The 117,943-nt window shown below is 42.6% G+C and overlaps 1 protein-coding gene across 1 annotated transcript; it reads right to left on the bottom strand.

The window, feature by feature from the left end:
• Positions 1–212: 212 nt before the first annotated feature.
• On the bottom strand, positions 213–65,800 carry Znf366 (zinc finger protein 366). The gene is made up of 5 exons (XM_074077322.1): positions 65,492–65,800; positions 19,597–20,939; positions 15,998–16,189; positions 6,553–6,727; positions 213–4,173 (listed from the first exon to the last, which is right to left on the bottom strand). The coding sequence occupies exons 2-5, from the start codon at positions 20,923–20,925 to the stop codon at positions 3,629–3,631; spliced, it is 2,241 nt and encodes a 746-aa protein (XP_073933423.1). The 5' UTR covers positions 20,926–20,939; positions 65,492–65,800; the 3' UTR covers positions 213–3,628.
• Between the last annotated feature and the right edge of the window lie 52,143 nt (positions 65,801–117,943).

Genomic DNA, 117,943 nt, shown 5'->3' with positions numbered 1-117,943 from the left:
TGACGTCCTTCCAGAATAATTTCTTTTTCTGAATAGGAAAGAGGAAAAGAATGGGTAAAATGTCACCTGCCCCGAGGCTGACTAATCCTTTGTGAAGCCTGGGGCTGAGGAACCACCCACTAGAAACCATCCTGGCAGTGGGTATAATGGCAGTAGTGAGATGTTGACAATGGCAGCTGCCTTGACAATTTTCAGGTATTTGCAAATAATTAACACAGTTTTTTTTCAACATGGCTTTATTTGCTTAAATTAACAAAATATAGGTTACATGCTACTTCCAGGTAAACTGCCTTTTCACTGAAACAGAAAGCAATATTCACAACTAGGTTTTCTATCCACTTGGAGTTTGAGTTTTTAAATAGCAAGCCAGAAATCTGTACAAGATTAACATTTGGTGTATGTAATGTTGTCCAAATATGTGAAGGATTTTAAATGTTAACTCTGTTACATTTTGTTCCAGCAAAGCAGACAAAGATTATAATTCAAAGTACAATGTTAATATTTTATTAAATGCCTTCAGGACTTAATAAATACGGTATGCACATTGAACTTTCTTGTGCAACTACTCATATACAGATATACCAGCTGCTCTTGTTGGCTTGTGAAAGGTCAGCTTCATTCTTATGGCCGATGGGGAGTCAAATTTTTAAAAAGAGAGAATGAAAGAGGAATTGAAAGGCAACAAGAGGGGTAATCATAGGCCTACAAAGGATAAAGGAAAACATGCCACTTGTCCACTGGTTGGTTCAAAGTGACAGCAGTCATAAGCCAGAAAAGCATTCGGTTGTGACCTATTTTCAGAGTGTCACAAAGTGATGAAGGTCACGGCCTTGGGCAGCTGGTATCCTTGGATGACTCCATTCCTTCATTCTCGGAGGATTGGCCCACAGGTCCTCCTGCAGGCTTACATTCTAGATAATGAGCTCATCAAGAAAGATAGGCCAGCCCTTCCCCTAGCTCTGTACTCACACACAGGGAGTCCACATAACTTATCACCCAAGCTGCAATGCATTTGAGAATCAAGGGGACACCATTAGTAATTACTCTGGGACAACAGGTATAAACCAGGGTTGTCCTGGGAAACCAGGATGTTGGTTATTTGATATGTGAAAGCAAGCTTTTAGCCCTGGATCTCAGCCCAGTGTTGTACTGTCCATCTGATTAGTGATCACTAAGCTTCTCATACCTAGAGTCAAAATGAAAACAGGCCTTGGAATACATCCCATAACAAATTTTTGTTACCTTCCCTAGACCTTTTCTTTCCAAGTGAAATTTTACCTACAATGCTACCAGAGATGAAACCTGAGCTGCTGAATGAGGATGGGTGCTGAGATCGCTCAGCAGTTCCACTGAGGCCTATGAGGGGCCCCTGGCATCTCCATACAGAACTTGAAAACCACCACTCTAGACTATACTCTCTCCAACTCAACATAACTGGTTCCTCAAACATTCCCATGAGATCTGCTCTGGCTGGGAAGGACTAGAGTCTGCTACTCTCAATTTTCCTGACTCCTCTTCCAGCCAGGCATACCAGAAGTAACCAAAATCTGTAGTACATGTAGGCAGGCACAGCCTCCATACATGGCTGCTGAGTACCCATTAAATAGGACTGTAGGAGCTGACAGTCTAACCAACCACTCTGCCAGATTCTTGGGAACTTTCATCAAAGGCACTGAGGAGCTATCTGTTCATAGTGAGTAGAAGGCAACTTGCCCCTCTGAGGACTTGGAACAGTTCTCAGCCCAGAGGTGTGCTGGTAGCCATAGAAACCCACAATCTCCTTTGCAGGGTCTCTGACCTTGAGTCATGGGTGACAGTAGAAAAGCCAAGTGCCTGTAGCATTTCAGGGTGGTAGCAATGCGTTTAGGAAAGTAGCATTTGAAATGGGTGAGAGAATGCCAAAGCACATAGGTGAATAATGACAACTAAGTGAGGCTAATGGGAAAGTACCTTGGCCAACAGGAAAAGCTGGTAGCCAGCCACTAGAGATGGACCAGGCCTTCCAAAGAAATGAGCTGGGAAGTTTGGGAGAAGAGGAAGCAAAGTAATCAGCAGTACCCAGCTCTACCAGCAAGTGCTGAAACTCCCAACCAAGAGGCTGTACCTCCCAAGGGTCACAGCCTCACATTTGCAGCAACTTCTCAGTATCTCTTTGTTCTGTGCCAGTGCCTAAGAAGGCCTACCCAATGGGCCCAGCCCACCCATCATAGTCCTCAAGGCTCTAACAAGTGGGCAGGAAAAGCTAGTCACCATAAGCCACCATTGTCACTATGCACTTTTCAACCTACTAAGTAGCCACTGAACATCACAGGCATTGTCTTGTATAACATGTGTGTATCTAGATGGAGTGTGTATATGTGTGCTCACCCCACCCCCAGGCTCTTACAGAACAGGTACAAAGACCTTAGTCAGCATTATGAATGCAGGCTTCCATCCTCTAACTCAGTGACTCTGAAGCCAGAATCAGAATATCTGTGGTGTCCCTGAGAGGGGATCATGGGAGGGGAGGTGTCACAGGTGACATAGAAATGAGTGAGGGTTATTGGAACCCAGTGGATCTTTCTTAGCTGAGGCTGTACACAGAGGCACCTGGGGCAATTTGGAAGTTACCAATGCTGGTTTCACAGTCACTATGGCAAATGAAACCAGAATCAGGGTATTTCCTTAAAGGCTCCCCCCGAGTGAGTCTCTGCACCAGCACTGAGAGCACAGGCCAGGTCTTTTTGTAGTCATTGGCTGATGAATTTTCGAATCCCTCAAATAAACATAGCTTGTTTCAAGAAGAATTCCTCCACTCATCCCTGAGCTCCAGCACCCAGGAGAGACCCATGCTCACTGGGACAACTCTCTCTGCCGCCACTTGCAGGGGCTGAGGCCTCAAAGCAAGGCTCTGTGGGAGGGAGCTCCGCTCAGGACCTGAGGGGTCACTCTGAAGAGCTGGGACCCCTGAGCATTGTCCAGTCATCTGCAAATATGCTCCCAATACCCCACCGGACCAAGGAAGCTGAAGCAGAACAAGAGACCCAAGGAGGATCTAAGTTTTTCTGGTTTTCCCTTTGTCAAAACCATGCACCTTCCGAAATTGCATCTTACATCTACGGCAACTCCTAGAGAATATCCTTTTCCATAGCTCAGCCTCCTGTGGCATTTCTGGTATTTGTATTATTTAATAAAGGCTATTTTTATATATACAACTACTAATATTTTCATCTAGCAAAATATTGTAACTTTCACAAGTTCAACTAAATAATTATTAATCAGCTAGTATGTCAAGCACCATAGTTTTTCAGCTAAAAGGAAGTTTACCATGTGAGGCAGGACGTTAGTCACAGGAAAACAGAATTTCTAGAAGCACCTGAGCTTACAATTAGATATCTAGAGGAATACGCACAGTTTATTACATAGGTGATGTATAAAATAACACAGGAGAAGACACTGCCTGTGTGTTAAAAGTATGAAGGGCCCAAGGAATGACCTGAGAAGGATTTATATTTCCTGCTCATTTAGTCTGAGCTATCTGTAAAGATTGGTGGCACTTGCCAGTCCTCAGCAAATGACAGTTCATGCAGAAAGCTGTATTTGAACTGCCTAGTTCTCATTTTCCAAATGCAATTTAAAAACTATCCACTTAGATACCCAAGAGCACTGCTTGTTTTTCCATTTTCCTCTCCAGTAATTTTAAACTCTCATCTCTGTGCTTAAAGTATAAGTAATCAGAAAAAGAGGGGCCCCGCCGGGTGCTCTGGAAAAACCCCAGACCCATGCACGCGTCTCTGCGGGCACAGTCTCTCTCCTGGCCACCCTCTGCCCGTGCCTCATGGTCGTCCTTGCTCCGCTCCTCCTGTTCTTCTGGGGGCTCAGCCTCCTTCCCATCCTTGCGAGCTTCTCCTAGCTCCTGGCTGGGGATCTCAGGCTTGGTGGACAGATCCTGGGGTGTGCAGAGCTGCTGACTCTGGGGGGCCAGGCTGGGGCTTTGGGGCTCCACCTCGCAGCAGTTGTCCTCATCATCCTCCTCCTCCTCATGGCAGGGGCTGCCCCGGGCACTCTCCCCGTCCGACTGGAACAGCGGCCCCTTCACCCCACGCTTCTGGGACAGGTCAAAGGGCTCCTCCTGCTCCATACTCCTCAGGACACCCGCAGTCTGTGCCAGGGCAATTCTCCCCCTTCCTAAACCTGCAGAGCAGAGAGACTTCAGGCACTGGAAAAGTGTGAAAAGGCTCACACCTATAATCCTAGCAACTCAGGAGGCAAAGATCAGAAGGATCACAGTTCAAAGCTAGCCCCAGGCAAACAGTTTGAGAGACCCTATCTTGAGAAAAACCATCATAAGAAACAGGCTGATATGAATAAATGAAAAAAAAAAGAAAGAAAGAAACAGGCTGGCAGAGTGGCTCAAGTGGTAAGAGCACCTGCCTAGGAAACATGAGGCCCTGAGTTCAAACCCCAGTGCCACCAAATACATATATAGATATAAATAAATATAAATAATATATTTATATATAAATTATATAGGAACCCAAAGGATCCATATATTCTGATTGTCTATTAATAGGTCATTCCCAGTAAGGGTATCCATGGCAGGTTTGTCACAGACAGTGACTAAATTGGTATAACTCCTTTAAGGGGAATTTGGCCTCATGTACCTTAAAAACAAGCTTCAACTGAGCAATGGCACCATGAAGAATTTAAAGAGCCGCAAAGCCTCAGGAGGCAGGAGCACAGAATATAAGGATGTTGATTGGCATGCTTTTGAAATTACAGGGAGACTGTGAAACAATTTTGGCACTGAAGTTTTTGTTAAACACATAATGGTACAGCCACACAGTATATTTTTATAGTGCAGGCCCCTCCCCCTGAGGTGTCTCTTACTTTTTCTCTTCACTTCTCAAGCATTTCTCACTTTATTTTAAAATTATTTTCCCAGATGACAGAGTCACTAGGCACCTGTTGGGATGTGAGCACCAGTATGGGGTAGGTCTTAGTGACCAGTCCTGGCTTTCAGATAGAGGACAGGCTCCTCCTGCCCCAATGAGGGACCAAACTTTGCCTCTTTTGGAAAAAATCCAGACCTAGCTTGGGAAGCTGCTTGGACAACAAGAGATTCAGTGCAAAATTCAAGAGAAAAGCATGGAGGAGGGGAAGGGAGAGGAAGAAAAAGAAAGAATTATTTCAAGTCTTTTGCACAAACTCCAGCCTTTATCTGTGATCACTACAGTTGTCTACCAGCCAGGAGTCGTCATAAACTCAGGGTGCTGTGAAAAACTTGAAAGCTACAATCATTTTGTTACGTGCAGTGAGTGTCTTATATAGGAATTTGTGCATCCAACTTGCTACCTGTACAAGTAGAAACCACAAACAAATCACCCTGTGTTTTTGACTGGGGTGCTGAACAGGGATCGATTCAGAAATTCTTGAGTTGGGATCCCAGCTCTGCCTTCAGACTTGCTTTTGACCTCTGGCATTTCTCTAACACCTCTAGGCTGGTGGTCTCCTCTTACATAAAATGGAAGTAAGTACCGGTCTTTCTCAGGGAAAGACTGTTTCCATTTTAGGAGCAACAGTGCCCCTAAAATGTCTGGCCTGCACTTGAATCATTCTAGTAGTCAAAAAGCAGTAAATATGATTTTGTAAATTACATATAGAGCTGTCTTTTCTCCTGCACACCAACCCATGGAGCAAAGATAGCCTCATTCCCCAGGCTCTGCCACTGTGCACTTCAGCTCACGGAGTTGTTGGTATGGGCTGCGTTTATTGCCTGTTTATTGAAGGAGTGGCTGATTAGGTGACTAAGGAGCGAGCCTGCTGCCTTCAGTGGATTTGGAACACAAACTCTTCACTGCTGAGGGCTCTGGGACTGAGAAGATAAAGCAGGCCGAGCTTTTCATTAGTTATGACCCAGTGTAGGGAACATAAACCCCTGCTGTGTAGGTTCATCAGCAGGAACACCATCCTTGGGTGCACCAGGAGGGGGTAACCTCGCCTGAGAGAAATACTGCTCAGTGTGGCGGTGCATGCCTGTAATCTCAGCACTTGAGAGGCAGAGGCAGGAGGAATGGGAGTTTGAGCCCTGTCTGGGCTACTCGGCAAGACCCCATCTCAAAACTCCACAAATAGGAAAGAAAAATCACATGCCCTGTAACAGCAATGTGAGGAAGTAGACACAATAAAGAAACAGTCAGAAAGGTCTGGGTTCAAATCCTGAGACTGAGCAACTTTGGAAGCCTGTTTCCCATCTTTAAAATAGAAATAAAAGTTCCTCCAGCCAGGAGTGGCTGTGAAGGCTTAAGGAGATAAGGCATCTGGTGCAGTTCTGGAACAAAGGGACTGGCCCCATTATTATGCTCCAAATGTACTCTCTCTGATTCTCTTTTCACTTCTATCCTTCAGGTATCAGCATTACACTTTTTCTAGTAACATTCTAAATCTGCTCCTGCTATACCGCTGTGGGCTTGAAAATTATTTTCCCTTTTTGACAAGCAGAACACCCCCAAAGGAATGCCCAGCACAAGCAAATTCCACTCCTGGCTCAGGGGCTTCCTAGCAGGGGGATACCTTGAGAGTGAAGGCCCCGCTCCATAACTCCGTGCTTGACCTTCATGTGACGCGTGAGGTTCCCCTTCAGGGTGAACTTGCTGGGGCAGTAGAGGCACTTGAAGGGTTTGCTGTCCGAGTGCAGGTGCATGTGACCCATCAGGTTGTGCATTCGGTTGAATTCCTTCCCACACAGCTGTTGGCGCACAGGGGAGAAGAACACAGTGATTTTGCCACGGAGCACCAGTGTGTGGACCCATGGGGTTCAGAGGTACGGCAGCCACACCTGCTTCTACTCCGCTTGAATCTTAGTATTTTAAACTGCTTCCAAGGAAAATGGACCCCTGGAAGTTAGGGAGGGACTGAATTCTGCCAGTCTCAGAGGTGGAGTAGGGAATGATAGATTCATGAGACAGGTGTGTCCAAGGATCTTTAAACTCAAGGCAAAAAGCGCAACGCTTCTTTTGAATGCAGTCTTTGGAAAAGGAGAAGGGCAATGCAGTCACTGAAGGATATGATTGTGTGTTTAATACTTACAGAGCACTTAAATTATGGAAGGTGCTGTTCTAAGCCTCCACATAAATTCTATTCGATGCCGCTGTTATCACCCCCATTTTATGGTGGGCAAAATGAGGGCTTGGGTCACTTGGCCACAGCCCACAGCTAGTGGGTGCTGCAGTTGGGATAAGAACTCAGACCATGGACACCAGAGGCCACAGGGTCAACGACCATTGCATACCCCAACCTAACTCTTCTGTTACGCTGCATCAGGCAATGTGTTTCTGACCTTTCATGTGCTAGTCATTGGGGTGAATTTCAAAGTTAAAAGGAACAGAGACATCTAAGAAAGGAGTCTTTCTTTAGGATGAGATGGAAGGAGGGAGAATAATATCTCAGGTGTACAAAAAGTAAACATGCTTTATTCATTTCTTTTTCATCATTTCTCTCTATTTCTATCAGAGTGTCAACAGTGGTTTTCACACTTCTTCCATGGAAGTGGAAAGTATGTAACACTGCTCTGGGTGCTATTTTTTTTGTTCCCATGCCTCAGTAGAGCAGGGTTTGGAAACTCCAGGCATTCCTTGGCTGTGCTGTGAGGAAGCCTAGGATTTTGTGTTTGCAGTTAAACCAGAGTGTTAATGGTAGAGCATTCTCTCCTCCCCAATGTCAGGGCCCAGGGTAGTGGTGGCAGTGATCTGTGGAGAGAGATGTCACACAAGACAAGAGGTATGGCTTATGTCAGTTTTCTTTTCTCCCTAAGAGATACTTTCTGAGCCAACGTTGAGGATTCTAGATCGAACTTTTATTAATGAAGGCAACATTTTCTTCAGGGAGGAAGGAGAGAGTTGAGCCAGCCTTGGAAGGACAGGTAGACCTAACAAAGGTGACCTTGGAGGTTAGCTAAAAGAATGGTGGAGACAACCAGCCTGGGGTTGCACATGTGTCATAGACAACCCAGGCACGGATTATGAATGGTTTGTCCTGTATTTTTGAGTGATCATATTTTGGAATTGTTAGTAATTTTCCCCTTTTGCTTCCTTACTAGCAAGAATGATTCTGGCATCCTGGGTAAAGTTCCAAGCTCAGAAATGCATTTCAAAATAGTGACCCAAGGCCTGGAGATGTGGTACAGTGGTACAGTGCTTGCCTAGCATGTTCCAGGCCCTGGGTTCAATCCCCAGTAACCCCCCCCCCCACAAAAAAAGACCACCCAAAGGACAAAATAATGGGACAGCTGTTCTCATTCCAACTTCCACAGAGAATCAACATGTGGGATGGATACTTGTTTTCTTTTATTCTCAGGACAGAGAACTTACTAAGATACCAATCTGTGGTTCGTATTGCACATGTGTAAATTTTTTGTAACATTTATTTATTAGCTTAGTCTGTCCACATCTCTGTTATGGCTAAGGAATAAAAGTTTTGAACCTTGCGATTCTGCATTAGCTATGTCCAGTCATGGGTCAATTTCAGAAAAAGCATACCTCATTTGTTTATGATTCTTGTTTATTTGGAGGAGTGTTGCTGCTGCAATTGCTGATGTGACCAGTATTTCAGTCAGTACTGAAGATGTGTTCTCACTTGGACTACAGCATCCCTGATGGTTCAGTCTACCTTTCTATTGTATCCCTTACCTCACATATGCTTGACTCCTGACAGGCCCTCAGTAAGACTCTGTTGAGTGAGGGGGTGGGGCACAGTGCAACAGAACAATTAATGGAAGAAAAAACCCCAATGGTGAAACACAAAGTGTGGAGGGAGAGAGGAGCTGAAGGCTGGGAGAGCAATTAGGCGATCGCACAAGTCCTGTCATACATGGGTCCCCTGGTCTTCTAGGCTAGATGGACATCCTAGAAGAGAAGGAATGGGTGCCTCCTGAGGTTGGCTGCATAATGGGAGTGATTCCTCTTTAGTTATCATCTGTGGTTGCTGAAGTGTTAGAAGGTGCACTGATCTGAAAGGGTTTTGTAGCTTCACCCTGAAGAATGTGTAGCATGCCCTTTGTTTTTATTTTGACACAGAATAAAGTGTCTTCCTTAGACACTTTCAGACACTTTAGTTAACCTTATACCACAGCCATAGCTGCTGTGATAGTGACCAACAGCTTGCTGTTGTCATACCTGCTGGGACTTGGGTCAGGCAGACCCTGCAATTCACTTGCCCCAAGGTCTCACCTATCACCTTTCCTCACCTTAACTCCACACACAGAGCTGTGCTCCTAAGAATGGCTACTTGTGGGAGTTGTCCAGGTTCTTTCTCAGCCTCACACAAGCTACCTTTTATGACCCTTGATCATAAAAATATGACCTTTGATCATAGCCAAATAGTTCTTCTCTAATGTTTTTATCTGGCTCAATTCATTAGTTCTTGGAACTTCTTGGAACCATGTCAACATTAGGACATGAAAGTGATGTTGCTCCCCATAGACAAGCTCTGTGGCCTCAGGAAGTCCATGTGGATATGACTGGTCGGCTACATTGTGAGTTATTTGGAATGGATTCTTGTGTTGCTGGTAAATTTTAATAGCTATATACTAGAGTGATTCTGTATGGTATACTGGGTGTGCTGATGGAGAGCTTCACCAGGAGGTGTGTCAACTCTGACAGGTGTTTAGGGTCTTAGGTTATCACCCATGCAAGAACTACCTCCAGTTTCTTTAAAACCAACCTCACTATTAAACACCAGGGCACAAACTACTATACTAAGTGAACTTAGTGCTTAGTATACTAAGCATTTGGTTAAGAGAATAAATAAACTTGTTAGGAAAATATAATTACCCAATACAAAATTCAAAAAAGCTGCCATTACCAGTTCCCTTCCTTTCCTCATTAACCCTATGCATATTCGTAGGCAACAGGGCCTGAGGCCTGTGTTCGGCTCCACCCACACCTCAGTGGGAAGTACCTAGCTTCTTCCTCTCAGACCCAGACCCTTCCCCAAAGCCCTTGGGTCCTTGTCCAGAACACTTGGACCCTTCATCTTTCTCAGATTAACCTCCCATGACAATGCAGAAGTATAGAAGAATTTTTATGTCTCTGATATTCAAGACCTCTCAGATTGTTAGTGGAAGGCAAGGCCAGGTAATCATGGCATCCTGGGGTGGAGTCTGAGATGTTAGCGCCAAACAGTATTGCTGCAGTTGGAGAGGAGAGCTACACTAGAAAGAAGAATGGCTGGGCAGGAGCATCAAAATGCTAGTTTCTTCTCTGGGCTAAGCAGTCATTTAAGTGTGGGCTTCCTTTAATCATGAGATGTAAAGCTAAGAGCTGGGACTTGCTGAATTATCTCCTATCAAGACCTGCAAAGTCCATCAGGAAGCTGATGGAGTTTTTTATCTTCCAGGTGGTGGCTTCAGCCAGCTGCCTCTGCTTATCCTCTCTGCTGAGCACCTCTGACGGTAAACCCCAGCTTCTCTGTCCACCCACTTTTAAGAGGAAGATGGACCTCCTAATCTAATAGAAATGGAAACAAATACTTTTAACTGACCTTTAAAAATGGGTTGCATATCAGTGGCAAAGTGCTCGTCTAGTATGTTCAAGGCCTGGGTTCAATTCCCAGCATTATATATATATATATATAAATGGGTTGCATGGACTATTAGGTTTTGTGAAAATGGAGCAGAGAGATGATAGTGAGAACTGTGTCGATAATAACCAGAGTTTCTTATGAAGGTTGTGGAAAGGATCAAGTGAGATAATTCAGGAAAAGTGCCTGGCAAATAGTAACAGCTCAATAAATATTAGCTCCCATTCTATCATTACTGAGTGCATAGTAGTCTCTTCAACATTCCAGGAGTAGAAAGATCTTTGAAGATGAGGCTGCTCTCTGCCCTTTTAAAGCACATTATTTGGAGGGAACATCAGAGGAAGTGCCAAATGAGGAATTCTCTGAGTGAACACTTGCCAGGTGGCTGAAGGGGTCTCAGAGAAATGCCGACCCAGTCCTGGAAGTGTTGATGGAGGGCAGAGATTCATCCTACACTGCAGGCTTTGGGTGAGCCTGCCATCTGACTCCCCAGTCCTCGGACTGCCCTTGAAACAGCTGGCAGATGCCCAGCTTGCTTCGGACCTCCTTGTTCTGATCTCCTGGTGCCCTTTACCTTCGAGGTCCTGGGCCTAGGGACCCCTCAGGCACTCTCTTCCCCTGAGCCTTTGCGACAATGCTGAGAGCCAGCAGCTGTCACAGAGGGGTCAGCGTGGGTAGAGACAGGATGATGGCAGTGGCAGCCACTTGGCTGAGGTCAGAGGCCTGGAAGGCCAAGAATCACAGCCACCTGAGGTGAGCTTCAGAGCTGAGATGCCCCAGGAAGCCCGTGCCTTCCGATTTGGAGAGGAAAGGTCAAAGAGCTGCAGCCTGCAGCCCAGGAGAATGGCCTCCCTGAACTGGCCTTCCCTTGCATTCTTCTCCCTCTCTCTCCTTTAATAAGAAGGGTGTTCCCTTCCTCAAAGGGAGAGGGAGGGAGGGAGGGAGGGAGAGAGAGACTGTAAACTGTCCAAAAGGACCGTGAGAAAACAGGAAGCTTTGAAAAGTACAAGAGAAAGCAAGATGAAATCTATTTGCAGGCAGGCCCCTGGGGACATGGGAGGCATTGTTAAGCAGGCAGTTCATACAGCTATATCCTTCCTTCTGCCCAGGAGGACTTTGCTGCCAAAAGGCTCCTATCTGGTCACTGCCTTAACCCTCTCCATGCCAGCCTGAAAACTATGACCCCAAGCATCCGGGGCCTCACCCAGGCACCCCATCTGGAGTCGCCACATTTGGAACATCAAAGTACTTGAGAGAGCAACAGACCCAGCTGGCAGAAGTGGAGGCCCTTTTCAGGGAGACCTCACCCCCCTTCTGCCCTCAGCCTTTAGCCCTCTGCTGCAGAAAAGGCTGCAGATGACCTGGTGATTCATAACATAGGCAGCTCCTGGCTTCACCCATCTCAAAAGAGAATTTGTCCCGGAAATTCTGGATGGCTGCTTTTCCTGGACAGGTTTTCCAAAGACGGCAGCTGGTTCTTTGGTATTATGGACTGCGGCCACTACAAGAAGAGAATCCAAATCAACCTCTGCGTGCTTACGCAGAATCTGGGAAGCATATTTCTGAAACATGGCTTAAGTCTACAGGCACAGGTCTCTGGACAAACTCCAGCTGGCTCCAAGGAGCAAGGAGTCCAGAAGTTGAGCCAATAGCAAAGGAGCCCAGAAGAGCAGTAGTTTTTTTTATATATAAGAAAAAAAATAAAGAAAGAAACGTAGAATGGACTTTCCTCTCCTCTAATTTTCCATCCTATTGTTAGTGCCTAATCCCACAGTTCACGGACACTCTGCTCTCTGGGAGACATGTGTTTCCACTGAGTGCAGGGCCTTGCTGCAAGACGAGAAAGGATTTATGTGAGGAGAAAATGTTAATAGTGAACATCCAAGAAATTAGAATCTGTTACTAAAACAATCTTTCTTCTTTGAAAGATTTTGGATAAAGATGGTAGTGCTAACTCTTGGGAGTACGGCTGCAGCAAGGCCTGCCTCTCTTTTCCAACCATATCAGTCATGGGAAGGAGATAACTCTTCTTTGTTACACCATCAAACTCCAGTGCAGCTGTCGGGGCCTGTTTTCCATCATCACTGTGGCCAGTCAGCCATTTGTCTTGGTTGACTGTAGATTGCATAACAATGAGCAAATGATCTCCCCCAACTTCTACAGTTTTCACCTGGGCCGTATTTCCAAGAATCATGCACAACGCAGATGGGAAGTTAGGCCCACATTCACCATCTCAAGGTGGTTCATTCAACAATTGTTACAAACATGAAGAACCTCGTATAAGTTGTAAGTTCAGACATGCTTTGAAAGTCTTTTAAGATGAAGAAAGGTGATGATCCAGAAAGGCCATCAATTACGTTGACACATTGCAAGGAGAAGGGGACAGGGAGAAGAAGTATACTTCTGGTACTTTCCAGGAGGGCACTGGGTCAGAGGTGACTGACACCCACTGTTGTTTCAGAAATGTGTAAGAATGGAGAAGGACCACCTAAATCGAACAAAGTGCCTTTCAACAATCAATTCTTTCCATTTAATAATAGATGACAATCTCTAGGCAACCTCATCACCTACAGTGTGAAGGTCCTGAGAGGACCTACCCACCAGGATGAATTCCCATTTCAGTGCCAGGCCCCTCTCCCATTGGGATCATTTCAAAGTTGACAGTGCACTTTGCAAACACTCTTACGGGGTCTGATGGTGTGGGCCACACATTCAGAGCCTGGTCAACCCTCAGGGAGTAGGTAAAATGGAGTTTCTTAAACATAACGCTGCTCTTTGAACCCTGTATGGTATACTGTCATTGTGGTGAAGGAGGACGCAGTTATTTGTGAATGGAAGCCTCAGACATCCAGCTAGGATGGCTCACTGCACCATCATGCCCAGGGTATTGTTCTGTGCAATTTTCTGTCTACTGGTATCCGGAAGAATTTTCTAGATCATCAGGTACTACCAGGCCCAAGAAATCTTCCAGGCTCTTGAAGGCAGAGAAGCAAAAGTATCCCGATGCCTCCCAAGTGTCACACAGCCTGTATGGCTCTGCCAATACATACCCCGTCATTTCAGGGTCATTTTCTACCTGGTCATACCACTATTATGAGATCAGAATGGATGAGGAACACGTGGGAGATGGCTGGACCGGACAGGTGTGGATTTTTTTAAGGGGGAAAACAAGGCCATTGCTCTTTTATATAGTAACAACTGTACTCCACCAATAGGTGAGAAGGTAAAAATATAGTCCATGCTTGAGGCCCAAGAGTAAATGCAACACAGGGAATGAAGAATGGCAAAGAGGCCCTGCCTGCACCTCCACTGTAGGAGACAGTAACCCTCTGCAGGAGGGAACAGATGTTAAATGTGACACTCTAGGGCTCAATGGAGTGGGAAGCAAATTGAGAAGTGCCTAGAGAGAAGAGGAGCTCTGGGTTGCACAGGTGTGACACAGAGCCCTTTGTCCCCACCCCAGAGGGTCCTGAGTTTGATTTAATGCTTTCATTGTCTGGAATTCTTAATAATGTCTGAGTAAGGGGCTTTGTATTTCCATTTTACATTGAAAATTATTCAGTCCATCCTGCATGCTGCTTCCTCCCCTTTTAGCCTGGCTGACTCAAGATGAACATAAATTGACTCTCAAACCACCAGGACCTTGGAGAAAAGGAGGGGAAACAGAAGTGGGTGGCAGGAAAAGGGCTGGGGGGAGAAGTCTCCCTCTCCTGCCTCTGGACAATGCCCACATGGTCTAGGGAAGCTCTGGTTCCTGACCCCTCACCCTGTCCAGGAGTTGCCAACACAGGAAAGAAGTCAACTTCACAGGGGGTTCCTTCAAGTGGGGGCCATGCTGCAGAGGGATGGAAGCAGCAACAGCCCGTCAGAGCAGGGAACCCCACTTCAGGCATACACATCCAAGGAGAGTGTCATCCACACCCCACCAGACACACTGGCAGGAGAGGGAATCTTCCATTTCAAGCAGAAGCCCTCCACTGATGTCTGAGTGCGGTAATTCCCTCTTCTTCTCCCTCCCTCCCACCCCAGGCCTCTGTTCGTGACCGGGATGACACTTGCTGGGACAGTCCTTAAACTACCCAATGCTGAGCAAGACTCCAACTCATTTTAGAAGTGGAGAAGGAAATCGCACTGGGGTGGGGCCGCCTGGCAGGCTGAGTGCTTCAGTCAGCCTTGGGTCTTACAAATCTCCAGCTCCAAGAAACACGGTTTCTTGGATGATGAAGCCCAAGCAAGTATTTCTGAGGTCTTTTGAAGGGCCAGTTTTGGAATCCCTTTTTTTTCTATTTTAAATAATAGTTTAAAGTGATACATAATACTTACACATAGTGTAAGTACATAGAGTGTGATACTTGGATTTTTGTATACAATGTGTGATGCTCAGGTCAGGTTAATTACATAGCCATCATCTCAAACATATTTCATTTCTTAGGGTCGGAAACATTCAAAATCTTTCCTCTGCCTATTTTGAAACATAGAATAAATTTTTGTTAACTAGTCACCTTGCTGTGCTATAGAATGCTAGAACTTATTTGTCCTATCTGTCAAATTGTCTCCCTTTCCTGCTCCCCTTCCCAGCCTCTGATGACCACTTTTCTTCTATGAGGTGAACTTATGTAGCTTCCACACTGAAGAAGAACATGTGGCATTGGTCTCTCTGTGCCTGGTTTATTTTATTTAACATGATGTTCTCCAGGTTTATCCATGGTGCCACAAATGCCAGGATTTCTCTTTTTGGGGCTGAATAATATTCCATGTTTCCTCCATCCATTCATCCTTTAATGGACATTTAGGGTGATTCCATACTTGGCTATACATACTGGAATAGTGTGGCATACAAAGTGGTTGATTGCCATACATATTGGAATAGCGTGGCATATCATAAGATCCAGCAATCTCACCACTGAACACACCTGCAAAGGGAAGGAAATCAGCATGCCAGAACCCCTTTCGTCCTCCCTGGGATGTCTACCTTCAAATGAAAAGGTTCAGCCCAAGTGTCAGGCAGAGGAAGAGACAGGGGGCTGTGTTAGACATTTCTCTGACTCCTTTCTGTGTTCCATTTATTGACTTGTAAACACAAGAGGACCATATCTGGTTTCTGTGCTCTAGAACAGGAGTGCAGACATCACCTTCATCCTCCCCACAACCTCTTCTCCAAATGGGCTCCGCCCTCAGACCTTCCCTGACTGCCTACCTCCACCCTCCAGGCACTGATATGATACCACCATAACACAAACAAGGCAGGGTCCTCAGAGACCAGCCAAAGGCTGCTGTGAGCACAATATGGTGGAAAGAGGGTGGCAGATGTGACTTGAAGTTGGCCATGTACCTATGCTGAGCCTGGGTAGCCCCACCCAAGAGACAGAGTAGAAAGTTCCCTGGGGACTCTTGCCTATGAGCATTTGCACAACCCTCTGGGTCCTCCCTTTGTGCCCACCTTGCATTTGAAAGGCTTCACATCGGAGTGGACGATCATGTGTGCCTTGAGGGTCTGCTTCTGCACAAAGCTTTTGTAGCACAGGTGACACTGGTAGGCACGGATGTTGGTGTGGATCAGCACATGTCTCTTCATGTTGGCCAGCAGGGTGAATTCTCGCCCACAAATCCCACATTTGTGCTCCTTCACGCCCTGGGGGTAGGCAAGGTTCAAAGAAATTAGTGATCTACAGGTAACAGGCTTTCATGAGGGTTAACTTGGCATAGAAGTTAAGTTCCAAATGGCATAGCTTTAGCCTTGTTAAATCATTAGTTCCTTGAAAAATGTTACATAATTTGTGTTTTTTTTTCTTCTGAACTAGCTAGACCACAGGAGGAAAATAAAGCTGTTGCTTTTGTTGTTCTTGCTGCTGCTGGAGTTAATTTTATAATAACCGTTTGAAAGGATTAACAGGGTTTTGCTAAGAGCACTGTGGATGATATGTGAAATGAGTCTATAATCCAGCTTTCAAGATAATGAAAACCTAAAATCTTTTAAACTGATATTATCATTTCCCACAGGAAAGCCAGTGTCCTCTCGAGTTGTCACTAATGGACCCAAAAATCCCAGAAGAACCACTCATCTTCAATCAATTACAACCTCATAATCACCCTCTCCAGTTGGTCTCCTGGATTCCCACAGGCCATGCCAACCTGAGTGACATAGTTCTGGAGCCTCCTCTAATCCAGATACTTCTGATAGAGAAATTTGGCAGGGGACTGATGGCTTCCTGAATCAAAAAACAACACAGAAGGCTCTCTGGTTTCCTTGCTCTCTGTGGGAAGGCGTTTGAATATAGAGGGTTAGTGCTGTCAGTTCAGAGCATTTGCAGTGGTTCACAGCTTGAGTAGAGTTTTAGTTAATCCTGACTATCCATCACTTCCCTGAAAAGGTCTGTGCAAGAGATCAGATCCAGAACAGACTCAGAAATGGAAGTCTCACTATTTTCTCAGGCTGATTTTGATTTTGTGGGCTCAAATGATTTTCCAGCTTCAGCCTCCCAAGTATCTGGGACTACAGACATGTGCCAGAATGGCTTTTGAAAAAGAAAACTCAAAGAGTGAGAGCATTAAGGGGAGGTTCTTACAGGATTAGAACAAGCTGCTAAATTAACAGACTATAAAACCCGTATCGCCAGGTGTCCACAGTGACCTGAGTGGGGAAGGATTCCAAGCTCAGCTCTGACGCTGCCTACACTTGCATTTATTTCATTTGGGCCACGGTAAGAGAGCGCCACTCCTTAGTTTTGGTAAGCCCAAGGCACAAAAAGGTGGGTTCAGAGCTCTGTCCATCGACTGCCTGAGACTGTGAAACCACAGGTGAGACCTGTGGCCTTTCCTGGTGAAGGCTCGTGTTCTTCAGATGAAAGTGGATCATGAGAACCCTGGGTTCAGTCTAGATCAAACACTTTCTGCTATAACGACTGCAGATGAGAATGGATTTATGCTAACAAAAGGACGTAGGGATCAACCTCCTTTGAAAATTAGCTTTTAATGCCCTTTCAGAAGATGAATTTAAAAATGTATTAAATAGTCATTGAGTTTAAAATGATGAAATCAATAAAAAATAATTTCATGATGGGCTTTCAAGATTTACTACAGCATCTGGTGTCTAGATGATTGAGTTTGGGGTACAGTGTCTGCCTAGTATGCATAAGGCCCTGGGTTATATCCCAGCACCCAAAAAAACCCACAAATCACCTTCTAGCCTTGACTGTGATCTAATTATCCTGCTATTTCTGGAATTCTTTTTTGGTACTGGGGTTTGAACTCAGAATCTCAAGCTTGCTAGGCAGGCGCTCTATCACTTGAGCCACACACCCAGTCCTTTTGTTTTTAGTTTGTATTTCAGATAGGGTCTTGAGTTAACTTTTTGTCTGGGCTGGCCTCAAACTCTGATCCTTGTCTCCACCTCCCAAATAGCTGGGATTACAGGTGTGAGCCACCACACTTGGCTGCTTTTGAAATTGTTTAGAGAGAATTCTGTGTCCAAAGGAAGACCTCCATATGGACTAGCATAGAAGACAAGACAATAGCAGCCTGAACACAACCTTGGGGCATAAACAAAGCTGCTGCACCTCTGACAGGACCCATGAAATCCTGGATGGGAAACCTGTAGATGTGGCTAGGGATAAGATGGGGAAAAGGAGGGGAAAAAAGGAGTCAAGCACTCAGTGTTTAAGACTGAGCTGCTGCTGTCAGGATTCCTGAGTGACGTCCCCATGCCTTGGTGTCTTGGTTTCTTCATCTGCAAATCAGGAGTAGCTCTCAGAGTTGTTGAGAAGTAAATAATTCACTGTGAAGTAAAGCACCTGCCACAGAGCAAGCATTCAATAACTCCTACCTCTCAGTGTTTGCTGTCCCTCAAATTAAAATGCATTTTGTTTCCTAATTCAAATAAAACTTATTTCAGACAGCAGGCTGTTCTCCCATTTGACTTCATTTCCCACTATCCTACAGAATCCATATGTTCTAAAATGCACCTTTTGCACATATACAGCAGCCCCTGAAGTAAGTGAGTTGTCAGCTCCTTTGTGACAGAATCTAAGTCCAGGTCCTTTGTTGATGATTCCTGCCCTTGGCAGGGGACTCCCCTCTGCTGGTATCTACAGGTGCTTTTATCAAGCATGAGCTGCTTGTATAGATCCCACAAGGCAGCCCCATAGTGCATCTCTGCTGTAGAGCCAGAGATGTCCCGTGGTTTGTCCTAACCTAACAAATCAAAGTCTCTAGTGCAGAGCAGAAGGATTTTCTAGTGGGACAAAGTCCTCCACTGACCTTTCAGAATGCTTTAGAAATTCTGGCTTGCCCAAAGTCTTTCCTGCCAAGGAAACCACTGAGGGTGAGGGTAGAGGGCTGTGGGGAGAAACTCCTCTCTTGGCAGATCAAAGCAGACTCAAATGAGATTTCAGGGATGCCACTAGGACCTTGTTTGGTTCAGACGGAAGGACTCCAGAACTTGGGTTGCAATCTAGGCTGAACTCAGAACCTAGGCTGTTCTCACATGATTCCTACAAATGAGCCACTGAGCCAAGAAGGCAGGCACTCAACCGGGAGAAGGACTGGCCCTGCCAGACTGGGGCAAACTCTGGTCCCCCTCAGAACCTGCACAGGAAGCAGGTTTCACAGTGGTAGGAGCAAACACACCCAAAGATCAAGAGAATTTTCTAGAGGAAGACTCTCACTGGGAAATCCCAGGCACTGAGATGATGAGGGTCTGTGGACACACTCTCACTAGTGCCCTGAATGAAGTTTCTAGAAACAAAATTTCAGGGATTCTTGGGGCCTAGGCAGCAACAGTACCACCACCAGCTGTTTCCTTCATCCTTCCTCATTCTCCTCCCCTAATGTCTGCATTGTTCTTCTCCAAGCCCACTTTGGACTCTAGAAAGCTAGCTAGGGGAAAGGGCTTGATTAATAGTCTATAGTCTTGTCATTCATTCTCGTTGGAAAGTGGGCATGGCCTTGGGCTGAGGCAAGGTCTCCTGGCTCCCAGAGCAGGGTCTCTGCTCTTTTCCCCCAAGGCCCAGCAGCCGCCCCTGGGTGGAAGTCCCGTCGTACCTTGTGGGTGAGCGAGTGCTGCTTGAGGTGGTGGGGCTGCACGAACTCCATGCCACACTCGGAGCAGATGTAGGGCCGGATGTCCTTGTGCTTCATCATGTGATTTTGCAGCTGGCTCGGGTACTGGAAGGTCTTGTCGCACTCGGAGCAGTTGTACTGGATGGGGCCCCGGTGCGTGGTGAGGTGCCTCTTCAGCTGGGCCAGGGTGGGGAAGTCGAGGCCGCACTCCACGCAGATGTTCTCCCGCCCACTGGCATGCTTGGCCTCGTGGGCCTTGAGCTCACTGGGGTAGGCGAAGCCCCGGCCGCACACGCGGCAGTTGTGTGGCTTCACCTCGCTGTGCTGCATCATGTGACGCTTCAGGTGGCTGGTCTGGGTGAAGGCTTTGTGGCACACCTGGCACTTGTGGGGCCGCGTCCCCTGGTGCGTGAGCATGTGGGTGTGCAGATGGCTGAGCTGTTTGAAGAGCTTCCCACAGCGGGTGCACGCGTGCGGCTTGATCCCATTGTGACCCAAGATGTGGGTCACCAGGTTGTACTTGGAGGTGTAGGACTTCTCGCAGGTGGGGCACTGCCAGCGCTTCTGAGCCCCGCCCACGTCCACGTAGTAGCTGTCGTCGATCTGGACGTTCACGTCCACCCTCTCCACCTTCTGCTTGGTCTCCTCGCTGTCTTGGGGCTCGGCTTTTGGGGGTAATGCTGGCTCAGGGGGCTGCTTGGGCAGGAAGGCATGCCGGCCGAAGGGGAAGGGGGAGGAGGAGGGCACGAAGAAGGGGAACATGAGGCCCGCGTGGACTTTGGGGTAGTAGGGGTATGGCGTGGGCAGGAAGGGAGGGGCCGCGGGCTGGGGCCATATGGCGTTGGGCTTCAGGGGCTCCTGCTTGACCGGCTTGCCGCCCAGGTGCTCCAGGGTGCGGTAGAACTGGAAGCCCACGTTGCACAGGTCGATCATCTGAGAGTCACACTTGGGGCGCGGCGGCGAGAAGAGCAGAGGCAATGTCGGGGGGCCACGGCTCTTGCCATCCTCAGAGTGGGGTGCAAGGGACGCTTCCTCGGCTGGGTGGCTGTAGGGCATCTTCGTGGGCATGCTCTTCCGTTTCCGGGATCCACCCCCTTCGAAGACCCCAGGGAATCCATCCAGATCTCCCGGAGGAGGTTCATAGCGAAACTGGGAAAATGGCCCCCGGAGAGCTTCTGGGAAGGGGTGTCTTTGGGGAGCCTTCCCTCGGGAGACCACTGGCTGCAGGCCATGGGGAAAGGAAGAGCTGCTCTTCACACCCAAGTTGAAGTGCATATCTTCGTCTTTGATCATCTTCATGGCCTTCTGCATCCTTGGCGGTTGCCCTTTAAAGAGAAAGAAACTTATTGTGTGGGTTTTGTTTTGCTTCGTTTTGAATTTTCTTTTCTCTTAAGGGTTTCAGCTACTGGTAAGTACTAATTTATGAAGAGCAATACTTTTTTTATATTGACCCTCATTTATCACAGGGCCTTTCAAAATACTATGGTTCTTGAAAACCCAGCTACTAACGTGGAAAGCATTGGGGAAAGGGGATCCCTGGAGCCTAATCCAACAGGTTTCAGTGTAAATCTAGTTACAGAACCATGGAGCAGAGGAGTGAACTTGTTCTGGAGGAAATGGAACTTATCTAACCTGCGTCCGCATTTACATCCAGAGTCCCAAGACCCAGAGAGATGAAATGACATGCTGGAGAGCTACTCAAGAGAAGGGTCAGAACTGGCAAATGCGCGGCAGCAGCTACTCAATCCCAGCTGTAATTGTGTTTATAATGACTTGAATGTGTCTTTTAGGATGGTTTTTTTCCATAAAAGAGCCGATTTTCACTGTTACCTTCCTACCTGAGCCTTTGCCATGGAGAGCAGAGATATTCAGGGTCCTGAAGAGAAATGGACTTCAGTGCTGAACTCTGATCTAACGTTTCTGAGTATCCACTAAGCGAGGTGTTCTGCCGTGGCGGATTGAGTGGATGTGAGCAATGTGATGAAGAAAAGCATATTGGGTGACCTGATATTATAAAGCCATTTTGGCAATTTATTCACTCTAATATTCAGCCTAAAGCAATTTCAAGGGGAAAATTCCAAGATTATGAGTCTGTAAGCCTGCACGTGGGTCTTTCCCTTCATGTTAGTGACAAAGTAAAGGGCAGCTTTTGATGACTGCCTTGGTGTCTGCCATTTCTCCTTCCCAGCCAGTTACTGCACCCTGGAGACCACATCAGGCAGGGTGCTGAAGTCTGGACCAAGAACCATGTTTGCTCTCATGGGTCTCCCTGCCACTTTTCTTTCTTCCTCACATGGACACTGATGGGATGAACCAATGATTGACTCCACCTTCCCAGTGAAGTTCTGTTCTATCCAGGTTCTCTGAGTTTGATTTGTCTACTTTGTCATCAGAGGCTTCCAAGGAGACAGTTGGCCCAGCTAGGTCCAAGGTCTGAACTAGAGCCACTGGAGACAAGGCTGGGCTGGGGCCATGAACTGACTCAGGCCCTGTCCCCCGAGAATGGCTTCAAAGCAGGTAGTGCAGGGTGAAGGTCCTGGGGTGAGAAGGTCAGTAGCTTCCAGTGTTTTCTATAGTCCTTGGTGAGACAGATGCTGTTTTCACAAGTATCCAGATATTTTCCCATATTGCATGTGTGTCTTTTTGGGAGGGTTTTGAGAACTGCAGTACAATTAAAGTGAAAATGGGCCTTTTAATATCTGATGGCTAAGTTCACACAAAAACAATCCAATTAAGGGGAAAATATGTCTTATATGTGAGTATTTATGCATTATTTAAAACTGCTTGGTGAATTGTTCAGAGGACTAAAAAAATAATGTCTACTAATATTTCCTTTGTGCTTATCTGGCTGGGAAGATGACCTGGCTTGTTCTTTCCTTAAGTTTGGGGCTTAGTAGTTAAGAACAAGAGCTTGTGTATCCAGCAAATTCAAGGCTTGCTTCCTCCTAAAACTCTCACCAAAATGAGAGGTCTTTTACCTCTACTACCTCAGGCAATTGTAGAAAGTGATGAGAGCAGTAGGAGAAGGAAATGCCTAGCTTTATAAGACTGTTGGGGGGGTGTTAAGATGAAAGTCGGGGTGCTGCTGCTGTGAGATGGGACAGGCAAGAGGAAAGAGGCAGCAGAGGCTCTTTGATGGCTTCCCATGACTACTAGGTGGTCAGTTGTCTTGCGCAACCCTAGATTCACATAGAGTTACAGGGGGTGTGCATCTATAAAAATAACTGGCTTTCAGACAAGGCTAAATATGTCCTATTGATTGGAAGGAAAATGGCAACCCTTTCTCTGGAGTTTCATTTCAGCCACAGTTTGGTTTTATAACTCCTTTAGAGATCAGTTCCTTTTTGTAAAAAGGCTGCTCAGACTGCAGAAGATTCTTCCAGGCTGTAAGTGCCATCACCATCATAGCAGAACCATCCAAAAGCAAACTGGGTCTCTGATATACTCTGATCTGATTAAATAAGCAATCATTCCTAGCTTATAGTAGAGAATTTGATTTGAGAATTTGTGGGAAAGGAACACATCAGAACATGAGAAAAAACTGAATGAGTTTTTTGTATATTTTACTATTAAGGTGGTACTTGAAAATCCATGGTTAATGATGCATGGTATCCTTGTATCATGTGTGAGATCTTATATTGGAAAACTACCAACTTGGAAAAAATGTTGCCACTAATTTTGAAACCGAAGGTTTTTCAGTTTATGCCCATTATTTTTGCCTTATTTAATGTTTCTGTTTAAGTTTGACATTTTATCAACTGATTGGTTCCTTTTAATATACTAGGAGTGACTCCTAACAAAGCTGATCTAGAAGTATGTTTATTTTCAGAGTTTCATTTTTATGTTATCACCATTGACCTCTTAAAGGAAAGAAACATTTTGAACAGAGATGGTTTGGCTTTTTAAAACATAAATGGCAGAATTAAGTTTCCAGATGCAGAGACTTTCATATTTTAATTTCTTATTTATTTTAATGTCTTAAAACTAATTTTCCCCAGTTTTTGCCTTGTGTCTATGATAATTCTCTCGCCCCTAAAAGAGCAAGACTACACGCCCTGAAATAAAATCAGGGGACTTAAAAAAGCATGGGCTCCCATGTAGACATTTGTACAGCAGTCCCCTTCTGCAGAAGGATCTTAGGGAGCACTGCTAATCCCAACAGAGGTCAAGGAGAACTGACTCTGTTTCCCCCCTGACCTTCTTGGAGTGACCAACGGTGGCTGCTGCTAGTTATTAATATTCCTGTCTTTGAGCACCTGTCTTGCCCTAGGGTGTAGAATAGCAGCAACAACAAAACCCAGAAAACAAACCTATTCTGGGGATGGGAAGTGTGGAAGGGAAGAGCAAGGAAAGGGTATCTTCCTGAGGGGATAATTTATCTTGAAATAAATCAAGTTAAAATTCTGGATGTCCTCAGCAAAAAATATTAATAGACTCCTAAAAAACCTCAGTGTGTACCACTCACGTATTCTCTAGTTCTAAAATTAGATCCATAGGCCTCCATGAGAGCTATAGGATTGCTGTGCAGGAGGCTGTGGAGGATTGGGGCCAGCGGATCTGGGTGGGAAACCTGCATCTGGAGGCAGGGGCTGGAGGTGGAAGGAGAGGAGCTAAAGTCAGCTCCTGGATGATCATCTCTGGTTGCTTCTAGAGCCCCAGGAGAAAACCAGCAGGTTGTAAGACAGTGTCCCACCAGGATGTGTTGATACAATAAGCAGAAAGAAAGAAGAACTGAAAATTTGTAAGTAGACAGCTGTGAGAGAGTGGAAAGAGCATGGGTTTGGAGCCTGAGGGTCTGGGCTGCAGGATGACTTTGTGTTAGCAGCTGTGGGAGACTGATCAAGTTGGTTCTGAGGTTTGATGTTCAGATCCATGAAATGGGAGTTTGAGTATTCCCACGGGGTTGTTAGACTTTGGAATGTTAAGAGAAAATGTATTAAACAATGAACAGTAGGACGGGGCAAAAGTAGATGGGGCAAGAGGGCTGAAGTCAGTGATCAGTGGACCAGTGCTGGCTGACATCATCTCTGTTTTCCAAACAAAAGCTGTTAGTCACCACTGACTGGCAGTTGAGCCTCTGCTTTGTAAGTTCAAAACCAAGACTACCCATTTATCCTGAGTTGGTTTTGTCACAGCAGTGACGCTGAACATATTCAAATGATTTTACTCATTCTGTGTGGTGATAAGCTTTCTCGTTTAATAATACCTTCACTCCAGCTCATCCTTTCTCCAAGGCTTCCTTTCTTATGATGAAGAGACGGTACCAACAGACTGCTTTGGTGGTAGGGAAGGGGATCAGCCACTCTTGTGAGCAATGTCAGCTAGTACACAAGAAGCTGAAGCCTTGCCCCTAATCTAATATTAGAGGTCACCTTCCTAGGGACCTTCATGAAACCCAAAGTTACAGACACTGTGACAGTGCCGGGTCAACATTAACAAACCAATGCTTGCAATTCCTGCTAGACTAGAAGGGCAGCGAATGGGTCTGTGTTATTCCCTGCTGCACTCTACACCAGCCTGTGCCTGGTTTAAGGCAGATGCTCAATAAGCTGCTCTGGGATGAAGAAGTAATGAATGATTCTTGTTTTTAAATTTAAAACGTACAATTTTATCTTGCATTATTTAACTAGACTGTGGATGTGGGTATGATCAGATCAGTAGCACCCTCATAAGTTCCAGGGTTGCTATTGTGGGAAGTACTTTATGCACATAGCTTGTGTAAGCCTGTGTGACCCTCCTTGATTTCCAAGGACACTATTCTCTAAATGACACGCAGATGCAGATCAAACTGACTAATGCTGGGAAGCCATTCTCAAAGTGACACAAGTTTCTGTGACCAAACCAGAAAGCAAATTCCTGGAAGTCCAAAGGACAGCATGGGATAAAGATAAAGTCTCCACCATATAAACCAAGACTGGGTGGTCATTCGGCAGTCTTCCACCCTAAGGAAGCTAGTCTACCCTTTGTACTTATGAGGGTCGAGACTGTGGAATTACCATACGTTGCTTTGATCAAGCATGTTCTAAATCCCCTTGCTTTCTACAGTATATACTCAGTCAACGAACACAATGGGCTATAAATCAGGAAGCAGATAGTTTGAGGAAGAAAGATTTGAGTTGATCTGTTTTAAAGGAGCCTGGGACCCAGGATATCTTCCTTAACAGATATTATTCATGAGAGCTAGTTATGAGGAAATAGGGAATAAATGAATTACAGAAACGCAAACAAAATTTCCTTTCAAGTGTAAGGAGCAATTAGAAATTCAAGACCTAACTAAGATGAAACTGCATTAGTTTGGGGAAAAATCCTTCTAATAATGCCCTTTAATTAGGAATTCACCTACCGTACCAAAATATAAATATTCCCCAGATAAAATTACTGGTATTTTGTGGTTCTCATTTGAATCGAAGGTCATTCCAGTAAATGCTATTAGAAAAATCACAGTGAGTCAGCATGCCAGGGACACTGATGTCTGTTCATCCTGAAATTCAAAAGAGATTCACTCTCACATGAATGAGAGAAATTACATTCTTTATCATGAAGATTTCCAGTGTTTCATAGGAAAATGTTACCTTTTAGGAAGCCCTGCTTCCCTTTAAAATGGAATGTGGCAGTTTGTTTATGTGGTTTTTTCCCCTGGAGCTCTGTTCTCACCAGAAATGGAAGCAGGGAGGATGCAAGGATAAGGAAAAGTGTAAGGGTAAGAGCCAGTGCTGAGAGGAACAAAGGGTGGAAGGAAAATAAGGGAAGACAACAGGAAGGCAGGATAGAATGGTACCACTGATTTATCTATAACAGGTACTTAGACACTGCTTTTGCTAACAGCACTGCCTTCTCACTTGGGCCTGCAGATATTCAAAGGGAAACTACAGCAGGAGAGAAGCTTGGCATCCCTGCCTCCATTTTGTGTCTGTCTTTTCTCTGTGCCATTCTCTCTGTAACCAACCTGGAATCCAGGAAGGGCAGGACTGATCGATAACTTCTTTACTATAAGACATGGAAACTACCCTCAAGGAAAGAAACAGCAGAGCCTCTGCAGGACAGACCACCAGTGAGGCAACAATGACTTGCTTATCATAGCCTGATTGCTCCTCTCAAGTTAATGACAGTGATAAAACTTCTCCAGACACCCTCAATGCTAGTCAATCAGGCCCCCCCTTTGACTAGGACGATTCAATAATCTTTTGCCTCTTGTTTCAATTCTTCCTCTTTCAAACCTAAAACTCATGTCTATATACCAAAGATAGACTGAATAACTTACTTTGCCTCTCCCTATGGTGTGCTTATGCCATGTTAATACATTTCCCTTCTCTGCCCTTTACCATTCCTCCTCTTGCTATTTGGCTTATTATGGCAAGTGGCCAGGCCTGACATGTTGGAACTCTTGGAGTTGGGCCTGTGGCCTAAAACCCCCATTACATATCCTCATCCTGTTCACAAAAGGGATCTGTTATAGGGCTCCTATGGAGTGAGATTTTAATGGTTCATCTGGTTCTTTATACATTTGCCATACAGTTGAAAACTTTGACTTAATATTTAATGGATCAACACAGTTGTCTTAATATACATATGTTGCTGGACAGCTGAGTTTCTCATCCATAGACATTTGGCAAGTTACAATTCTTGCGTTACTGAGATTGGCAGAAATAGAAGTTTCTCTCTATATATCCAACAGATGGAGCAAATGTTCTCAAAGAAATGAATGTTCTGCCTCGCCACTCCCTGTGTCAGTGGTACAGCCAAAAAGAGATGACCAGAGGTCCTGTAGTCAGACCATAGGGCCCTTCCAGATGCCCTTCTGGCTCCCCCACCCTCTTTATTTTACAAACCTCAATTCCCCTGTTTTGTAATAAAAGGTAACCCATCAGTCAGTGGTATGGGCTGAGTCTTAAAGGAGGCCAAAATAAATTATTTAGTGAGGAAACTTGTTCTCATATGAAATAGTCACTCGAACTAACATAAAAGTTCCTAAATTTCACCAGGCTATAACATGAAGCCAATTAAGTTTTGTATTATTTCAAATACCCAAAATGACTATGGACATATACTATTTTTATATATTCTTTTTCTTGGCAATACTGGGGTTTGAACTCAGGGCTTCATGCTTGTTGCTAGGCACATGTTCTACCACTTGAACCACTACAACTATTTTTATACATTCTTAAAGAAGCTCTTAATTTAAAAAAAACCCCACAGATTCACCTACTAATTTACATAAGTTAAAATGGGAGTGGGTTTCATTTAGAAAAGCTAAATTTCTCTTTTAAGTGCTGACTTCTTAGGCCTACTTTCTGAAAAGCAGGAGTGTACACAATGGCCTGAGCTCTGGAGCAGCTGGGGCAAGTCGGGGGTTATCTTTGCTCTTGGCTAATTTAAAGGAAGGAAATGAATTGGAGATATGATTTAGCAGTTCTCGTCCCCAGCCCTCAGAGCTAATGTAGCCCTTGTGGCTGGAGCTCTCACTAGAATGATAGAATTTGCCTCCATCTTTCTTTAGGGGAGATGTCCTTAGAATATATATGCTGATTTTTTTATATTCACAGGCAAAATAAGATTCATATACTTATTCATAGTTAAGCAAAAATATACATGCATATTAGAAAGCTTCATTTTGACTATCTCTGGGAATGGCAGCATATTATAGAAAAGACTAGAAAATACAACCTTCTGCAAGCAAAAGTGGTAAGAATCAACACGTAATTGATGAGGTTGATCATCTGTATGGAAGTTATTTTTAAATGTAGCAGTGTTTGAGGGGGTGAGCAGTGTTTTCTGTTTTGATTGTGGTTACATGCTCTGTATTTGTGAAAGCTCATATAACTCAAATAAGGGATTATACTGAATGTAAGTTTAATATCAGCTAAAAAATATAAAAAATACTCAAAAATGCTACTCTGCACATCAATATTAAAAGAGTAACTGAGAATATTTGTGAAATGTCCAACAACAATCAAAGTGACAAAGACACCCCCTCAGCCAGTTCATGGCTATGGAATGTCTCCAATAATATGCACGTAGTATATAAAAATGTGTAAGAAGTGGGTTATAAGATTTTGGTGGTTTTAATTCCTGCTTACTCCAGAGGGAAACTTTGAATATGGTAGATACCAGCAGTGTGTGTGTGTGTGTGTGTGTGTGTGTGTGTGTGGTGTATTCTGTTCAACAAGAATATTGTGAGGCAGGGATGGGATATTAATTTATCCTTCAAGGTCTTCTAATCTTTGACCCTGATTGCATGTTCAGTGAGTAATCTTCTATAACTGCTCCGAGATTCTTTGGAAAGTAATGTAGTCTATCATCAGTGGACAAGATCACCTTGGTCATTAGAAAATACACTTGTACCCCTTAAAATCAATAGATTGGCATTGATATTCAGGTCCACAGGTAACCTTATGCATTATTTCTCCTAATCTGAGTTAGTTCTTTTATAAAAATGGAACTCTTTTATGAATCTCTAAACCCACAGGCCAAATGCTGAGTCATGCCACCCACTAGGATCTGCTCTCCTGTGCTGCCTACCTGAGCAGCCAGCTGCTGTATTTCCTCAATACCTTGCATTGCATATATCAGCTGGACTGTGCACGATTCTGCAGAGGAGGACAGAGAGAACCTCCTCCAGTGGATGCTTCATGGGAACTTAGAGATGAGACCTTCCTTTCCACCACAGCTGGAAGCAAATCACAACTTCTCTGAAGTCTATCACATTTGTTTCAAGTTCTTTTGGGTCTTGTGCTATTATAAGTCATCGCTCTGTGTTTGGAGGGATCCACATTTCTAATATAATCTGGTTAAAAAGTCAGAAACTTGCCTGTTGCTTTATAGAAGGCTGGGAATCAGTAAGACTTGGAGATTTGCTTGATAATACCATGTGCTAGCTTTCTTTTGCTCCTGATCCCAAGCAGAATTTTGGTGTCCCCTGGAGGAAGGACTAACTGGTTGACTTGTCTTGTCTCAGTTCTCCCAAGACAAGCTCACATAAATTGACTATCAAGAATATCTCCAAAAAGGAGAGTGGGTTAGCCAAGTGTAGCAGTGACTGGAGTAGTGCTCCTCAGAAGTCCATCCCTGCTGTATATTGGCTCAGGCTCCTTGTCCCATGTGTGCCATATTCTATGACCAGAAAGAATGTCCTATTTTACTGACATAATATAAATGAACGTGGGAGACCTCTGGTCAAATGCCACTGACCTCTGAGGTGTGTCACCACAGAGTAGAACATGCCCACATTCCAGCAAACTGTTGAGGGAGGGAAGACCACACTTTATCTCACTTAGGCAACAGCTGCAGGTTCCCCAATGGCACACCATGCAAATGCTTACCAGCTTTGGGAAAAGCCCATCTCATGGGCAGAAGGATCCATAACCCTACCCTTTTCTGTTTTATGTGGATTAAATTTCTGCCTTCTGATGAGTGATCACTCTTCATCCTCATCTTACATTTTTTAATTCATGGTCTTCTCATTCACAGGCTTCATAGTGATTTTATCTATTAACACTGCTCAATAAACTCATTCTTAGAATATAGATATACACTTATATTCTAATATAATATATTGTATTATGTGCACCTCATGTTTGTATACACATAGCCTATTTCTGGAAGGAAACATGTGGACCTTGCTGTCTCAGGAAAGAAGGACTGCACAGCGTGGGGAAGAAGACTTGGGAGTTGAGCAGATGAGTTACTAACTTCAGAAGAGTCACTCCCATCAGACTACAGAAAGGTACACTTCTGCAGCCTCCCCAGTGCTGGGATTACCACCCAGCAATAATCCAATTTTTCTACCCAAGGTCTCTTGTTACTCCTGGCAGACTTCTCCCTTGGGTGTGAAGCTTATGACCCAGTCTTACATCATCAGGGACACACATGTAAACAATAGCAAAGATTCAGACTGTAAGGACCACCCTCCAGATTCCCCCATGGGCATCTACTCAGCAAACCATGACAGGTGTCTCTTCTGTGGCTTCCCTATGCTGGGTGCTGGGAAGACAACATCTTATTAGCTAAACATGAGGCTCGAGGAACTCAGCATCTGGTACAAGAAACTGACAACCAGATATGGAAAAGTGTTGTAGGAGCTACAACAGAAGAGTCTTGAACTGGTGGTAGCTTGGTTTACTAAGTGCCAGAAAATAAGCAGCAGAAGGACATTTTTTTGACTAACATAAGAAACTGTTTTCTTTCAAATATTCCTTTTCTCTGGCTGGACGTGGAGGTCCACGCCTATAATCCCAGCTACTTGGGAGGTGGAGGCAGGAGTATCTCGGTTCAAGGCCAGTCTGGGCAAAGTTAATGAGACTCTATCTCAAAAACAAACAAAATTTTTTAAAGGACTAGAAGCATAACTTAAGTGGTAGAGCATTTGCCCAGCAAGTGCAAGGCCCTGGGCTCAATCTCCAGTACCAGAAAACAAAATTCCTTTTTTCTTCTTTTTTTTTTTTTAATCATTAAAACATCAGAACAACATGAAAAGGATGAAGGAATATCTGGGAATATGAGAGGAGACTGAAAAACTTCCCCATCCAGAGTCCTAGTTCACTATTAGTGTCTTCTGGACAGCAGAGAGGACCTTGGCAACTTGCAAAATGGGGCTGACAGTTGATTAACTGCATTCAGAGAGCTAGGTATATATAAGCAAAATGATAACTGCTGTCAACCTTGAAAGTTCTGATAAAGATGATCTAGTCTAAGGATTCACAGTAATTATAGAACTATACACTGCAAAGATGACTGATCCAGTTTCTCCATTCTGTGTCCATCCTGCAGCTTCTCCCCTGTCCCTTCCTTACACCTAGAAGCAGCTCCGGGATGCTAAGGGTGAGACCTTTGGGTCTTTGGCAATGTCAAGCCGTTCCTCAGGGCCCAAATGTAGTTGACATACTTTTAAGCTCCTTTCTGGTAAAATAAAATTTTAATCTGTGCTGTTGCAAAACCATAAAATGTCAAAGTGCCAAGAGTTCTGCAGCCCTCAGACAGATTTAGGTCCTCCTTCCTCTTGCTTCCATGGCCTGTGCCTACCTCTTCACGGGGAGCTTCCTCATGGGCATTGCAGTAAGCCCCTCCCCACTCCAGCACCTGCTCTCACTGGAGCTCCTCAACCAGAACATTTCCTGAACCTTTCTGCATCTGCAGTCTTGTTCCATAACTGGTATTTAATAACAGTTTTTTTGCTTTCAAATTGCAATAAATTTCTAGTCTTAAAAGATTGTATTTTGTTCTTTTGTAATAACTAGTAAATAAAAGTACAAAAGGCGGTCTGTGGATTTCCTTCCTTTTCACTCTTCCCTTTTTACCCTCTCAATTTAACAAATACGCAGAATGCTCTCTTTGTCTAGGATTAGTCTTGAAAAGGAATTGCAATTTGTTCGGAGACCCAATTCTCTTAGCACAGATGTATTCTGCAGGTTTTCTAATGCCCTGCTATCTGCCAGGTTTAGAGAATGGTCCTGGGAAAAGATGCCTGAAGGGGAGCACATTTATATTAAAATCCCCTGACCTTGAAACTTCAGATGCTTTTTATGTTTAAATGCAATAATACTCCAGGATTTGTTATTGTTACAACATATCTCTGGTACTTGGAGTTTCCTTTATCTACTTCTCTTTTCTAACAAGTTCTGTCCCATCTACCCAACCTGTTAACTGTATGGATAGAAGAAAAAAAAAAAAACTGAGAACCAGAAAGCCAATATTCCAACACTCTCCACCATCACCATTCATTGCTAGGTGATTACCACAAAATTGCATGATTGTTCCTTGGAAATGACTGCTAGCTCCTCTCTTTCCATTGTCATATCCAGGATGTATCTAGTCCAAATGTCCACCCATTTGGTCCTAGATTACTTTTAAACACTTCCCTCCATCCTCCTGGGTATTCTTTTCTTTCCTTATACATCTCTTACATACCAAGTGCTAAATCTATCTAAAAAAAGTCATCACTTTTTCAAAGACAACTCTATTCATGAATCTACAGTGTGTAGAGATTGTTAAACAAAGTGTGTAGAGGTTGCTACTTGCTGCTCCAATACCTATTTCCCCCTTTCCTTAAGAAACAGAATCCTGATTTTGCTTGTGGTGACCAGATACCCAGGAAAACCAATAGCCTTCTCAGACGTCTTTTCAGGTGGAGTTGCCTTTTGCCACAGTTCTGGCCAATGAGATATAGAGGACCGCTAAGGATTTCTGAGGAAGCTTTGGGATTCCTCCTGCAGAGACCATCCACTTTATCTTTTCCTGTCTTTCTTCTATCCTCCTGGAAGGTAGATAGGAGACTGGAGGTAGGGCAGCCATATCAGAACAATGAAGCAATGAGTTTAATGGCAATGCTTCTACCAAGTAAGGTAGAGGGGTAGAGGGGAATCGGCTGTGTACTCCTGTACCCACTGATGCCAATCTTCTTGCTGTTTGATAAAATGAATCCTTTACTCCATTAAGCAAATGTATTCAGATTTCATGGCTTGTAGCTAAACACAATCTCTATCTGAGCAAATCAAATGTGAACTCTACCTGACTTTCCAATTCTTCATAATCCATAATCCCTTCTCACTAAATCCTGTCAAATGTAACCAGTTCATTATCCTCTGGGCAATGAAGCCCCATCTCTTAACTTTTTTTAGACTGGTTGACAATCCAGGAATATTCTTTTCATTGATCCATTCCATTCTTCCAGGCTGAACTGAAGTTCAAGTTCAGTTTCTTCCTGGAATTCTCAAGCCCAATTATCTCTCCCTTCTTTCAAACCCGATTGTATCACCCCTTAATGAACCCTGGATTCAATACATGGTTTCTGCTATACTGCATTCTGATTATTCATGGTTAAGTTTTGTTTCCCCAACCGTTGCTTAAGCTCTCTACAGCCTGGAATTCACACTTGCACTGTTACTGAACACCATGAAGATTGTCCATAGGTGGCCATTGCTTGACTGTGATGCTCTTACTATGCATACTATATCTTTTTTTAAAATACATTTGTCGGTGGCTTTAAGAGTACACATGAATTCAGGTTGCATATCCATCTGGTAAATTAATATTACCAGTGGTTGCCAGTTCAGAATCAGAATGAATTAATTTGCAGCAGCAAATATTATCACTGTGGGTTTTTTATTGCTGTGGGCATTATGTTGAATTTGCACATTGTTCATAAAGCATTTGCTGGTATTGAAGATCAACCTCCAACCCATTAAATCTGGGCTTTTGGCATCAAGGGGATGTGAGATCATGATGGTGTTGTCCTGTATTAGGAATACCACAACGGCCACTTAAAATGCTGTCAGGCTCTGGCGCTGAGCTGGGGCATGGCAAACTTGGCAAGCCATTGAGTCTCGTAAGAGGGCTACATCTCTCTGCTGAATGCAAAGGATGTCAGGAGAGGAAAGGGGACAAAGCGCCACTATCAAACCGTTGAGGGTTTAATTACTCTTCCCTTAAATTGAAATAATCACAGAACTTATGTTTTGGATGGTGTTGTGTCCCCCTTAGGTTATTGTGACTTCTTAATTTTCTACATTCTTGGTATATTTTCAATGAAATGTTACCACAGGCATCTTCTCACTTTCTTCCTTTCTGTCTCAAACATACACACACACACACCCATAGAAAACTACCCCTTAGCCATGTTGCCATATTCTTTGTGTTTTTTCAATCAACAAAGCTATAACTCCCTAGTAATGTTACCCAAACTTCTTTCTCTGTGTGGAACCGTATATGTCCTTATGTATAGAATCCACTGGCTTGGAATTCTAAGTCCGCCTTATTAAATAACAACCTCTGGTCTAAGAATTGTTTGTTCGTTTGTTTTGAGGTACTGTGGTATGAACCCAGGGCCTTGCGCTTGCTAGGCAAGTGCTCTACCACTTGAGCCATGCCCCAGCCCTTGGTCTAAGAATTGCAATGACTCTTCATATGGCATTTTAACCTCAATTTCTTTTTTTTAATGTCTGTAGAGGTTTCTTTGAGGCATCCTAGTGTTGCTTCGTGAGGACCCCCAAGAGGGCTTAAAGAGAAAGCCTGGTGTTACATCTCTGCTTCCACACAGAGATCAGCAACACACTGAGGCCTGCAGCCCCAAAACTTTCCTGAGGCCTAAGAGATGACCATCAGACACCAGGTGGCCTCCATAGACTGACCACTGCTGATTTATCACTGACCCCAAGCAAGGCCCTTGGCAGGTGGGAGAGAAAGAAGACTTGGATAAAACTGTGTGGGATACATGCCTTCCTCAGGGAGCTTCTGCCTAGTTGCAGAAACTGGTGAGAGATCAAAGGTCCACAGATTCTCCTAAAAAGGCCACATTCCAAGTTCCCTTCAGTTTGTTTCCACACTGCCAGAACTGGACTCGTATGTAATGCCCACCTCAGCAGTGGGTGAACTGAGCTAATCATTTTTGCAAGCTTGTAGAACGCTGGCACAGGGCAGGGGCTGCCAGTTTGGTTTTGATGCCACTGTTATTCAGTAAGCAATACCAGCATTGGCATATATCTCCAGAGTAGGATGGTCAAAGAAGTTCACATTAATGGAGGAAACACATTAGAAATCACTTTTGTTAAAAAAAAAAAGGATTGTTCAAGATGTGCCCTATCTGCTGTTCATTTAATAGTAGGTAAAAGAGGCTTGGGGAATTCTGGAGCCAAGCCACTGAGGGGAAGGTACAGCCTCTGAGGTGGTCACCCATTCCAGTGGTCAATTGGGCTGGCCTGCCTAATGTCCCTCCCTGTCTATCAGCCTGGGAAACCTGGGCTCAGGGAAGACATGGAGGGGGACCTTGTTGCTAGCTCTGAGTACTAACAGAGCCTACTATAAGCAAAGAAGCAGAGTCAGCCTACAACAATGGTGCACTGGTAGAGTGGCTCAAGTGATAGAGCTCCTGCCTAGCAAGTGTGAACCTGTAGGTTCAAACCCTACTACCACCAAAAACACAAACAAATTTAAACAGTGATGCTCTGAACGCTCGATGGAAAGTTACAAGTCTCCTTTCATAGCCGAAAGTCTTACTTTCCTGGGAGCACTATCAGAAAAGTACCTTGACCGTTCATTTATTTATCATCTGACTTGCTCCATTAGACCAGAAGTTCCATGAGACCGGACATCTGGCCTGTGTTGACTGTTTTACCCCCCTGGAAGAAAGTTTGGCACATAGTAAGTCTCAATGCATTATAATCACTTAGGAAGTTTTGAATGTACAATATGTGACTCCTGTCCTAAAAAAATGCAATGCCTAGAGTCCTCCATAGACCTCATGACCTCAGGTTCTCCAGGCTGGGACTCAGGCATTGATGTTTTTAAAGATCTCTGTAAGTTACTTTGGCCATCACTCGTGGCTGGGAATTACTGAAGGAGGTGCCAAGTAAATCCCTGCTGAATGTAAATGACAGACCCCATGCAATAAGGGAAGTGCGAGTGGGTGTGTGAGTGGGGAAGGGTGGCAGAGAAGGCATTCTGATGGAGGAAGCCCTGTGACTAGCAGTCAGCCCTCTTTTTCCACCACCCTCCCCGGCCACTAAGGATGGGGCATGAGTTTGAGGAGAAGGCTTTTCTCTACACCAAGGTTGAGTTGATGAATCAGCATAGGCTATGGCAATGACCATTTCGAAGCCTAAGCAGGTCATGCTATACACTGCTGGTGGTGGTGGGTCACAAAGGTAGTGTGCTGTCACACAAGTGTTGAGCTGGAGACTGGTGCCCATCCCTTTTCCTCCTCCCAAGTGTCCCCCTCTTGTCAAGGCCCTGCCCAGCTACCTGGTAAGAAGCTGCGCTGGCAATTTGTCCCCTCAGGGTTGACTCTACTAATCTGCAAAGCTTGATGATGAGGAAGAGGGCAGGAGAAGGTTTCTCTGCATGACTGTGATACTGTTGAAAGGTTGGGCTGTGGGATTTTGTTTTCTTTTCACTTCTCTCTTGGAAATCACCTCCATTTGCTGATGGGACTGCTGCTAAAGACTTCTTCTTTACATTACACAGCATTTCCCGCCATAGAGAAGAGGCAAAAGGAGAGTGCTGTGCTTTCAGCTCTCTTCGTGGCTTTTTAGCACCATTTGTCCAAAGGTTGATTTTCTTTAAAAAGTTTTCTTTTAATCTTCTAACAACAAACAACTAAATGCAAAATCTTTCCTTATACTTTGATTGATGGTTCACACCTTTTGGAATATCTAGCTCATATTTTTAGAAAGAAGCAGCTGGTACTCTTGACATTTAATTCCAACAAAAAGCCTCACTCAATTTCCCCCTCTTCAGATAGGGTACACAGACTACTGGAAAATACTCAGTGACACTGCTCCAAATGTCTACACTGAGTGTGGACTACAATGAGTGTGGAGAAGGGTAGGGTATGCTTCTAATGTCCTAGAAGCTGAGAGAATGGCATTGAAATGGATGATCTTAAGAAAGCATGACTATGTCAGGGAAGGGTGACTATCTGAACTGTCATTGATATCCATAGGAGAGACCTCTAAAACCAGGGCCAGGTTTTTTACCCCTCAGAGTCTTGCTGTCAATCAGTAACATTACTAATTATCACGATTGCTATTGACAATTGAGAATTTACCACATGCAAGGCTTTCACATGGATTATCTTGTTTAATCAGTACAATTATTTTCCCTACTTAATTAAATTAACTTTTTGAGAGTCTCTCACCATGTAGCCTAATGTAGCCTAAAATGGTCTTGAATGTGAACTTGCCATCCTCAGTGCTGGGATTACAGGTGGCCTCTCCCTACTTCATAGATAAGGCATTTGAGGCACAATGAATATCATGATTTCTAAGGTCATATGGCCTGTAAGTAGCAGCTTTTAGCCAGAGGTTGGCAAACTTTTTTTTTTTTTTTAATTTGGTTGGTGGAACAGGGGTTTGAACTCAGGGCCTCATGCTTGCTAGGCAGTTACTCTACCACTTGAGCTACTCCTACAGACCTTGGCAAACTTTTATGGTAAAATGTCAGATAGTAATTATTTTTGACTTTGCAAGGCAAATAATCTCTGTTGCAACTAGTCAATTCTGCCATTGGAATGAAAGCAGCCAGAGTCACTATGTAAGCAAATGGGACTGTCTGTGTTCTAATAAAATTTTACTTACAAAAAAACCAGGTGGTAGACTGGATTTGGCCCAAGGGCTTTGATTTGCTGATGTCTTTCTGCTCTTGGTCATGGCACCAAGCTCTCCTTTGAAACCTGTTGCAAAAATCTCTCATTTCAATCAGTCTTTCACATTTGCATATGAACTATTGTGAACACTCACAGTTCCCACTTAATGGCAAGTGTGGGAACTTAATGGTTCCCATTATGGGCAACTAGTAAATACTTGAGGATTCTTTTTAAAATAAGTCCTATTTCTCTATGCCAACAACGCTCTAAATATTATGATGGAAAAAAGTATCAGGATGGAGGGAAGCTTCTGAGGGCCTCTTAGCTCTCAGGTGTTAGGAGTTGACTTTATGAGGCGTGTGCTTGGGGCCAGGCCCTGTCTCTGTAACAGTCCTGCTGTGTGAGTTTGCAGGTGGTACTCAAATCACACAACACCAAACATAAATAAAATAATGATAGGAAAAGAAATATTACATCACTTAACCTCCACATTGATCTTTCAAGACAGGTCTCATTTTTCTGTTTTACAGATGAGAAATAAAAGTACAGAGAGGAAGCTACTTGCCTGAGGTCAGAGTACAAGTGACTTAGCTAGCATTTCACCCCACACCTGCCGAATTTCTTTGCTGTATACCTTCCCTAAGGCCACACTGCCCTTTACAGTGGACTTATCTCCTCACTGTGCTAATGAACTGAATCACTGAGGGAGTTTGGAAAGTCAGTTAAATTTGAGATTCTACTATAAAAGAATAGGAAACCCTGCTGTGATCCACTCACATTTACATGGTTGCTAGACTAATCAAACTTGTGGAAGGTCTTTGCAAAGGGGAAAACATTTTGCAAATGGAAAGTGGTAGCACCTGCCAGGGAACTGCTCACAGAGCAATAGGGTGGGTCTTTCACCTCCTCCCCACAAGGCTGGCCCCAGAAAGGGCATGTCTGCCCCCAGGGGATCCCATCTACTGAATCATTCAGATTATTTAAATTGAGGGAGAAACTGGCCCTCAAAATCACCTAAAATTAGTGCAAAACTCAGGATCTTGGAAAAGGTTATAGAATAGTCATTCTGTTTCTAGTCACGTAAATTACTCTTATAAACACAGAAGTTTCATCACCATCACCACCACTGCTGCCTTCTTCCAAACATGCATCTCCTACTTCTATTCTCTGGTTTCAAAAGGGCTGCTTTTCTTCCTTAGGATGAATGTAGTCCAACTCTTTTTTCTGAGACCTAACCCCTGCCCAGTTGTTTCAACAACTCAAGAGAGAGCATTGTCTCAGCTTCCTTCAAAGTCTGAAGGACAGGGCCTAAAACCTATGATGTTTAAAAACCTTTGGCTAAAGTTAGAAACCAGAAAATTGAATAGCTTGATTACATAAGAAGAAAAAAAATCACATAAAATTAAAAAGGAAATTGCAAACAGAAAAAAATACTTACAATAGACAACAAATACAGCCATGTACTGCATAAGGAAATTTAGGTCAATTATGGGCTGCATATAGGACGGTGGCCTCACAAGATTGTATTGCCTAGTGACATTGTGGCCTTCCAGGTTTGCGTGAATACAATCTATGACGTATGCACAATGCTGATATTGACTAACAATGCCTTTCTCAGAACATATCCCCATTGTTAAATGATGCATGCCTATAATTAATGTTTTGCAATAGCTAAGATATTGTACAAATCAGTTGCAAAAGTGACTGAACTGGAAAACTGGACAAAAACCATCAAAAGACTACACACAAGAACAATGCTAATGACACACAAAAGACATTTTTGCCTAGTGTTAAGTAACACCAGATACTCAAGTTATTACGGAATTACTATTAATGGAAATGTTTAGACAAAAAACACAGGATTGCATCTGTCGCACACACGTGTGTGTATGCATGTGTGCACTAGAGTGTGTGCAAGCGTGTGTAATCGCTCTATTAAATATTACATCTGCCTGAGACAGTTTAGCTGAATAGTCCTGGAGGGGCGATACTGAAAACAGAGTTTTCAGATTTACAATTTATACAAACAACACATGCATATAACCAAGATTTTGTCTCTGAGAATTTGAACAAAGGGAGAAAAAATGGATATATTTAGGAGGAAGATACAAGCAGTCTCACAGACCTGTTTTGCAACAGTGTCTGGAATGAGGCACATGAGGCTCAAGCCGCATCCAAGGCAAAATCATCAGAAGAAAGGTCCATTCATGAAACAGAATCATCCTAATGCAAGTGACATTTCAGGAGTAGAAGTAAATCCAAAGTGTGAAGGGCATTTTCAAAATCAGTGTAAAAGTGTGCAGAAACAGTAGTATCTAAATTGAGTAAGAATTATGTGCCAAATTGATGAGGCGGTGAGGCAAATCCGGTTAGTATACTGAGAGGACTATACTGCAAGCCTGAATGTAGAAAGGCTGCATCTACAAGGCTCTGAGTACAGAATTTTGCAAAGTTTGGCAAAAGAAAGAATTCTTTTTGGTGCTTTCCCATAATTTATTTTCTATTTCTTCACACTGTTTGAGTGGTTGAGGGTGACTTGGATCTGGTTGATTTCCATCAGTACCTCTGTCCCTCCCTCTAGGCCTCCCCCTTCTCTGTTGGTTACCCACAAGGAGCTGATTCTGTTTAGATCATTAACTATCTCTGACTTTCTTATAAAAAAATGGTACATCTGAGAACATCATTGAACAGTGCATTTAGGAAATGGCCCTTTCAAGTGGTCATCATTTTTGCTGGTTGAAGAAATGGCGAGGCTGACCTAGGACAAAATTAATTTGAATGAATGAATGAATAACAAAACATCTTTTTATCAAGAGTCCTAGCAGATAAGAGGTAACTCGTTTGGATCTATTTATTAATAACAAAATGGAAACAAATTCAATCCAGAGTTTGTACAATTGCTTCTATTTTCTAAAACTTTTGAGTTTTCAGAGTAAACAGCTATTCTGTATAAATTAATGGGAAACTCAACATGGATGAAGGTTGTGCCTGCCTTGGAACTTCTTAGAGAGGCTTAAAAACTCACTCCTTAAGAGTGTCCCTTGCTGTATCTTATCTCAGAATAAATGAGCACTGGGCCAATTTATGTCTTGTGAACTCCATGTGAAGAAGAAGTGTGTGAGAAATTCAAGGAAGGAATGAGAAGCATCTGCTGACATCCTAAAATTATCATGTGACTCAGCTCTCTGGGCATTAGAGGGCTCTTGGCAAAGAGAAGCTATAGTAAGAAGTCCACACAGTCTTGTGATGAGCAAAAGAACAAGAAAGCCATGTATTCAGTTGACTTAAGCCAGGTATTGATCAGGACATATTAGAACACAAAATGTATTGGCACCAGTATTAGATTAAGGCAAACAAGTCGACATAATTTATTTTTAATGACCTTTAAATAATATAAATTCATAACCATTATAAAACTTAATACTGAAATATTTAAAGAAGAAAATTAAAATAATCGATAATCCAAGCATAGCAGTGTTAATATTTGGTTCATTTCTTTCGAGTCTATTACTATGCATGAATATGGTTTCTTTTACAATATTTTATATACCTGTGTAATGCACAAATAACACTATAGTAGGCAACTTCGTTCATAAATCTTCACTGAGTCTCTATCATTTCTTCAGATTAGATTCTCTAGAAATGGAATTATGGAGAGAAAGTATATGAATTTTCAGGTTTTAATATCTACTGATAAATTGTTTTCCGGAAAGGTCAACCTATTTTATTCTCAAATTACTTATTTTTAAATGTATCTTTTTACCTTTATAACTCCTTTCATCTTCCATTTGAGATTAAGTAAGCACTTAAAGTTGACCCAACATTGTAAAAGAAATTCAAGTAGAAGCAGCTCTAGGTTTACTGGGAGCATTACTTCATGATGTGGTAAGTCACACTGAGATCATTCTCAATGCTTTCAAAAACTTTCATATGGTATTATATTTGGTTCTCTAACTACCCCTTGAAATGTAGACAATCAATTGTGGACTGTTCAGAGCAAGGGAAAGGGTTTTGATATATCTTCTTGTTCAGATTTCCATCTGACAGGAAAGAAGTAAGAGTTTTAAAATTCTAGAGCTCAAGTGTCTAGAATCACCATTTATGTATTATCTTTATACTAGATGATCCTGACTCCATCTTGGTGCCTATAAAATTTTGTGCCATTTACAACTGCCTACTCCCCTATGCTGACTCATTAATGAGTCATTAGATTTTTCTCTCTCTGTGGCAGGAGTAAAGAAAATAACTATAATTCTGGGTTTAGACTCATCAAGAAAAGACAAAGCAATCTTGAAATAAGTGCTTTTTAATCACAATGTAGATGATCGCCCCAAAAACATCCCCCAAGAACATGTGGCTGATAATGAGACAATGGAGTTGAGAGTCATATCTGAACTTGGGGTGAACTTGGTAAACCAAACTGGCCAGGGGAAATTTAGGAAGAACAAGTACAGAGTTTCAGACTTAATCCATTTCAGTGTTAGGCTACGAGAACTACAAATGCTAGATTTGCTGAGGCACACAAGGATTCCTTTCTGCTGGATAATTCTCACCAGCTCATCTGAAATAGGCAGCATAAATGAGTTCTTTCAACAGGTAAGGGGAGTTACCAAAGTGAAGCTCTTTTTACCTCCAAAGAACTGAGTGTTCCATGTTCCAGGTTATCATCTGACTAATGAGTGATGGGATTGAGCACATTGCTTAGAAGTTCAATTTGCACACTGCTGATGTTTGATCATCAATGAATGATCAACCACAAACTCAAGTCAGCTATTGCCTTGTCCCTCTCCCACTTCGGGGCAAATTTCTTTTATTTAGAAACATCGCGGTAGCATTTCCATTATTTTTGTATGTGTGTGATTTTAAATTCTGAGAAACCATTTCTTAAAATGCCTGACATTTAAGAAAATCTGGTACTGTATTGCTACCACCAAGGCCAAGTATCCCATGTGTAGAGAGTAACACAGTTTAGCATGCTGAGTGTGCCAAATATTCCTTAAAATTAACATTTGTGCCATATGTTCGTGCCCTAAACTCAGTACTTCTTTGGCTGAAAGACAAAAGGGAAAGATTCACACACTGAGTCCTGTTCTCTTTCTTTACAGACACTGTTTTCAAGACACTAGCAATAGTGGGCCTTTGGAAATAAAATGAGTGCCTGTCCTTTACTCCTTGGTGACAACTCGGGCAGCCAGTAGCATTGAAGCCGAAGATCTGAGCTTGTCAGGCAAGGGTACCTGAGGGTGTCTGCCCCTCAAAATTGTCCTGTATTTTCAATTTGCTACACAGCTCCTCATCACGTCTTGGATAATAACTTGGAAGTGAAATCCAAGCCTCCTCATCCCTATCATGACGTTTAAGAGGGGCAGGTGGACAGAAGAAGGGCAGAGTGAGCATAATGCTAGAAATTTACACAATGTCTGGACAGTTGAGGGTGACAAGTGATTTATCACATTCCCCTTTGTGGGTCTCCAATGCTGGGCCGCCTAGCATTTGCAGTCACCTTCCCCTCTGAGTTCCTTGCTTAGAGAGCCACTACCTGTCTCTGTGGCATGTTGCCTCCAAAATACACAAGGAGGAAGGAACATTCTGCATGTCTGTGGGCCAAGTGTCTGCACCTTTGTGTTTGCAACATGCTTTGTTCAAGTCAGTGACATACTGTCATGCTCCCTGGGCAACTGTGTGGCTCTGGCAGAGTCCGAAACTCTCCTTGAATGGCAGAAGCACAGTCTTTCACCTATAAGTGTTGATGCTGAACTGAAGCTTGGGGAAGGTCGAGAGAGCCAGGTCATGTTAGCACTGAAACTAAATACCTAATACACCAGAGATACTTAAGCTAAGAGAACTTTGTGCCTGGGGCATTCATCCACTGCAGTATTGAACAAGCATTGTGTGCTCCTGGTGCTCAAGTGGGTGTTCTCATCTGTAACATGAAGTATACGCAGTATACTACGGATTGAAGGTCAGTCAGTAGTAGACCTAACAAAGTGTGAAGAGTCTACTTAAAAACCAAACAAATCCTGTTTTATTATGGAAAAGTTCAAACTATGAAAGTAGAGAGAATAATATAAGGAATATCCATATCTCACACCCAGTTTTTTTTCCTTTTTCTTTTATTATTCATATGTGCATACAAGGCTTGGTTCATTTCTCCCCCCTGCCCCCCACCCCCTCCCTTACCACCCAGTCCGCCCTCTCCCTCTCCCCACCCCAATACCCAGCAGAAACTATTTGCCCTTATTTCTAATTTTGTTGTAGCGAGAGTATAAGCAATAATAGGAAGGAACAAGGGTTTTTGCTAGTTGAGATAAGGATAGCTATACAGGGCATTGACTCACATTGATTTCCTGTGCGTGGGTGTTACCTTCTAGGTTAATTCTTTTTGATCTAACCTTTTCTCTATTACCTGTTCCCCTTTTCCTATTGGCCTCAGTTGCTTTTAAGGTATCTGCTTTAGTTTCTCTGCGTTGAGGGCAACAAATGCTAGCTAATTTTTTAGGTGTCTTACCTATCCTCATATCTCCCTTGTGTGCTCTCGCTTTTATCATGTGCTCATAGTCCAATCCCCTTGTTGTGTTTGCCCTTGATCTAATGTCCACATATGAGGGAGAACATATGATTTTTGGTCTTTTGGGCCAGGCTAACCTCACTCAGAATGATGTTCTCCAATTCCATCCATTTGCCAGTGAATGATAACATTTCGTTCTTCTTCATGGCTGCATAGAATTCCATTGTGTATAGATACCACATTTTCTTAATCCATTCGTCAGTGCTGGGGCATCTTGGCTGTTTCCATAACTTGGCTATTCACACCCAGTTTTAACTCATGGCCAGTCTTGTTTCATTCCTGTGTACCCACTTCCCACCTCTCAATTAAAATGATTTGGAAGTAAACCCACAACTTCATATTATTTAATCTATAGATAAAACTGTTTCTTGGCATCCATAGGACATGGGTGCCAAGACCTCTTCAGGTATCAAAATCTGTGTCTGCACAAGTCCCTTTTATAAGGTAGTGTTTGCATATAACCTGTACACATCCTCCTGTATACTTTAAGCCATCTCCAGATCACTTAAAATGCTAATACAATGAAAATGCTGTGTAAAATGGTCGTTACATTGTATTGCCTAGGGAATAATGACAAGGAAAAAAACTGTAGGTGTTCAATACGGATGCAGTTTTTTAAAAAAAAAATTTTAAATTAAAAATTATTTTCAATACAAGTTTTGTTGAATCTGCAGAGGCAGATCACACAGATGTGGAGGACTTATATATCTTTTCAGGATATATCTTTTGAACCTAAGGACTTTTTCTGAAAACTTAGTTACAATAAAATAGTATTGTTATAATACAGCACAACATGAAAAACCAATAGTTTATGGTTACAGTGTAACTATAAAAATCAATAGTTTCATCAATCATTTAGATATCTAGTCAGTATTGAAATTTCCTTTCAAAATACAATTTTTTTTTTGCTTTGGAATAAAAAACATCCTTAGAATTCTGACAGTTCACTGTGGAACCAGTCAAGTTCTCACCATTCAGATACTATGGAAGAGCTTAGAAGGGAAGGTGTCTTCAGGATGTCAACAGAAAGATGGAAAAGCTATCCGGACTTCCTTAACCTAGAGTCAATGATAATTAAGACTGCAAAGGTTGGCACATATTATCCAGCTCTGCCACACTTCTTATGGTAAACTAAGGCACAGAATACACAGTATTAAAATTTTAAATGTAAGAGTCACTAAGGTATTACTTACTTATTATATTTCTAGGGAAAGACCTGTACTTCCAATGATTTGTGGGTGGATTTCAGATTTGTGCAGCTGCTGAGGGTGCAGAGCTCTGTTGTTCTGTTGAGTACTTAGACATAGGTGGCTTTTGAGCACAACATATGTGACCAATCTGAATTGAGACATGTTGTACATGTACAATGCACACTAGATTTCAAAAACTTTGGAAAAATGAAAATACACCATTCATAATTATTCTGTTGACTACATGCTGAAATAATGTCTTGACCTATAGAGTTAAATAAAAAAGATTTTTCAAATTAATGTTACCTGCTTTGCTTACCCTGTTATGTAAGTGCTTACACTCGTGGCTTGCTTAAGATTAGGCTTGTATTGAACAGCACTGGTTTTGAGATTCTGTTTTTGATGCAGGAGTCCATCAGTTCATTTTACAACTGGGCTATGAGACAGAGAGGGCTGAGGGAAATCATCCATTCCCATTCCTCTCTTCCAGGTAAGGCTGGACACCAAACCATTCTGTGAACCATCTTACTTTTAAATGTCTGTAGAAAAATTAATTTTCTAACTTCCCTGTACTTGGTCTAATACAAGTAGGTGAGTTCTACAAGTAGGAGGGCCTCACATCCATTTGCATAGTGACTGAAGAAAACACTAGGAATTATTCTTCAACTTCCTATCGCTTCTCATGGCCAATCCAAAACCAGGTCCTACTTTCTGAATACATTTACATCTTTGCATCGATCCCCTTCATGATCTCCATAACCAACAACTTGGTTGCCTCAATTGATTCCTAAAGGATCTCTCACTCCACTTCCTTAATTTGTCCTCTACTCAGTAGCCATAGTGGGCTTGTCAACAGGCAAGTGTGACCATACCATTCCTTTGCCTGAAGTCCTCCAAGCTTCCCATTGACCTTAGGATAAGGTTCAAAATCCAAAGATGGTCCACAAATGCCACCTGGTCTTACTCCCAACTTTCTTACCTTTGTTCCCCAACCCCCTGAAGTTTACTCCTATGGCCTTCGCTCAGTTCCTCTGAGGAACTGTGATCAGAACCTTTGCACTTGCCATGCTCATTGCCTTTAACACTGTTCCTCTCTTCCCACCTCCTTTTCCTGGGCTGATTCATATGTATTCAGATATCAGTTCAAGCATGCCTTCCTCTGGACCTCCCCTTCAGGACAGAACCACAGGTGCAACTCTCATCACATGTCAGAGTGGTTATTGAGTATGTATTTGGGTGATTGTTCACTTAATGTCTGATTCTCTCAGCAGACTGTTGACTCCATGAGGACAGGGATCCAGTTAGTTCAGGGTGCCTACTTCATAACTGACCCTGAATGAACAAAAAGGGACCAAGGAGGAGCAAGAAGCTATATTCTGGCTCCTCTTTTTGTTCCTGTTGGGTGGAGCGGAGACAGCCCTTGCTACCATTCCTCCACAGCTCATTAATCTTCCCCTGTGAGACTACCTGAGAACCCTCATATATGACAGAATAGCAAATTGCATGGACTCTACTTTCACTGTCTACCCAGAGTCCAACCATTTCCCATCACCTCTCTGGCCCCTATCCTGGTCAAGCCACAACCGTTTCCTTCCAAGAATCTTCTCCTCCCTTCCACTCTTAGACTCCATTACCCTACTCAACATGGCAGTCAAGGTTGATTCAATTAAAATGGAAGTCAAATCTTGTTAGTCCCCTGCTCAAAACTCTCCAGTGATTTTTTATTTACTTCAGAAGAAAAGCCAGAGCCCGCACAGTGACCTACAAGGCTTTACGTGATGACTGTACCACGCTCTCCCTTGCTTACTCCACTCCAACTCTACTGACTTCTTGTTATTTCTCACACACAATAAACATTCTCCTTCCAGACACTGTTTGCTGCTCTTTCTGCCTGGACAGCTCTTCCCCCAGATATCTACGTTGGCTTTCTCTTTTGTGTTCACCTTTTGCTCAATATCATCTTTTTCAGTAGGCTTCCCAAATCCTGCCCAACCCCCACCAAGTTTTCTTTATCCTCTCTCCTTTCCTGCTTTATTTTTTGCCATATCTTCTAATGGGCTACATAATATATTTTATTCATTGTCCCTCCACTAGAATGCAAGCTCTGTGAGCATAGGAATGCTATCTTTTGTTCCCTAATTCATCCCCTAGTGCCTACAAAAGTGTGTGGGAGGAGGTAGTTGCCTAATAAATGTATGTAGCTTGAGAGACTGAGGCTCAGCCCATGCTCCTGAGAAGCTGGCTTGAATCCAGCCATCCAGTCTGAACTGCACAGTTGGCCTGTGTCACCAATGGGGCACACTTGGCTCCGCCTCAGAGCCAGTTCAGGAAACTTGGAGGCTCCCTAAATTCAGATCTTGTGCCCAATCTCTCAGCTCTGTGCTGGCAACCATTTGTGAAGACCAAGGCAACAGTTTGGTTCCAGAACAGGCCTAAATGACTCCTCCCAACATCCTCCCTTCCTCCCCCTCCTCTATCCTACCACGCTCACAAATACACTATACAATTCTCTCCTTTTTCAAGGACACAACTCAGGCTATTTCTAAAACTGAGATTCTGATCCAAAACGGTAGCCAACACATAGTGCACCTCCATGTGCACAGGAAAAGACAGGAGGCCTCTGAGCAATTTCCTGGCCCTATATTTTTCCATTCCAGTAAACGAGGCCTCCTTTAGCTCAGGAATATCTCGTTGAACCAAGCCAATGCCTTAATGGTGCAAGGCATTTGCTACTGCCTGCGTGCTTGTTTGTTCTTTTATTTTTCCATTTTTCAGCAATCCACAACTGGATCCCTTCTGTAAGGAGACTTGGACAATTGCTCTATGAGGTGTTGACCACTGGTTACTCACCTATGATGCTACTGGAGAGTTTCCTTTCTAAATAGGCATTTTTAATTATTAATACATAATACTTAAATTCTACTCTTCACCTTCAAAGATTTTTGCAAACTTTACACTTCATTAGTCTGAGCAGCACTGGATTGGACACCAGCAAGGTTAAACAATTTGCGTCAGGCTCAAGCTTGCTTTGCTTCCAGCAAGGTATTTTGTCCTTTTACTGTGTAAAGGAAATATAATGAATAAAAATATAGTTCTTTAACAACTGTAAATTAGTTCCAACTTACTTGCATGTGTTTTGGGGGGCCATATTTGGGGTTCTCCTTGACTGTACTGGCTCTTCCTTGTCTCCTGTCATGCTCTTGTTCTCCCTGTTCTTTGTCTTCCTCTTCCTTTTCCTTTTCCTCCTCTTCCTTCCCCTCTTTCTCCTACTTATTCTTTTCCTCCTTTCTCCTGACTTTGGGATACTCTAGGTTTCCAAGAGGCAACCACCATAAATGCCCAATCTACAGCAATCTTGTCTTTCTCCCTAGGGATCCACCTGCAGGTAATAAGCATTTAGTCCCTAGGAGTGGTAGAAGCCATAGAATAAGTTAGTGCATCTTCCAGACTATAACTTTTATGTAGTGCTGAGTAAGTTCAAACATTTTAAATGCAAACAAAAGGGTATGTTTTGAAGCAGAATGCAAAAGCCCCAGCACATATGAAAGTCAAAGTCCACCTGTAGTGGACTACTTAGGATTTCTTCTTCCCATTTTTCTCTTCCTTAGGGGTATGTGGATAGAAAAGTGGGAGAAGAACTGACATGACAGGGCACTTCCTCTGAGCTCCAGAGAGATGAAGTATTGGGATTGATTTTCTAAGGGTTAGTGAGATCCATCTTGTTATTTTATTGTTCCTTTGAGCAAGGGTTTTTTTCCCCAGTAATAGTTTTTGTTGAAAGTAACAGAGGGAATTTTGGACATGTTTTCTCCCAGATCTTAAATAGCCACGTGGCAGCATCCTTACTGAACAGTGGCCCTTCTTTCATTATTTAACAACTAAAAGAAATAAGCAAGGAAACCTATGGTTCTTGAGACTAGGATTTAAAAGAAAAATCTGGCATGTGTTCAGAAATAAAACCTCTGTGACATAATGATGTCATAGTAAATGTGTTGATGCCATTGAGAGAAAACTGAAATGGATACAATGAAATAATGGCTTTGATTTGGCTTTAACCTGTCCACATCCAAGTCTACAAGTAAATTCCCTTAAGCTCCAAGAACACTTTCACCTAGCAACAGCATCTGAAGAGGAGTTGGGGACCATGCATGCAGCACACTTGTGGTATGCACCCATTGCTGGAAAGGCAAGAGCTCAGGCGACATCACAAGACTGAACTTTGAGAACCAGCTCTACCACTTCCAAACTTTCCCAAGTTTCTGTTTCCCCATCTACAAAACAAAGATAACACTTTATCTATCAGCTGTATCTAGCCCTCCCATGTATGTTTCCTTATGGCCTTTAGAAGTCAGTATGGTCATGCGACTTAATAAAACATGAACACAAGGGACATGTGTTATTTCTCTGTGGAATATTTGAGTAGTCCATGATTCCATAAGTTTCCTTCTGTCTTCCATAACAACCTGAAACATTTCAGATGATAGCTGTTCCATTGATCTGGGGCCTGAAGTTAAAATAACCAGGGCCAAAGACACAGTTGATCCATATAATGGATATATAATGGTGTGAGGATAAGTGCGTGTTTTCTTTTTCTTCCCCTAAGCCAGGGAGAATTGGGGCTTATTTGTTACTAAAGCACAGCATCACTTATCCTAACTAATACGTACTTTATAGATCTGGAGGGAGGTACCTAATAGTTAATGTGCACAGTATATTGCAAATGCTAAATGAATGTTGGTTCTTTCCTCCATTATCAAAAATTATTTTTCTCAGCCCATCCTGACTAGCGGTGAGTCTTGGTACTCCCTAGAATGTTTTCAAACTTGAGAAGAATGAAAATGAACTTCAAGACCATTTAAAGTATTCCCTAGTACCCTTTAAGAAGACAGGAGAGCCCCTGAGTAGAGCAGAGTTGGAAATCCCCATGCTGGGAAGAGAACCTTCTCTCTGAAGTTTATAAAAGGGAAAGGAACTAAGGGTCTTTAATGTATCAACCAGAAAGCAAAACCCATGAACCCTGAAAATTTCCAGGCACAGAGAATGCTCCACACCATGGCACCATGCTTCCACCACTGAGCTGAGATCCAGGTATGGCATCTCAGAGGGACACAAGTCTGACTCTTCTCTAATGGGTCACCTGTCCTGGAGATCACTGGAGTCCTTCACTGCTTGGCTAGTGCCTGTACTCCAGACATTCCAGCAAGAATGATGACGCTAGACCTCAAGCTCTGGGAAAATCAACAGGGCCAATGTTGGTGCTTTGGATAAATCACTTAGGGTCAATCATTTAACATCGCCATTAATCAGGCCATCAACTAATATCTTTTAGAGTGTTTAAATCTACGTTAGAGGAAGAAGTTCCCACCTAAAATTATAAAGCCATGTCTTTGAGTTTATGAACTCAAAAGGCAAATTGTAATTGCTCAGGTTAGGAAAAAAAAGGCAATCATTAGAGCAGTAGCCTCCAAACTGCTGCAACTTTTGAGAAAAGGGGGAGGAAAGAGGATTGGAATATGGATGACACATTGCTAGGAAAGTCTTTTTCCTTCAAAAGTGGTTCTAGAATGAGAGGCAAGCAGAATGCTCTCTTGTGGAACCTGCAGTGGGGAGGAGACACACAGAAACATGGGAGGGTGGTGACAAAGGAGAATAGTCACTCCAAAGATTTGTACTAAGAATCTCCTGGTTACAGAGGGACAATGGTGAGAAGGCAGTCCTGACCTTCTCAAGGCGTGTATGGGCTTGCTATTTTGTGTGGGTTCATTTTTTTGTCATGCCAGACTGTAGCATGCATTGCAGAACTTCAACGTCCCTGCCCATCACCAATCATTAGATGCCAAGAGTACCCCCTAGTCCTTGTGATGATCAAAAGGCACCCTTCCCACTGCCGAGTGCCCCCAAGAGCACTGGACGGCCCTCAGTTGAGAACCGTGGGCCTTGTATGTGACAGATGCTGTAAGTCATAGAATAGAGGGCTCTCAGGAGGACAAAAAGCACCCCACTGAGGGCAGGAGGAGCCAAAGTGAGGCTCACTCTGGGGCCACCTCCCTTGCTGTTTTAATTTTGCCCTGACCAGTGGACTCAAAGTCCAAAGAAGGCAGGACCAGATCTGAAGTGCTGTGTAGCTCACGTGACTCTCAGTTAATTCAACTGGATGGTTTGGGGCGTGAATGACTTGGAGAAAGAAGATGAAGCTACAAGGGATGAGGATTATTTAGAAAGAATCCTTTGACATTCCTTGATCATGAACTAGTTGCCCAGTAGATGCTATGGGGCCTTGTAGGATGTTCTACAGCCCCATGGAAAAGGCTTAGACAACTAAAAGTGCCTTGACTCAGAACTTATGCTGACTGACCACCCGGGGATCTGGCACACCAATGCAAAGCTCTCTTCCTCACTTTTGGATCGTGTTCATGATTGTAGGGGGGAAGAGAAAGCATAGCAATAGAGGAGACTAAAGTGACATGTATTGAGCACATAGCATGGCCAGGCAAAGTTCTGAATATGTCCAAGTGTGTTACATCACAGAGGCTGAGAGATGGAGGAGGAGGACTAGCTCATAAGTCAGGGAGCTGCTGATTTGAATTCTAGCTTCTTACCAACTAATCTCTTAGTTTCCTCATGTGGAAAACTGGGGATTGACAAAATAAAAACTCACCTTGGAGGGCTGTTGTGATATTTCATGAAGTAGGAAATAGGAAGTATCTGGTCCCAAACAAAAAAGCAACAAATAGTAATTACACCAGTATTTGGTCTTCCAAACAGTAAGAAGATATTCTCAGGACTTTGCAGAGGGAGGAAGACCCAAGACAAGATTAGGACTTGAGAACTAGAAAAATAATAATGCAAATCAATACTTCTCATTCTGAGTTTCTTGTTTTCACTCCAGGCCCCTTCAAATGGGCTTTTTGAAGGAGAACCCCCAGTAGTCGCTATGGCCTTGAAATTGGGCCTCAGAAAGCCAAAAACATTGTGACGAGGACAGAAGGGGAATGCTCTGGACCAAACATAATGGACAGGAATAAATTCGAGAGTGTGTAGAGTGGTGTGACCAGCTGGTACGGGACGTAACACTGTGCCTTGTTGAGATGGCTGAAATCACCAGTTGTGTTAAGAGGCAGGCATGTGTTTAGGCCTGGGGACAAGCACACGCATAGGCCTTCTTTTTAAATACTCAAAGAGCTGATACTTAGAGAAACTGGGTTTGTTCCATGTGATCCCAGTGGGCAGAAACAGGGCCATGGATGGAGGTGACAGGGAAGTAAATTAGCCTCTGTTCACTATAACCATTAATTTTCTGGAAATTTCTAGAAGGCTCAAACTGGGTTTTATTCACTTAGAGTCCACGGTACAGAGACAAACCCTCCCCTACATGGGACGGCCAAGGAGCAGTAGCTGCCATGATTATCAATTACTGCCTATTCTCAGAAAGAGCAGACTTCTGAGAAGTAGCTTATTTCTTTATTGGCCTCCTTGCCTGAGACCTTCGCTCTAAAAACCTACGTCAACCTGTGCTGAAACTCTGGGCAGCCCACCTTTTAAGTCTAGCAATAGGTTCTTTTCTCTTACATTCAAAACCTCAAATCACGTGGCATGCCGTGAATACATATAATTTTTCTGTATTATATTAAAAATAAATTTAATAATTTTAAAAGCCTCACTTGGCAAATGCCATAAAACCAAAAATCAACTATTTCTATTAGGTTGTTTATGTAATACAGCTAAATAACTCACACGGGATGATCTGGAAGTGAAAATTTCAGTTGGCTAAACACAGAGTCTGCAACAAAAGGTCATTCTAACTTCCTTTTGGCCCGTGATAACTGTGACCCTCAGCATTTTGGTTTGTGGCAAGACAGTCTCACTGCTCTCCTGCTGTTGAGAGGGGGCTGATGGGCTTGTTTCTTTAATAAGGAATGAAGCATGACTTCACACCAGCTTCAGCCCAACTGAGCCCTCAAGTCCAGCTGATGTCTCTCACCTACCGAGGTGACAGACTTGGGAGATCTGCTGGACCCAAAGACCTACAGATATCCTCTTTCCTCCAGCTTGAGCTCATACAAGTGAATCCTGAATCCTCCCAAATGTAGCATCAGGCATGAAAGAAAGCCACTGTCCTCGCTGCCTGCCTGTGACCAAGGAAAGAGGACAGGATCTGCACATCTGGAATGTTCCTTTATTCCTGTTCCCCTCACATTCGCATTTCTTCGTTAATTCAACCCAAAAATGTCTACTGAGGCTCAAAGATGTGTAGAAAACAGTGGCAAGTGGTGCCTAAAACAGCCATATTTGCTGAGTATTTCCTATGCAGAAAGAATATGTTAAAGACATCACATGCAGCTCATGTGACAGTCACAGCACCCGAGGAGGTAGGTGCTATTCTTTCCCCATTTTGTCAATGAGGAAACTAGCACAGAAGGAGCTAGCAGGTTGCCCAAGGTCACGGAGATAATAAAGGAAGGAACCAAAAGTTGGTCTGGAGGCAGTTGTTAGATAAAGGAAGAAACCCCGAACAATAACAACGGACACTTCCAGACTTTGTAGATTTTGATCAAATATACAAACTTATTACAGGGAGCAATTTGAGGATGGAAAGCTCATTGCCACCCAAAGACCTATCCCAGTCCAAATGCCCCCTCCAATTCATTAGTGAACCCCAGCTTTGGTCCCTGGCTTCTTTCTCAGCATATGGGCCTCTTTGTCCATTTGAAAAATAAATCCAATTTTACAAATCCCTAATAAGTTAGAAAAAATGCAAAACAACCAACAGCTACTTTGAACTCAGTAACATCTTTAAATTAATTTTTAGGTAATTACTATAGTATAGCCAGATTTGAAAAATAGATGTGCATGTCCTTCTGAAACAATATTCAGCTGGCAAACATTAGGCACTTGACATCTGCATACAGACTGTGGTTAAGTCCAGATTCCTGTGAAGATTCACCAAGCTGTGTGTCTTCTGCTGAACTGCCTGCCCTCTCTTGGCCTCCATTTCATAAGACTATTGTTTCAGAGGATCTCACAAAGAATTAATGTAAGACCAACAAGAATTTGGAGGGTTCTTACTGAGAGTACAAAATGGCTTCCCTCGTAGTTCTTGACAAAGTCATGACAGAACTGTTTGCAGAACAAACTACTGAGCGAGCTGGTGCTGTCTAGAATCTGACCTGATAATGTGTAAGGCAGAGTGTGCATGAAAGGGGCTCACCAGTACCTCCCACAGACCCTCGGGGGAAATTCACTTAAAAGCCATTGAAGATATATTTTTGTGAGGGTCTATGGCTAAGACATTTGAAATCACAGGAACCTGCAGAGAATTGTCTGCATGCTCTGTGCCCTAGACTGAAGTTGGGAAATAAGAGATATACACAGATGGGAGATATTCAGTTTGGCTTTGTTTAATTTGAAGAAACAACTCATAGGCCAGGTGTGTAATCCCAGCTACTCTGGAGGCAGAAACAGGAAGATCGTAAGTTTGAGGCCAGCCCAGGCAAAGTTAGAAAGACCCGATCTAGAAAACAAAATACAAACAAAAGGGCAAGAGTGTGGCTCAAGTGGCAGCACATGGGTCCAGTTCCCAGTACTGCAAAAGCAAGAAGCAAGTCATATGTATTGGATGACTACTACAAAGAGGAGGTTATGTTATGGTTAGTATTAATACTTAGTAACATGTTGATCCAAGTGTATTTATCCTATAAATTGAGACTCCTGGTAACTAACCACCTCAACTCCCTTTATCACATCCTAGTCTTGCGGCGTTCCAGCCCGGCTCGTCACTTTAGAGTGCACATATGCATCTCCTTTCCAGGAGATGGAAAGATTGGCTCCAGGGGGTGAAACCTTGAAAGAAGTTTCCCTCAGTGACTTGGGGGCTACAGAATATCCTCCAGCCTCTCCCCAGGACTTGCAGCCCCCAGAGCTAATGAGCCCCAGTACGTGCCTACAGGCCTCTCTCTGCCCCAGCCCTGGAGAGGCCCAGCCTCAGGAGAAGGCCAAGTCCAGCTCAGTAATTAACAAGGCTCACATCAGGGTGCACAGCTGTGAGGCGGGCACTGAGCTAAGCAGTCCAATGAGTGATCACTCTTAGTCCTCACTAAAGAATTATTGATACCTATCAGACAGGCGACAACACCCAAGAGGTGACCTACCCATGGTCACACTGCAGACAAGCAAGACCACTGAGATTTCATCTCAAGCCACTGGCTGCAGGGCATGGGTGGCACCTGCTCCTGGACCCTGTCCTGCCACTGTCCCCTGGCTTTCTAGGCTGCGGCTCATGTTGGTTGATACTCATATTTTACACATTACCACAAGGCTGGGAACCCAATAAACCCAGAAAAAACAAAGCCTTTGCTCATGACTTTAGATGTTGTATTTGGTGACAATGTAGAAGGAGAGGGACACAGAAGGTGTGGGAAGATCATCCTTAAAGAAATTCTCAGGGGTGTTCTTAGAGATCAACTGGCCCAAGCCTTTCATTTTACAATGGAGGAAACAGAAGTTCAGACACCTGCCCATGGTTATAGGGCTGGCTGTGTGGCATGGGATAAGAACCTATACTTATTTTGGTTCTAGTGTTTGTTAAAAACACTATCCTTCCCTCATCACATTACCATTGCATTTTGGTCAAATCAATTAAACATATATCTGGAGTCCATTTTTATTCTATTCCCTCATTTTTAGAACTGTATAATATTCCATTGTACAGATACAATGTACTTAATTTTTAATTTAACTTGTTTGTTATTTATTATTGATGGCAAATTGTGCAATTTCAAATTTTTGCTGTTCTAAATAGTACTTGGTAAATATACTGCACTGTGTGTATGTCGTTTTTCAATCTTACATATGAGTTTGTAAATTCTAAGAGGAATCAATGTTACATTTTGATAGATATTCACCAATTACTGTCTGTAGAGATTCTGCTAAGTCACAATGGCACAGAAATGTCTGAGAGCACACTCTAGAACCTAGGCACAAGTGGCACATGAATGTTTCATCTTTGTCAGTGGAATAGGTATAAATTGGTATCTCAGAGTGTTAGTTTGCATTTTCTTATGATTTAGGATAAGTAGCGCTTATTTTTTGCATGTTTAAAAGCCAACTATGTTTCAATTTATGTAAAATACAAGTCCTTGTCACTTGCCTGTGTTTCTGTTTATATGAAAGTGTGAAACACTTTGCGAATGTCTTCCCTAGTTTTTGCTATTTGCCTTTGACTTTTCTCATGGTCGGGGGCCCTGTAGAAGCCTTTCATTTTAAGGGAATAAAATGAGGAGGAAATGTGAGGTCTTCTGGCTAAAACTGGAAAGCCCGCCTACTCTGAGATTCAAAAAAAGAATTCTCTCTCTCTCTTTAGTATTTTTATGCTTTCATTTTAAAAAGATCTTCGGGCCACAGTATGTTTTTGTTTTTAACATTTTATGTCTTTGATCTATCAGGAATTTATTTTAATTTAAGAAATAAAGTGCAGGAGTAGGGCGTGACTCAAATGGTACAGTGCCTGCTTAGCAAGAAAGAAGCTCTGAGTTCAATCCTCAACGCCCCCCAAAAAATGAATGTGCAAAGGTTTATTTTTCCCAAATAGCTACCTAGTTCCCCCAACAGCCTTAATTACATAATCCATTCCCCAACCCTGCTATGCAGTGCTGTTTTTGTCATACACTAAGTCCCCATGTGCATTTGGGTCGCCTGGTCTGCTGTCTGTCAACGAGCACACTCCATCCAGCCTCTACTCTAACCCCACACTCTGCCTTCCCTCTTGCATTACTAACATTCTGGAAACGACACACAGTGAGAGAATGAAGCGCTTCAGGAACTGCTTGCAATAACATGTAAATCTCCCACCTTCTCCCCGCTGCCTGTAGCTAACACAATTAGAACTCTTTCCACCACCACTAAGAAAAACACACGGAGACAGCAAAGGTCTTTGGAAGTACAGAGGACAATCAGTCCAGGTTCTCAGATGCTACGTTCTTCAGTCAGTTAAACAATGTGGGCCTAATCCATGGCTCTTCCTCTTCATAAGAGCTGAAGGCCTGGGGTAGGTTGTGTGCTTATGCACCATGTGTAAGAGCAAGTGGTGTGTACAGGAGACAGCCCTTGTTTAAGCAAACCAACGCCCTCTTCCAAGACGTCCATAGCAGTTGATGTCCAAAACGGGGATGGGACTTGCTCACCATTAAATATTCTTCCCAACTGCATGGGTTATAGATCCTCTCCTCTCAAAGGAGCAGGTGCCACACATGTTAGGTGACATGTCGGAGCACACGGAAGTGAAGACACACAGACAGGGAGTGCTTTCTTCAAAGTGATTCAGAGTTGGGCTGCACCTTCTTTTCTGAAAACCATGCTCTCTGTTCCCCAACCACCCCACCCTCAAGATCTGGACCCCACCAGAGATGTGTGAGAGCCAGAGGAGATGCCATGCATGCTGCCCTACTGGGGTGTCCAGTGTGGAGAAAGACCGTGCTTGGGATGGTCCCTCATTGTCCCCTTCTATGCAAAGCCAGGTAGGAGAGGACATCTAAAGCTTTGTGGTCCAGTTCTAGCAGGTCAGGATCTTCATCTTGACAGAGTAAATGTAGTGCTCCTTACCATTCAAAAAGTGCTCCATGTATACTTTGTTTTAGGATAATGCTTTCTGTTCTGGAAAAGCTTTGTGCTTTCTGTTCTAGGACAGCTCTCTGTGAGTGGAGTGAGGGGAAGGAGCCACATTAGCTGTTGTGGAGAAAGTGCCTGAAGTAGAAGAAAAGTCAGCAAGAACCAGAGTGGTTCCCTGTCCCAGGGAACAGGATTGAAACCCTGTACCTCTCTGGACAGAGGCCACTGGGCCTCGAACAAGGGGGGAAACCACCACCTCCATCCAGGCAGAGGTCCTGCTGGATCCAGAGGCTATTCCCGTCCTCTCCCTCGCTCCCTTCCGCCCTGCTTCCTCTCCCGCCCCTCCAACAATAGTCCCCTCTTGATTTCTGTTCCAAGAGAGAACGGTGAGTCCCCAGTGCAAAGGAAACTCTAAGGATTCTTTCCGCAGACGTTCCTAACCAGGAGGAGGGAGTTGTGTGCTCTGGCTTCTTCCCCCGGCTGAGTACTGGAGACAGGGTCCTCGTCTCTTCCTCCTCCCCATTCTGGAGCATTCCAGGACAGAGCTGGCCAAGCACCACCTTTTCTTCCTGTTTTCTCTCAATCTCTCTCTTTCTCTTCACACACACACACACACACACACACACACATAAGTATGTAATTTTTTGCTAAGGATTGAACCCAGTGCTATAGTTTGAAAATACTTTTTCAAGCTGCTGAAAACACTAATTCCTTTTTAGGATAATGTTCCCCAAATACCCATCAGTGACCGCCTGGGGATTTCCTGACCATGAGCCACTAGCTGAGGTAATAGGCAGAGCCTTCCCAGATTCCTTCCATCTAGGTAAGGAAGGGATTAGGAAACCACCCCAGGTGACTGATGATTGGTGCTCAGAACATGCTCGAAAAACAATACCGCTGCCCACATACAAAGTTTTCCTCTGAGAATATCGGGATCCCTTGGTGTGGAGTTAACCTGCTGGGAAGACCATAATACATGAATGGTGATGTTGCTCCAAGCTGAGAAGAATGGGGACTGGTCTAGTAACACCAATATTAATCGAGTGCCCTTGTCATAGACAAAGTCAGAGTGAACAAATGGCTTTGTGACTGTTTGGAACAAGAACCTATATTCCAAGATCAATCCATGCACAACAGGTCAAAATGCTGCTCAAATTTGAATGTGTAACTGAGTCATGCCGGTTCTGACTTAGTAGGTCAGGGCTGGAGCCTGAGGTTCCACGGTTCTGACAAGCTTCCAGGACATGCTGTGTGGCTGGTTCTTGGGCCATATTCTGCCAGAAAGGATGCTTAAACTTTAAAAAACCGTTAGCTACACATGACCTTCCTCCTGAATGAGAACCCTGAAAACAAGCAGCACCAATTTAGTGAAGAAAATTACCTCCTTTCTGCAATTATTGGATGTAAAATGTTTGCCTTTTATGTATGCCCAATACAACTATAATACGATAATAATAATTAACAAAAAAAGTTTCCTTTCTTCCACTCTAAGATGGGGAGAATAGGGCTCCTGCTTCTTAGAATTGGAGGGCTAAGTGAGTTAATGTTTGTATGGGAAGTTCTTAGCAGGCCCCAAACCTAGCAATGACTCCTCCCTAATGTTGTCTTGGGTACTGGTGGTGACATCATTCTCCCCTTGGTATTAGCAATTGTCACCCAGAATGAGGTCAAAGTGGGGCCATTATACAAAAAGAAAAAGAGGAGAGTGGGTCAGAATTACCTTTGTGTGGCCCTGGCACTCAAGACACTAAAGAGCTAGGCTTCATCAGTGTGATAGCCCATCTTCAGTTTCTATCACTAATAGCAGAAACCTTGGACCCCAATGTCGTTAAATGTAATAAGCATTCTCCAAAATCCCAACTTGTTAGGAAGCACTTATATTCACCACTTTAAATTTGTCAAATAATAAAATGAAAAAAATAATAAATTTGTCAAATAAATGTGAAACCGCCACAAGCCACTATTTTGTCTGTGTTTGTATATTGTGCTCACCAAGGAGATCACATTTCCATCTCTGAATTAACCTCATGGTGTTTTGTAAGCGCACCCAAATGAACAAATGCTCATTCTCTCTTTCACCAAAAACAATTTGCTAACCCATCCATCACCTGCTCAGAAAAACAAATGCAAAATAAAATGCAACCAACAGTCTCTTGGTGTGTCTTTTTGATAAACGTTTATCTCCCAAGAACAAGTGACTGAGGTACTTGCAGACATGACACCTTAATCCACATGTCACAGGCCATGCATGAAACAGCAGAACAGTCCTTCTAATTCAGTCAATGCAGGTGAGGAATAAATCTGCCACACTGGCACATTATCCAGCCCCCACAAAGCTTTGACCAGCCTTTTCTTCTTTTTTTAGCTAACTAACTGCTGATCCGGCATTTCTATAAAGACAATATATTTTACTCAACAGTGCACTTATTTATTAACTTGTATAATTAACAGATATTTTTTGTGCATCCATGAAAAGCTGTGTGCTATTCTAGGTCCTGAGCATACTGCAGTAGACAGCATTAAGTCTTTGTCCTTGTAGTACCTGCTTTCTGGTGAGCTTACAGATTACACATTTATTTGATGACTACATGTTCCTGTCCTTTTATCTACATATCATTGTTTAATGAAAATGGATCTGGTATTTAGACAGGTTCAGAGAGCAGCTGTCATTAGGCCAGCTGTTTCAGAGAGGCACATCAGAGTGTTTGTGGTCTCTATGTCCCTGTCCGATGGAGGCTTGTGTCCAGTGCTGCTCTGTTTCACTAACCACACAAACATATAAGAAAGAAAAGCAGGTAAATTAGGTGGAAACTAGATCAGGAAATCAGAACAAATTTTTCTATAAGGTGTGTATTTTTCTTCTAGTGGAAAAGTTAATATGGCTTGTTAAGTGCTGATTTCTTAAACACCATTATCAATCTTTTCGTCTTTCCACCATTAACTAGGGACCAGGATCTAATTTCTAAGACAGACTCAGAACAGCACACATTGTAAATTGTTAAAAAACAAAACAACAACAACAAAAAACACTGTATGAGATAGAATCTCTTAATATTTTTTAAAAAATAGAAAAAGTTTAATATCTGTATTTTTGTTGCTTGGAGAAAGAAAATAAGCGCACTATAAGATGCAAATAAAATACAAATGCATAAATTAAAAAGTGCTGTTCATACAGAATTATAACATTTATAGATCTAAGTAATTGATCTTTATGACTTATACAGTTGTCCCTCAATATCCACAATGGATTGGCTCCAGATTCCCTGCAGATACCAAAATCTGTGGATGCTCAAGTCCCTTATATAAAATTGTGTGCTATTTGCATGTAACCTCCACACAACCTCCTGTACACTTTAGATTATCTCTAGATAGTTTATAATGCCGAATTCAATGTAAATATATGCATACAGTTATAATATTGTATTGTTTAGGGAATAATGACAAGAAAAAAGTCTGTACATATTCAGTTCAGAGTCAGTTTTTTATGAAATAGCTTTAGTCTGCAGTTGGTTGAATCCCCGAATGCAGAACTCATGGAAATGGAGAACGAATATACTTAGCTATAGAACACTGATCAGGACATCAGTGCTTGACTGGCTAGGACATTCCTTATTCCATAATACTAATAGCTTCTGAGTAACAACTGCTACAATCAAAACTCACTCCTCAGTAGAGCATCCAGTGCTGAAGACAAATTCCATGTGAATGCGTGGCTCTTAGAGCAAGCGTTTGTAGTTCACAGCAAAGAAGACAAAGAGCAAGACACCAGCATCCGCTTTAGAGAATCACAGGATGTCAGCAGCAGGACCTCACAGATCACCCGGGCAGGGCAGGAGGAGTCCCTAAGTGAGTTCTGTCACACACACATATGCAGACCACCTTGACGACCATTGATTTAATCCATCCTTGTCATTTCAGAAAAGAAATCTGAGATCCACGCAAGTAAAAAACCTGTCAAGTTATCACGTAAGAGGGTGAATCAGAACAGCAGTGTTCTGACTCCTGACCTGGCCTTTATCTCTGCACCAAGCCACCTTTTGCACATTTGGAATGAGCAGAACTGCTCCATTTTGTTCTCCCAAGGTAAGTGTCCAAACAAGTCTTTATTGTATCAGAGCCTTTTATTCTAACAAAAGAAACTCAAACGTTTGGATTATTGATATAATTTTTGGCCATTTCTACTGCTGTGTGTTTTGCTTTCAGAAAGTGAAGGGAAGTTTAAGAGCCAAATAAAAGTGTCATTATAACTAACAGTGTGTACAGTTTAGAGTGAGAGAAAAATAGCAACTGGATCAATCACGTACCATCACTGCCACCCACTTACCTGTGGCAATATGGTGACCTTGATCAGTATGAGGGTAAGTGGCTCTCTGCTGGAATGTTTGAGAAGAGGGAACTCCTAGTGGGCTCAGCCCTGGGTAGGAGGAGAATGTGTCACTTCCAGTGCTTTTCTCTCTAGCTGAATCATGACAGACACCATGGTCTCCAGAATAAGTGTCTACAGCCCTCCATGGCCAGGGAAAAGGTCACCAACAATAAAGAGCTTCCAATCTTGGGAAGTGGGTGAAAGGGAGGATGAAATGGCTACAATAAAACTGAGGTCTTCTCACACACCTTTGTTCAAGAGCAAACTGTCCCTTGCAGTGAGCTCTGTTGAATACATCTGGCCCTTGATGTAGCCAAAGCTGGCATTTCTGCCATAAATGGAGATGAATATCAACACATGAAACTTCACCAGCTTTTATTTTATAAAAATTTGGGGTTTAGAGTGCTTTCTCAATGTGTGCCCAACTTCAAAGCTAAGACGGATAATAGATCTTGCTTTGGGCAAAAATAGTGACCCAAATTAGTCTTGTCTCTGGGTTTGCAAAATCACAATATTCTTAAGTGCTAACATATGACTCTTCAAAATCACAGCTTACTCCGGCAGATTCTTACTACTTCCCAAGCACTGTGTTAACTGCTTTGTATCAATAATCTTCATTAATCCTCAGAACAACTCTACATGTGAATGCAATTTTACATCAGGGACACTGAGACTTAGGATAGGGACCTGACCTAAAGCCCACAATCAGTAAATGACAAAGATGGAATTCAAACCCGGACTTGTGTACTGACAGCTCCTGTGCTGTTGATGCTCTCCACACTCTCAACTGATTCACATCCCAGTGCACAGACCTGCGGGACTCATAACCCGTCATGATTTAAACTGTGTATTAAGGGGTGTGGGTGTGGATCTGTGGAAGAGCATGTATTCAGTCTGTGAGAGGTCCTGACCCAATCTCTAGCACACCCAAAAATGCATACAACAAATTGGTATTTTAGTTATATGTACAATTTTGGCAAAAATTAAATAATGAACTCTTGTATGAATTAAGTTCTGAATTATTACAAACTGGAATCCCCCTAATGATATCACAAAGGAGCTGCAAATAACCCCAAAGAAGAATCACACTGGAGGTTTCCACACACACACTGACTCACTCCTTGGATTGAGTATGGACAGACTAAGCAAGAGTGATTTAGACTAAAATAGCCAATGGCTTTTCTCTTCAGATAGCTGGATACCCTCCTCACTCCCCACCCCAGGATACAACAGATATTCTCCTGGCAATGGCTTCACAATGTTAAAGGAAATATTGAATGCATATTTTTTTCTTTTAAAGAAAATAGCACATCCCCAGCTCCTGGGTCTCAAGCCACAATGAAGATACACAGTAAACACTGCCTTCCCACCTTCTGCCCCACTAGACTTTAGTCAGGGTGAGTCTGCTGCCATTTGTGTCAGATGAGACCACACCTGATGCTTTTTCTCAATAACTAAAGCGAGCGAGGGCTCTGTGCCCTTGTTTTAATCGGCACAACATTGAACACATTATCAAGGAGAAGTGAAACTGAAAGAAGAAAGGCAAGATCACAGCCCTGCATTTTCTTCTGGGGTCATAGTTGCTGATAAATCACGCAAAATACCCAAGACATCAGCCCTGGCCGCCTTTTGACCTGCACAACTATGAGAAGGGGGTGGCTGGGCAGGTGGTAGGGGAGCTCAAACCGCTTGTCACTGCTATTAGAATCATTTTTGCATCCTCAAGCTGGCAAACGCTAATCATGCCTCTTACTTTGTTCATTTTATGGTGATTTTAAGGAAAGTCTTTTGAAAAAAGCAGAAGAAAAAGGAGGACTGAGCAATGGAACAAAACCTACATTAACAGTCTAGTTCTAACCTGTTTTCTCATTCTCATTAAGATGATAGCTCGGTTCCAAATAAAGATTAATTACTTGATTGTGATTAAAGTATTATCCGACTAAGTTAATTTTAAAATGAGAGTCCAGCTATTTGTATTATACTCTTCATATCCCAGGGGATTGCAACCAGTAAATTTCATAGAAATGAATATTTAAACAAGCAACCCAGACCATTGCCTTTCATCCACTCGGCACCTTTCTGAATTAAATTATTAATGTTTGTAAGCTTGCACAGTCTTTCAGAGTGACCTCGCTGACCTATTTTTGACAACATGATCTTGGCTGCCTCGTGGCTTGCCATAAGGAGTTCTTAGTAACATTATCCTCTCTGACGAATTCCATGGAAGCAAGTTAGAGGTTTAAAAACTGGTTGTGTGTATAGGAAGCTTGACTACTTTTCTGTGTTCTATTTGGTGCTTGGAAAACCAGGCACTGAGTGGATGTTTTTCTATTGCATCTATGGCTTAGGTTTTCACTCCTATTGACACAAACGATCAATCTTCATCCTCCCATTCTAGTCGTGTGTTGTTTTCCAAAGCTATATGCCTCTAAATCTTTGGCTTCTTTTGTGCGGCACATGACACCTTGTATCGACAGTGAACAATAAATTTACACTCAACCCACATGTGCGCCTGAACATTCAAGCCCCCACCATGCACCACTGTTTCAAAGTGACACCCCCTTCTTTTCCTCCCTCCGATGTCAGTGAGGCTGAACAGTCACAAAATGTTACAGGATAGGGTGCCAAATGGAAAGAAAAGAACAAGAGAAGGGTGCCTCAATCCAGACACTATATAACAAAAAAACGCCAGAGCAAACCACAGCTCTTCACAGCCACTCTGGTAAGAGTCCCAGGATATAGCACCAAGAAGAACTGAGTCTCCAGTGGAACCAATCACACATTCCAGTGGCGCCTGGTGAACCCCGCCACATAATCTGTGCCAAAATTCAGCTTTAACACAGTGTCCTCCTCAGCCCCAATGCAATTCTATTTCCAATTCTGCCAGCTTCAGCTCTGCAAAGCGTCAGTATTCTCTTTTTCAAAGCATCTAAGCTTAAATTCTGGGCTGTCCATCAGGCAGACCCTTTGATTAAGGGCTACACCCGTGAGGTGTTTTCTGTGGAAGTTGCCCAGGCAGGCAATTCCATCCCAAGGACACTGAAATGCAAGTAAAAAGGATTGCATGGGTCACTTACCAGCTCCTGAGGCCTGAGTGGCTGCAGCAGCCCCACCGCTTTACCTGGTCCCTGGTTGTCTCTGTCTCTCTCCCTCTCTCTCTCCCTCTTTCTCTTGTGTACAGATTGCAGGGAACTTAAAGAACTCTCAGGGACAGTGTTTCAAATGACTTAAGAAGGAGAACAGGAACAATACTTCGTTCTCTTTTTCTCAGATGAGTACCTTCGGGAAGAAGGAAGGAAGGGAGGGGAGAGGGAGGAAGTCAACAACCCTTTGCTTTCCTGAAAAAAAATAAGGAAACAGAAGATAGACATCTCATTTTCTCTTAAACAAAATGTTGGAAGGGGCAAAAAAAAAAAAAAATCTTTGAAAAAAGAAATTCCTCAAATGTGCTCTCTGCCCTGGGAGATTTCAAGAGATGAAAACATCTCAGTGGCCTGGCCTGTCTAAACAAATAGCACACCAGAAAGGCAGGCCCTCCTGAGTTTGCAGCCTCTGCTATCTGCTTTGTAGAACTGACATGGCCCAAAGGGAACAAATCATGTCCTGGAGACTGAGCAGGGAAAGTTGTGCTAATGGAGGCAGACCTGCACCTGGGAGCTGGCGTTGTGGCTGACCAGCCGGGCCTTTTGGCTTTTTCCTAGGCATCTTGAAACACCAACACCACTTCAATTCCTCAGCTGACTCTACATCCTTAGAGTTCTTCCAGGACTGAATAGCAGGTTTATGTGCTGCTCCCTGAACTCCTACAAGGGACCAAATCCAGCTTCCATCTTTTCTGCTGAATGAAAAAGGAAAAGAAGCCACTTACCACAGCACTGCCAGACATAGTTACCTCAGAACTATGTTTACACTGTCTTGTCCTTTACATTCCTAAGGCTTCTTGGATGTAGTCACCTCTGGAAAACTGGAAGGCGATTTCTAATTTGTTTTCAAAATACTGTGAAGTAGCATAAGGCTTAGATAAGTCAGCCACTGCTTTTGAAAAATGATGAAGAGGCTAGATAGAAGGAGCAGAGAAAACACGGGGAACACCTTTACCTAGGAGGGATGCTGGCAGCTTGGGGGGGGGGCAGGCACAGGCTCTGTGTAGGGATAGTTGCACTTAAGAATAAGCTGGGCCTAAATTCTTTGGTTTGTGCTATGTATCTTGGGCCCTTCATTCATCTGGGGAAGACCATTGTCACCACAAACAGGAACAAGCAGTTATGTGGACCTTTGTGGCAGCATAAGAAAAACCAGCCACAAGCTGGTTCCTCATTTTACCTAATTGTGAAAAAAATGAGGCAGAGCTGCACCTGATTGCAAGCAAGAAGGTGAGTTCAGGCAAAGGGCCACTCTAGTTCACTGTGCATTCAAGGCTTTCTTTGGCTAACAGGGTGTTTAACTTTGAGTGTTTCTTCCGTTTCTCTCCCATCTATCTGTCTGTCTGTCTATCTATCTATCTATCTGTCAATCAATCTACCTATCTACCTATCATCTATCATCTATAATCTATCAATCATCTATCTTTTATCTATCATCTACTTATAATCAATCAATCATCAATCAATCTATCTATCTATCTATGTCTGTGGGTCTGAATGTGTGTGCATATATCAAGAGGGTATGTGATCTGTTTTTCATTAGGTTTCTAAGAGCCTGGCAGAGTCTTATTCTTGGCATCCTCCCAGCACCAACACTGGCGCAGCTCATGGATTCCTGCCATGGGTGACCCACCCAAGGGACAGATGAGAGCATCAATGGCTAGCAAAAGAGTCTCTGCATTTTGCTCAAAGTCACACACATCAGTGGCAAAGCCCCAAATGTTCATTTGCCTCCTGAGTTGGCTCCAGTGCTCTTGCCCTCTGCTGGCCTTCCTCTGCATCCTGCCTCTGCAAAGATGGGAAGAAAAATGAAAATGAAAATCTAGGAAAGAAAGGAAGAGCCCAAGAGAACAGAACAGGGCAGGAATAGGATCTGGGGCTTTCAAAGGGGCAGCCATAATGGGCAAACCTCTGAGAGATGCTGAGGTTCTAGAGCACGTAGCAGAAACTTGCCATAGATCGTGGGTCACAGGAGAGAGGGAGGGAGAGAGGAGCAACAGGGGAGGAGGGACACAGGGGACAGGAAGGGACAAGAAAGCTCAGGCCACAGAGTCCTTGCAAGAATCAAAGCTTCTCCTGTCACCTAAAGAGCCAATCCCACCTCCTCCCCACCCCCATGTTGTCATTCCTCCCACAGCCTGGGCCAGGCCAGGCTGAGCCACGGGAGTCCAGTGAGAATCCAAAGGATTTCCCTTTCAAGTCTGCAGAACATGGGGACTGTCACGTTGGGCCCTGTTGTTTTCTCCCAGCCTGCTGACCCGCCCAAAGACAGGTTGGCCAGCAGCATGTCTACTTATCTTATCAGCTTTGATGCTGGGCGGCAGCACCAGCCTTGCTCTGAAGACCCCCATGGGGCTGGATCCTTAGCCTTGCTGGGGTCAGGCTGCTGTAGTCAGTCACCTCTCTGAAACCCTGCCTGCCAGAGTCACAGAAAGGCTTCTCCTTCGTTCCCTGCACTGCCAATCATAAAAACGTCACCTCTGATATTTGTCACATCAACCATCCATTTTTTTAAATCCCGTAGTCTTTCCCACTAGACTCTGAGGAAGAGATTTCTAACCAGGCCACCAAAGCCCCAGCTAGCTCCTGGCCACTCTGGATCCCACTGAGAGTTAAGGGAATGGATGACTGTGCAGTCGATGAGACATGTGTGGATCTGGAGATGACCTCGGCTCTGATTCTGTAGGTAAACTCTAAATGATATGCCATTTCGCAGCTTGGACAAGAGCCAGAGGTCTGGAAGCCCTAGTGATGGGGTAGGGAGAAGGAGAAGGAGGACCATGGTTTGTGATTGATCAGTAGAAGCAGGAACAGTAGAACTCTGAACCAAATAAAGCACCAAATAAAAATCCTGAAGTCTATTCAAAATGGCTTCCTACCTGACAGGCATCTTTATTCTCATTTCCTGTCCAGTTATCCTCCCCAACTGGGTGGTCTTTTCAATCTCAGACTGATTTAACACCTGACCACCACAAAGTTTTGCTTATTTTAAAATGCTATTTAAGTGTAACATATGTAAAATAAAGCCCACAAAGTGAACACACCCATGTAAGCTGCCCTAAGTCCAGACAGAACATGTCAGCACCCAGAAGCCCTGCAAGTCCCTTTCAGTCACTGCCTACTTGGGGTTTGGTTTGTTTTTGGGTTTTTTGGTGGTACTGGGTTGAACTCAGGGCCCCATACTTTCTAAGCACGCACTGTACCACTAAAGCCGTTCCCCAGTCCTTTGCTTTTAATTTGTCTTTCACATAGAGTCATTAGGGTCCTTCACTTTAAGACCAGAGACATGTGCCACCATGGCAAGGCCCCAACCCTGACTGAAAAACATGTCAACTTGTTTTTCTTGTTTCTGACCTTCTATAAAAAATGAAATCACACAGTGTATCTTCTTCCATGTTTATTTTTAACTCAGCATATGATGTGTGAATATCACTATACACCATGCTGTGATAGTTTGTTGACTGTCCTTGCAAAGTGTCCTGTTGCGTAGATATACGTGATCTGTCATCTGTTCTATTGAAGAGGACACTTGAGTTGGTCTGGGGAATGACCACATGTTTAGGGTTGTCACAAACATTCTGACACATGCCAGGTCATATTTCCAAAGTTTGGTGCAAGACGGTCCATCATGGCACTGGCCCTCTTTACCAGGCAGATGGTTCATAGTGTTGGAGCCAAGATACCCTGCTTTTATCTCATTAAGGCACCTACTTCTGCCCAAAATGGTGAACAGCATGGATTTAAAGAAACAACATGGAGGGCATGCCATGTCAGCAGCATTTATTTATCTCTGTTGTGCCCACCTTGTCCAGTGCCACAGCACAGAGCAAGTGTTTACAATGCATGCTCTGTTGACTTCAACTGCTTCAGAACAAGGCCAGCATCCCCCCCAGTTCTACAACGTCTGTGAACTGAGTAAAATACCATCATCCTTAACCAAGGACACGCACAGGTAGACATGGATATAACCTTGCTCTGACCCATAGATAAGTGCCAGATAGCATGGCTCATCATAGAGATCATTTGAGTGGTAAGAGAGGGCTGTAGGACCATGGGACTGGATTAAGGAATAAGGATAAAAACTAAGGTAAGATCCAAGCAGTGACCCAACGCTCAGAACCAGCACCCCAGAAATAAAAGCTCTGCTCAGAATGGCTTCCCACCTCCAAAACAGCCCAATTCATATGTTTTCAGTTCTGATGACCAACAACTCTGGGGAAATCTGTTCACCCAATACTAACTTGATCACACATCATGGAAGGAAGTAATGGATGGAAGACTGAACTATTCTTATGTTATATTTCAGTAAAGTCACAAAAAGTACAAGTCACATCCCAGTGCTGAGCTGCCAGCACTCAGATCAAGAAGCAGAAGTGAAGACCTTTGTGCCCCTTCTGCCACTTACTCTCCTCAGGAGAGGCTAGCCTGACTTCCTCCACTGACACAGATAAGCATTACTGCCCTTTTATTTATTATTTATTTGTTTATTTATTTAGGCAGTACTGAGGGATGGGTGTTGAGCTCAGGGTCTCATGCTTGCTAGGTAGGTGCTCTGGCACTTGAGTCACACTCCACCAGCCCTTTTTGCATTGGTCATTCTGGACCAGGCTGTCCCCTCCTATTTGTACTTCCCCACATAGCTGGGATAACAGGCACACCCAGCCACAATAGCCAGTGGAACCATTGTTTGAGATGGAGTCTTGAGAACTTTTTGCCTGGGCTGCCCTCGAACCTTAATCCTCCTGAATAGCTCTGCCTCCTGCCTCCTGAATAGCTAGGATTACAGGCTTGAGCCACTGCCTTGACCTGCTTTTGAAGTCTCATAGAAAATGGAATTAGTTTGTACTTCTTTGTTTCAGATTTCTTTGCCCATTATTCTTATTTTCAGATTCATCCCATTGTTGAGTATGGTTGTGGTGCATTCCTCTTGTTGCTGGAGAGTACTTCATGCTGTGAATATGCACAATTTATATGTCTGCTCTATTACAGATGGACCTTTGGGTTATTTCTAGTTTTTTAAAGGTCAGATATAGGACTCATCTCTCTCCGGGAACAGAGTCCCCCCCTCAGTGACTCACCACGTTTTTGTTTGATTTTCTTTGGCATCCACTTCCTCTCATTTTCGTTTTTTTTAAATTCAAATGAATTTGGTTCAAGGACCTGGTGATGTCTTGGAGATGCTGGCAGAGTTCCTGAGGAGCATGAACCAACCAACCATTGGAGGTTCTGTTCTCACTTCTGTCACCCACGTGGAGAGGCTGGCTCCTGCTGTCTGAGTTCCTGCATGGGCTCCATCTCCCCTTTGTGCAGGCGTGTCTCTCCTGCTGCTCTAGGCATTGCACAGACTGGCAAAGTTCCTTTATACCTATATGCAGGAGGAATGGCCCAGTCTCTATCCTGAAACTGCCCTGAAACTTCCTTTGTCTCTTTGTTTATTGGCCTCATCTTGCCAAGGCCCAATGTTTCCCAAATCCCAACTTGCAAAAACACAAGAACACTCATTTCTTTCCTTTTTTTTTTTTTGTATTGTTTTGTTTTGTTTTTAGCATGGAAAGCTGATATGATGGGGGGGGAGGGTTAAAGGAGAATAATGGAGGGGTGAATTCAATTATGATATATTGTGAGTACATTTGTAAATGTCGCAATATACCTCCAGTACAACAATAATTTTAAAAAGAAAAAGAACAAATAACAATAATATAAAGAAAGCTGATATGAAGGATTCATTTTAAAAAGTTATTGAGAAAAGACTACTATATGCATCCAGTTTCCTCACCGGGTGAGTAGGGCTAACACATACTTCCTGGGGGCCAGTAAACACTTCTTATAGCATGACTTACCATAAAATAGGAAGTATCCTCATCCACTAGTCCCTGCACTCTTTTACAGATGAGGAAACTGAGTCATGAAAATACTGCACTGCTTCTTCTTCTGTATCACACAATAAGTAAGTTTCTAACCCAGGGAATTCTGGCTTGGAACCCTAATTTTTAACCATGGGACAAATTGGCCCTCCCTCTAAACAAACAATGTCTGTCAAGTAGCAAAACCCTAATGAGATCTCTGGAATTGAAGAATATTAATGTTTTATAATGTAAAAGCAAAAATGTATGGCCCAAGTCTCACTAGATTATCAGTTAGTGAACCAGACTGAACTAGAGGCTCCATGCTATACTGCTTACTGTGTTTCCAGATTTATTTATTTATTTATTTATTTATGTTGGGGGGCCTGGTAGAGGAGAGATACATTAAGAAAAAAAATGCCCAAATAATACTTAAGCAGTTACCATGCAGTCAGTGTTCAGAAGAAGAGGTCTGGGATTTGAAGAGCAGGTATAAGTTACCAAGTCTGGACAAGAAGGTTAAGGAAGATCTTCCTGAGAAAATGGTATTTCAGCTGAGATGTGACAAACAAGCATGAGCTCAGCAAAGATGGTGAGGGGAAGCTCACGTAGGTCTGACTTCAGATTTTTGATTCCAAAAAGGAAGAGAACCATTAAAGATTTTACACAAGGACAGGCATGATGGTGTGTGGCTGTAATCTCAGCACTCCAGAGAGGGAGGCAGAAGATCTAGACTTTGAGGCTAGCCTCAAGCTATACAGTGAGACACACTCACATATACACACACACAAACTATTTTACCCGAGGATGGAATGATCAAATTTGCACTTTAGAAAGACTATTTTTGTCACTGTGCAAAGAATGGGTTGTGGAGGGACAAGAGTGGAAACAAGTGGACAGTTATAAAGTTCGGGCTACATTTGATTGTGCTAGTGTCATGGGATTACAAAGTTTGAGAGACATGTTGATATGTTGTATGATGAGAGAAAGAGCATAGGCAATGCCTGACATAAGAAAAACTGGCTTAGGAAGGATCCATACTTGAAAGCAGCAATCCTCTGCCATCCCTCCACTCCTATCCCAATTTCCAGAGCCTTCAAAATACAATACTTGCCTTCCTTTACTCCACCCCAACCTGTCCTTCTTGCCTTGCTACACTGTCACAATTTGGTGTATCATAATTCCCAAATTATCAACACCCACCCTATAGAGAATTGCCCACATCTAGAGCTATTAGCACCCCAAAGCTGGCAAGTTTGAGTGACAGATTAGAACTTGGTGACTGAACCACTAGGGTTGAGGAAGAATGTACTCTAGCCATTCCGTGCTAGAACCTCAGTTGTCTAAGGAAATTCTGCTACACTGATAGTGTTATAACTGGTTCCAGCACACTATGGGTGTGAGGACTGGTCTGAGGATATGGGGAAAAAACAGACTCTGTTTCTCCTACTATCATCTCCTAACAGACAGCAATCCTGACATCCCATCTAGGGGGTATTTCCCCACACACCAAGCAAGCCATTGCTTCTGCATCAGACACCAGCTTGGCGTCCTCTAATTCAATTCAGTTCTGACGTTGTTCACATGGGGAAAGTATCAATCCTGTAGAGTGAGGGTTCAGTCTTAAAAGACTGCCTGTTTCAGATGCAAACTGCAAACTGTAGGCTATTTTATTATGCTTCTGACTAACTGCCTATAAATTAGGTTTAAATAATTTGCTCCAGTAGCTCACAGGACTCCAAGAAGCACTTTCCTTTACTGCTTCACGAAGGATAGCTGAGCTCACCAGATGAAGAGATGGCTAGAGTGTGCTATGTGGGACTCACACACGTGTTCAACTATCTGGAAGCTCTCAAACCCAATCTTTTCCAGTTTTTATGGGAGTTTCCTGATGTGGTCATAACTGAGTAAATGATTGACCATTTGTGATCAACTTAGCCTTCAACCCTTCTCCTTCCTTGGAAGTACCAGAAATAGGGGGAGGTGGGCTGAAAGTCCCAACCCTCTTACCATGTGTTGCTCTTTCCTGTGACTAGAGCCCATCCTGAAGCTACCTAGGGGCTGCCAGTCACCAGTTACCTCATTAACATACAAAAGGAACTTTATCTGTATAGAGATTCCAAGAATTTCAGGAAACTGAAGAAGACCAATTATTTGTTTGTTTGTTTCACAATGTCACAGCTGGCTGAAGGACTTAACCACATAGTAACATGAAGTTCTATAGGAAAACACACGTTGAACTTCTAATATCTAGTATGAACAAACCAGCATTTTCAAGTTGGGGAATGACCATAGCTGTATTTAAACAGCAATGGTGGTCTTAATGTCAGGCCACTGGCAAATGACCATTCTGTCCTGGCATTTGAGTCTCTACTTCAATACACCCCAGCTTCTCTTGGTCTTTCTCCAGAGCAATTATAAAGTCCTTTCTTCTATGTATAGCTTTCTCTTCTATGTATAGCTTCTACGTCTGTCAAGGAACAAGAAATAACTTCCTTTTTTTACACATCAAATTGGATGTGATTAGAGATTCCCCTCCTTGATAAAGTAGGTCAACAGTTCTCCATCATTGTTTTTTACGGACTCAGACCTTTCCTTTGGTTGTTGCAGACCAAGAACTCACATGTTCCTAGAAGACAACTTGGTCCAACTGGGTGATCCAGGGTCCTCCAAAGGTGGCTGCTTTTGCTCGTGCCTCTGTACCTTCGGTGTCAAGATTGTCACAGATGTTTCTTTCAAGACCTATTGCCTAGTGCCCATATCTCCGCAGAGGCAGAATCCCAGGTTGCTGCTACTCTAACAAAACACACAGTGTGTCTCATTTCCTGTTGTCTGCAACCCAACTCTACACCAGGGGTCAGGCTTCTCCTGTCTTCAACCACATTGCCATATCACCCACCCTCATTACATCTAGACTGTATTTAGATCTAAACTCAAATTCTTAAATGAGTCAAGCAGGTAACACAAAAATGTTAAGTAAGTGCCTATGTGTAACGCAAGAGGGGGTGGTGGAGAGCAGGGCAAATCAAAGAGTCAAATGAACCATCCAAAATGGTTTAAGACCATGTAAGAACATAAACCTAGTGTGACGAGATCTTCTTAGTTTTAAAAAATAAGACTGAAATCTGGATTTTTATGGAAGTCTAGTTTCAAAATTGTAGGATTGAAAATAGATTGGTTTTAAAAGATATTAAGGAATTATTAGTTTTGTTGGATGTGATAATGGTATGGTGGTTTTAAAAAAAAACATGTAGTAAAGTATTAACAGATAAGATGATATCATATCTGTAATTTATTCCAAAATTCTCTAAGAGGCCAGACGTGGTAGCTCAAGCTTGCAACAGGAAGGCAGAGATTGGGAGGATTGCAGTTCAAGGCCAGCCCAGGCAAAAAGTTTGAGAGATCACATCTCACTCAGTGACTGGGTGTGGTGGCATACACCCATCATCCCAGCTATGTGGGGAAGCACAAATAGGAGGATCACAGTCCAAGCAGGCCTGGGCGTAAAGCAAAACCCTATCTCAAAAATAACCAACATAAAAAAGGGCTGTCAAAATGGTTCAAGCAGTAGAGTGCCTGCCCAGCAAGCACAAGGCCCTGAGTTCAAATCCTAGTACTGAAAAAAATTCTCTAAGAAAAAAATTAGTTATGTATGTGAAGGGAACCTAATGTGATAGTCTTAAAATCTGTGCACAAATTCATTGATATTCCTTTCTTCAAGAGACAGCACCTAGTGCTCCATTCTTTCCCTGTGGACTGGAATTACTGGAACAGTGGACTTCGTTCTTATGAAACAGAAGTGACAGAGAGGGACCTAGGAAGCAAGGTGATAAAAGGCTTTGAGGCTTCCTCCTAATCTACTTTCTTGGATTGCTTGCTGGCTCTGGGGGAAATTGTCATGAGGACACTTAAGTAACCCCTGGAGAGGGCTGCACACGGAGAAATAGAGGCCTTTGTTAATAGCCCTGGGCACTGGACCATGCAGCTGACTTAGGTTTTTGGGTGACTGCAGGTACCATCACATTCTTTGTTGTTGCTTTTTTTTTAAATTTAATTTTATTTTATTTTATTAGCATATTATTGTTGTACTGGGGGTACATTGTGACATTTATAAAAGTTCTTAGAATCTATTGCAGTTGAATTCATCCATCATTTTCCTTTATTCCCCTATCCTTCTTAGAATAGTTTCAACAGGTCTCATTTTTCCATTTGTGATACATAAGTGAATAATATTTCTACTATATTCACCTTCCTTCACCCTTTTCTTATATCCTCCCTCCTCCCACCAGTACCAACCCTCACACAGGACCTATTTTACCTTCCTGGCGTCCTTTTTTGAAAAAAGACATTTTTGTTTGTTTAAGATAGCTATACAAGGTGTTTCTTTGTGACATTTTCGTGTATATATGTATTATGACCCGAATTGGTTTAGCACCTCCATTTTTCTCCTTTCTACCTTAGTCCTCTTCTTTGGTGATTTTGACAAGTTAAAAAATTCTATATTCATTCTTGTATAGAAAGTACATCAAGCATATTCACCTTAATGCCCCTCCCAGTAGTGTCCCCCCCTTAGTGTGACCTTGTCCTTAACTGTTTAGGTGATGAGAGATCCTGAGCCAAGCTGTCCAGCTAAGCCGCCCCTAAAGCCCTGTTCTGCAAAAGCTCTGAGATAAATATTTGTTTGTTTTAATCCATTATCTGTTGCCATAACAGAATTCTGAGAGTGGGCGATTTGTAAAGGTAAGTTTATTGAGCTCATGGTTTTGGAAGATGGAAGTCCAAGAGTGGGCAAGCACTCTGGGCAAGGGCCTCATGTGCACCAGACATGATGTAAAAAAGAAAGGCCGGTGCTTGCGGAGGAGACAAGACAGGAGGGTGTCCTCCCAAACCCTTCTAGTGGTAGCCAACCTAGTCCTGCGAGAACAGCATTAATCCACTCATGAAGGCTGTCCCCATGACCTGATCCCCTCTTAAAGGTCTCACCACCTCACAATATTGGCATGTTGGGGTCTAATTTTCTAACACACGAATTCTAGAGGATATATTCAAGTCATAGAACTATCTTTCTAACCACCAAGTTTTTAGTGTGATTTGTTATGCAGAAAAAGATAACTAAATTAGAGGGCTGCTAGTCTACAACTTTTGGCTTTCACTTTTTGAACCAAAAATCCCAGGTAAGAATATTCCAAGTGGCTCTCCAAGTTTAACTCTGCAACTGAACGAAGTGTTCACTGTCATGTCCGCATTCAACCACTACCAACCAAGGCAATCAATTGTACGTACAGTGTTCTCCTGGTTTCCCACAGCCCTATCATGTATGGGGTAACTTGATAGACAACCACTCATCATCCATGCCATCAGCTGCTTCCTTTATTTCCTTCCTGCATCTGTCAGTGGATGGAAATGTCTAGACAAGTTCTTTTTAGATGTCTTCTCTTGATAGATTTTAAATTGCCACAGGTCAGAAGATCAGCAAGTAATTTGCTTTGGTTAAGATGAAATCTATACTTTGTAACCTAAGTGTTTAATGAGTGCCAATTAATGATCAGAAATTTAGATATTGAAAAGATGGTTTTTTGGGGTTTTTTTTGTTGTTTTGTTTTTTGGTTTAGAAGGGGGGAAAAAGAAACCAGAAACCTTTTGCCAAAAAAAGAATCTCACTTGAAAACTAATACAATCGGAGGTAAGTTTCCTGGGAATCACACTTGGTGGGCTCATTGCTGTATTTCCAGGGTCTGGAAGTCACCTGGCAGTGAAAGTTGTTCCATAGCCTTTGTTGAATGATTGATCAAATACAATGAGAGTTGAGAAAAGGCTCAGTGGAGCTCCGTCCCTCGCCATTGCATTTCCGAGATACAATCATCACTAAGCCAGCTGTGAGACAGGCTGAGCCTCCCTGAGAAACGGTGTTAAATCCAAAGGGTGGGAAGAACCCCCTCAGATCAGACATGAGCAGATCTCCTTCCCTCCCAGTCCTCCCACCTCCTGACCACAAGCCCTGGTAGGAGGCTCCATGATTCTTCTTTGGTCCTTCTGCAAAAGGAGATGGAAACTTGCAGCCTTAATACCAGAGGTTTCATGAGTCCAGCCCAGGCTTCCCCTTCTTTTAACACACACCCTGAAGGAGCAGAGGCAAGTCACCACTTGTGCAGGGCTTTGAAGCTAACAAACCGGAGACCTCAGAGCTATGTGACCAGGGGCACACAGCTTGGCAATGACCCACTCTGACTGATGTTCAAAGCAGCTATCAGTGAATGGAAGGCAGTCTGTACAGAGGAGCCAGCCAAAAATAATGAGAGAGGTGAAGAGAAAAAAGAAGAAAGAGAAGAAAGAAACCCAGCAGGGTGGGACTCTTAGGTCACTTGTGTTTCCTCCCTGGTCTAACCTCTTCCCTCTCTTCCTCCACCCAGTCCTCAAACGACCCCCTCCGGCATCCTCCAAAAGAAAAGTTAAAAGCTTTCTTTTAGGAACAGAGTAGTTTGCTCAGGCTTCTGCTGTTTACCTTTGGTAGGATAGCCATTGGTGGCGAGTTCAAACACAGGAAAAGACCTCTGGTTACAGGAAGAGCTGCAGACAGGCTGGGAATTTGGCCCTGATGCTGCTGGGGTGCACTTTTCCCCTCCTCAGACCTGGGACCTGACACCAGGCCCAGTCTTGACATTGGGCACCCAATCTTCAACTGTTTCTTGGACTGATTCCTTCCTTCAGGGATGTTCTCCCTAAAACATCATGATGGTAAGGGTTGGCAGGATGGGTAAGTAGGGAGGGGAAACAAAAAGATCAAAAGAGGCTTATAATTCAAACAAAGACACCACTTTTTTCCAGTCTAGTATGGAAAATATCATTACAAGAAGTATTAAATTGGAGACTTATACTTAGTGGTTCATTACTTATTTGTTTTCAATTATTAAAATAATCCTCCCTCTCTTGAAGGAAGGAGGGCACATTCATCAAAAAGAGTCACAGTTTACAGCGAAATTGACATCACTGCAGCCATGTTCAGAACTCTTTGATTTGTTGGTAAAAGAAGGAAAGCATCTGCCATCTTACCTTTCAAAGTCCTTGCTGTGAAACCTCTATGACCTCCCAAGGGGGACACGAAACTGTGGAGAAAGGAAGGAGAGAAAGGAAGGAAAGTGGGTTGAGGAAACAAATGCTGTTGACCAGTCAAAATCTTCTGGGATTTCCCTATTCCCCCAAAATTCTTTTCTCCAATACCATTTCAAAAATTCCCCTGGCTCCAAGAAGCACTCGACTTTCTGGACAGGTCACTCTCAAGTGTGTCATGAGGCTCTCACTTCTCTTTCCTTTTTTTTTTTTGTTGTTGTTTTTCTTTGAGATAGAGTCTTGCTGTGTAGACTAGGTAGTCTCAAACTGTTGATCCTCCCACCTTTGCCTCTGCTGGGATTACAAGCATGTGTCACCATTCGTGGCTCTGATTTTAGTTATTTGTGTCAAAATCTTCCTGTCTTCCAGAGAGCTCTCAGCTCCCTGTCTCCACCAGATCTTCCTCAAACAAAACAAAATGAAGGGCTTCTACTCTCCTCTTCGACACAGACCTTCATTTTATCTGACACTCATCTTACCTGATATATGGTTGTGTAGTTGAAAGCAGCAATTTCTCCTCCACTGAAAAACTCTGAATTCTTAAGAAACAATTCATGAAGCTCTGAATGTGGTGTTTTACTTGGTGTGGAATGAATGAGTAATAAGACCTTTTGTGTTACAAGATTTTTCACCTTAATTTTGGTTTTCAGCAGTCTTCTTCTGATCTTTCAGAGAGAGAGAGAGAGAGAGAGAGAGGATGTGTTTAAATCTATTTTGCTTGAAGTTTGCTCTCCTTCTTATGTTGGTAAAGTTATATCTTTTCCAAATTTGGAAATTTTCCACTTGTTCTTTTTTTCAAACCAAATTTCTGTCTCATTTTTTTCTTCTCCTTTTCTGATTGCAACTGCATGTATATTAGACCTTTTGGTATTGTCTGCCATTCCCAGAGGATCTATCTGCTCATTTGTTTCAACTAGTCTTGTGTTGATTCTTTATGTTGGCTGATTCCCACAGAATGCTCTTAAGTTCAGTGATTTTCCTCCATTAGTTCTTTCTTCTAATCAGTGATTTTTTTTTAATTTTAGATACTGTAATTTTTGGTTCTAGAGTTATCATTTGCTTCTTTTTAGAAAATAGTTTTCATTTATTTATCAAACTTTCCTGTCATTTCACTTATTAAGAACATATTTTCCCTATGTTCAAGAACATAGTTATAACGATGACTTCAAAATCTAGTCTGTAAATTCTATTATCTATATCATCTCCTAATTGGTCTCAATTGACTATCTTCTCTTAAGAGTGGTTTATATTTTCTGCTTTTTCCAATGTTGAATGATTTTGAAATGTATCCTCACTCTTATGGATTACACATGGTAGAGACTCTGTATTTTGTTATGCTATTCGGAAGAATATTGTGCTTTTTCCCCCAGATCAGCAAACTGCAAACTCTGTATGCCCTGAAGTAGACAGCAACTCAAACTCAAGACCACTGCTTTCAGCCTCAACTGGGAAGCTGGAAGTCTGAGATGTGGGATCAACTAGAAATTTACAGATAGCGTTTGGTGTCTCTCTTCATGATTCTCTCCCTTATAGAATCTTTCTCTCTCTTTCAACAAGCTGCGGTTGCCATGAGTGCTGAAGAATCTCAGATTCTTCAGCTCAGGAAGACTAGACTTTGCCATGTAGCCATGGGGTTAAACTATGGTTTAACCAACCATTAAAAGAAAGCCTAAAAGTTAACTTAGGCTATTCCTTTTGAATTGTAGATGCTCTTTGATATCTGCTTGCTTTTTTCACCTTCTAAAGCCTTCAAGTATTGTTTTATCTTTTTCCAAAGTTTCAATTTATTATCTGCAGGACAGTTGGTTTGATTAAACTGTAACAGATGAAAACTATTGTTTTGCTTTTTATATAACTACCGATTCAGATACTGCCAGTGCTGCTTTTTAGAAGATATTCTTTGTCTCAATTTTCTATTCTACCCCCAAACAATATCTGTTTTGTTTTCTCATGGTTCTATAGGTCAGTAATTTGGACTGGGATCAACTGGTCAGTTCTTCTGCTAGTCTTGCCATTAGTTATACATGTAATTGTTACCATTTCATGGCCTGACTGGGCTAGATGGTCTAAATTCACTGTATATTTCTCATGCACTGGCCATTGGGTCGGCCTCTCTTTCTATGTGGTCTCTTATCTTCAAAGAGGTTATCTCATCTTCTTCATATAAATGCCTCCAAAAGGATAAAAAGTGAAAGCTACAAAGGCCCTGTGATCTACAGCACAAACATACAGTGTAATTTCTGCCAGTCTATTCATTGGAGCAAGTCATGAGGCTAACCCAGATTTAAGGGGATGGAGATTAGATGTGTGTGTGTGTGTGTGTGTGTGTGTGTGTGTGTGTGTGTGTGTGTGTGTGATAGGAGGAAAGTCGGGTCATTTGCTGCAGCCCACCATCCTATTATAAAAATATTATTGTGCCATCATAATGGAAATTACCTTATTAAGATATAGCCTACTTTCAGATGTATGGGAATTGAGAGATTAAGCAGATTCATCAAGGCTGGAGAGACAGTGATGGCTAGAGCTGTGATAGATAGTGCATAGCATGCAAGGTGGTGGAGAAAGGTGAAGTAGAGCAAGGGATGGGAGGAGATTAGGAAGTGCAGGAGTGGGAGGAATTTTGTCATTTTAGACGAACGAGATCGGGCACGTTCAGGGTGGTATGGCCATAGACTGGAAGTCTGTCATTTTAAATAGAATGTATAGGAAAAGCCTCAATAAGAGAGTGAAAGAGAAAAGACATGAAAGAGGTAAGGAAGGGGAGGAGCTTTCATTTGGTGGGAAGAGTAGGCCCTTTGGTGGGATATGACATTATGCAAATAGGTCATATATGAATCACTGGACCTTACACTATTCCTTACGAGCTGGTGGGGTACGAGTGGATCCCAAAGATCAGAAGTGTCCATAAACAATTTCATGTCATACTCGACTGAATTATTCAACAGGACTTGATGAATGCTACTTAATAATTTGGGTTCTGAAGAAAATATTATATCCTTGGCATATGTAAAATATTTCCTAGTGACTAACAAATTCATGAACATGAGGTAGAAGCAGAACACTATGAAAAATCTTCCTTCCTTGTGATGAATATATTAAACTGAAACTTTTACTAACAGTAATTTATGACTAGGAAATTTGGACAAACCTCCCACTAAAGACACTTGAGGAACTGGATGAAATAAAAAAGAGAAAACAACAACAAATAACTTAAAAGCAACAAAGTGTCAAAAGGTATTGAGGATCTATAAACATGAAAATCTAGAAGGGGAAACTCAGAGAACAATATCAATATTCAAATCTGATTTCTCCCTAAGGCATTTGACAGTCTTAAGGAAACAGCTGCCTAAGCCAGGCATGGTGAACATTTCTATAATTGCAGCTACTCAGGAGGTGGAGGCAGGAAGATCACAAGTTTGAGGTTATCCCAGGCAAAGGTAGCAAGACTCTATTTCAAAAGCAAAATAAAAACAAAAGGGGCTGGAGGCATAGCTCAAGTGGTAGTGCACCCCACAAAGCCTTGATTTCAATCCCTAGTACAACCCAGAAAAAACAGCAAAACAAAATAAAGAAACCAACAACAGCAAAACCTAGATGCATCACTGAGCTGTATTTTTGGTAAACTCCTGGTGCCAAGGGACAAAAATGCAAGACCTGCTCTTCATCAGAGGTGAGGATTCTAATGAGCTCCCTCATTCTAAGCTGCCAGACAGCTGCCACTTCAGGTAAAATGAATTGGGAGTGAACCCATCCCTGCAGAGAGTTTCTGCCTGTGTTTATGTCATCTAGATGACAGGGAACAAACAGTAAGCCTTGAATTTGGTTTGAGATGGATGGGGACCTGCAGTCCTCCAGGTGCCTGGCAGAGGAAAATGAAAATCCTCTTTGGAAGAAGATGCTATCATGCTAAGCCTCAAATTATTCTCACAAATAATTGTTAAAATTCAATGTCCATCATATTGTCAAAACAACCAGCAATACAAGGAAACAAAACACAGTGAACAAGAACCAGCAGAAAAAATAGCAAACACAAGTAGATCCATAAGCACTAGTGATAACATCAGTTGGAATTCTTAGTCACAAACAATAAAGCAATGCTGAAAATATTCAAAACCGATAAAAGACATCAATCCAATAAATTCAAGAGGCCCAATAATCCTACACAATAGAAATGTAAAGAACCACACTCCCAGACACATCATAGTAAAACCACAAGAAAACCAAAGAAGTTGCATATAAAAATAAATAAACAGATAGATTAAAAAAAAGCTGTATATATCATATACTAAAATCAGCCACGGATAAAAGGACATATTACCTTCAAAGAAGCAAAATTAACTTAACAGCTGAATTTAAAAATCAAAATGGAAATCAGAAGGCAGTAAAGCGATATTGTCAACAAAGTGAAAAAAGCAATCACCCACTTAACATTGTTGCTAGCAAACATTGTGTGTGTGCGTGTGTGTTTGTGTATATATATATATATGTATATGTATGTATGCATTTTTAAAATGAGTTGGAAAGTTCTAAAACTTATACTTAAGGGAGAATCAAAGTGATCCAGATGGAAAGTCTGAGATACAGGAAGAAATGAAGACCAAAGGGGAAAAGAAGCAATAACATTTTCATGTGGATTTAAAAAATTGTATAGAATTTTAAATTGTTCCAACATCAAATTAGTTGAGAAACAGTGAATGAGGTTAAAATGGTTTAATGTTTCTGAGTTATATAGACTAATGACAAAGATCAAGATTCATATTATATTTTGATACAATATTGAAAGGTTCAAAGTAAAATAAATAGCAAGTAACAATAATAATTATTTTAGGCCAGCCACTAAAAAACAGTTAATTTTTATAAAACAGTAAACCTTCTAAAATAGTAAAGGGGAAATAATAATAATAAAAAAATAACCCATCCAAAAGAAGTCAGGAAACAAGAGAATAAGATAGCAGAGTAAATCCCAAATTTATCAGTAATTACATTACATGTAAATGGGCTAACATTATCCTTGCTTAATAAATGCACATCAGAGGGCTGTGGAAGAACATTAGAAAATACACTGGGCTCATAGCAGGAGCTGGAATTCTGGTCCTGGGTTAGTCATCATGAATTCTGAGCAGTTTTCTGAGCTTCAGTTTCCACAGGAAATGAGGGCAGTAGGTTGGATAATGAGTGAGCCTCATCCGGTCCTTTTAGACTTAGCCACTGCTCTGTGACCTCTTCCCATAACTCCCAAGTCTTAAGGTCCTCTCCTGTGCTAAGGGTTCCTCATGTTCCTAGAAGGAAGGGACGCCCTCTGCTGAGATAAAATGGAGTTGTTTGAAGCCTCAGACATCTTACTGGCAAGGTTCCTGACCACATGGAAATGAAACATGTGAAAAGTGGCCAGGAGGAGCTTTGGAAAGAAGTCTTCACTCCTAATAATAGAAATAAGAAAAGACAACCTCCCCGTCCCCATTTCCTCTGGACATTGAAAATGTCTGTATGTGATTCTTGGAACTTCACGGATATCTATTGACCTTCAGCTGGGCAGATGAGAGCAGAGTGGAAAAAAGAGAAGCAGCGGGAGAAGGACCATAGAGACGCTGTGTTAGCAAACTGGCACTTCCCAGCCTTGGGCTCTTGTCTGTACGACAGCACATTTCTTTACTGTTTTACTTTGCATGGGGGATTCTGCTCCTTGAACACCAAAGCCCTCAATGTGATGCTACCTGCTTCCAAATGGCTCTGCCAGGGACAACAGGAGCCTCTGGCTCAGTGCTATCTGACAGGCCACGCATGTGAGCTGAAATATTTTAGTAGCCACATTAGGATGAGATTAATTGCAATCAAATATAGTTAGTCAACCCTGCTAAAATATTATCATTTTGACCTGTCATCAATGCAAAAATTGTTGAGATATTTTACAGTCTTTCCTTTTTTAATATTAAGTCCTCGAAATTGGATGTGCATTTTGCACTTAGAGCACATTGTCTCTATTCAGACTAGCCACATGGCAGGTGGTTAAAACCCTATGTGGTTAGTGGCTGCTGATGGAGGCTGTTCCCTGCAGGCCACATTGGGTCCAGAGTTGTGAGTGAAGGAACGAACAGCATTAGCACTTTGGCTCACAGGACCTGGTCAGCCCTTATGCCCGGGGAGCTGGGGATATGCTCTACTTGCAGTCACATGCTGAGCCGGACCAGTGCTCCTTCCAGAAACATCCAACCCAGGTCTCTGGCCAGGCCCGTTCCCTCGCTATGGGCTCCGCCGGAGGGCCCTGCATCTTGTCCTGCTTCTATACTCCACATCGAACTTCAAACAAAGAGAACTTCCCTGTCTCTACAAGGCTACTTTACCTCCCTCTCTACAATTTTTTTTTTTAACTTTTTTTCCTTTCTTTTTGAAAAAGGGTCTCTTTATGTAGTGTTGGGGACCAGGCATGAACCCTGGAGTGGGAATAATGGAGTTTGCACAGCTTCTCCATGTAGGAGCTTGCACAGCCTCCTCTAGCACAATTTCCCCAGCACCTGGTGTCTTGACCTTTGTTCTCACATCTCCTTGAAGAAAACAACCTGCTGTGTCTGCATACCAGCCTCCTGATGCAAAACTAGATAAAGCACCAGAACTGTTAGGAGACTCCCTGATGCCAGATTCATCAATACCTTAGATAAGGTGTCCTGTGTGCCTTGATGATTCCAGAACTGATGTGCTGTAATTAAGCTTCATTAGCCTTAGGAAAATCAGCCCACCAAACCTCATTCCTGTCACCTTGCATCAAGAATTTTTGAAGTTTGATTTTTACCTGAGTCTTTTCCTTGTACTGACCTATAAAATAAATACTCTGGCTCAGGTCAGCACTCACGTTTCCCATCAGGAATGTGCAGCCTTTCCATCCCCAGCTTTTCTGTTGTATGTCTGTATGTCTGTGTGTGTTTTATTTCTTGTTCCCCCGTCGCTCTTAGTCAGGCTTACGCAGCATACCCACACAGGCCGGGGCTATGTAGTCCAGGCTGCATCAAACTTTCCATCCTCCTGCCTCAGCCTCCTGAGTGCTGGGATTATAGATGTGAACCACCACACCTGGCTAAATTTTTAAACTTTTTACGAACTACTTTTGAACAACCAGGGAGAATGGGATGAGAGGCAAGTTGGTTTTGTTTTGTTTTCTTTTCATTTTTAGGCCATAAATATCCTATTATTTTCTTGTGTATTAAGCAACTACTGTCCTTATGTTTAGATAATTGAGAGGGGACACTTAAGTCCCAGCCAGCCAAAGAAGTCAGTAACAACTTTCTTTTTGGCAAAGTGGGGATTGAATCCAGGGCCTTGGGCATAGTAGCAATTTCAGAAAGGAAGTTTTTCCAGCCCAAGTTCCAGCTAACAAAACAAAACAAACAAACAAACATTTGTTTTTTGTTTGAATTATAGACTTGAACAAATACACACGGGGGTGCTGGATGAAGTGTCACTTTATTATTTCTATAATGACTGAAAAGCTGTTGCTGGCATCACTGTAGTGCAAATGGTATCTGGTCCCTACTATAAGTGACATTGTGTGGCAGTAGCAGAAGTAATGGAAGAAAAGGTGGAGGTCTTTGTTTATTTATTATTATTATTATTTTGATGGCACTGGAGTTTGAACTCTGGGCCTCACTCTTGCTAGGCAGGTGCTGTTACGTGAGCCACTTTACCAGATCTTTTTTTTATGATGAGTTTTTTCATGATAGGGTCTTGTGAGCTATTTGCCCACACTGGCTTCAAACCATGATCCTCCTGATCTCTAAGCAGCTAGGATTACAGGTGTGAGCCAACAGCACCTAGCTGAGGATGTGTTTGGAATAAGGATGTACTTTGGGTTGGGTTGTGGTTTGACTGTGCTCCCTGAAGTTCACATGTTGGAAACTTAATACCCAAGGCAAAGGTGAGACCTTTAAGAGGTGACAGGTCTTGAGGACTCTGCCCTCGTGAGTGGGTTTGTGTTCTTTCCATGATGGTTTTGTTATAAAAGTGCCTTCAGCCCTCTCTAACTCTCTATTGTGTGCGTTCAACATTGGATTCCTTTTCACCATGGGACCACACAGCGTGAAGGCCCTAGGCAGGTGCTATACCTCCATCTTGGACTTCCTGGTCTCTAGAACCCTAAGAAATCGATATTGCTCTTTATAATTTACCCAGCCTTGGGTATTTTCCTGTAACTAAGAGTTAGCACCAGGAATTTTGTTGGATAAATTCAAGGTTGGGATGAGGGAATGGAGAAGCACGGACAGGGATCGTACTGATTGGGGGTGGATGGGCGGGATCAAGTGATTATTTATAAACTGAAATGGAGTTTTAACCTTGTTCATATGTTTTAGAAGCCATACCAAGTTTAGCAGTTAAGAAATGGCAGTTATTAACAGGCAGCACTATTAACACTAGCTTTGAAGTACACTTGCATTTCTAGCACTCTTTCCTGTGTGGAATAAAAATGGCTCTCACATATTCCTGTCTAACAGAGTCACTTGGTGATCTTGGAACAATCTCATGGCCCAGGGAGTTCCTCGGACCAAAGAACCCCACTCTCTGGAGGAAGGATACAGGCATCAGTATTTACGTGATGGCTGAAAATAGCCGGCGAGAAGAACAAGTGGATGATGATATTCATAGCATTGGTTGTTAACAAGCACTTTAAACGTACTCATACCCACATAGATTTAATAAAGAATATCCAGGTGAAGTTGTTACTATTGGTTGTCAGCTCAACAATTCTTATCCTTTCTTCTTTCCCAATGGAGTTCCAGTTTTTGTTGGTCCTTCTCTGAGTGGTCATGAGGTTCAAAGAGCAAACACAACTGGCCTTTCCTTTGTGACAGGAGTGGAGGTAGCAAGTTGGAAAGGGATGTCATCTGCTATGGTTTGGCTATGGGTTAGGCATTTCCCTCAAAGATTCATGTGTTGGGAGCTTGGTTGCCAGTGTGGCAGTGTTAGGACATAGTGGGACCTTTAAGAAAGGGAGCTTACTGCAAGGTAATTAGGTCATGGTGGCATCACCCTCACAGAATGTTGGTTATAATAAAAGAGCAAGTGTGGCCCCTGAATCCCCCTGGCTTCTTGTCTTGCTGTTTGGTGAGTCTTATGCATGTTCCTCGTGTGGTGTCATCTCTCACTAGGCCCTCACCAGAAGCCAAACACATGGGGGTCATCCGATCTTGGATTTCAGCCTCCAAAGCTGTGAGCTAAATAAATCTCTTCCTTAAAAAAGTGTTTGGCCACTGATACTTTGTTATAGCAACACAAAATGTACTAATACACCACCCCTTGGTGTATTTGCTGAAGCTAAATAAATGGTGGTAGCAGAAGTAGGTGGAAAGTTTGGAATAGGGAAGTATTACACTGTTCAATGTGGGTGCAAAGAGGCCAAAAGGACACACTGAGTGGGTTCTTTCCAGTCTAGTGATACTATAAATAAGAACCCATTGCAAGCCAGCACTCAAGAGACTGAGGTAAGAGGATCCTGAGTTCCCGGCCAGCCTGGGTTACATAGCAAGACCCTGTCCATGGACAAACAATGTTACAAAGACACATGCAGGGCTCTGAGAAGAAAAATGTGTTCCTAGACAGTGACCCTGTTGGCTCTCATTGTTCTTTCCTTCTCTCATGACCAAGGTGATGGTGACATTTCACAAGCAGGAAGAGCTATTCTGAATTCTTGCCACTTAGAGTGAGTTTGGATGTCTCTGTCACCAGTGTGAACCAATGACTGGACTGGCAAAACATGCTGGAGCAGCGGGCTTCCTGGGAAGCATGGAGAGTCCAGCCAGTAGAGGAGGGGCCCCTTTGAGTCTGGCCTGTGCCTCCAGGGTCATGTATCTGCAGAACTCTGCTCTGCAAGCAGGTAAGGAGCCGTCACACAAAGCCTCCAATGGGAAGGCTAAGTGTAAGGTAGTCTTTAAAAAATAACAAGGAAGATTCTAGAGATACTTTTACCTGGGATTTTTCACAAGTTATCAAATGATCTGCAGAAAACCTAAAACAAAGTATCTTCTAGGATCTGCGTTAAGTCATAGTAGGAAAACACCTCCCATGGTGACAGGTTCCACTTCCAGATATGGATAAGGAATGCTTACTACAAAGAATAACCAGAAACTATAGATAAAATATTTTAAAAATCATGACCTGAAAGCATTAGAGAGTAGGTAAGAGCAGAAGCTATTGGGGAGAGTTTGAAATCTAGAACAGAGTGGTGTTGGGGAGAGTTTCCTGGTTTTTGTTTTGTTTTGTTCTACAGCTTTTAGACTGAGGACAGACCTGGTTCACACTCTGCAGGACATAGAAACCCATAATCTTATTGCTTAAAGAACCAGGGGCAGAGATCAAAACAATCACAGCAGCTGGAAAGTGAGGGGAGAAATTCCAAAAGGAACAGAGAGAATCAGAGATGGAGATTTCCTTAGTCTGCTTATGAACTCATCTTCTATTCTGGCTGGCCCCTGAATCACCCATGTGTGGGCAGACACCAAACAATGCAATTAAGGCTAAAGCTGAACAGATATTTAATACTTTGGTTCTGCACATTTGAAAAAATTAACAGACAGTTCTCAGACGAAATACAAATGGCCAACAAATGCATGAAGAAATGTTCAACATCTTCAGGCATAAAGGAAATGCAAATCAAAACTACAAGAAGATTTCATCTCACCCCAGTCAGATGAGGTTTAGTGGGAAGTCCTTAGGGTAACTGGATGTGCCCTTAAGGAGGTATTACCTGTTTCTCTCTTGCTTCCTCTCTGATGATGTGATTCTTCCCCTTACGTGTGTTTCAGTCATCCACCACTGCCTTAGGCCTTCCCCAGAGCTTGTGATCTACTGTTTCTCTGGGTTAAAATTGATCCCTGAAGGGTGTCAGAAATATCACAGTTCTATCACCAGCACAAATTAGACACATGCTCAAAAGTTAATGGGCAAGGCTCAATTTACTTTGGCAGAATGATGTGTGCCTCCAACCCAAGTCAGGCAAGCCAGTACACACTGAGCAGGAAGTCCACTTGGTTTTTAATCTCTCATGCAAGTCTGCCCCTCAGCCTGATGGGCAGGTTTGGGTTCACAATCTTTGTGATTGGCTAAGTTTGAGGTTTAGGGGAGGGCACAGGGGAAGAGCAGATATGACTGGAGAGCATGGGCAGAAACTTAATTTGGTTGGTGTACTCAAAGATAAAGAGGTGACCCATAAGGTGGGAATTCTAGGATTCTGGGGAAACTGAGGCCTGAAATGATTGTTTGATCTGAAATGGCAGCACCAAGTATAGAAGTAACCCATGGACCAAGGGGACCTTGAAGCAGAGATTCCTTTGGACAATGATTATCCTAAAACCAGCAGCTTAAGTTTTAGAATATCCAATGACAAGCAATTCTCTGCTTAAAGGCAGAAACTTTACAACCAGGTGACATGCTACTGAGCACACAGATAACTGGGGACATTAGCTAGTATCCACACAATGACAGACATATTCCACAGCATGATAGGTGGAGAGAGGAGAGGGTCAAACCCAGGACCTAGAGATTAAGAGTCTCATGCTCTACTCACAGCTAGCTCTTTGACAGAAAAGACCAAGTTTAGTTGATTCTTACAAGGGCTTCATTAAGACTGGCCATAAAAGTGGTGAATATAATGATCCACATATACTAAATTTTCTTTTAGCCCAACTCCAATTTTGTATACAGCACTATAGGTTCAAAGAACTAAATAAACCTCTTTCTTTATGATAGCCACCTCAGACATTGTTATGGTAACAGGAGTGACTAAGTGAAACTATAATCTTGGAGTAAACAAAGATCCCTTAAGACACAAAAAATGCAAGCCATAAAAGAAAGATTGATAAACTGGATTTCATCAAAATTAAAATCTTAGGTACTTTGAGCGATACCATTAAGAAAATGAAAGTCAGGCAGGTACCAGTGGCTCATGCCTGTAATCCTAGCTACGTGGAAGAAGGATTGTGGTTCAAGGTCAGCAGGGAACTTATGAGATGCCCTCTGAACCAGTAGCTAGGCACAGTGGTACACCCCTATTATCCCAAGCTATGCAGGAGGCTGAGATTGGATGGATTGCAGTTTCAGGCCAGCCCAGCGAAAAATTTTGTGAGACTCCCTCTCAACAGAAAAAGAACTGGACATGTACCTGTCATTCTATCTATAATGGGAAGTGTAAAATAGGATTGATCCAGGTTAGCCTGGGAAAAAAATCAAGACCCTCTCTCTAAAATAACCAGAACAAAAAAGGACTGGAGGTGTGGCAAAGCCCTGAGTTCAAACCCCAGTATTGCAAAAAAAGAAGGAATGAAATGAAAGACATGTCACAGGCTAAGAGAAAATATTTGTAATACATATACTTGGATATATATGTATTAAATATTTGTAATAGAAATATTTTTTAAAGTATTATGATTTAATGATGAGAAGATGAGTATTCAATTATAAATGGGTATATTTAAGCTACCCCTTCACAAAAGCAGACACACCAATGGCCAATAAACATATAATTGTCGAGTAGCAGTTAGCCAAGAGTGATGGGGATATGTGAAGAAACCTACCATGGAGGATTCTTCAAGGTCTCTGAGAGAAAACATGGTAATTAATCTTTTCAACTCTTAATGAAACTGGAGTATTAGACACTAGGCCCAAATTCCTGGACTTCCACATGCCAGGTCTGGCCACTCACGTCTATATGCCAAATAAGGAAGTAGAGAAAGGAGGTTTATTACACGGCTTGGGACATGAGGTGGGAAGATGCAGAGTGAACACTCAGCCCATCTTCAGTCATCTTCAGGAACAGACTTGAGTGTTAGGTTTAAATAGACAAAGAATTAGAGCAGGAGACAAAAGGTATACACAATTAAGCAGTCCTAGTTACAGGTCTTTGGGGTTGAGTGGGGCCTGGTTGCCCATTATCTCAGTCTTTGTTCTTTGAGGGTTCTAGAGAACTGTTCTTGCTTGAGGGGAACAGTCTGGTTCCCAAGATGTGATTACTCCTGCTCCAGGGTGCAGCCTGATTATAGGTAATTGTCCTCATTTGGGGAGGTGGTCTGTCCTGCAAGGGTCCACTGTTCCTCAGGGGTAGTTTTGATCCTTTTATGAAGATGTTATGGATAATTTCTGTCTTTCCTTGATTCCAAGGTGGCTGCAGGAGAGAATGTCTGTGAGCAAAGGACAACAGGTACAAAATGGAGGCAGAGAGGCCAAGCTTTTCTCCTGTGTTTAGTAAATTCATGGGCCCAAGTAAGGAGTCAGTGCTCTTCAGGATAAGCAGCTTAAGTACCTCTTACATTAACAGTATGTTAAAATCAAAGTAGCCCACCAAGTTCTTGGGCTACCACAGGATGCTTTTAAGTCTGCTATGCACTGAAAGCTTAATCCTTTCTTTATTCAAGATTAAACCATCAAGGTGGAATCACAGTTCCTGGGGCCAAAGTTGTTGAATGGGGAAATGAGGCTGGATAGATAAATGAAGAGACAGGGAAATTATTTTATTTTTAATAAATATTTAAAAGGCCAGACTCAGACATTGGGCCAAGGAAATAAAAACTAAAAAGTCAGAGCAGCTAGCTCCTTCCCATCTCCTTTTAGATGTTAAGTTCCATGAACAGGGAGACAAAAAGGGGCTATCTGCGTCTGCTTCCTTCTCTGAGATGTTGTCCCAACCAGGACTTCATCCTCCTTCCCACAAGGGAGAAGTTAGCTATGTCCTGAACTCCTGGTGGGATTGGGATATTGCCCAAGGCAGACATAGGGAGACACAATGAAACCTCAGCAATGTCCCTCAAAGACCACTCAGACACTTAGGTCAATGCAACAACATTTATTCACACTTCAAATGCACACTTACAACATCCAGGAGGGAGTCACAGCACACAGTTGGTTGCTTTGCAGGGCACTGGGACAGGTAAGGCTTGTGCTCCACAAGGGAGCCCCATCAAGCAGTCAGTCTGTTAGGACTGAGAATGCCAGGAGCTCAACCCACTCAGGAGGGACAGCTTCTACATGGTAAGACCTCTCTTTACTGGGAGAGAGATCCTCGGGGAAGGAGAGGCACATACAGGAGAGAGTCCCTTGATGCTAGCATACCTTGCTCATGAGATAAGAGGACATTGGAAAGCACACTCTGCTGGGTCCTCAGCAGATGCCTTTTTTGTATGTCTTTTTTCTCCCAGGTGCTCCCCTCTGATGTCATTTAGTCCTCTGATGATTGGTTACACCTTTGGGTGTAACCTAGGTGGGGGTCAGAGGCAGGCTGCTCTAGACATCATCACATCTTAGCATGCATGTCGTCATATTGGATGCCATACTGGGCATATCTTGGCTGCATGTCTTATCAGTCCTGTCCATATAGATGGTGTCCTGGTGCTGGTGACAGTTGTTTATCTATACACCAGAGGTCTGGCAGCTCACTGATTCTAACCTGCAATACATACAAAGTACAGACAAACTTTGCAGTTTGTTAAGTAAGACTTTATGTTCTCTACAGATGTTAACAAAATGCTAGGTTCCTTAAATGAGTAGAAGAACATGAAAAAAATTGAAAGGCATATCTGGCAAAGGCAAGTCCCAAAACTCACCTACTTTTCCTGTTTTGGACAGGCCTAGATCACATCTCCATGTTTTAGCACCCATCTTAGCCACCCAGATCCATTGTCTTAATGATTTGAGGTTGCTAGACACGATGATATGTGTCTCTCCTTCCTCCCCAACCCCTCCAGCTCAGAACGTATAAAAGACTAAGGACCACCATTTTGACTCTTTCCTCCCATTTCCTGTTGGGGAGCATGAACTGTTTCTCCCTCCCCCACCCCCATTTCTCCTTACTTTTACCCTGTAATAGTAAATTCCTTTCTTAACAAACTTTACTATAACTTTCACTACATTTTTTTAGTCTTTCCTGAACTCTTTTCTCACCAGCACAAGGACCATAGTAGATAGCTATGTTGACCTTCTAGTAATACTGATCATTAGAGAAACCCAAATTAAAACAGAGTGGGGTATATCTACATACCTACTAGAACAGCTAAAGTAATGAAGAAGGACAATATTATGCATCAGCAAAGATACAGATAGATTAAAACTTCACTATGTTTCTGGTGAGCACCCTTTATTATATGTAAACTATACTTCAGTTAACTGAGTTAAACCAATGAAGTTTTAAAACAATGGTTATAATTTACAATAGAAGGGGGAAAGCCCTAAAAAGTACAGGAGTAATGGGACAGTTACTGATATTTATAGAGGCGCTATGCTGTATCCTTGTGTTGGAGGTAAAGTTAGTGGTGGCACATTTTGAAGGCAAAACAGTTAACCCTGAGTGGAAAAATTACTGATAACTTGCTTACATAGCTGCGTGTGGATGTAACAGACCTCATGCACCTGGGAAGTCACATACAAAATATTGGAGAGGGACCATGATAAAATGAGGAAATGAGTAAAAAATTATGTATGTGCCAGAAAACACATATCACAGGGAGGCATTCCCACCACAAAGAGACAAAGGAAGGTGGAGACTTAGGCCATTTCTAAAATTTGAGCAATCCCAAGGGAGGCATATTTTAAAGTAGCCCAATAGAAAATTTAGGTGGTTGTGGGAAAGAATGTACACCCCATAGTATTCAACCACTGAAGAATAAGGGGAAGGATTTGCACACTAGAGAATATAATCCTTGTTGTAACTGCTTTGGGTGTGCCTCCTCACCAGGTGGCTGATCTTGCAAGACTGTCTTTGAAGTCTCCCTTTCACTTCACTTCACGTGTCTCTGAGTCCATTCTTTGAGTTTGGACAGGTAAGCATATTTCTCACACTTGCTATATAGTTTCTGATTGAATCCTAATAAAAAGCCTGGGAGGTAAGTACACTTGACTGTGTTTTAGAGTAGGGCAAACTGACAACAGAAATTAAAAGGCAAAGTCTAGCCAGGTTGACTTCAGCACCTGGGGTTTATAGCATTACACCAAAAAAGCTAAGATCACTACCTTACAGGGCTTCTTTGAGACTGGACATAAAATTGGGTGAACACAATGCTCTCTCTATACTAAATTTTCTTTGAGCCCAGCTCCAATTTTATACATAGCACTGCAGGATGTAAGATCTTTTTGGGATTAAATTGATTTGGAAAGGCTTGGGCTTTAAGTCTGGCTCCACAATATACCAGTCTCATATGGTGTGCAAATCCCTTGCCCTTAAGTTTCCCCAACTGTGAAATGGAGATCTAATCCCTGCCTTCGCTACCTCCAAAGGTGACTGTGAGCATGAACTAGACATCACACTTGAAAGTACTTTGTAAACTAGACAGTCCTAAACAGTTGCAAAATCACTCAAGCAAGGGGCCTGGTAGAGGTGCCATTTGACACGTGATTTCTTTGTTTGGAATCTCAGTTAAGCTTAAAGGACCTGCAGGTACCAAGTCTACTGGCAGAAATTGCGCAAGGGAACCAACTGGTCCATTTTATTGATCTCACTGTGTGTTAGGTGCCATATTATGGTAATTACAAGAAGATGCTTTGGTTCCAGCCTTCAGGGCTTTCCAGTTTAGACAAAGGGAAAAACAGCTAGACTATTCATGAAGCCATTGGTGTGCACATCCAGCTTGAACAGAGACCAGAAAGATTCACTGGGAACAATATCCCAGGGTAATGAGATCATCTGGGATATAAAATGTTTTTATTTTTTAAACATTGATACAATTTATTCTTTATTTTTTTTAATTTTTATTGTTTTATTATTCATATGTGCATACAAGGCTTGGGTCATTTCTTCCCCCCCCATCCCCCCCTTATCACCCACTCCGCCCCCTCCCTCTCCCCCCAACCCTCTTAATACCTGGCAGAAACTATTTTGCCCTTATCTCTAATTTTGTTGAAGAGAGAGTATAAGCAATAATAGGAAGGACCAAGGGTTTTTGCTAGTTGAGATAAGGATAGCTATACAGGGCATTGACTCACATTGATTTCCTGTGCGTGGGTGTTACCTTCTAGGTTAATTCTTTTTGATCTAACCTTTTCTCTAGTTCCTGCTCCCCTTCTCCTATTGGCCTCAGTTGCTTTTAAGGTATCCGCTTTAGTTTCTCTGCGTTGAGGGCAACAAATGCTAGCTAATTTTTTTTAGAAAAGTCTTAAGGAAATACCAAAGAGAAAGAGAGCTGGATGAAGAGTCAGAAATTAGACATGACAGGTAAAACACATGTGACAGAAATATGCCTTTGACATGGTCTATGAGGAAATAAAATTTCAGTTGTACCTTGGAATCTGCACAGAACTGGCTCTAGGAAACCCTCTTCCCCCATGGGTACCAAAACCCAAGGGTGCTTAAGTCCCTTATATAAAATGGTGTAGCATTTGCTTATAACCTACACACATCCTTTTGTATATTTTAAACCATCTCCACATCACTTATATTGCCTAATACAATGTAAATAATTATTATACTATATTGTTTAGGGCAGAATGACAAGAAAAAAGTCTGTACATGTTCAGCAATTGTTTTAGAATATTTTGAATATTTTTGAATTCTCAGATAGAGGATCTGTGGATACAGAGGGCCAACTGTACTGAAGACCAAAGTACACCACAGAAGAAATATGTGGTAGGATCTTGTATGCGTCTGGGAACATGAGATGTGAGCAGGGACCAGTGTCTTCCTGGTCTCCAATTCTTCTTGAAATCTGAATGCGCAGGCTTCATATGAAAGTAACCATGTCCTCAGCAAACAAAATTGCAGCCTCTTTTCAAGATCATAGCATTCATTGTCTGCAGCAAATCTTGTTTTTAATTCTGTGACAAATAATTGTTCATTACAAGTAATTGTAATGAAGCAGGTAGAACTGAAAATTTAGCTTGTACTCTTGTTTACAGTAAACAGTGAAGCACCCAGGAAAAAAGAAATTGAATGAGAACTATTAATAATTTTCCTAAAACCAGGAATGGTATGAAGAGCTACAGCAGATATGCATTTTAGGCTAATCCTTCATCACAGTGGACAAAGTGAAACCTCTAACATAGAGCAGCTTGCAGGGAAGGAAGGGGTAGGAAGCTGAATTAGGACCATGAAATTAATATCTTTACTTTTTTATTTGAAATTTTTTTGGGGGGGTGGGTTAAAAGCTATTCCCATAAACAAATTAAAATACCAAAGCATCTTTTAAAGTCAAATTGGAGCATTTAAGTTATTTGAAAATTTGAATTTATTACACCAATAAAACGACATTCCACAGAAATATCATGGCCTATGCCACACACAGAAAAAGTAATTTGCTCCTAATATGGATGATTTCCTTTGTTTTTCATCTTCTGGGCTTAGGTCTATTTATATATTTGTCTGAGTTTGGGCTGTCCCAGAAACAGAATCAGAGACAAGGATTGGCAAGGAAGTAGCCTCATTGGGAGGTCAGGAATCCCAGGAAGGGAGGGAAAGGGGGGATAAGAAAGTAAGACAAGGACTATGATAGAAGGTGTATTGTCAAGCCAGCCATGCTGTGACAATGGAGAAGCTCTGAGTCTGGCATAAAACACCTGCCTCGAAGTTATCCACCTGCGGTATTTGTATCCTCTCAGTCATTGGCACAAATTTCAAATAAACACAGAAGAAGGAGAATGCAGTTAACACTTCAGGGGACGAGACAGGCAATTCCAGAAACAGACAGACAGGACTTTTCTAAGAATAGCTCTTTGCTTAGTTTTTCATGAGCAGGAAAAAAAGACAACTGTCCTGTATAAGGAAGGCAGAACTTTAAAGGGACATGGAAAAAGAAATAATAATCAGGACAATAAAGGAGAGATTTAAAACAGTAGTTACTTATCAAATTTAGATAAAATTTTACATCACTTTATTGACAACTAAAATGGAAATGGATGTATTGGGACCAGCCAGAGACAGCAGACATTCTGCCCCCACCCAGTCCAGGCTCCATTCTCTCCTTGCCAGCTTTGTCTTTCAGTGCTTGGTGCCATGCCTCCCGTGGAATCTTCCCCTCTGTTCTAGGAAGGATTCGCTAATTGAACCACATCTGACATCTATCAATCTACAGTCACTTGGATTCTGTTTTCACTCTAACCCAACCTCTGCCTCCATCTTGATTATATGCAAAATATTCTCCAATTGCTTTGTGTCTCTGGCTCTAATTTCTCTCAAATCAGTATACTCTCCAAAGACAGAGAACATCTTAGCCTTTTGGAATAGCCATGCTGCTAGTACAGCACCAAGAACTAAATGAATGAAAACTTAAATGGATTGAAACAAGAAGGTATAGTTTGATGAGGTCATAGGGAGCAGTAGTTTCAGAGTTGAGGGTCACAATTCTGGGCCAGGCTCCATAATTGTTGCATATCCTCTTTAAGTTTCCTCACTTACAAACAAGGATAAAATATGTCTTTAGTCAGGCATGATGGTGCACATCTGTAATCCCAGCTCTTGGGAGACTGAAGCAAGAGGAGGATCTCAAGTTCGAGGCAAGCCTGAGCTAGCCTCTGTCTTAAAAAATAAATAAAAACCTTCCTAGAGATTTATGGCCAGAATCAAACACATCTAGCACCTAGTACATAGGAGGCATTAGCTACTTTTAGTTTTTCCTCCTTCCTAATAGAAAGCAATATATCTCAAACGTTCATCTGCCTAAGGAGTCAGCTCCAGTGCTCTTGCCCTCTGCTGGCCTTCCTGCCTCTGTAAGGATGGGAAGGAAAATGAAAATGAAAATCTAGAAAAGAAAGGAAGAACCTGAGAGAACAGAGCAGGGCAGGAATAGGATCTGGGGCTTTCAAAGGGACAGCCATAATGGGCAAACCTCTGAGAGATGCTGAGGTTCTAGAGCACGTAGCAGAAACTTGCCATAGGTCATGGGTCACAGGAGAGAGGGAGGGAGAGAGGAAGAACAGGGGAGGAGGGATACAGGGGACAGGAAGGGACAAGAAAGCTCAAGCCACAGAGTCCTTGCAGGAATGAAAGCTTCTTCTGTCACCTAAAGAGCCAATCCCACCCCCCTCCCCACCCCCATGTTGTCATTCCTCCCACAGCGTGGGCCAGGCCAGGCTGAGCCACGGGAGTCCAGTGAGAATCCAAAGGATTTCCCTTTCAAGTCTGTAGAACATGGGGACTGTCACGTTGGGCCCTGTTGTTTTCTCCCAGCCTGCTGACCCGCCCAAAGACAGGCTGGCCAGCGGCATGTCCACTCAGCTTATCGGCTTTGAGACTGGGTGGCAGCACCAATCAGGCTCTGAAGACCCCCATGGGGCTGACCAGATCCTTACTATAAAGCTAAAATATGGTGGCAACATATGTCATCATTTTGCAGGTTTAGAATGGCACACACGTTTGCAGAGCCTGATTCTCCTTTCAATCATCATTGCTTGCCTACTTTCTGAGGAAGCTCACAGGTGAATAGTGACCTAGGTATGGTGGCCTCATGATTTGAGTTCCGAGTATAAAATCTTCACATGCTTGTAGTTAACTAGGTATCTTTTAATTATGAAAAGTAAGTCATGCATTTTGAAAAAAACATAAAAAATATAATTCTTGCTGTACATGGTGGTGTATGCTGTAATCCCAGCTACTTGGGAGTTAGCCACAGGAGATCATGGTTCAAGGCCTGCCCAGGCAAAAAGGTAGTGAAACCTGACCTCAAAAAACAAGCCAGGGGGCTGGCGGAGTGGCTCAGTTGGTAGAGTGCCTACCTAGCAAGCATGAAGCCCTGAGTTCAAACCCCAGTACCACAAAAAAAAAACAAACAAGCCAGGCTTAGTGGTGTATGTCTGTAACAGCAGGTATTCAGAAGGCAGAGGTGGAATTCCACCTTCCCCAGGCAAAAAAGTATGAGACCCTATTTAAAAATCAAACTTTTCTTTTTTTTTTTCTTTTTAAATTTATTTTATTTTATAATTTTTACATTTACTTATATGCATATACATTATTTGGGCCATTCCCTGCCACCCCCACCCTTGCATCCATGCAGAACCTGTTCCACTCTTTTGTTTTCCAGTTTTGTTGAAGAGAAGACATAAGAGATAATAAGAGAAACAGTGTTTTTGCTGGTTTGAGATAAAAATAGCTATACAGAGAGATTCCTAGCGTTGCTTGTATGCACATGTGTATTACAACCCACACTGGTTCATCTCTACCAGACCTCTTCACTACTTCCTGGTCTCTTTCCCAGAGTAGCCTTTGCCACTTTAAGATTACTATATTTGTTCCTATACAGTGAGCACATCAACCACATTCAAGCTTTAGGTTTCCTTCCCTTTCTCTATTCCTCCCATGTGTGTTCTCCCCTTAGTGTGTGACCCATGTCCAATAATATTACTGCATTTGTTTCAGGTCTGTAATCCACATATGAGGAAAATGAAAAATCAAACTTTTCAAAGCAAAAGGGCTGGGAGCATCGCTCAATGGTGGAGTGCCTACCTAGCATAAGTATATACGATATGTCATATGTATTATTATTTATATGTTACATATGACATATGCATATATTTTGAAGTATTGGGGATTATTCTCAGGGCCTTGTACTTGCTAGGCAAGCACTCCACCACCTGAATTAGGATACCCTGCTTTTATCTCATTAAGTCACCTCTTTCACCCAAAATGCTGTACAGCATGAAATTTTTTTAATACAAGTTAACCTGGTTGGAGGGCATGGCATGTCATCAGCATTTACTTATCTCTGTGTGCCCACCTTGTCCAGTGCCACAGCACAGAGCCCAGAACACACAGAACAGGTGCTACAATAGTTTCTCAATTGAGCCCAGTTGTGTGAAAGCCCTGCATCCCCCAACTTCCACAATCACCACATCTCTTCACGTTTTTCAAGCAAAATGCCATCACCCTTAACGTTCTTTAAAGCAGTGGCACTCAGTTCTTTTGTTCTGGTATCTCTAGGGTACATGATCTTGAAAAACTCTATACCCATTCACACATTTTTAAGCTGGCATTTTCATCATTAATTTAAATAAATACAAAGAATGAAATTTCTGCCATATTGTAAATTTTTAATAATATTATAAATATTGTAAATTATTTAATACTTTAGATATTTTTTAAAAACTTTGAAACTGCAAGTTGTGGGTCTTACAATTTATAGACAATATCCATCCTATGACATAATTGGCAAAGCTGCCCTTATTGTCAAATTAATAAGCAAAATAAAACTTACCTTCATTTTGATATGCCTTTCTATCATTTAAAAAAATCATTTCAAATAACCATAATAATCCATATCCCTTAGGAAATATTACTTCTAAATTCTAAGAGGCATAGTTGGCTGGCTGGCTGGATGGATGGATGGATGAATGGGTGATGGATGGATGGATGGATGGATAGAGGGGTGAATGAGTGGATGGATAGATGGATGAATTGAGTGGAGGCACAGAAATTCACATGACCTTTTACCTAAATCAAGCAAAGTGCTCCACCTTCAATATTTATTTCCAAATCTTTCTTTGCTTTCCTGGACTCTCTAGAAGGGATGTCTTCCTGAATCCTTTGATGCCCAGAAGTCTTTCACATCCTAGAACAACAAGGCTCCACAGTCAGATCCAGGATGAGTGAGAAGTCTGTTTTCTTCTATTCTAAGGTGGGGGCAGAGAAAGGAGGTTGGAAGCTGTGCTCTGAATTAATTTCCCCTATGGTTTTTTTTTCCCCTCTTAAAGCCATACAGAGAAGAAAACAATTGGTGTTTTGAAGATATTTATTTTCTCATGCTACCAGGCCAAACCATGATCCTTAGTTCCCTTCTATATCAGATATATAAGACCCACAGCAATACAGAAACTGGACAGAGGGCTGGATTTCTACTCTCTCAAGAAAATAGACAGTAAGAAATTTCCTAACCATGTTGCTTACCAGGCACTTAGAAAGCTTAAAATTCTCTCTGAATTATTATCCTATTTTGCTTGTTAATACTATGTTCTGGTATTTTCTAGATAGTGTTAGAATCAGCAATATTACTGGTTCTTAATTATCTAACAATATTTATTTTGCTCATTACCTGAGGTCAATTTTTAATTTGTGTTGACTTTGCACTGAAATTTTGCCCCCAACAGTTCAACTGGTTTGACCTCCTGGAATGCAAACAAATTTTAAAATAGGCAAGAGACATAAAAGGCAAGTTTTCGCTGCCAAACAAGAGGGGAAAAAAAAAAAAAAAGAAAAGAAGGAGGAGGGAGGAAAAACATACTGCATCAATAGCTAAGAGGTGTTTTCTGACATCTGTACCTCTATTCTCCAGAGCAGCTGCAAACCTGAAAATGTACACCAAAAGCCTCTGAGAGGGAGTTGCAGTTCATCCTGAGAAGACCCAAACCTTGGAAGCTACAGAAGACAAGAGACAACTGGCTCTTTCCCCAGACACCAGCACCGCAGTAGAGCAGGACCTCTGAAGGCCACAGAGGCATGTCAAACTCAGAAGCCCAGAACAAGTAAGGGCAGGGGATAAAAGGAATGGGAAAAAAGTAATGAAGAATAAGATGCAAGTAACAATAAAAGAGAAGCCATAGCAAAACCTTGATGATTCAGGAACAGAGTGAAGAGAAGGGACTTAGGGGGAACCCCAAAGACAACCAAGGAAAAGTGCCACCTGCCCAAAGAGCAGACCAGATGGTAGACAGTGTCAGCTTCCCCATCCCAGAACCTCTGATGGCCTTTACATAGCACTAAGCAAGAGTCCTTCATCTGTCCTTTGGCTGTACAGAATAGATATCAACACATCTCTCTTCTCTGAATTCTTGGGGGGTCTTAATATGCAGTAACATAAAATTTAACACTTGCTTGATTTCATTTTGTCTCCTAATATAAGTGGGGCTCTTTTGACTACAAGAGCCAGAAACCTATTCAAACTAACTCCAATAAAAAGGAATGCTAAGGGCAAGAATATAAAGAGGTCTCACAGGAATTTAGAAAATGGTGAACAAATAAGTCTCAGGGAGGGGGAAACCTAGGAAGCTTGGGGACCTGCTACTATCATCTCCTCTGTCTGATTCTCTACTGCTTTGCATAATGATTCCATCTTATATTTATGCTGTTCTTGCCCTGGTCCACTTGGACTTCCATTCTTTCCAGAATAGCTGCTCAAGCCTGACTTCATGATGTCCTCATTCAAGTGCCATCACCAATTTGTTGAGTTTCTGTTTCCCAAGTGTAAACTCCTTGTTTGAGGAATCTAATTGACTTGGCTTTCTTTTTCTAGAAAGTCTCCAAGACATGGGTGGCTGATCATAGTGGACAGAGAGCCACTTCAAGTGACCTGGGTGGGGGAGAAGACAGAATTCTTTGGTTCTGAGCAATGATTTAAAGCAGGAAAGCCATGGGCATAGGAGGATACATATTTCTAGGACATGTTCTCAGTAGGTTGTGAGGTTCTGAAGGACAGGAATGGTGACAGGTCTGGGGCACATGTGCACTGGAAGCTCTCTCCATCAGCCTCCCCTTGGCTAACTCTCCAAGCTTCCTTTCCCTTTCCATTCCCTCTATAAAACTCACTGCCCACAGCATGGAGAAGTCTCAGCCAGTCTAGTCTCTCCCCGGCCAGTTGAGCTCAGTTTGCCAAAGATCAGCCCTGTTTTTTCCCACAACTGTTTGCACCAGTAGTGATTTTATTATAATTATATAGCTAATTAATTAGGTAAACTCAAAGAGTATGAGTAGAAAAAAAATTGTTTCTACAAAAACCAATTTGAATCTTTTGAAAAGACTCAGAGTTGAATAGCACACGTATACAAACATCTTGCTATCAAATTAGGTATGAGAGACAACCCAGATGGGGGGATATGTTAAAAATCTATAATTATTGTGCACTCAGTCTACTTGCAAACTGCTCTTAAGTTGTTGAATCACTTGAAAGAAAACCAAAACTGGAAACTGTGAATGACTCACCATCAATATGGTTTATTCCAGCAAGGCAATACAGAACTCCAATCAGCAGATCCAGAATCAAAACAAAGGGCTTAGCCTTCCATAAAAACATGACAAGATAAATTTACATTTACAGGTAATTTATGTGAATTCATGTGTTTACATATTAATTCACTTTTTACATACAATTAAAACATTTTAGGAGTATCATTTTTTAAATTATTGTCCTCAGTAACTGCTAACCATCATTGCAGTCAGATTTGGAATAAAGACTCTTATAATTTTGATCCTAATCAGCACCCATACATAATAATAACAAACTCTTGTTTCTTGGCAACCTCAGAGGAGGTAAATAGGCCAACCAGTGATAAGCTACACCTGTGCCTTATTTAGCTTCATGGCCCTATACGCCTCAAGAATCAAGCCAGCTGTAAGTAACAGGGAACTGTTAGTTCTGAAAATAAAATAATGTGATCTCTTGCTCTGAATTCATTGTCAAAATACTTGGCATGCTTTTAAATCTCCCCTTAAACAACAGAGAACTTGTCCTAAACGTTCCCCTACTCTGGAGATGGGGTGAGCCAAACAGTAGGGATAACGTGAAATAATGGTCATGCATGGTCTGTCCTAACCCAGTGTAGATGTTACAAGAGCAGCCCTGGGGCTGAGGCTGCTTGGTGTTAATTTGCCACAGGGCATGGGCAACAACTTAACCTTTGTCAGTCTCAGTTTCCTCTGCATTCGAGCAGCAGGGAATGAGAAATAAGATGCACACAGACATGCAGACATACAACAGAAAACGGGGACGGGAGGGCTGCACGTTCCTGATGGGAAATGTGAGCACCTACCTGAGCCAGAGTGTTTATTTTATAGGTCAGTACAAGGAAAAGACTCGTGTAAAAATCAAGCTTTAACAATTCTTGATGCAAGGTGAAAGGAATGAGGTTTGGTGGGCTGATTTTCCTAAGGCTAATGAAGCTTAATTACAGCACATCAGTTCTGGAACCATCAAGGCACACAGGACAACTTATCTAAGGTATTGATGAATCTGGCATCAGGGAGTCTCCTAACAGTTCTGGTGCTTTATCTAGTTTTGCATCAGGGGGCTGGTATGCAGACACAGCAGGTTGTTTTCTTCAAGGAGATGCAGGAACAAAGGTCAAGACACCAGGTGCTGGGAAGAATATGGTAGAAGAGGCTGTGCAAACTCCATTATATCCCAGTCCAGGGTTCATGCCTGGTCCCCAACAGTTTGTTGTAACAAATACATGATGTATTTCCACATGATAGTCTTATCTTGTTCCCATCCCCCCTTTTTCTTCCTTTACCCATCCTCCCACCATGGGGAGGGGAAGGTGATAAACACAGTAAAGGGAACAATTTTGTCATCCTAATAATGCCTGGAGTTACAGACAGAATAGTTTGCAAAATACCAAAAGGGAAACATGCATTCTGTTTGCTGTGTCCTGCAGAAGATGAAGGTCCTGAAACCTTAGCATCTGTGGTGAAGCCCACAGCGAGGGCACCTTGGACCTCTCCCCAGGATGCAGCCTTCCTTTGTCTATGGTCCTACCAATGTGCCAGGCAGTTTTGGGCACAGCAGTGAACAAAATAAGGTCTCTGTTCTCATACGCTTCCATGATATTCTAACAGAAAAGCCCGAGACCTAGTTCCTAGGCTCCTAGTGAAACCTGCGCAAAAACTGACACATAACCAGCCATCAGTAAATACCTGCCATTTTAATTACTATGTTCATTTTTGATCCCATCAAAAAAACTAATTTAGGATTAAAATACGTCCCTGAAACGTTTCCCATGGAAACACTGGACCAAGATTCCACCAGCTTTCTCAAGAGCCATCCTCAGGGCTCTGGTATCCATCCTCCTTCTACCCAAAATACAGAATTCCTTGTGTTTTATGAACTTTCCCTTCCGCTACCTTCCCACCTGGTTTAAAAAATCACAACCACTTCACAGCTCTCTAGAGGTCGGGAACAAAAGCGGGGAAGTCAAAGCTGTAATATTCTATTAAAGTATGAATAATTGATGATTCACCTCCAGTCCTATCCTAGCTGTAAAGACAGCCACCCTCTGCAAGGGGCTGCAGTTCCATGCAAGTCTATGGACACAAGGAGGGCCCTTCAGGGGCTAGCCACTAATCTGAGGATTGTGCAATTCCTGCCTAGCTGGTTTCCATTGCCCACTTCTCCTGGGGCCTACCCAGCCATCCTATTTAAAACTGGAGCCCCCCACACTCTGACCACTTTACCTGCTCTATTTTTTAATTACCTTCTAACTTATATAATTCACTTATCTATTATGCGTGTTCTTTGTTTCTTTTTCCTTCCTGATAATACAAGCTCTTATGAGGGCAAAGATGTTAAATTTGTTCATTAGAACAAAGCCTGGCAGATATTAGGCAAGAATTTGTTGAGTGAATGAATGAAAATCTCAGAGGATAAAGCTTTTTATCAATCCTGGAAGGGCCTTGTGGCCCTTAACAAGCCTGCCAAACCAACCCAACCCCAACAATTAAGACTCTTATTTTTCAAACAAACTGGAAAAGGCAGTAGAGTGGGATGGTGGAGGAAGTAGGGTTTTCCAGCCCTCCTCCCCTGCTGAGGAGTCCCAGGCAGCACCCTGTGAACAATATAATTTCTGCTTTCTGGAATATTTCCTGACTGCTGGCTACTTGTCTTTTTCCATTCCTTTAACATCCCTATTCCTGGGTTTTAGATTGCACGCCTGTCCTTTTGACGACGTGGCTACTGTGAATAAATAAATTCAAAGACTGAATACACACACACACAGCATGAACAGCAGTTAATGGGATCTGCTTCATTGGAAAGCGCCACCTTCAACTACAAGATCTTGTCCTTAAGACAGCAGACTTGGAGAGTCCAGGTGGCAGGGCTGTATGCAGGGCTGTCATGTCACCCTGGCCTCATTCCTGGGGACATGCAGAGCAGTGTGAGGGCAGAGGAGGGGCAGAGAAAGAGTGCACCCCTACTCCAAATGGTCTGTGCCTTGCCAGGTAAAGCAGCAGCAGACTACAAGGGAAGTGGGTGGAGAGGACAATGGGAGGAGAGGGCTAGTTGAGGGAAAGCATCCAGGGAGGATGTCCTTACTCCTAAACCTGCCTCCATATATGTGCTTCCTCCCTTCCTTCTCTCCCTCTCCTCTTTCCCCCTTCCCCATTCTCTCCCACCCCTCCTTCCCTCCTTTCTCCTTCCCTCCTCTCTCCTTTTCTTCTTTCTTTCTCCTTCCCTCTCTCCCTTCCTTCCCTCCTCTTCTTCCTTCTGATTAAAAAAGCTTCTCTAGTTTCTGTAACACAAAATAATAACTCTGCCCAGCCACTAATTGTGTGACCTTAAGAAAACTCTTTCCCTGTGGCTACTTTCCTCATATGCAAAATGAGATTTCTAAAGTCCCTTACAGATTTCAAATCTGGAGACTTTCCAAGAAGAGCTAGGGTTGGCTTACTGGATAGAGCTGCTCTGACTACAGTGATTTGGGGCCTAAATGCACTATTCTTTCCAGGGTCACAGGTTGGTGGTGTCTGTGGGCACCCAGCAGGAAGAGAGGTCAACAGTGACCTCTGGTTTCTTCCGTCCTGGACACTTACTTATATGTCCAGCTATTCACATGCATGGACCACCTGATACTGGCTTAGGTGGAGAAAAATCCCATTTTCTCTCTGTTCAACTCCTAAAGAAGAAAGGTTTTTAGAAAGGCTTTTCAGTGGGAAGCTATGGAGTCAAAAAATGCACAAACACAGAAGCAGCTAGTCAGAGCACACAGTCTTGTGAATGACTTTAATAAAATGCAGACATTGCAATTTCAGGCAGCCTTGAGGCCCAGGTCATTTTCCTCAGCTGGACTATGAAGAGAACAGTGTCAAGCCCAAGACACAGCATCTGTGGCCCTTTTCAGAATCTGAAGAGAGAAAAGAACACGGGCTTCTTGGTCATCCATTCACACAGGAAATTGACTCCAGCTTTGTTCATTTGTGGCTGTCTGGCCTTGGAAAAGTTTCTCTGATTCTCCATTTGTTTTCTATTAAAACAGGAACAATATCTAATATCCCTCTGGGCTGAATGAATGTGTGTCCTTTAGAGTTCTTAGTGGTAAATATGGGACTTATTTTCCTATTGGTTTAAGCACAACAGCAATTTATTGAGAAACACTGAGGGACCATAATCCCTTGGAAGGCCAGGGAATCAGGCTTGGAGGCCATGAAGCCAGTGAGGTTTCCCAAATTACACCTGCTGCTGCAGCTGGTATAGAACCGCTCCTACCACCTGCTCCAATCTGCTGGGGTAGGCTCCTAGGTGGCTGCTTCGCAGTGGAACTTCCCAGGCTACCTCTTCCATCCATCATTGCCCTCCTAATATGCCCTCTGTTGTTCTTGAAGGTCTTTCTCTGGCCTTTCAAGGACTCACCCATTCCAACCTATTCCTTTCCATTTTGTTTGAGTTACTCAAGACACTCATGTCTGCTTTGAATTCGACTTTTAATCTCTTCTTCAGGAACAGAATGGTGTGACCCTGAAAGAAGGCACGAACTTTCCCTGTAACCTTACCACTTCATTCTCCTCCCAGTCCCAAGGTAGTACCTGTCTCTCCCTGTTCTAAGTCTTAGGCTATCTTTGGATTGCCTGATAAATTCCCACTTCTTGTTTTAAGTCAACTTCATGTTGCCAGCTGAGCCACCACCTGGCTGTTCTTTGGCTCAATACCCAAAGGCCTCCAAGGCCCAGACCAGTGGTTCTCAGCCCAGACTGCACATTTGAATCAAGGAGGTGAGGGGCAGGGCCTTGGAGAGTCTGATTTAATTGGTCTTAAGTGAGCCCAGGGGGAGCATTTTTAACAGCTCCCCAATTTATTTTATTAGCAGAACTGTCTTCTAAAATCCCATCAAGGTTTTTGCCTCCAACCCAAAGCTTTAAGCAAGGAATGAAAATTGAAAGTATAATATCAAGTAAGAGTGGAAGATGGTAATATAACCCTAATCTTTCATAGCTCTCTGCAAATATTAACTTTTGAATTGATAATTTTGCAAATAAGGGCTATCATTGAGCTTTTGGGGACATTTCACCTTCTGGATTTGAAAATCTTGTGAATTCTTCCAAGGTCTTTGTTACCTATGAAAATTGAATTTAAATAGAAAAGGAGAGATCAGGGGTCCTTAAGGGATGTGACATAATGCCTGGTTGTCCAGTCTCTCTAAGATAAGTAGGAATGACAAATTCTAAGTTCTGTTTATTTCAAGTGTTGGGTTCACTGAATAACATGAATCATTCAATGACAAAGTGATTGGAGTAAAAATAGTGACAGCTGTGAGAATACAAGGGTGTTTATTACTCATCCCCAGCTCCATGCGTTTCTTGTCAATTTCCCCATCTATTTATCATTCTGGACCATCAAAGATAGTGATAAGAAAAGAGCAGAAGGAGGAACTCAATAGGCCTTCACCTATGGAATAGGCAAAATACTATAGAAAATGGGAAAATGTGGAAAGACCACCTTAACGTGGCTGACTGTGCATATGATGAATGAATTACCAGCATTGTGAGGTTGTGGGAAGGTGACCATGGGAATCACTGGTATTCTATTGCTGATGTTGCTTTGCTATTGAAAAACCAAGTGAAGTCTTATGCCAAGCTGCTGCGCTTGGTGCTCAGCCAGAAATGCAGAAGCTAAGGAGCAGAAGGTCCCCAGCAGTGATGGACACTTGTCATTCTTTTGGGTTCAGTTAACATTAGGGCTGGGATCACCCTCCTCCTACAACAGAGGTTAGGAATGTGAGACACTCACTTTGCCCATTGCCTTGTAGCTAGGCATTGGCATATCTGCCTGAACAGGCTCCTCCAATCATAGACATCACACAGACTTGAAATCAGCAGCTCAGTGTGATCAGAAGTGGCCCATAATGGTTGCCAGATTCAGTCATCAGATGCAGCATAGGTGGTGGTTCTAAAAGATGTGCCCAGCATCCATGGCATCAGAGGATAGGCTGCAACTTGGGGATGCAGTGCTGGCAGTGAGGGAGGCATTGCAGAGTCAGCTCTACTCTGTAATGGAGCTGGCTTTTGACCCTCTCAGTTATCTAACATGCGTCCCAATATTCTTACAATAAAATTTTCTTTTCTTTTTAAATTACCCAGGATGATTGTAACAGTTATTCAATTGTCTCTCTACCTCCGTCCTACCCTTCTTTGGTCTATTCTAAATGGAGTAACTAGAGTGTCCCTGTGAAAACATCAATCTTGGTATATCATTTCTCGGCTCAGGACCATCTTCTGGCATCCTAGCTCACTCACAATAAAAGCCAAAGGCTTTTGCAGCATCCATCAGCCCCTCCGCTGCCTCTCTGAGTGAAACTGAACACTGAGGGATGGTCAAAGACAACATCTGAGGAGTCTTTGTTTTTGTGTATATGCTGATCCTGGTCAGTTCAAGATGGTCACAAGGTAACCAGCAATCAGTGTTGGTGATTAGAAATTCTGATCACAGAAGGATTGCATAAACCCATTTTAGAAAGAATTGAACAATTGAGATGTTAATAATGTTAATAGTCACAGCAGCTGCATTTATTGAGTGCTTACCAAATGTCAGGTACTTCTTTGTAGGCTTTACATGGATTACATCACTTATTCCTTAAAACAAATTTATGAGGTAAGCACTATTTGTTTTGCACTGTGCAAATAAGAAAAAAAGAGGCTGAACTTGCTAAGGGTCGTATGGCCAGAAAGACTTGATTTGATCATTTGGTTATCATCTAAGCTAACACAAGAAAGAAAAGTTTGAGGTTTATCTGGCTACCTGTATTCTAAAAATGACCCTACAGAACTGTCCACACCAAGCATGATATTGTAGAATGTGAACAGGCCACTAGAGTTTGGCCATCACTTCTGTAACTCACTGTATGACTTTGTACAAGTTCCTTATCTCTCTGGGTTTGAAATTCATCTTTAGTAAAATGTAAAGCTGTATGCTCCTTGCAGAGTTATAAAATTAAGATATAGTTACCAAAAAAACACCTAATACAATGTCTGGTCAGAAGGCATTGTTGAAATGGCATTATTCTCATCACTGTTGGTGGTGGTAGAAAAGGAACTCCTGGCTTCATATTTGTGAACGCCCATACCCTTGCTTCTCAATCAGCATTTAGAGTCACCTGGGCAGCAGTATAAAAGTGCACACCCCTGAGCCACCCCCAGAGAGTCTAAGTTAGTAGACACGATGGGGTCTAGAAATGTCACACATGGGTGGGAAACTGGCAGTCTCTCAACTTCAGAAAAAGAGAATCTGCATCCCGACTTCCTAATGCCTTGCTATCTACTGTGTGCTGCTGTTGGGCACCTCAGCTCTCCAAGAAGTGCTGCCTAATGGTGAAGGAATGGCTTCTGGCCCACACCATGGGACCATGGGCCAACACATGGACCTCTCTGCTTCTCACTATCTTTATTTATAAAATGGGATAACAGTAATTCCTACTTCACAGGGATGAATTAAGGCTTAAAATAGAAAAGTAAAGCAATTGGAAAGAACCTGATATCGATTAGGTTATATAACAGTGAACTAATACTGTATTATTATCTGACTCCACTTCCCATTCTTTGTTCTTCAATTGGTGGAAGGAGATGGAGAGAGAGAGAAAGAGAGAGCGAGAGAAGAGAGAGGAGACAGAAGATCTTTCTAGTTCTAAACTTTGCAAACAAGTATCTCTGGTTAAACCTCACCACTGAGGACAACACCTTGAATCCACTTCTGCCAGGGCCTGGGTGAAAGGCCAGTCCACTGAGCTGCTCCAGGCTCCTCTTAAGGATACTCTGTCAATGTTTCATGTATGTGAACATAGGAAATATTTCTTGATAGCTCAACTAAACTTTACAGATGAAAGAAAACCCTATGTATTATGGAGGAGAGAAGAAACATCTACCTCCCCAGCCTCTCTCAGGATCTAATCATTTCTTCCACAGTTACTGGTATCTGCCAAGGCCCCAGCACTTTCCCTCTTCTTGGAATCAGGTCTCCATCCTTGGCATAACTGCTGCTCCTTAGCAAAAAGGCCTCTCTGGCTACACACCCCAAATTTCCCTGCCTCTCCCCAGATGGGCAAAGCACCATTCCACATATAGTCTACACCGTAATGACTATACCATGTATAGTCATTTCACTGATTCTTCTGCTTGACTGTTTCCAGGCTGTTCTCTCTCTTTCTCTCTGTCTCTCTCTCTCTCCCTCTCTTCCAGAAATCATGTTTGTTTTGTCCCTCCTTTGTCTCCAGCATCTATCTTAACACTAGCTCTTAACACGCAGTAACACTCAACAAATATTAAACAAATACTGAATGGATTTAACCTTTAACTAAAAGAAAAGAAAATGGATCTGAATAACAGAAAAGGAGCAAAGCATTAGCCACAACCTCTTCAATTTCCTAATGTAGCCATTAGTGAGATCCCCAACAATGCTTTGAAGATCACAAAGTGAAGATTTTTCCACCTTAAATGTGAAAACCAGTAGCCACACAGAGCTGCTGATGTATTGAAGTCATCACAAAGGATTATGAGTACAATAAAGTATAGTATGATATTTTTGAGAGAGAGAAAAAAACTTTGATGAGAGATCAGATCGAAAAATCTCTTGATCTTTCTGAGAGGAAAGAGATGAGTCTTTTTTTTCTCTACCATTTTGTCATTTTGATTTTGGAACCTGAACTTTTCCCTTGGTTTCCAATTAAGCTACTGTCTGTGCCCCGTGTGTCCCCTCCCCCCTCCCCACCTATATGAGCCAGACTTAGAGCTGGAGGGACTTTGAAAATAGTCTTGTCCAATCCTTCCCTTTGTTGAAGAGGAAAAAGAAGTCCAGGCCACACTATGAAAGGGTCTGAGGACTTCCCAGCTAACTTCTACTTCTTCAAGGTCCTTTCAACTCCAACTCAGCCCCTCCCAACAGGCCAGGTCCTCAGGTACACCCCAACCTCAGTACAATATTCAGGAGGCAGCTAGTTGATATCTTGACTGCTACGAAGCCAGGGCAACACCACAGGTGTCAGCCAAGAATGTTCTTTTTCTGGCAGCTCTAAGTGAGCCTTCCATTCTCCATTCAGCAATCCAGCTGGAATATTCCCAACCAGGAAAGTGTCTCTTCCTTGAAGACAATTCCCACTCTCTCTTGGATCAGGCTCCATTCTCCCATTAATGGGACACATAGTGGGAATATGTGTGGGTTCAGAAGAGCTCCTCAGTTACACCCTCCTCAGAAAGCCTTGCTTTGCTCTGCCTAGAACAGCCAAGACCAGAACACTCTTAGTCCTCATTTGCTGATTCCCCACCCCAGAAGGAAAGGGTTCCCAGCAATGCTTTGGTGAAGAACACAATAGGTGTAAGTCCTGACCTGACCATAGAGGAATTGAAGACACCATGCTTCTTTATGGCCAGCCAGGGCACTGCTCTACACTCACACAGATCCTGAGGATGAGGGACAGAGCTAAGTCAGTTAGCCCTGCCTTTCCCACCGTTCTGCCCACCTCTACTGCACAAACTGATATGTGCTTGAGAAATCCTTGGCAACGATCCTTTTCTCCCTAGAAACTCTATCACTCCCTATAGATCCCATGGGCACACAGTTCCATATAATGTCTAATCCTGTCCTATTTTTTTAATTTTTGTTGGTTGATTACTTTGATATTTTTGACCAGGAAGGAGGGGGAGACAAGTAGGATTTGGTCATTTTAAGACAAAGTATCTCAACCTCTAAAATTATCTAAACTCCTTTTCCCTTCATCACTCTGGCTTATCTACTCACCAATATCAGTACTTAGGGACTTTATTAACCTTAAATTTTATTGTCATTCATAGGTTTTATGTTTTGCTTTCTTTCCTTCCTTCCTTCCTTCCTTCCTTCTTTCCTTCCTTCCTTTCTTCTTTCCTTCTTTTTTAGTGTGGGAGAATTATTGATTTAAGCTAAAGAGTCCACTTTTGTCTCAGTCTTCAAAACTATCTATTCCTGAAATTATGCTCCCCACAGTGCTCTAGCTTTTCAGGAGCTTTCAGTGCATCACTGTCTTCATGTTCTCTTAGTCTATAAGCTAGATTATCTTCAACTTTTCCCACTTGCTCACTCATGCTTCTTAAAAGTTTCTCATAAGAACTTAATTTTGGTAACTTCCAGCAGCTTTGTATTAGTCATAGATTTTAGAAATATTGGCTTAGATTTCAGTCAAGATGGTGTTTGAATTCAAAATCTGAGGTTTTGTTTGGCTCTAAAAGCATTACTGTGACATAAAAAATAGAAAAAAATTCAAGACATGGCCACATTAAAATAAGATGAATATCTCGGTGTCCTAGAATTAAAAGAGAAACAAAAAGCGGAGTGTGGGGGTCACTGGTGTCTGAATCCAGAGTGAGCAGAAGTACCTAAGAGTTCTAGCTCCTGTGCGGCTATGGGGACAGAAATGAGGCCCCCTGCTTGGTACCTACCCATGTCCCTGCTGAAAGGACAGTGCTGGGAGGCTATATTTTGAACCACATCAAAATACACCATTCTCTCCAAAACTAATTGAACCATGGGTGGGTAACTTCCCCAAAGGCATCGAAGCCATAGCTGCTTTGAAGGGCCTAGAATGGAAATTTGTACCAAACAATCAAGAGCTGGCTTCATGAGTTCCTCATGAACTATGTGAAGAAGGAAAAGTTTTCAGTGGGAGCTGAAGCCAAAAGATGTTGAGGTAGAGAGAAAGCAAAATCTGATGGATGATAATGAACCAAAGTCAGGAAGAAGAAACTGTGTCTCCGATCATTTTCTGTTGCCATAACAAAATACTTGCCACCAACCAATTTGTCAAGAATAAAAGCTTATTTGGCTCAAGTTCTCAAGGTTGGAAAGGCCAAGAGCATGGTGCCAGCATCTGGCAAGGGCCTTCTGGCTGCATTGTAACATGGTACATGATGAGACAGAGCAGCATGTTAGCTCAAGTCTCTCTTCCTCTTCTTATAAAGCCATTAATGCCATCAGGGGGTCCCAACCCCCCATGACTTCATGTAATTTTGACTACCAATGGCCACGCCTCTCGATAGTACTAGCATATAAATCTGAAGATTAAGTTTCCAACTTTTGAGGAACAAACACATTGAATCCATGGCACTTACTAGCTTTAGAGAAAAGCTTTGGATTGGAGGATGAACATGCCACTTGATAGCTAAAAAGAAGAAATGAGGCCCACAGAGAAATCTGGGGTCATATAAATGTAATGAGAAAAGCAAAACTCTCCAACTCTGGCTACTGAGATCCAGAGTGCTTTGGAGCCCACTCTGATGTCAGCTTCCACATGACCCTCCTTTGCAAAAACTCCTGCCCTGTCAGACACTAGTGGCTCACACCTATAATACTAGCTACCCAAGAGGCAGAGATCAGGAGGATTGTGGTTCAAAGCTATCTCAGGCAAATAATTAGTGAGACCCTATCTCAAAAAAACCCATCACAAAAAAGGGCTGGTGGAGTGGCTCAATGTGAAGGCCCTGAGTTCAAGCCCCAGTACCACAAACAAACAAAAATAAAAACTGCTGCCTGCTGTTGGCTCCTCATCCACTGCTGGGCTTGAACCTCTACTTCCTCAGCTCACATGTATCTTCACCACTGCCCCCACTCCAAATACTTAAGCTTCTTTGAGAAAGACTAGTTTATACACCCAAGAAAAATTGACTGAAACATAAGGTAGGTTGTTTAATCCTCCCCACAACCCTATGAGGTAGGAATAACATTTCCATTTTATAAATGAGGAAACAGGCTACAGAACCTTAGACAGCTGAATCATATAGCTTCTGGGCTATTTGCCTGTTTGCTTCCACATCTATTTCTCAGCCTTCTTCTGTTCTGGCTGTGCAAACTATATTTCCCAGACTCCCTTGCCAATCTTCTTCTTGTTCACCAAGAGGTTCATTGGCAGGAAGTTGACAGTAATGGGGGTTGAACTCAGGACTTGTGCTTGCTAAGCAAGCACTCTGCCACTTGAGCCACACCACCAAGATCCCCTGTGTTTTGGGCAGCATCTCTGTCAATGGCTGCATCTTTTTCTTCTCTCAGATGCCACAAGAGGTCCTTTCTCCATATTTCCAGCTTCCATCAGGCAGCCCAGACCCTCCAGGCCCAGGGGTGACCACATTTCCCCACTTTTGCTAATCTTTGGGTGGCCTTACTGTCTCCTGTTGAGCATTTTACCCCTTTTAACCATTTGTAATTAGTCTCCATGTTATACTTCGTCTATCAATTGACACAGCTCTGTTTTCCGAATGGACCTTGTTACTAAGCAGCTGAATGAAAATTTGAAGTTCAGTCTGTGTGATTCCAAAACCTATACTCTGAAAATACAATTATATTGATAGTCAAATCAGAGAGAGAGTTCTCTGAACTTTCACTACAAACTAATGATGCTTCTCCTAGAGCAAGCCCACAGAGAAGACATCCTATTCGTGTGTTCATTGCAGGTGGTCATGAGTTAGCTGAGAGATTTAGTCCTGGCACTGTGGCTCCGAGCTGTAATTACAGTCACATGGAAGCAGACAGGGAGGATCAAGGTTTGTGGCCAGCAGGAACACATGCTTGTTATCCCAACTAGGCGAGGGCCCATAGGCAGGAGGATGTCAGTCTGAAGCTGGCCTGGGGGAAACACGGGTGATCCTACCGGAAATAACTGAAGAGAAAAGGGTTGGGGTCATGACTCAAGTGACCCAGCAAGCACAAAGCCTTGAGTCCAAACCCCACTAGCAGTAAAATAAAATAAAAGAAATGTCATCAGCTTTATGGTCTTTAAATAAACCCACAATTGCTCAGCTAATTGTGAATGCCTGGTGCTCCTGGTCTTAGTCCTTTAGACACGAAGTTTAGACCATTCCTGGGTAAAGGTGGATAATTTCAGCATTTATTTAACAATATGTTAAATGCTTGAGGTTTGTACCATACAATACTCCATACTACTGATGAGTGACAGTCTACATTTCGTAGGCCACAGTTGAACAATCTGTACGATCATTTGTAAAAATAACCAAGTCTTGTGCAAAAAGGGTGTTATCTTTGGCATCTTCCTTCCCACTCCCTCCAGCTACCACCTCCCACATCCCAGCTGTCTCCTGATCCTACGAGAGCTTTTGCTCCCCCCTTAGTTTTAATGGTTTCTCTGTTCTTTCTTTTTCTCTCTCTAAGGAAATCTCAATGTTAAACAGTGACTAAAATGGATGGCCATATGTCACAGAGAATGAAATCTCTCTTCCTCATCCCTGTCTTCTGAACTGCACTAGGAGGCAGCCATTCTACTCAGACAGAAGGATGGACTCCATGAGGAAGGAGGATCCCTTGTCCCACCCCAGTCCCCTAGCAATAGCTAGCTCCTACTCACCATTCAGCTCTCAGAAGAGTGACATCCTTGGGAAAATGCTGTTCAGCTCCCAGTCTAAGCCAGGTCTTTTGTTATATGTTCACAGAGAACCACTATCCTTTCCTTAATAATAATTATCAGCTTAAATATATTCTCATCTTTGTTGTCTGGATGACTGTCCATTCAAGTAGTGTGTAAGATTGTGAATATGTGTGTTCCAAAGTGTATTTCATGAAAGTAGTATGTATGGGAGAGATTTTGTGGCAAAAAAATTTGGGAAAAACTTTATTAAACCAAGTTAATTAAATATATTTACTGGAGAACCTAGGAGCCTTTAAAGTGCTAAATCACCAGCATTTCTCAAACTATACTAACCATGGAAACTTTTCTTATATCATACACTAACATCTAGAAGAATTAATATTTTGTGGAATACAGCTTGAGAAAAGCCAAGACAGAATAAATTAAGATTTCTGCCTTTACTTCCACATTTTAGCACAGTGACAACTCACAAGCACATATTTCAAATGATTTTGGATGCTGCAGTGAAGAATTGTGACAAAATTTCAGAGTGAAATAATCACACAGGAAGAAATAGTAGGAATAAGGAACAGCTTAAGGAATATACCACACATACACAAAAAGTAACAAGAAAGAAAACGGGCTCCTGAGTATGCAAAAGTGGAGTTCCAATTAAAGTAGTAGAATCCATGCCAAGCAACAGAATAGAAAGAGAACTGATGAGATCCTTCTCCACACTAGATGCTGTTGAATAAGACCCAATATGGCCCCTACTGTTGGTCCAAGATAACCTTTCCCTCTTAAGGGAAAGGAGTGGTGACCTTGGGTTTTCTGGCCACCTTCAGATATAATTAAACCACATAGTCACCTTGTTCACGACAAAGTGCAGTCCAAAAATGGCAAATATCAAGTTCCATAGAGTTACATTACCCAGAAATATTGCAGTAGTCAAAGGCATAGTTGACGAAATCTTTCTTTCCTTTCTTCTTATTCTCCTTCTCCTTCTTCGGTACTAGGGTTTGAAATCAGGGCCTTGCACTTGCTAAGCAGGTGCTCTATCGCTTGAGACACACTTCCAGCCCTAAGTTAAATAAGATAAAACCAATGGAAACCAATAGTCGTTTAGGTGCCAAATGGTAATATTCCCATGTTTGGGAAGCAGCAACATGGAGATAGCTTTCTGACTTCTCATCCTAAATGG

This window comes from Castor canadensis, chromosome 6, assembly GCF_047511655.1.
Source record: "Castor canadensis chromosome 6, mCasCan1.hap1v2, whole genome shotgun sequence".
NCBI lineage: Eukaryota > Metazoa > Chordata > Mammalia > Rodentia > Castoridae > Castor > Castor canadensis.
This window is presented reverse-complemented; position numbering and strand designations above follow the sequence as displayed.

Bases quoted from the DNA above. Each gene is read 5' to 3' on its own strand.
- Znf366 (XM_074077322.1), bottom strand. From the start codon at position 20,925: ATGCAGAAGGCCATGAAGATGATCAAAGACGAAGATATGCACTTCAAC. The intron at 16,190-19,596 runs GTACGACGGGAC...GCCTACCCCCAG, and splicing joins AGCACTCGCTCACCCACAAG to GGCGTGAAGGAGCACAAATG. The intron at 6,728-15,997 runs GTGGGCACAAAG...GTGCGCCAACAG, and splicing joins TGAAGCCTTTCAAATGCAAG to CTGTGTGGGAAGGAATTCAA.